This window comes from Peromyscus maniculatus, chromosome 15 (assembly GCF_049852395.1).
Source record: "Peromyscus maniculatus bairdii isolate BWxNUB_F1_BW_parent chromosome 15, HU_Pman_BW_mat_3.1, whole genome shotgun sequence".
NCBI lineage: Eukaryota > Metazoa > Chordata > Mammalia > Rodentia > Cricetidae > Peromyscus > Peromyscus maniculatus.
In genome coordinates this window covers 36,452,823-36,597,001 of record NC_134866.1, presented here as the reverse complement: position 1 = coordinate 36,597,001, position 144,179 = coordinate 36,452,823, and the positions used below count along the sequence as shown (strand labels likewise).

The window sequence follows — 144,179 nt, the reverse complement described above, 5'->3', positions numbered from 1 at the left end:
TATGAAGACAGATAATTTCACAATGGTCCTAAGGATTCTTTATGTTACTTATACTATTTCAGAGTCATATGAGTTTCCATTTCATTTTGCTGTTTGTGGTCTCCCTGGACATGAATGCACTGTTCTTAGAGACCAATGACAACACTAAGGAAAACATCTATGTGGTATTCCTTTCATTTTGTGCTGTAGTGCCAAAAGGAATCTTGGAAAAGTGAATGTCAACTTATACAAATTGCTTCTTGTTTTCCTAAGTCCAAAATTATTGAAAAGACATCCAGGTTCATTATCTCCTATTCATAAATATTTATAGTCTGCATACAGATTTGAGTTTCAGTCAGTAGAGATAGTTAATTAGTTTGCAATAGTTGCTCCATGAAATGGGAAAGGGCTGGAGTCTCCATAAAGCAGAATATTAACAAAGAGATTAGCATTAATTATTATAGCCTAAATGCCAGCTTGTTATGATTTTACTCTATTTTCTGCTCTGGGAAGTTTCTTCATGTCATTAAATTGAAATGGTTACCTCCCCCTCAAGTTCTGTGGGATCCCACTCCTTACCTTGTTCAAAATCAAAGAAACTTTGTAGAAGATAAAGGTAGCTAATTTCCTCAGGTGGTGGGGAGACTTGTAATTTGCATGAGAATGGTAGGACTGTGAATCCTACCTGACCTGGGTCTTCCCAGCATGGCTTCCTCCCTCCATCCTTAATGCAATTTAAGGCCTGTGATAGTTTGAATGTAATTGGCCCCCATAATCTCATTAAAAAAAAAATGGCACTGTTGGGAGGTGTGGCTTTGTTGGAGTAGCATGGTTCTGTTGGAGGAAGTGTGTCACTGTGGGGGTGTGCTTTGAAGTCTCATACATGCTCAAACCATACCCAGTATCTGAGACCACTTCCTGTTGCCTGCAGGTCAAGATGTAGGACTCTCAGCTCCCTCTCCAGGACCCTGTCTGCCTGCACGCTACCAGGTTACACCATGGTGATGATGATGATGATGATGATGATGAGCTAAACCTCTGAACTGTAAGCCACCTAATTAAATGTTTTCCTTTATAAGAGTTGCTGTGGTCGTGGGGTCTATTCACAGGAATAGAAACCCTAACAAAGCCTCTTTGATGTAGATCTTAAACTACCTTCATCTTCATCAAGATGTAACAAGGACAGTAGAATGGAGCATACACCTTTCCTTTTAATTCATTAAATGGTATAGTCTACTGTTTGTCCATTATTGAACTAAACATTTAACAATATTATTTCATTTAATGCAACAACACTATATCTCAGCTATGACTAATTGGTTAACTGATTTGTATAAGTCATATTACCAGAGACCTGCAAAGCCAAGATTCAAGCCTTAGCAGCAGTGTAACTCCCAAGTTCACATTTAGAATCATGACCATGTTCTTCATAAAGTAACTTAGATATGATAGTGTAAGAATAAAGTCCTTTCTCTGAAAGATGGAACATTGCAATTTCGATTCCCAAACTCACAGACGATCTATCTGGTTTGACATACTGATATATTCAAAACCTTCCCTGAGTAATCTGTTGTTAACAGTGCTTTCAATAAATACAAGTAAGAGTCAAATACTTGAGAAAGTAGGATTTTGCTACTACTTGGAGATTCAAGATACAGACACAGATTAGTTGGTAAAGTGTTGCTGTGAAAGTGTGTAGACCTGAGTTTTACCATCAGGATCTACACAACAAGTCAAGTGTAGTGGCTCACACCAGCGAGCCCTGCACTGCAGAAGCAGCCACAAATGTATCCTTAGTGTTCAGGGGCCAGAGGCCAGACAGCCTAACCAAATTAGGCAGCCCTGGGTCCCAGTGACATTGTCCCAAACAACAAAACGGATGCCTCTTTGGGAATAATATCCAAGGTTAACGTCTGGCATACACACACACACACACACACACACACACACACACACACACACAAATGCATACGCACATAATCACACAGACATACAGACACACAGGCACACACAGATTTTTGTAAAACACCAATTAAAAAGGAACTAGCAAGAGTAACAACTCCTTTCTCTTTTAGTGCAAAATTACCACATCAGCAAAATTCAACTCAAAGGAAAAAAAAAAAAAAAAAGACTAAGTTCAGAGGGGAAGAAAATGAGTAAAATATTAATGCTTAATACTGTGGATTTATGTTACACCACAACTATTTGCCCGTGATAATTTGACTTGCATTGCTAATTTTAAAAAGAGAGAGTGTTCCAGAAAGTGTTCTACTCCAGAGAAAGGCGCACTCATAAGCCTTGTAATCTGTGGTTATGTCCCATAGCGTGCCAGTTACCCCAACTTGTCCAAACAAAATTAGGTTAGTTTCGTACAGTATATACATTTGATTGTATGCAATTAAGAATGTATAAGTTCAATCTTCCTATTACGCCTAATACTTTTTAGCAATTTTTGGAATGCTTTGTGTTATGAGGAATTTGTTTCGTGCAGTGCATTAGGGGGTTGAAATTGGAAAGGATCGTGTGTTTTGTGAGAGGAAAATGTTAAGGAAAAACTGTTTATAAAATACATAAACTAACAATGATGAGTTGAAGAATTTCATCCGACCAACTTTCATTCTATAATTCCTCTCATCCTTGGATCTGAGATCTCAGACAAAACTCTGCACTCTTTATTCCAAAAGGGAAATTTTGGTCACCGATTATTGAGTAGTTTAACTCATGTGCAGAGCCAGTCAGCAAGAGAAAAAAATGATCCTTTCTCCACTTAGGAAATCAATTTAAAAAAAAAAAATGTTTCCTGCCTGATCAGAACAACAATACTACACAGCAAAGAGCTGAAAAATAACACTGAAGCTTGTCCTGAAACCTAGAAAATCTAGTTATAGAGTTTGAAAAAATGAGACAAGCAATAATAATAAACAACAACATAAAAACAAAATGACAAAAATTATCAAAGCTATATCAAGTTGTTAAGGAATATCCCACACACAAAATAAAAATTGTCACATCAAAAATATAAATTGTGTGGGGAGAATAGAATGCGATGTTTTTCTATGTATCAGAAGTTGTCATGAGCTCAAAATTGTTAAAACTGTGAAAATTCTTTCTATAAATATCATGAAAATCTCAGAGCAAAAAAACAGCAAAAACACAAATAATAAAACTAGCATAACCAAAGGTTATCACTATAGAAAATGATGAAATAAAAACATATAATGAGCACAAAGAATCTTTGTTCTGTAAAACAATCAAAAATAGATAACAAAAGAGCAGTAGTAATTCCTTATCTATCAATAAAACCTTGACTATGGGTGTAATAAATTCTCCAATCAAAAGATTGGCTTAATTAAAAAGACAAGATCCAAATATAAGATGTCTATTACATTTAAGAAAATATATAAGCTAAAAGTAAAGTAGGAGAAGATACTTGCCAATCGGTCAGCCCTGAAAACATCATACAAGTAGCATGGACTAAACAGGTTATATTTAGGAATATGAATATATATATGTATATATATATACACACATACATATGTTTTAACAATGAAAAAAGAGATCAAAAATTTGAAGGAGAGCAGTAAGGATCTGTGAAGGGGTTTGGAGGGAAGAAAAGGAAGGGAGAAATTTTGTAATTATATCATAATATTTAAAAACAATACCATAAAAAAATATTCGAAAAGTAATGTCACTAAATAATGACAATATTTAGTAAATAAAATAGATGCCAAGTCAAAGCTGTCTGGCTGTCAATCATCTACCTTAGAGGAATTAATCAATCAAGAGAGCATAACTGTTATATACATATCCAAAATTGGGCAAGCTAAGAACATACAGAAAATATTAATGTGTATGAAGGGAGAAATATCAACACAATAGGTAGGGGACTTCAATACCTGGCTCTGAAAAACAGATACATCAACCTGGCTTAAAATTAATAAGAAAACACACTAAACTTGAATTTCACATTGAGTAAATATACCTCACAGATATACAAAGGATTTTCCATCCATGGTGGCAAAACCCACATTATTTCTTGTGGGTAGAAGAAGTAGTTTTCTCCAGTATAAAGCATACATTAAACCATACAACCATCTTATCTAATTTAGGATGATTCCTGGGCTACCAAGTGAGTTCCAGGAAAGGCTCAAAGCTACACAGAGAAACCCTGTCTCAAAAAACCAAAAAAAAAAAAAAAATCATACTACTATTTTCAATGGTATGAAACAAAAGAATTCCATCACAGAATTGTAGACGAATTTCTAAATGGTCTTATTAAATAAAAAACACGGAGCCAAACATAGGGGTGAAAGCCTTAGATCAGGGAAATAGGGAAGCCGCTATCCAACCTTACCTCACCAGTTCTGCAGCTTCCAAAAGCAAATTACTTCCTGTAGCAGGAATCTTAACAGTTCTTATTAATAAAATCAAACCTGAGGCCAGTTATTGGGGTGAAATGCTGGAAGATCAGAGAACCAGAACAAGCCACAGCTAACCTCACCTGGCCAACTTCTCAGCTGGTCTTGTTTCCTCAGACTGGAAGCTTCTGTGTCCTCATCCCAATGGTTCTCAGCTGAACTGCTGCTCGAAAGCCTGAAGCTTAACCAGCTAAAAGCTTAAACAGCCGAATGCTTCTAGTTTCTGGTCCTCATGCCTTATATATCTTTCTGCTTTCTGCCATCACTCCCTGGGATTAAAGGCTCGCTTTCTGGGATTAAAGGTGTGAGTCACCATGCTTGGCTGTTTCCAATGTGGCCTTGAACTCACAGAGATCTAGAGGGATTTCTACCTCTGAAATGCTAGGATTAAAGGTGTGAGTGCCACTGTTTTCTAGCCTTTGTATCTAGTGGCTGTTCTGTCTTTGACCCCAGATAAGCTGATTAGGGTGCACAATATTTTGGGGAACACAATACCACCACAACTTCCTGTCTACCCATGCCTTTATTGCCTTGCTGTTCTGCCTTCTCATTGGCTGTCTTAGCCCAGCTACCTCACTTCCTCTTCCTACACAGTTCTGTCACTTTCTGTCTGTCTGTACAAACCTCCAGGTCTCTATGGTTGGTACTGGGATTAAAAGCGTGTGTCACCACGCTTGGCTCTGTTCCCTAGTTGGCCTTGAACACCCAGAGACCTTGCCTGCTAAGTGATAGATAGGATCAAGGGCGTGTGCTGCCTGACTTCTTGTTTACTTAAAATGGCTGGCCTTTTCCCCCTGATCTCCAGGCAAGCTTTATTTATTAACATACAAATAAAATATCACCACATTTCAGCACAAATAAATTATTACCACATAGAATCTTGAAAATTTCACAGGGACATAGAAATTAAACGATATGCTCCTGAACAGAAAATGAGTCAAACAATAAATCAAAAGCAAAACATGTAGATATCATTAAACAAACTACAAAGGAAACATGATTCACTGAAACCTTTGGATACTGAAAAAGCAACTCCAACAGGGAAGTGTATAGAAATCCATGTCTACATTTAAAAGGAAGAAGATCCTAAATAAGTATCCTAACATCGTGATAAAGGAATGGGAGCAAGATGCAGATCCAAATGTGAGGCAAGCTTAACAACAGGCAGGTAGTAATAAAAATCAAAACAGAAATATTTCCAAGAGAGACAAGGAAAGTCATAGAAATATCAATGTAACTAATCACTGGATTTTAGTAAAGTACATTAAACTGATAATCATCTAAATAGATTAAGCAAAAAAAAAAAATAATAAGACTCAGATAATCCAAATTTTAAATGAAGGCAAAGACCTTAAAGCAGATACCTCAGAAATGAAGACCACTAAGTGAAAAGTATGAGAATTTATATGCCAACAAACTTGATAGCCTAAAGGAAAAGGATAAATTCTCAGAAAAATAAAACTACCAAGATTTAAGAAGAAAAGTGTCAAGTCTGAATAAGCCAATAACAATAGGAAGACTGGGGAGGGGGAGGTCCTCAGGGCCTGGAGAGATGGCTCACTGGTTAAGACCATGTACTGTTCTTGCAGAGGACCCAAGTTCATTCCCAGCACCTATGTTAGGTGGCTACCAACCTCCAGTAATTTCAGCTCTCAGGCATTTGATAATTGATGCCTTCTTCTGGCTTTCTCTGGCTCCTGAACTCATGTGCACAAACCCACACACATAAACATATGTTTAGAAATGAAAATTGTTTTAATTTTTATTGAAAAGAGGTTCTTTTCTCAAACGATATATCCTGATTATCCTCCCTCTAGTTCTCCCAGTTCCTCTCCATCTCCCTTCCCCTCCAGATCCACTCCCTTTCTGTCTCTCATCAGAAAAGAACAGGCTTCTCAGAGATAACAACCAAATATGACAAAAAAAAATAATAAAATGAAGTAAAAAAAAAATTTCATGTTGAAGTTGGACACAGCAACCCAGCAGGAGGAAAAGTCTCCAAGAGCAGGGAATAGAGGCAGAGACTCATTCCCATAGTCAGGAGTCCTATAAAATAGTAAGCTAATAGCTACAATACATACACAGAAGACCTGATGCAGACCCGTGTAGGCTCTTTGTTTGCTGCTTCAGTCTCTGTGAGCTCAAATGCACCTAGCAGAGTTGAGGCCCATGTTCTCCTGGTGTTCTCCATCCCCTCTGACTCTTAGAATCTTTCCACCTCCTCTTCTTCTGTGCTCTGAAGGGAGAAATTTGATGGAGACATTCAATGTAGGCTCTCTCTCTCTCCACATAATGTCTGGCTGCGGGTCTCTGCATCTATCCCCATACACTGCTAGAAGAAGCCTCTCTGATGATGACTGGATAAGGCATTGATCTATGACTATAGCAGAATATCATTAGGAATCATCTTATTGATGTTGTTAAGACCGGTCATGTTTGGTTTTACCCTAGCTCTCTGAACTATCTAATCTCAGGTTCTTGGTTATACAAATGTGTCAGGTAAGGGTTCCTTCTCGTGGAGTAGGCCTTAAATCAGATTGGATATTGGTTGGCTACTACTACAAGTTCTGTGCCACCAATGTCCTAGCATATTTTGTAGGCAGGACAGATTGTAGGTCAAAGGTTTTGTGGCTGAGTTGGTGTCCACTTTTCTCTTTTGGTAGCCTGAGGATGCTTTCCCTGTCCCAAAGAGACCAGAATATAGGGACATAGGCACCACCTCAACTTTTCTAATTTATGAAATATATTTATTCTTGCTGGATGTCAGAACATAGCTGTAGGACCCAATCTGGTCAGTGTACCCTGAATCTGGATATGGCCTTCTGCCTGGCTTTCACGTTTCCCAGATAAAATCTATAGTATGTGCCAAGCAACTGTGTTTAAATTAGTCTGTCCTGAGAAAGTTCTGTGAAAATGCTGCTCTGTTAATATTTAGTGTGTGCTTATTGACATTTATTTACATTTTTTTTATTTTGTGAGTGGAATTTTTTTTTATTTTACAATACTATTCAGGTCTACATAATAGCCACAGATTCCCTTGTTCTCTCCCTTCCTGCCCCCCTCCCCTTCCCCCCAGCACACTCCCCATTCCCACCTCCTCCAGATCAACCTGATAGACTCAGTCCATTTTTTCTGATCATGTTTTTCTGAACTCAAACAACCTTCCTTAGATCATTGCTTTCTTTGTTTCATTCATGTATAAAAGTACACCAAAACTGGTCTCAACAATTCTTGCTCATACAAACCCTCCTCTTTCTCTCCAATTGGACTCCTGGAGCTCCACCTGGGGCCTGGCCATGGATCTCTGCATCCGGTTCCCTCAGTCGCTGGATGGGGTTTCTAGCAGGACAATTAGGGTGTTTGGCCATCCTATCGTCAGAGTAGGTCAGTTCGGGCTGTCTCTCGACCATTGCCAGTAGGGAGGGGGGAGAACAAGGGAATCTGTGGCTGATATGTAAAATTAAATTAAATTATAAAATAAAAAAAATAATTCTCAAAAAAATTAAATAATACCTCAGTTACTATATAATAAACACAATTTCTTTATTAAAAAAAAAGTATACCAAAACTGAAGTAAGGATGTCTATAGCATTAGGCCATAGTTTGTCCCACTCTTTCAGATCCTCAAACCCCAGATCTAGCAGACAAGATCTGCTTAGGTCGGCTGAGAAGTCAGCACAGTGTATTTCTAGACTGTAACTTCTGTTCTGTGGAGGCTGGTGAAATGTCACAGGAGGCATTAAGTCACATCTAAGAACAATCCAGGGAACAAAATGCACCTAAGGTTAAAGGCCCTCTGCCATTTTTTTCCCCTGGAGCATCTCTCTCAGTTCCCCCAAGACATTGTTCACCATGCATCATTCTTTTGACTGTATTCCAACAACACTGGACCACAAAAGACCCCAAATAGCCAAAGCAATTCTGAAGAAGGAAAACCAAGATGGAGACATCACAAGTCCTAATTTAAAATTACACTGCAAAGCTAGAGTAATCAACAATTTTACACCAGCTTAAAACTCAGATATAGACACAGATATAGGACAGAGAGCTGAGAAAGAAATCGAAACGTATATAGTCAATGTAAACAGACCTGTAACAAGCAAGGAGACTGAAACAGTAGTTAAAAAGCCTGATGACCTGGGTTCAATTCCCCAGAAAACCAACTTCTCAAAATGGTCTCCAGACCTCCATGTAGGTACAGTGATGCAGACAGACAGACAGACACGTGCAAATTAAATAATAATACATATTTTAATGTAATCAAAACATGGAGAATATGTTCTGTTTCTTTTAAAAAAAATCCACCTGAAAACTAACTAAGAATACTCTACAGGAAAAATAAAAGAATGCTATTAGTGCATTTTAAATGATGAAATACAAATTTCTAAAAACTATGTAGAGCCATTTTTAAAAGCACACAGATCTTGTATCCAACTCCACTTCCACACAAACAAGCTAGCTGTCTCCCTGGTGTCTCGCCTTTCCCTATCAATATGTGATATAGACGTGCTTATTTAGCAACACTTTGTAAAGATTAAATGAAAACTGCACACACTCCCACTCACTGAAACACATAATTAGCCAATAAATACATTGCAACAATTAAATAAATGAAAGTTATGAAATGTTCTATCCAATTAGGAGGGAATGCTCTACAACTGCTTTGTACAAAACCAGGAAGGAAAAAAAATCAGCAAACCATTCTGAAAACTAAACATTTTATGGATCACTTATGGACACTAAATACATGTCGCCTTGAAGTGGTGGGAAGAGTTATCTAACTCTACAAACAAATAAGGGCCCTGAGTGAAGAGCGCAATCAGTGGGAATTTCCGTTTGCTATATCCTACTCCCAATTCATGGCATTGGTCCATTTGCCAAGTCGCTTCCTTCTCCGTCCCATGTGCAGTTCCCATCCTTATGCCAGCCCGTGTGCTCATCTGTTTCCTCATCTCTAAAGTGCATTTACCTTTTTCTTTCTGGTGTGTAAATACCTGATTGCCCATTTCCTTGTTGTTATTGCTGTTGTAGAGATTAGAGCATCATTTCTCCCTTCCCTTTCCTCCCTCCAAATCTTCCCACATACATGCCACCCCATTCTCTTTCAAATTCATGGCGTTTCTTTCTTTAATTATTGTTACAAACATATATATATATATATATATATATATATATATATATACACACAAATGTTTTTATATATAAATGTTAGCTATAAATATGTAGCATATGTGTGTGTGTTTCCTAAATATATAAATAGAACCTGTTCAGCCAATATAAATGTCACTTGTATGTATTCATGTATTCATGGCTGTACTTATACTTCCATGTCACAATCCATCATTGCTATTGAATAACCAATTGGTATTTGGTATTGAATAACCAATTGTGCTCTTCCCCGGGGGTGGGGGAGAAAACCATCTCTCATTCTCAGCTTTCCTTGGTTGCCTGTAGTTTTTTGTCTAGTATTGAAGCATCCTGAGCTTTCCCCCTTCCAGGTTAGCATATCTATTGGTGCGGTCTTTATTTGGGTCTTATTTGGGCAGCCATGTTGGTGAAACTTCGTGGGTGTGGCTTCTGACATTACTAGGAGACACAACCTCATAGCAAACTCCTTGTTCCTCTGGCCCTTACAATCTTTCTGACTCCTATTCCACAATAATACTAAGGTGCAGGAGTTATTCTGTAGGTGTATCAGTGAGTACTGGGCTCCACAACTGATTCTGATCAGTTGTAATTTTCTGTAATGGTCTCGGTTGCAAAGAGAAGTTTCCTTCATGAAGGGTGTGCTGCCTAATCTTACGTCAAGTTGACGCCAGCATTTTGGAAGGGGGAAATTCAATTGAGAAAATGTTCCCACTAGCTTGGCCTGTGGACAAGCCTGTGGTACATTATGGTGATATTTTATTTGTATTAAAATGTTATTTGTTTGAAAAACCAATATATATATATATATATTTTGTATATATATATATATACCAGGCAGTGGTGGCGCACGCCTTTAATCCCAGCACTCGGGAGGCAGAGCCAGGGGGATCTCTGTGAGTTTGAGGCCAGCCTGGGCTACCAAGTGAGTTCCAGGAAAGGCGCAAAGCTACACAGAGAAACCCTGTCTTGAAAAACCAAAAAAAAAAAAAAAAAATGTTATTTGTATGTTAATAAATAAAGTTGCCCAGGGGTCAGAGCTATTAGCAAGCCATAGGAAAACTGGGTGGTGGTGGCATACGCTTGTAATCCCAGCACTTGGTAGACAGAGCTAGGTAAGTCTCTGTGTGTTCAGGGATACAGCCAGCATTGGATACACACGCCTTTAATCTCAATACCAACCACAGAAGACCTGGAGGTCTATACAGACAGGCCGTGACAAGGCAGTCATGTGGTTGGGCTTACAACCAATGAGAAGGCAGAACAGAAAGTCTTTATAAAGATTTTAACACAGGAAATAGCTCTCTTTTGGAGAGGTAGGACCACCGCAGGAGGAAGGGTAAGGTTTTAGCTCTTAGCTCTGACCTCTTGGCTTTCTCTTTTACATTGGTTCTGTGTTTCTTATTTAATAAGACGGTTGGTTACATCTACAGTACATCTTCTTGATTAATGATTGATATGAGAGGGTCCATTTTTCTGTGGGTGGTACCACGTCTGGGCTGGTGGTCCTGGGTGCTATAAAAAAATCAGGCTGAGCAAATCATGAAGGGAAAGCTAGCAAGCAGCACTCCTCCATGGCCTCTGCATTAGCTCCTGCCTCCGGGTTCTTGTCCTGCTTGAGTTCCTGTCCTGATTTCCTTCAGTGATGGACTGTGACATAGAAGCATAAGTGAAATAAACCCATTCTTCCCCAAGTTTGTTTATGGCCATGGTGTTTTATCACAGTAATAGAAACTCTAACTTAGACAAGGAATGAGAACTAATCTTATCTATGGGTATGAGGGCAAATGTTTAAGATATAATCATGGATTATGCTGATTTATTAAAGTGGCAGTTGTAGGTTTATGACATCACTAGCCCTGGGTAGTTGGCTGGGATCCAATACCAGGCATGATTTCCCTCTGTTTAAGCAGGTATTAAGTCCAACTGGAGAGTTGTTGGTTACCTCCAAGGTATTCATGCCACTACTGCATCATCGGGGTGATTGTGCCATGCCAATTGCTGCATGCAGTTCGTTGGCGTCATAGCTGGGCGAGACTCTTATTTACGTCCCTCCTTCAGAAGTTTGCATAGTTCCACAAAAGCTAGTTCACAGGGAGGGGGCTTTCAGGTCAGACCCATCTCAGGGCCTGTGGGCCCTGTGTCCGAAGTTCATGGTGTCTTCAACAATAGGGACTTACTTTTCACCTATGAGGAGGAGCCAAAGGCAATATCAGTAGCCTTTTTGGAGTCTATTGGACAACCCTGACCAACTATTCAAAAGAGGGCTTCTCATGCCAAGTGTTGGGGCTTTTGTTAAATAGTCTATGGATATTTGAGGAGGAACTAGATGGAAATTTTCATTTAAACAATGTATACATGCTAATATACTGATTTACATCTATTATAGGTGTTTTAGGTAGATAGTTAATAAGATGACTCTTTATGACTTGTTCAGACATCCTTACTGTTATTTTAACCTCTTCTTTTTTCTGTATTTATCTCCCTTAACTCTCCCTAATGAATCCGTAAATACAATTTCCCTTTTCCCTTTTCAGATCACTTGTGCTCATAAATTCCATGTTTACAATAACAGTAAGAAAATTTCTGTATTTTTCCGCTGTGAAATACCAAATTTAAATATTCCAATTCAAATTATTTTTTCCGTAACTGAGAACAAAACTTCAAACTTTTTTTGCTATTTCAGTGCCATTCATAAAACTTTAACACTGCTCATGATGATCAGAGAACTTGCTGTAAAAAAGATTCACATTTTAAATTTTCTTTTAGCTGATACATAAAGCACCAAGGGACATATATTAATATGGTACCTACCACATGATGTCTCAGTGTTCAAGTCAGGTTAACATATATATCTCTGCAAACTCTTATTTGTGGGGGACAAAACATACATAATTCAGAATCCTTTCCTATAGTTTGTTTTTAAATATGGTACCTAATTGCTGTGTATAACGCCCTACGATGATATTGCACACCAGAACGTCTTCCTTCTAACAGTAACTTCCCACCCTCTAATCAACCTCTCCTACTACCCCTGCCACTCCCCTACTACCCCCATCTTCTACAAATCACTATTCTCACAACATCTGTGACATCAGCTTTTTCAGTACTTCTGGTTCTATGCCTGGCTTATTTTATTTAACATAATGATTTCTAATTCCATCCACATAGTCACAAATAAGAGAATCTCAGCCTTTTCATGATGGACTAGTACCCTATTATGTATATTTATATACATTTCCTTTATCCATTTACCAGCCGACAGACACTTGAATTGTTTTCTTTTCTTTGCTGTTTTTAATTGTCCTGAAATAAACATAGAAATGCAGATGTTTTTGGTGACATGTTGGTTTCATTTCCTTGGAATATGAATAACCTGGGGTGGTGTTTCTGGATCATATAGTAGTTCTATTTTTAAATTTTTGAGAAACTGCTTTTGCACGACGGCTGTACTGATTTGCATTCACACCAACAGTGTGCAAGGGTTCCACTTTCGTGCGTTAAAATGTTCCTTTTTAATATGCTGTCTCAGTCATTGTTCTATTGTTGTGCAGAGACACCATAACCAAGGTGACTCTTACAAAAGAAAGCATTTAATTGAGGGCTTGCTTACAGTGTCAGAAGTTTGGTAACTTTCCATCATGTGGGGAGAACGGTGGCCTAAATGCAGATGCTGGAGCAGTAGCTGAGAGTCTGCATCCTAAGCCACAGGCATGGGCTTCTAAAACCTGAAAGTCCACCCCTAGTGGCACATCTCCTCCAACAAGGCCACACCTCCTAATCCTCTATTCCTATCAAGGAGTTCCACTCCCAGGTGACTAACCATCCAAATATATGAGCCCGTGGGGGGGGGCATTCTTTTTAAAAAACCACCACATATGTGATAATTCTGATAGCTTAACTTTTATCTATTGCACTGTAAACTTATCACTTATGGAACAAGCTAATAGTATCGATAGACTTTCACTGATGTTCTCAAGACAGAATGTATGAGCCAAGATTAACAATACAAATAATAGCCAATGATGCATAAAATTCTTACATGTACAAAGAACACTGAATAAACCATATTAATCAATATAGGCCAAATAGCAGCCTTATAATGAAAATATTGTCACTTGCCCCATTGTATAACATGGAAGCTAAGACTGAAAAGTTCAAGGCTCCCTGGTGCTTGAATCACACAGCTGTGATTACAAGGATTAGAATAAGAACTCTACATGTCATAGAAACTTTACTCTTTCTCTCTTAATTTTGTGGCTCTGATAGACAAGGAATTTGCCACTGAGCTATATCCCCATCCCAGAATCTTTTCTCTTAACTATGATTCTCTATCACTAGTCATATTTAGGGATCTGTGTCATAATTACTATATAAGCTTTTCGTATTACTTATAAAATAAAAATACAAACCCATGTCTGTAAAAATCATATCTCAACATCTGTAAGCCCATAGTACTTTCAGTTAGAGCCTGGCATACCCAGTGTTTGATGAATAAACAATTTAATTGATATATTTCTCATCTTGTACACATATAAACACAAAAAAAAAATACTCAAAATGAGCCAATGATCATTTAAGATCTGTAAGAAAATTTTAAGGGAAAATATAGAAGGAATACTTTAAAGTATAGCATAGGAAATGATTTTCTGAATAAAGCTTTTATAGCACAATAAATGATTGCAAGAATTGACAATTGGGATTATATAAAGTTAAGAAGCATTTCCTCAATAAAGGAAACAATCATCAGAGTTGTGGTGGTTCAAATAAGAATGGTCTGCATAGGCTCATATGTAACTGGAGTTTTTCTGGTCCCACCTGGCTCACAGCCGCTCAGACCCAAATAAACACACAGACGCTTATATTAATTAAAACTGTTTGGCCTAATGGCTCAGGCTTCTTGCTAGCTAGATCTTTCACTTAAATTAACCCATAATTCTTATTTATGTTTAGCCACGTGGCTTGGTACCTTTTCCCAGTTCTGTCTTCATATCTTGTTTCTCATGGCTGCAGCTGGCAGCATCTCCTGACTCAGTCTTCCACTTCCCAGAATTTTCCTCTCTGCTTATCCCGCCTATACTATACTTCCTGCCTGGCTACTTGCCAATCAGCATTTTGTTTATCAATCGATCAGAGCAACACATTCACAGCATACAGAAAGACATCCCCAGCACTCATATATTTGAATGCATCTGGAATGGCACTATTTGAAAGGATTAGGAGGTGTGCCATGTTGAGTTAGATGTAGCCTTGCTAAAGGAAGTGTGTCCTGGGGGTAGGCTTTGAGGTTTAAAAGGCCCAAGCCAGGCCCAGTAGCTCTCTCTTCCTGCTGCCTGTAAATTCAGATGCAGAACTCTCAGCTACCATGCTCCCCATCATGAGGATAATGGGACTAAACCTCTAAAACTCTAAGCAAGCCCCAATTAAATGCTTTTCTTATAAGAGTTGCCGTGGTCATGGTGCCTCTTCACAGTAATAGATCATTGACAAAGACAAGAGTAGGAAGACAATCTACAGACTGAAGGAAAATGTTTTGTCAACTGTACACAGACAGGTGATTAATATCTAGGATATTAAAAGAAAACTTCAATAATCAAGCACTAAAAATTCCAAATCATTCAATCAACAAATGGGTAAATGAGCAAAACAGATAGTTCTCAAAAGGAAATAAATGAAGTCCAGAGAAATGGCTCAGCTGTTTAATAGCTCTCATTGCTCTTTCAGAGGGCCTGGGTTCTGATCCCAGAACCCACATTATAGGTCACAACCATCTGTAACTGCAGTTCTAGAGATTCCAAAGCCTACTTCTGGCTTCTGCAGGCACCAGACACACGTATGGTATATATACAGGCAAACATTGACACACATGAAATAAAAATAAATATCATTATAAAATAAGAAGAACTTGAGAATGTTTTCAATGTCTTTAGCCATCAGGAAAATGCAAATTCCTTTGAGAGTCCATTCCACCCCAGTTAAAGTAGTTATCATGAAGAAAATAAATAATAGCAAATGCAGGCAAGGATGTGGGGAATGAGGACCCCTCAGTAACTATGATGGAATACAGACTTGTATATCTGCTATGGAAATCACTACAGAGGTTCATCAAAATACTGAAAATAGAACTACCATATGTTCCAGCTACACAATTCTTAGGTATATACACAAAGGACTCTAGATAACACACTACAGAGATACTTGAATGTCCATGTTTATAGTAGTAGTACTAGTCACAAGATCCGGGATCTCCATCAACAGATGAATGAATAAGAAAATACAAAACTGACCCTGTCAATAGTTAGTCATAGATCTGTGAGGGGCCTAAGGAGTGCAATCCTTACTACTTAAGTGACATACTCTGGGAGAGGGTGAGACATTATCTTCAATGATATACCCACAAGTGAGTCCACCAAGTTCAATGGGCAGTTCTAAATCCATGGGCATACAGCTAGCCATAGTTAAACTGAGTGGGTCAAAGCAAAAGACATGAATGTAGAAAAGAGCTTTGTAGGGCAGGAGAGTTAACAGGAGTGGGGGGAGAAGGTGAAGATGGTGAAGACAACAATCAAAATACCTTATACACACATACAAACATTTCAAGAATAAAGTCTATGTCTTGAAAAATAAAATATATGGCATATATGCACAATGGAATTTTATGCAACTGCAATAAAAATTAAATCCTAACATCTGTAGGAAAATGGATGCAACTGGAAATCATTATGTTAAGTGAAATAAGCCAGACTCAGAAAAAATAAATATCTCATGTTTTCTCCCATTGTGAAAACTTAATTCAAAATTACATCTCAGTGCATGTGTGTATGTGTATCTGTGTGTTTGAGTGTGTGTGTGTGTGTGTGTGTGTGTGTGTGTGTGGTGTTTGGAACTTACAAAACTAGAAAAGGAATTGTGAGAAGAGAGGGAAAGATCCTAAAGGAAATGGGAAATAAAGAGGGCAATGGGGCAGGTGTTATGCAATAATAGCAGAAGGTAGGACTAACCAGAGAAAGAAAGAGAATGGAGTGGAAGTGGAGAGGGCACAAGAAGAGCAGTAGGTAATGGGAAAAGACGGAAGTACACGGACACATACACATGAAGGTGCCACTTGTTCCTCTTCTCGTGGATTCCTGGTGAAACCCTAATTCTACTGAAATGCAACTTTCCACATATTCTGTGCATAGCCTGGAGAAAAGTAAGGCACCATGCCACAAATCTCACTCCACACTAATTTTTAGTACTCTATAAAAAAAGCTCTTATTTTCATATAGTCAGTCTTATTTTAGCTTCTCCATTCTCTAAACAATGCTCTCAGAACAACTCTCACTTCAAAACACCTCCTCTCACTGAGAACAGGATCTATCACAACAGGAATGTCTACATGTTCCCCACACCCCTTCCTCCACTCTGTAGTCTGCTTTTCCACCGACTACAAAGGGTGGCTTAACCATGGTCCTATGCAGGTCAACTCTTCCACATCAGAAGGTTGCCATCCACTGTCATGTGATCAAGACCATCACCTCTACCGTTGTTCCTACTTTTTTCTGTACTACCAACTTCCCTCTCTTCTGAGTCAACAATTGTTTTTCATTTGAGGTTTTTTTCTTCCTTTTTTTGAAAGGTGCTCTTCTTCCTTGCTTCTCTTTCTATGCCAGGAGATGATCTTATTCCATCTCCTCGCTGTTTTTTCTTTATCCTCCACAACTTTAAGTGTAAGAGCATAAGGCCTCTTCTGGTCTCTATTCTCTCCCTAAATAAGCTCAAGTCTCTTGGGTTCCATTGATGGTTTCGTGATCTCCAGTCCCAATTTCTCTTCTGGATTATGTCTGTTACACAGAACACTGGAATTCAAAGGTTTCATGGGAGAGGACGAGTCAAAGGAGCATTCATAGAAAAAAAAAGATGACCCAAGATAAGAATCATAGCCTAAGTACAGAAAAGGAGAGGTCCATTATGGGAGGGAATTCAGTATGAGGTGTAAGAATCCAGACATGCCAAGAAGGATATCTATTCAATGATGAATGGTTTGTATAAGGTAAGTAAAGTAAGTGTGTGTGTGTGTGTGTGTGTGTGTGTGTGTGTGTGTGAGAGAGAGAGAGAGAGAGAGAGAGAGAGAGAGAGAGAGAGAGAGAGAGAGAGAGAGAGAAATGGGTCATGAAACACACGAAGTCAAACAAGTAAAAGATGCCTCAAAAGAGTTTGGCCAAGCACACAGATCACAGCCTAGCACAACTGAAGTGAAAAGATTTCTGTATTTCCATTACTATCTAGATGTACAGTCTATCCATTCAGGCAAGCAACCAAGAGCAGAGATGGGAGCACAAACTAATATACAAAGGATCCCAAGACACCTTTTTATCCAGTGAATCTGTGCTGTGCAATCCGTGCAGTACAAAATGCCATGATAATGTGTTGGGACGGCATGTGAGTGTGACCACGTCTAGATTATAAAAGATGGGATACTGTTGCTCAGACAATAAGGATTCATTAACTCACTTCCCACATACAGAAAAGGGGAACAAAGGTAACCTAGGCAGAAGCAACAGCATGTGCAAAGGAAGGGAATCCATTAAAGAAATGCAGTTTAGGGACTGAAAGAAATTAAATGCGTCTAATAGGATCCTTTAAAGAGAAGAACATCAGAAGACACAGATTCAAGACAAAAGCTTGTAGTAGTGGTGAACATGACTTAGAGGTATGACATCCAATTCTGTGGTTAAGTTTTCATCATTATGTCTGATTCAGAAATCACTCTTCACGTGATTTCTGAGCAAATACTTAACATTGTAAGCCTCCATTATATCGCCTTTAAAATAGGAAGTAATTTGATCTATTTCAAAAGTCATTATGAGAATTAAATTAGATCATATTGTTTAATCAGTGGTTCATAATCAAAGGGAGATTTAATAATGTTTGGAAATACTTCTCATTGTCTTGACTATAGAGATAGGAAGACTACTATGGATTTGGCAGGTAGAGATTAGGGGTGGTCTTCATATGCTATTATGTGCAGGACAGCTTTGTGAAGCAAAACTCATTTGTATCAAAATATGGAGAGTCTTGAGGTTAGGAAGCCCTAACTTAAACGATCTCTGTCCTGGAGCATGAGGTTGAAAAATGCAATCCAGGAAGAGAAGAGGGGAGGGGGAGGAAAGAAGGAAAAAGTAAGAGAAGTAGAAAAAGAAGAAGGATGCTATACATCCAGAAGCCAGGAGCTTCCTGTAGCTGCTTTCTACTCCTGTGAAGGCCAAGATACCGCCACTGGACGGCGCCCTCATTTGCGACTCTTTCCTGTCCTTCTGCATACACATTAGTTGCAAAGTGACTAGAAAATCATTACAAACTAGGAGGGCTCCAGAAGGGAGGCTGAACACCTGACCAGAGGGAAGTTTTATAAACTGTCTTGGTAACTGCAGCACATGCCCACTCCATCCTGTTCCACAACTGTCTTAGATGTGAGACTGATAAATTGGGGATAGCATAATATGCTTGAAGTCTGGTAGTTCATCTATCTCGGGTCTAATGAACCAGGTATGTGTTAAAAACGGGTCATCAATATGCCTATAATCTCAGCGATCAGGAAGCTGGGATATCACAAGTTAAAAAGCAGTCTGGGCTACATAGGGAGACTTTGTCTCAAGAGGAAAAAAGGAAAGAGAGAAAGAGGGAGGGAAGGAGGGAGGGAATGGGGGGAGGAAAATAAGAAAAGGAAAGGAAGGGAGGGGGGAGGGAGGAAGGGAGGGAGGGAGGAAGGGAGGGAGGAGGAAGGGAGGGAGGGAAGGAAGGGAGGGAGGGGGGAGGGAGGGAGGGAGGGAGGGAGGGAGGGAGGGAGGGAGGGAGGGAGGAAAAGTAGGAAGAAAGGAAGGGAGGAAGGAGGAAGGGAGAGAGAGGGAAGGAGGAAGGAAAGGAGAAGTGAAGGGGAAGTAAGGGATGAAAGAATTGAAGAGAGGGAAAAACGAAGGAAGCAGGGAATGAAGGAGAAAGAGAGGGAGGGGAGGAAGAAGGGAAGAAGGAAAGGGGAAGAGGAAAGACCACAATACACTAAAAGTTCTCATGTGGAGAATTCAGTAGTGGTGGGGGAGACACCTCTGAAGGGCCTGTGATCCAGAAGACGGTCTGATAACGCCAAGAACTGCGGGGGACAAGAACCAAGGGCACCCCGGCATGGTCACATAACCTTCTTCAAGCGACGCTTCAGTTGACCACACTCTGGCAGAACAAAACACAGAAGCAAGGCTCTGCCAGCACAAGCTTGCGCCACAAACCAGAGAGCAATCGGCATGTATACACGATGTGGCAAGAGCCATTTGTCAGACATTGGTTTTTCCCAGCCACAGGCTCCTATGTGGTGGTATCATCTTCAAATTATGAAGGACAGTTTGATTCTATAGCTACCCAGGCATGCAGAGCACCAGAGAAGGATAATAACCTTTGTTGACCAGTTAGTGTCTCAATAAGGCAAGCCAATTAGGAAATGTGTCATTTAGGATGCTGCCTGTATTTCCAGAATCAACTCAGTTTTCTTGCTTGAACTGGCATCTCAGGGAAATGGATAAATGCTAGTGTGAGACAGAATTGGGTTTCAACACTAGTTTCACCAAGCACAAGGCTCTTCCTTCTAGGAAAAGCTTTTGAACTTCTCTAAACCTCTGTTCCCTTAACTCTACAATGGGGGGTGATAAATGTCACTTGGTAAAGTTGTTGTAAGGATTAAAGGAGGTGGTTCAGGCGGAATTCCCACCGCCACATCTTGCACCAAAGCATCTTGGGTAAACACCAGCAGAGTGATTGTCATTGGTGCTCAAAAAAGGAATAATTTATTTTACTTTCACATATCATCCTCTCTGTTTGGAAGCAACAGAGCATAGGTCCTCTCAGTCATATCCCATGATAACACATGATGGAGTGCACGGGCTTACTCTGAACAAAAACTGTAGTGCATGAATTACTCACGATTCTTAGATATGTCCATAAGAATTCTTTAGTTTGATATATCTATTAAAATTCTCCCTTTTTTTCCCTCATATACGTCTTACCACTACTGTGAGAAGATTTTTCTGGCAGGAAGGATCTCACTCTGTAACCCAGGCTAGCACCCAACCAGCAGCAATCCTCCTGCCTCAGCCTCCTAGATATTTTCTTTTGAATGTTTTGCCCCTGTACACTTCTCTTTTCTGCTCTGATACTGGCCAGCCATTGACAGCAATCTGTCAGCAAGAGCAGCCCCCTGGCAGAGCCTTCGTGTCAATCAGCAGTGGTTCCGTTTCAGTAACTACAACATCAAAATAAACCCATTCCTTTCAGCTTAGAAGTTAAGCCATCCCTAAATCTACGATTTGACCATAACTGCCTTAATGAAAACAGAGCTTAGTAAAAAAGCAAGTGAATTTTACGTAAGTAGGGAGAGTAGTCATGGTTTAAAACACTAAAGAGAGAGGAAGTAAGGAAATATGAAGTTAAGTGGCAGTTTGCTACCATTGATTTATGACTTGGGATGTGCCGATATCCCATAGGAAGTGAAACAATAAAATACACCATTGCCATTAATATTTTTGGATACTTACAGTGTGCCAGGCATTGTTTTAAGTCTTCCCCATACATTAAATTGTAGTGACTGTATAAAGTAGAAACCAACGACACCTTCATTTTGCAGATAAGAAAAAGAAAACATTCCTAGGCCAAGTACCAACCCTGCAGTTAGTTGACACAGAGATTCAGATACAGGTCTGGGGTTTAAACCCAAGCAGTGTGGGTTCAGAAACTACATCTACAATCTAGCGCCGCTGGATACAAGTAAGAAAATGTTGCATGTCAGACAGTATTAAGAAGTCTGGACAACAACCCATTTCACAAAATATCTTAGGTCTCACTCTCTGCTAGTAACAATTTAAATGTGTTTGCTTCCACTGAATAATTATGCTGTATTGTAAGGAGAGAAAAAGAGTAAAGAAATCTTTTCATTCACTGTGCTGAGGCAGCCCACATCCAGAATTTGATGATTGCCATTGTATTAATGAGTATTTTTTTTCTTCCAAGAGTTTGACATTTGTACCAGGAAAGACAATGAGGTTCTGTCCAAGTAGTTGAACTTAACTATAAAGGGGGCTCTCAAATTGTTCTAATTTCCATTGCCTTGTTTTATTTAATTCACAAATTTCTCATTTCCTCTTGAGTGAACAATATTTAATTTTTCTTCTCTTAGCCCACAAGCACCATCTAGTGGCAAAATGGGATAACTGCAGGTCAGTTCCAGGCGAAGGTCCCTGATTTGCAGTATTAACCAGGCCTGTTCCTGGCATGCCAGTCTGAGGCCAAAAGTACTATATGGTTTGGATTTACATTGTTCTAAGGTTGTGGAAGCTGGTATCAGCCTGAAAATGCCAGTTTACTATGAAAATCATCACCACTGGCCTTTCTATTCTCAATGACTCTAGATGCTCAGTTCCAGCACAGTGCCAGCATCTCAGGATGGTTTCTGATGGATCCTTTTGGCTCTGTGTCACCCCACATTCTGCTTTTCCCCTCTCTACTTCATTTGTCATGCTATGAGATTTTTATTATCTGTTTAAGAACTTCACACAGTATGTTTTGATCATATCCACTCCCCTTTTCCCCCTCCTCTTAGGTCCTATATACTCAGTTGATCATTTACCGAGGATGAGATCTCCCTCTAAGCCCTTGTCTCAGTAGACTGAGACTTGGGAGAAATGGATTATGTTAAGTGTTACGGTAGCCTTTAAGGTGAATTAGTCATTTGCGGTCGGGAGGCACAGATGGAATTGGATGCTATTTTGTAGTTTCGATGAAAGGTGATGCAGACATCTCATCCTAGAGTGGACGTTGTCTTAGCTAACTCTCCCCTAAGCCACCTTGCCACATTCACTGACGATATCCACTGCATCTGTAAGATCCATTGATTTGTGCCAACTGCATCCTGAGTGCTCAGGGCGGGTGGGCTAATCTAAACACCCTTGAGTCACCGTCCCTACTGGCAGACATATACGTCTAGCAAGCCATAGCTGAGGGGCTGGGACTACAGGTAGGTTTTAGTGGTAGAGCATTTCCTAGCATGTTCAAGGCTCTGTGTTCAACCAGCAGCACTGCAAAGATCAAAATAAGAGAGAGGAGGATTTTCTTTCTAAATATAATCATTCCATATCCACATTTGCATAATATCAATTGCACAATTGAAATAACTAAGACATCAAATACGTATGAGAATTGATGTTAAGTCGAGCAGAAATTAAACAACTGTAAAAGATGAAAGAAAAAATAAAAAATAATTCCTTCGCCTAAACTAAGTTAAGGAATTGTTTAGGTTTTGCTATAATTTATAAAATTATAAAACTTTAACTGAAAACTTTAGCTGATACTTACAAATACATTTTATACAAAAGAGACTACAGCATTTCTAAGACCTCAAACTTTAAAGCAACATGATATTTTAAAAGTGACATGGAGCTATATAAATGGTATTTTTTTAAAAGCAAAAACATAAAAAGAGCTCAACATTATGGAAAAATAAAAACAATAAACTTGGATCTTTAATCTGCATTTAGAGTATGGGAGACATGCATCTTCGGAGACAACGCCATAACAAAAGAAGAAAGGAGAAATGTGTTCCCAGATCCTAGATTTCTTTGTTTATTTAAAATACCATTTTAAAAACTACTCTAAAATAGAAGAATTTGGATATGAAAAAACAATAAAGGATTTTTGTAAAAGACCTGCTTACCTCCAAAATGTGCTCAGGACATTCTGAGTCTGTAATCAGCTGCCGCTGAGGCATCAGGAATAACCAGAGGACTGCCACAATAATGGAGGTGAGAAAACATATTTCTCATCAAAAATATCAAAGAAGAGATCTCACAAATAATGCTGATCAAGCTCAACTCCATTTCTGAGCAGATTATTAAAAGTTCAGGCTATGAAATACGAAAGGGGGATCCCTGTTTAGTGTGGATCAGATTTAGTTCCTAAGCAACAAATGCTACCAGAGCTAAGTCATTTAGCTTTGGTATGTGTGTTGGGTAAGTTAGTTTTCTATATCAGTATACTTTTAGAAGACATCGAACAGAGTTCTAAAGATATCTCCTTGGGAGACTAGTTGGGAAGAGGAGGATCAGTGGAAGGAGGAGACAAGAAGAGAAAAGGTTATGAATAGGACTAAGATGCACATATATGTGTGTGTGAAAGGTCATAATGAAATCCATTGTTTTTTACAGCTAATATATACTAATTTTTGAAAGTATCATCTTTTTTTTAAAAGGTATCCATCTGAAAAAAGTGAGGGAATGAGAGTTTGATATACTGCATTTATTACTGTCTCTACCTAATTGTCTCCACAGATCAAAGTCGTCTTAGAAAACAGCCACAGCACACGGTCTTCACTTTTCCTCTGATCTCTACACAATGAGGTTGTCTTTTTGGCCTCAGTGAATGCAGCGAGATGGTTGACGTGACACCAGCAATGGACACGAAACCAAAAGGAACGGTCAACTCAGTGGATGTCAAACTCGGGGGCCTGATCTCAAAAAAAGAGAAAACTGGCCCAAGCAGTCAAGATTTTGAAAATTACAGAACTATAAAGGGAAGCAAAACAGATTGTCAGCAACATCTGTGGGAAATGCTTTAGGGTTTCAGTTAAGTTCAACACAAGGAGAAAAAGGTTCAGAAGAGTTAACGTGCCTACAGACTGTATCGATAAAGAAGTCACTCCTAATTAGGAGATGTTCTCCAGAGTGTTTGGTTCCTGGTAATTCTTACAGGAATGTCCAAGAAAAAAAAAAAGCATTCTTACATTTGTATTTAGTAAAAAGAGGGCCATGGTGGACTTTCAAGAGTGATTTCCCTCAAATAACAAAGGTGAAAGCCAGCAGCGAACGTGTTCAAGGACTTAAGAGAACACGAGCAAAAAGGAAATCACCCCTCTGTCGTTTTGATTCATAAACAAAATAAAATAGGAAGCTGGAAAGATGACTCAGCAGTTGTGAGCACTCGTTGGCCTTCATTCTGCTCCCATCATTCAAGCTGGCTAACTCATAGCCACCTGTATGTCCAGTTCCAAGTGATCTGATGTCCTCTTCTGGCTTCCTACACATACACACACACACAGACACACACACACACACACACACACACACACACACACACACACACACACATACACATGTACATGCACATAAGTCAAAATCAATCTTTTTTAAAAATTACAAAAATTTTGAGTGCAGAATGTAAGCTAGAATTAGATTAATGTCATATTCTCATGATTTAAGCACTGATAATACCAGTGATAGGGGAAAAAACTATAATTAAACTCAAGCACTATATCTTACTACCCCTAGATTACCATCCAGCTTCCTCTATGCTGTGCTTCTAACAGTCAATAACTTTTTAAATATATTTTTGTTTTACATTTATTTTATGTAAAAGCCTATGAGACAGACAATGCTTTTGTTAAAAAAAAAAAAAAACAACTATCATTTCTGCTTTAAAGAAACATCCTTGGGCTGGAGAGATGGCTCAGTGGTTAAGAGCACTGGCTGCTCTTCCAGAGGACCCAGGTTCAATCCCAGCACCCACATGGCAGCTCACAACTGTCTGTAACTCCAGTTCCAGGGTACCTGATACCTTCATACCAATGCACATAAAATAAAGTTAAATAAATTATTAAAAAATATATAAAAAGGATTTCTGTTATAATAAAAAACAAAGAAACATCCTATGTAGGGAGCAGGGAACAAGACGAGACAGAGGAGAAGATTAAAGAATAATGGAGACCCTAGGGACTAAAAAGGAAGGACTGGGCAGAGAAGAAAGACGGAGATCTTATCCAACCCAGGCGATAGTGTAGGCTTTTGAATTTTCTAGTAAGCTCAGCAGTTAGTGCAAGAACAACATGATTTTGTAGTTGAAGTGTTTGTAACTCGTTGAAGTGCTTGTGTACACTTAATTATATAATAAGGTGAAGCGTGGCCAGGAAAGAAAAGGGGAAGGAAGGTAAAAGTGGAAAGAGAGGGACTCAAAAACCCAAGAGCCACCTGCACTTCAAATGCATAGCTCTGATCCTAGAAATGACATGTGACCTTTCTGACAGCAAACGGAAAGACTCTGTATTTCCCCAAGTTCTAGAGAATCTTTGGGAGGAAACAGAGTCAGCCAAGTGCATGCATAAAGTTAAGCAAATGAACTGTCCTTTGCTTCTTTGTTTAGTATCCTGGAGACTTCACAAATTACAAGTAGTTCCCATCTTAGCAAGCGACTGTTCCCATAGACAATCAGTTCAGACACCGCCATGCTATGGTTTCAAATGCCGCCAGATGGCCTGGGTTCAGATCCTGATTCTATCATCTGCTTAATTAATTGAACTCATATCTGAAAATGGGACACCTACAGAAGGTTTGTTCTGCTGTGGTTAACGAGCTGTAACCTGGAAACTCTTCCAAACCCCGCTTAGTGAATGCTTCATAAATGTTAGCTGCTGTGATCACCTGCACCCGGAACTGAAAGACAGAGCTCATAGGTCTGTGTGACCGGAAGGAACAGAAACACCACATCACTGGGGATCAGAACACTTACCCACCTCTCTGTGTGAATAAGAGGAAACTTCTCTAAGTCACCTCAAAACCATATGAATGCCAAAAAAAAGGAAGAAGAAAGAAATTACTTTATTAAGTTTTAAAGTTCCATGATCAGATAACAATAAGAAATCCAGTTCAACATATCTTTTCTTCTTGGTGATTCACAGTCCAATTATCAATAAAGTGACTGTAAAAAGAAAAGCATACCACTTTAATCCAACATTTTCAAAATGTATGTTACCTGTAGAAGCCATTTTTCCCTTACCTGCAATTAATATCCCTCTGTTGGGGCAGGGTGTAGGGGTATAGGGGGCTCCTCTAGGTTAGTAACTTCCCAGATATTCTGAACTATAGAACAGAAGCCATCCCTAGGCAAATAAAAGCAGAGGGTTTTCATCATACTGCTCAGGGAATTATAGAAATGCTATTCATAATTTGAATATTGGTTAAACCATGATTGTCATCCTTACTCAACCCATTCAAAGACAGAATAGCAATGTTAAAATAAAATCTAAAGCTCCACCGCTTCCTTTTTTTCAGCTTATATTAGCAAAACCCACTATAAATAATTTTGCATCTAAGCGAATTACTACTGACTTTAATGAAGATTAACTTGAGAACTGCAGAGTATATTAAAGCACTTTAGCTCTTCCTTAACAAAGCCAAAATTATTTAATTGTAAAAGAAAGGGAAGCTTTTAACTGTTCTTGCGTGGAAAAAATGGGAGTAATATTTATGGTAGCCCAGTGATGTTTGTACAATGCATGCCAGTACAATGCATGCTAACTCTTGTTAGTTCTGCTTCTGGGAAGAACTGTTCATGGGCTAGGATCTAAACAGATGAGACATTGTAGGAGGGCCCTTATTATTCCAATAAGTCTTTATTTGGGGACTTTTAGCAGTAATTTCCCTCCTTAAAACATCATGGAGTTTTGAAACAGCAAGCTTTCTTACCCACAATGAAACAGCAAGTTTCAGTGTAAGGTTTCCTGAAGTACATGTGTGTGTGCATGTATGAAATTGGGAAAGAGCAAAATTTACTAATAGAAAACGATTTCTAGGGCTGGAGAGATGGCTCAGAGGTTAAGAGCACTGACTGCTCTTCCAGAGGTCCTGAGTTCAATTCCCAGCACCCACATGGTGGCTCACAACCATCTGTAATGAGATCTGGTGCCCTCTTCTGGCCAAGAGCAGTAAGGCCTGGTCATACATGCTGTATACATAATAAATAAATTTAAAAAAAAAAGATTTCTAAAATAGGAAGGCAAAGGGGGGATTTAATTGTTCATAATTTTATTTCAAGCCTTCACTTACTCCTTTAACTAATTCTGAATGAGTCCATGGTCAATGTACCCAACCAAAAGGAGTAGCACTTCATTTCCCATGGTTTCAGTTACACACACGTAGGCACAGTCCAAAGTTACTAGTATATTCCCTAATTCTTCCACTTCTTTTGTTGTTATTACTTGGGGGGTTGTTTTGTTTCATGTGTGGCAGTGTCCTATAACTGAAATTTGTCCCAAACTTGCTAAGAAGCCCACAGTAACCTTTCACTTCTCATCTTCTTGCCTCTGCTACTCAAGGGCTGTAGGAACAGGTACGCACTACCAAATTAGGCTTGTCTTGACTCTTTCAAGAGAGTGAGCATGAGCCCCTAACTTTTAATATAGAATATTATTTTAATTATTGTATTTTATTATTAGTTTTTGTTAATATCTTACTTTCCTAATTTATAAATTTAATTTTATCACATATATATATGGCATAGGGTAGGAAATATGTGTATGTTTGTGTCTGTGTATCTGTGTGTGTGATTTGGTACTATCCATGGCTTCAGACATCCACTGGGGTCTTAGAATGCATTCTCTACAGATAGGTGTGGCTCAAATAGCACAGTGAATAAAGCGTGCAGGAGCTCTGTCCCCTTGGAGCTTTTAACGGTTCGTAAATAAACGCATATAAAGATAGCTGATCAAGAGCAGTAAGGGTTCTGAAGGTGAGGTATTCTGTATTCTGAGCATCTATGATGGAAAAATTGGCTCAGACAACATGAAGGTCAGGGACCATATCTCTAAGGAAATGTTAATGGAGTCAACAGGTCAAAAAAGCCAAGCACGACGATGCATGCATAAAGTCCTACCTACTTGGGAAGCTGAAGAAGGATTGGTTGAGTACTGGAGTTCAGCATCAGCCTAAGCAAGCAATATATCAACTGTGCCCTCCCTCTGTTTCTCTGTTTCTGTCTCTCCATCTCTGTCTGTCTCTCTCTTTTCCTCTCTTTCTCTCTATGTGTGTGTATGTGTGTGTGTGTCTGTCTGTCTGTCTGTCTGTCTCCCTTACATACTGTTATTAAAATTATACCATGAAGTATTACTCAGCTGTTAAAAAATAATGTCATGAAATTTGAAGGTAAATAAATGGAACTAAAAAGAGAAAAAAATCATAAGTGAGGTAACCCAGACCCAGAAAGACAAATATGGTATATACTCACTTATAAGTGGGTATTAGCTGTAAAGTAAAAAAAAAAAAAAAAAAAAAAAAAAAAAAACAGGCTACAATCCACAGCCCAGAGAAGCTAAGTGAGAAGAGGGCTCCAGGGGAGACAATATGAATCTCCCTGGGAAGGGAAAATAGAATAGGCATCGAAGGTGGAGGGGACTGAGGGGGATGGGAACAAAAGGGATCAGGTGTGGGAAGGATGGAGGAAGAGAGTACTGGGAGAGACAACTGGAATTGGGGGGAATCTCAGGAATGAGATAGAAACGTAGCACCATAGAAATTCCCAGGAATCTACAAGGGTAAACCTTGCTAAGACTCCTAGCAATGGGCGATACAGAGCCTGAATTGGCCATCTGAATTGTAACCAGGCAAGACTTCCAGTGGAGAGACTGACACACAAACCCATCCACATAATTAGACTTATAATTTGTCCTACCCACAAGATGTGCTGCGGTAAAGGTGGCACAGAAATTATGGGAGTGGCCGACCAGTGACGGTTCCAGCTTGAGAGCCACACCATGAGAGGGAGCCCACCCCTGACACTGCCTGGAAAGCCAGGACCCAAGGGCTGGGTAGCCCAGAGACCTAGGATAGAATCAAACATGACTAGCCAAAAAAAAAAAAAAAAGAGTCAATTAAATGATTCCTAATGATATTCTGTTATACTCGTAGATTGGTACCTAGCCCAGTTGTCATCAGAGAGGCTTCATCCAGCAGCTGATGGAAACAGATGCAGACAAACATTAGGTAGACCTCAGGGAATCCTGTGGAAGAGGGGGAGGAAGGATTGTAGGAGTGAGAAGAGTCAGGAACACCACAAGAAAACCCACATAATCAACTAAGCATGAGGGGTCTCTGAGACTGAACTGACAACCAGGGAGCCTGCATTGGAAGGACCTAGGCACTCCACATAAGTGTAGCTTGGTCTTCTGTGGGGGACTCACCCCCCTTCTTCCCCCAGGGTACTCTTGAGTAGGGAGAAGTGAGAAATATTTAAATAAAAATATAGAGGAAAAAGGCAGATAGAAACACAGGATAGCCTCAGCCTCGGGAGGGCCTGGGTCAAAACCCACCAGCCCCTTCTGTCTCTTCTAAAGGGCTATTTGTAGAAATGCCAAGGTGTGGAGCAAAAGACCTCCCCCCTAGCACAGCCAAGTGCAGACCCTTCCAAACACCTGGTAACCACGCATGTGGTCAATCCATCCCCTATGCAGCCTTGCTGTGTAAAGCAAGCTCAGATCTCACTAGGAAACCTCTGTAAACACCAACAGTCTTCTTGTAGGACTCCTAACAGTGGGAGCAGGGGCCATCTCTGATTCTGTTGCCTGTTTTGGGGACCCTCTTCTCCTACCGAGTTGCCTTATCCAGACTTAATAGGAGAGGAGATGCCTATTTTTACTACAACTTGATATACCATGGCTGGCAGATATCCATAGGAGACCTGCCCTTTTCTGAAGAGAAAGGAGGAGGACTTGATGGAGGTGGGGCAGAAGAGAGGTAGGGGTGAGGGCCTGGGAGGAGAGGATGGAGGGGAAACTGCTGTTGGGATGTAAAAAAATAATAATAATTAAATTTAAAAATTAGTATTTAAAAACAATTAAAGAAAAACTAAAAAATAACTGTATTAAATAAAAATAAAATAAAATAAAATAAAAAAACAGAAGAACCTGGAAGAAGTCAATATACAAACAATGCTTCATGTCAATGGAGTCCTGGGTAGGTGGCTGCTCTGTCTCCTGGGAAAATTAAGTGGCCAATTGTGGCCCAATAATGCCCAGCAAAGAATTGTGTTCCGTGTCCAAGGGTATTTGCATGTTCCATCTTTAAGCTAGAAATTCTTAGGCAGAGCAGAAGTTGTATTTGCACAATGTTGACATTTTCAAGTGGTAGCACAAGCAATAAAAAATATTCTGTGATAAGTAGGGCTTGCTGGTGTCTGCCAACCCACCCTGCCCAAGAATGGATCAGCCATTCTTCCATGAGAAGATGGAAATAGAGACAATGGGAAGAAATTAAAAGGAATTAAGGAGCAAGATAGAAGAATTGTCACAAATAAGGTAGAGGACAATTTTGCGGGAGTTGTTTTGTTTTAAAGAACTAAGTTTATTGTTAGGATTCTGCCATAGCTTGTCTTCTACTGTATGACAAATTATTCAGAACATTGTTTATTGTTTTCAGGAATTCTGGACAGGTTCTTCTGGTAATTCTGCTCCATGTACAGTGGGCTCACGAAGCTGTTCTCGGCAGATATGCCTGACACAAAGACTTTCCAAGGTTCTATATTGCCTCTGGTGACTCAATCAAGCATAACATAATAACATAGCATAACACAAAATAACATAGCATAGCAAAATTTGCTCCTGTCTAAGTGTGAAAAGACACCATGACCACAGCTACTCTTATAAAGGAAAAGTTTAATTGAGATGGCTCGCTTACAGTTTCAGAGGTTCAGTCCATTATCATTGTTGGCAGCAGTTAAGTTTGCTGCCTTAATTTTAAATGCCCTTTTTTGTCCTGTCCCAGTTAAGTTGTTTGTGTGAAATGTGCAGTTGGGTTCCGGAGGGTGCTGGGGATCAGTTCCCCTGTGGTTTTTCCTGTTTGGAAAACAGCGTTTGGCTTGCCTACGGATACAGAGTAACCGTTCCTTGACTCCTGCTGTTGGAGGGGTATATAAGCCAAAGTGGGTATGAATAAAGAGAGCTGCTTCCCTGACAACTGAAACTGGGTGTCTAGAATGCTGTTTAAACTCGCCAGATTTCGTGCTCCAGCTGCGCAGGCTGAGGCAATCATCATGGCGGGGAGCACGGTGATGTGCAGGCAGAAGTGGTGCTGGAGCTGAGAATCTTTCCATCTTGACTCAGAGGCAACAGGAAATCGACTGTCACATTGAGGGAAGTTTGAGCAAAAGACACCTCCAAGCCCACCCCCATAGTGACACATTTCCTCCAACAAAGCCACACCTCCTAATAGTACCACTCCCTTTGGGGGCCATTTTCTTTCAAACCACCACAGCTCCCAAGACAGGACTTTCCTTAAGACCTAGTCTCAATGCACAAATACTAGCCAAGTTTCTTTTTGTATGTGTGCCACTTGTCAACACCTTGTAGGCTAACATAAGCCATATAGTCAAGCCCAGAATCAAAACCAAGGAATCAGCATTTGTGAAAACAAGTGTTCTTAAGATATATGCATACACTGTCACCAAAATGCCATTAAAAACATCCAGTCTCCTTTCCTCATTTCAATAAATGTGTGTTCCTGTGCTCTGCCAGAGAGCGGGAGTAGATGCTGTAAGTGTTGAAGTGCCCTTGGTGTTGAATTATTCTTTTGAAAAAGATCCAATTACTTTGTTAGAAGTGGTTGAAATTAGTAAGTGTGACATTTTGATTATCTGTAATTTCAGCGACTTATGTCATCTCAATGGTTTATCATATGAATAACTATAAATTAGCTGAATTCTCACTCTTAATCTGTTGTAAGGGAACAGTATCAAAATAAGGCTCAATCCAAGAACTGAAATTAATGGGAATGAAGATATTTGTGGTGATATATTGTGTCCCCCAATATACTGTGCACCCTAATAAAACTTATCTGAGGATCAGAGGAAAAAGCCAGCCACTATATTAAACATAGAAGTCAGGCAATGGTAGCACATATCTTTTATCCTAGCATCGGGAGACAGAGATCTATCCCGATCTCTGTGAGTTCAAGGCCACAACTGGGGAACAGAGCCAGGCATGGTGACACAAGCCTTTAATCCCAGCACTAACCATAGATGTCTACAGGTCTGTACAGACAGACAAGAAGTGATGTCACTGGGAGGAGAGAGGAAGTGAGATGCAGAACAGAAAGGCATATAGGCATGAGTATACAGGAAGTAGGTCTCTTTGGCTGAGGGTTTCCAAGTGGTAAGAACGTGGCTGGCTTCTTTTTGCTTTTCTGATCTCTCAGTTTTTACCCCAATATCTGGCTCCGGCTTTTTTTTTTTTTAATTAATAAGACTGTTTAGCAATTCATCCTACAGATATTTACTAAGAATGAGACTAAACACAATTGTGAGTATTGGTGTAAGTATCTATGAAAAGGTCTCAGCTCTTTCTAGTGGTGGCTCTGAAGGGACTGCCGTGGGGCAAGACGATCAGCGGGACATTAGTCAAGAGAAGCGAGACCCTTGTCTGCCTCTGTACCTTCCTGGTACCCACACAGGGAACCCGCACAGGCTGCCGCCCTTCCATGGGCAGCTGTCAGTCGCCTTTGCCATAGGAAAAGCAGCTAAGCAGAGATATGTAGCAGGGGCTTTGGGAAACCGTGTCCCAGGTGCTACACCAGCCTTGAGATGAGTCACACTGCACACAGAGCTCTAGGCATGCCCAGGACTTGGAATAAAAAACCTTCGTGACAAATGGTAACTGCTTCCCCTCCTGTCCCAGATCTCATACAGTTCCTGTGGGAGCCCAGCTGAAATTGAATGAGGAAGGAAATTCTGACTAAACTGACCCCAAACTACATACCTAGACCCACTGGCGATCAGAAATGAGGCTGCTTATTGCCTAATAGGCTGATGTTTTGAGGTCAAAACTAGCAGGCAAACAAGACCCCAGAAGATACACAAGCCAGTACAAGTGAATTGCTGGTGCCTGGTTTCAATTGACTCAATTTTTTTTTTTTTTGGTAAATTGAGCAGTCTGTAAGGCAAAGAACATGGTGTTCTCCCTTCACGCATGCTAAGTGAAGAACAGATTTCAAGAAATACCGGGATTTTTTTTTCATTTGTAATTTTGCCTGAAAACAGAGTTTTCAAATGGAGGGTTAAAATGTCTATGTCAAAGTCAACCAATGAGGGTATACACGACATCTCAGCGGGGAGAGGCGCTTGCCGACAAGCCTGACCACCTGAGATCTATCCCTGGAACCTCTGTGGTGAGAGGGAAGAACCAACTCCCATGGGTTGCCGTCTGTCCTCCACACACGCACTGTAGCGTACACAAGTACGCACACACAGTCAAGCAGGCATGCAGACACAGTAAAAAAAAAAAAAAAAAGTAAATAAAAGAATTTCATAAGCCTTAAGGACATCTGCTAGTTTATAAACTGATTTTGAAATATAAAATATCGGGGCTGGGAAGAAAGCTCAGCAGTTCTAAGTGAACACAGTTCTTGTTCTTGCAAAAGACCCGAATTTGGTTCCCAGCGCCGATTCTCAAGTGGCTCACAACCACCTGTAACTCCAACTCCTGGGGTTCCCATGCTCTATTTTGGACTCCAAGAGCACCTACACTCACACATAAACCTATACAGAGAGTTAGATCATGGTAAGCTGCATAGGTGGGCAATATTACTCCCAGAAGACATGTTATTTAATGAAAATCTAATTGCCAGACATGGAATACCTCTCTTTAAGTTATTGTTCAAGGAGGTCCCAAAACAGCACAGCTATTGCCATTGCTCTTGGCTGGTCGCCATAACTAAAATGATCGGACCCTGTTGCTGAACAAACCATACACTTGGTTTGCAGGACACCAAAAATAAATCACAAACTGATGGAGAATCTCTTGCTCTACCAGCTAACTTGCTTAGTCCCAGGAGATGCTGTGCAGGCTGCTGGGGAGTTAAGACATCCGTGGTCTTGCTCAGCCCTGCACTCATCCATGCTAGATAAGCATTCTACCAACCAACCTGTCTCCCTAGCCCCAGCTTCTAGTTTGAATCGCAGCTCACTGCACCTCTTCCAAAAATGACACATCCTTTGAGATTCTCCATCCCCATCTTCAATCCAGAAGAACTATGATGGTCTGTGTCCTCCTCCATCTCACCAACGTCTCCTTAGTTGCTCCTCTGATCCTCCTCCCTAACTCAATGGCATGTGAAAAGGTCCCTGATGCTTATCAATGGCCACTTCACTCTCCCAAGCCAGGTTCAAATACAAGGCCCCCTCATCCTACTGGGTCAGGTCCGTGCAGAATACCTGTCATGCTGCTTCATTGTGTCCGCCTTGCAGCCTATTCTAATGCCATACTCACATGGTATGAAAAGATTGAATCGTGGCAACTGTAAACATGTGTGTTTGTCTTTGTCTCATTTTCTTAACTCCCTTCATTTCTGGAAGGGATGTTCTTCCAGGGGATCAAAAGGCTTCTGCATAATATTGGAGTCATGACATTTACAGAAATGACCAAGCATTTACAATTTGAGGGAAAGATATGACTTTTGCTTTTCTATCTGCCACAGAGTAATTACAGGATGTTTGTGGTATGTTTTGCTCCAATTTCTCTAGTGAAAATTGCAGCTAGTAACATACAGAGGAATTGCTTTTTAAAAACTATTTCATGAGTAATACATCAGTAGAGAAAAGTTGGATGGCCTAGAAATGCTAACTTGTGTTCTTAAAACAAGAATAATTATCAGTAGAGTTGTGTTTTGACCTTTCTGTCTTTGTTTCGTGTGTGCTCCAACAACAAATTAATGATTCTTCTCAAATTTTGGCTGTAGATGTAATACCAAAGCATTGCTGATAAATGACTTGAAATTAGATGATAAGGCACTTTTTAATCCTCACAGGACAAAGGAAAAATCCTTCCCAAACCAGTTCAATGTCTCACTAAATTTCCTAAAATACAAACTTCTAAAGCAATTCCGTTCATCTCAGCAGATGAATTAAATAAGTCTTTATTAAAATCTCTTTACTTAAAACAATTGGATGAATTTTGGGCCAAATTATTTAAATAGAGTGCCTAGTATTTCCCTCGTGGGAATAGCACTAGTAATAGTCTCATATGAAGGCCATTAAATTTTTTGCCCTAAATATAAATTGGAGAAATTTTTCAGAATATTTTGAGCGTATCATGCCCTCTGCCTTATGTAGTTCCTCTACCCCAATCCAGATTTATTTCGGTATCATATAACCCCTTTATTTAAACCAAAGAATGGAGGAAAGAGGTCATAACATGAGAAATGGCAAAATACATCTCAAACTGGACAGACGAAGATCCAGGACCTCTCACTCCACGCAAACAGTGACAATATGTCATTGGCTTTTCCATCCCACTTTGCCTCCAATGTGTCCCCAGAAGACAGACGTGGACAAGGAAAGACCCTAGCTTAAAGTCCAATTTCTGTCTCCAGGGAAAACTCATGACTCAAAAGAGGAATTAAGTTCAGTTGTAGGAGAATAAAGCCATATTTTGGCACATCTGAGTTTGTGGACTGTGAGAGTCAAAGATCTTCAGTAAAAAGTTGAGCTGAAATAGATGATCCAGAAAACTTTACGGGTCAAGCCCAGCCGGGAGGTGTCATGGGGAGGATCATGTGACATGAAACCCAGAGAGATGGAGGGTCTGCTCTTGAAGATGAAGTGTTCTCAGGGTTCAGGCTTTTGTGCATGAGGCAAAAGGGTAGCAGTGGGGGGAGGTAGAGAGAAGCACCTCCTGGAAGTTGTCCTATGACCTACACACAGACACACACACACACACACACACACACAATTATGTTTAAAAATAAAAAGGTTTTGGGTTTTTTTTTGGGGGGGGGGCAATTTTTCAAGACAAGGTCTCACTATATAGCTGTCCTGGAACTCATTCTGTAGACCAGGCTGGCCTGGAACTCACAGAGACCTGCCTGCCTCTGCCTCACAAATGCTGGGATTAAAAGCATGCACCATTATGCCTTTAAAGGGTTTTTAAATTTTTTTTTAGATAATAGTAGTATACTCTCGACAAAAGAATGGATGAGAGCACAAATAATGACGATTGCCAATAACCTTCCTCAAGTTAGAGAAAAACGGTAGGCACTCTGGGAATTAACGCTTTCTCACCACTTTGAGGGTGGATGACATCTTTTGCTTTTGCCGAAAATATGACTTGGGTTTAAAATATATTTTTTAAGTAGCTTTGTGTGGCATGATTCTTCCCTTTCATGAATGCCACCCTTTTTTTATTCTTGTTTAGCAGAAGTCAACAGAGTGGTCACATGGATTTTACTACCAGCCAGATCTGGATTGAAGTCCTGTGGCCATTTTTGGTGATAGGATGAACTGAAACCCGAGGAGGAAGAGAAGATGTTGGCCAGCATGGAGTAAGCATTCATTAACCATTCATTAATATTCATTAATATTCCTGCTATACATTTGATGAGATGAGCAGAGTCTTTCTATCCAGAGTCAGAAAATAATAATAATAATAACAGCCTTCAGATCATGGGTTCTGAACAGAAGAAGCGAATGGGAAACAGAAGTAACTATCTATCCATCTGTTTCTGTCTCCTTCCTGATGCTGAGAATAAGAGACTGACCAAAAGCAACTTAGGGGAGGAAAGGATTTACTTGGCTTTTACTTCTAGATCACTGTCCATTATTGAGAGAAGTTGGGCAAGAACGTAAGGCAGGAATCTGGAGACAGTAACCATGAAGGAGCTGGCTGGCTGGCCCTCTAGCTTGCTCACAGGTTCACATTTAGCTAGTGTTCTTATACAGCCCTGTACCACCTGCCTATGGATGGTGCCGCCTAGAGTGGGCTGGCCCTCCTTCCTAATGAGTAATTAGGAAGTCCCCCACAGCCATGCTCACAGGCCAATCAGATCTAGGCAACTCCTCAAGTGAGGCTTTCCTCTCAGATGACATTAGGCTGTGTCAAGTAACAATTAAAGCTAACTGGGGTAACCTTTTTCTTCCTTACATGGTTTTAGATATACACTTGTTAATATTTATATAAACTTAGATATAAATGCCCTCATGCTTACTTTATCAAGAGGTGGCACTCTAGAAATGAAAACATGGCCCAGAGTGGTTCATTATGCAGAAAACATGCTACTCTGCCGCGGCCACACTTGGCTTCAGAACCCAGCTTCTTCAGCCTTTCATTGGGGCTGAAGACTGTGGTTTTCTTCAGGACATCCTCTAGGCTTTCAGCACTGAGTTGGAACCACTGAGTCACCCAGACTTATGAACTGAGCAGCTACTGAGTCCTCTCCAACATGCAGACACCCATTTTGCACTCCCCAGCCTGAGTGACACAAGCCAAATCCCTTTCAAGTATACATTCATTCTACCAGTTCTGTTCTTCTGAATAACCCTATTACACCATGCTGATTTCTCTACCTCTATCATGCTCATTTTATTCAATACCTATCGTGTCTATTTTCTTCATCCACCTTAAATGTAAAAGCTTTAAATATTAGCTACTCCAATGACTGTCTCATACATCATCACTATGTTGCCAATGTAAATAGCGAAACTGGTCTAACTAGTGAGGAAAAACAGGACTTTAGCTCAAGACGGGATCTCCTAAAGTTTAATAACGAGAATTTTGAATGCTTTGAAATTCCCTTGAGACCATTTTTGCTGCTTTGTTGATGCAGTAGTTTTAAAAGCTTTGCTTAGCAGTTTGTTTTCTCCTCGTCAATTAGCTGATGCTTCTTTTGAGAATCGAATGAGCAGCTGGGTTGTGCAAGCTGCTACCACTGGAGTGAAGGACTTTGGTCTGGGATGATTGTGTGTTAAGGGGGTACATGTGTCTCTTACCATTTCTTACATTCTGACCCAATATTTGCTGGCAAAGCACTCAAAAATTGGCCAGAGCTCCAAATTAGGTACTTGAACTACTCTTCCTCGCTATACTAAGAAACTACCCAGCTTTCCAACGCCAAAATGCTTTACTCCATGCAGCTTATGCCTCGAGGGACTACAAAATTTGCCTCTAAGTTAGATGAATATATGAGTTATGAGTTATTAATTACAGAATAAAGCTCTGGGACCAGAGAAACTGAACAAACCCCAAAGCCAACTGATACATAATATATTCCACATTTGTGTTGGATGAGAGACTACACTGAACTACAGAACGTAGGGTCATGACTTGGGTGGAATCAGAAGAGTGAAGGCTCATTTTCTAGTCACTATCAAATGCTTACTGATATTCCCTGGCTCTGTGAAGCTTTGACACCTGCTGCGTAGAGGAATTAGTGCTACCTGTCCTCTCTATTCTAATACCCAGAAGAGAAAAGTCTATGGAATGATAAAGCATATCTGTATGTAGAAACTGTCTAAGATATGCAAAGACATAAATACATATGTGTGTAGAGGCTTATGCAATTTTTACTTAGATGAGTAATTTAAAAACAAATTTTCAAATGAAAACAGATGATCAATAAGACAAACAAATCAATGGTAGCATTTTAGTTATTTGGAGAGTAGAACGGATTGTAGGATACAATGGATGATACATTATTACACACACACACACACACACACACACACACAATTTGTTAGTGTAGCGTGGATGTGATTTATCTTCCAAAGGTTCAGCCTCAGGGTCTACTAAGCCCTTTTAGGATGGATAACTAGTGAAGGTAATCAAGTCCACTCTAAGGAAGGGATTGCTGCTGTTCTAAGGAGTGCATCAAGTCTCTCAAGGTTAGATTCATTTACTCAGGAACGGGGTCTTATAAAAGCATGAGCCTTATATTTCCCCCATTCGCTAGCTTCCTGCCTCCCACTTGGGCTCCTTCTTAAGACTGGTCACTGTGCTTCTCTGCCGTTAGATGCCAAGTCAAGTCGTTTCAAGTTTCTGGCCACCAGTATCCTGAGCCAAATAACCTTTGTTCTTTATGAAGTATTCATTCCTAAGTATTTTGCTAAAGCACACAAAAAGATCTAAAAGAGTTGAATAAAAAAATGTAAAATAATAATATGCAATGAGTCATATCTATCAGATGTATGACTTATCAGCAATGGAGAAATGAAACAGGATTTTATAAGTCATTTTTGTGGTTTTTAGATTTCGCCACAAATAATAACCCAAGACCATCAACCTTTTGAAGGCATTTTTGTTATTTGGGTGGTTTCTTTGGTTTGGTTTGTTTTTTTTTTTTTTTTTTTTTTTTTGGTTTTTCGAGACAGGGTTTCTCTGTGTAGCTTTGCGCCTTTTCCTGGAACTCACTTGGTAGCCCAGGCTGGCCTCGAACTCACAGAGATCCGCCTGCCTCTGCCTCCCGAGTGCTGGGATTAAAGGCGTGCGCCACCACCGCCCGGCTTGGTTTGGTTTTTTGAGATATAGTCTTATGTAGTCTGGGCTCATTCCAAACTTGCTAGATGGCTGAGCCTGGCCTTGAACCCCTGATCTTCTTGCGTCTACCTCCCCAGTGCTAAAGTTGCAGGCATGAGCCACTACTCCTTTTGGAGAGTTAACTTAAGGAGTTAAATACTTGAAAATCTTTTAAATGAGTCTCTTAAAGATCTTGCACAATAAAGTTAAGTAAAACCAACTGGATCACGAACTAGATGGCTAAGGATGGCAAGCGCTTTGCCCAAAGGAAGCCAGGCCTGGTGTCCTCTTCATCCCAGTGACCTACCCCTCCCTTCCGGAAGTCACCAGCCATTAATGATACAGAGACTGCTCCAGGTGTGTGGACCCTGAATCAGTCTCACTTTCCTGATTCATGGGTCTCCGAAGGCGTCCCAGTTATACACAGTAGCAAAGCCCTTCCCTGTGCCTCGAACAGCCCCTCAGGGAAAACAGAGGTCCACTAACCAGTGACAGATTCGGGTAAAAACCAAGTGATCGCTGCTGAATTACAGCTCCTCATTTGCCCCAGCTTCGGAAAAACAAAAGCCTCGGCCTTCAATTAGGCAAATAGCTTTTTTTCTTCACATAAATACGATGTGCCATAAACTAAAATTGCCATGCTTTAGATAGTGTAAGTAGTACCTAAACCACCAAGAAAGACATCAGAGCAGACCGAGGTTTCTCAGTCTTGGCACTATTGACATTTGGGAAGCAGATCATACAGTGCACTACACAGTTCAGGGAGTGGTCCGCACATGCAGGATGATCATTCAGCAGCATCCCTGACCTTTTACCCTTTGGATGCCAGTGGGACCTGCCAGTTCTGATAACCAAAAAATATCTCTAGATACATACCATCAAAAGGCACCTGGAGAAAGAAGCAAAATCGCCCCTCCGTTATTTTTAGATTGAAATTGGATTTGGGAACTATTTTTCGAAAATTAACTTGCTATTTTCTAGAAACACCTACAGCTACTTTAAAAGAAGGAAAGGGGCATGAATAAAGATATTGTTTAACTTCTTCTGATAGAACTTTTATGATAAACCTCAACCTTGAAGTTACTAGTGATCTCAGATCTATTAGTAAATTGTATTTATTTATAAATTTATTTCTTTGACATTTAAAAGGAAACTTTGCTGCTCTAACATCTCCCCCTCCCTCCCTCCTCCCCTTCACTCGCTCACTCATCCTTTATCTCAGACACAGCAGAACAACTTGCTCATCAAATCAACACATCTTGTGCTTGATAAACTTGGTAAAGATGAGAAAATTTTGCACCGGTAATCTTCAGCTTTAGAGATAGTTTTGTATGAGTCAATGATTTTTGTTTTGTTTTGTTTTTCCAATACTAGGGATTGAACCGAGGACCTCGGGCACACAAGGCAAGCACTCTACCAATTAAGTCATATCCCCAGGCCTTGTATGGGCTAATAATTGCTTTGAGAGACTTAGTACCAAATGGAGAACATAGAGAGACAGAATTCTAATAATGTACTACATTTGTCTCCACTTAGCAGCTTTTGAAATAAAGGTAAAGTCACAAAGAAAATCTAGACTTCTATAAAAGACATGATTTTTACTGGTTCTTAGAGATAGGGCTAAAAATACTGTTACTTGCCACTTTTGAGTATCATCAAATTATATATGACCTCAAAAATCACTATGGTTTTGAAAAACAATTCAGTCTTCTAAACAATGAAGAGAGATTAATTCTACTTATTACAAAGTAGGTCTTCCTCCAATGTTAATAATGAGTAGAACCATTCAATTTCAGCTCTTTGTCATCAGAGATAAGCCTGTATCACTTTGAAAACATGATGAACTCATTTATTAGTCAAATGACTGCATTCCATTCGAGAGCAGTTAGCACAGTATCACACATCATAAATTGAAATTGGAGCCATCTCCAATTGGCAATGGGGTTTTTAAAAATACAGCTAATTATTTTTAAGTTACCTTTCACTGAACATACCAAGCAAATTGTTTCCAGCATCTCTGAAAGGCTATATAGTTCTTTTACATATTAAAATAGAAGTGAGAAAATAGATCTTTGGAATCTAGAATCTGAAGTACTGCCTGATAACCTGAAACAGATTTGGTGTGATTGTTCAGACTATGGATAAAATGCAAGAGGACAGGCCAGGAGTTGATAAAAGTTTCAAATTAGTCACATTTGGTGAAGTTAAAAAAAAAAAAAAAAAAAAAAACTAAATGCAGGTGTCTGCAATGTTCACACTGTCTTAATATTTTTCAGACCAAAATACATTCTGAATCCTAAACATTCAACTTCTGAACTCATTTTTCTGGATATTGAAAAGGAATTTTAAAACCCAAGAGGGCTGCATCTAAAATGAGGCTGTTCTTTCACTGTTTACAAAATACTTTTAACTATAAATAGGTAGGTGTTGAAAACTGTCAATGCTTTTTGAGGATCAGGGGTTGCTGATCTTCCAAATCTGTTGGTTTGCGGGACTTCTTTGGGGCCTGGAGAGCTTGGCTCATCCACTCATGCTTTATTTATCTGTTCCTGCAACTGAAGACACCAGCTTGCCCTTTACTATTCACTTCTGATAGGAGTCTCGAACTTTGGCCTGCAGAGCATCACATGTCTTCTTGGCATCACCCAGCAGCATGGCTGTGTTGGGTTTGTAGAAGATAGGATTGTCCACTGCAGCATAGCCAACACCAAGGGACCTCTTCATGACAATGACCTAAAAACCAAAGAGAGAAGAGATTCTATTCAATAGGACCTGTTAGGTGCAGAGTATGGCCTTTTCCTGCTTTTGTTGTTCTTTTAATTGTACATTACTTTCTTTTTTACTTTTATTTATTTATGTGGCATATGAAAATATAAATGCACAGTTATAAGGTACAGGTGGTATCTCAATACATGTGGGTATTATTCATTATTTAAATCAGGTAAAACATGTCCATCTCCTCTGACATTGGTCATGTTTTTATGGGGGGAACAGTCAAACTCCTTTAGTCCAGCTTGGTGAAATATCCAAGACATCACTCAGAACCTAGTTGTGCAAGAGCGCACAGGACTTCTTCCCTGAGCGTGAAAAAGACCTGTCCCACTACTAATTATTCAATACAGATTATTTTTAAATGTATGTTTACATTACATTAATGCTCATTTTTAATCATGCTCTTGTGCCCATTAGAGGAGAGTTCTTGTTAAAAGTTTATCTTTACGTGATAAGATTACAGTGATTTTTCATCCTTGCACTTCTCTCTCCAGAGTCTGTGAATAACATATTCTAATCAGAAAAATAATACTGTGAGGTCATCCATTTTTCTATGAATAAGCTAAAGAAAACAAATGTAGTGCATAAGCTTCCACATGCAAACTCTCACATACATATAATTAATTGAGTGGGGGAAGTGGTATGATTCTTGTCTATCACTTCAGTATAAACTAAATTAGAAAGTTCTAGGACAAAGACATGTCAAAAACAAAGTTGTTTCTCTCAAGGATGGAGCTAATAAAAGACGTCAACCAAACACGATGGGGGTCGGCTGATCGGGAAACACTGACATAACATAGACAGACATACTGACATTTACTACAGATTCTGCTATCCTGCAAATGTCAGGTTGGTTCTTAAGAAATTAAAAGCCTCTGTCTGGTCTTCTGGAACATATGATCTATTCAAAAAACGGAAGCAGTAAGAATGTCCTCATGCATCATATAACATTAGCACAATAATGCAACTCGGAAGTCTTTCAAATATTGACTACCAGTATGATAATAGCCATATATGCATGAGCAAGGACATTTTGGGTCTACTCACTCATCTCAAACAGTACATTTTAAACTCATGTATTTGCAACAAAAGGAACAAAACTAAAGAGGAAATGTACATTATGTTACTATAATTCCTCTTTAACTTATACTTTATTTAATTATGTGGATGCGGTAGAAGGTGTTGGACCCCTAGTCACAGGCGGTGGTGAGCCTCCAGTGTGGGTGCAGGGAGCTGAACTCTGGTCCTCTGTAAGAACGGTATGCACTCTTAACTGCTAAGCGTCCCTCCCACCCCAACATTGCTATAATTCTTGCAATATAAGCATGGTTCAGGAACAGTAAAGAAATGTCCCTCTTCTGGATCGGAAGAGCATTTCGAAGCCTTTGAATTCTCTGAAATCTAGCAGTTGGCTTTGTGCAGGAGCCATAGGCATGAGCAAAGTGTCCTTTCTTGTGCCGGGATATTGCTTGGATTTTTAAATCACCTCTCTGTTAGACAGACCATAACAACATACAAATACCCCATAAAAAATAAATTGGAAAAAATGTGCTCGTCTTGGTATAGGAAGGCGATGAGACTGACTCACTGTCCCAGAGGGAAGCCATCTGCTTCGCTGGACTCCATCTGGAATTTGGCCAGACACATTCCGATTGCTTCCAGCCCCTTTTTCAGCTGGGGTAACAGATTTTGTTAATCCAGCCACATAATCTCATCTGGTTCTACTCACAACGTAGCGTTCACTCGGGTTCTATGGTGGCCAGAGAACAGAAGGAAGCTGGACATGGGGACCTGGCCCTCGGCTGTGCTTACACCCCAGAGCCTTTAAAAGGCATCACCAGTTCTCCTTGAGGGGGCAAAGAAAGTTTTGCGCATATGGATTTCGAGTGACGTCCGATCATGAGAATGAAGGGTAAGTCTAAGAGTGTACCTGTTTGGACTTCCAGACCTCGAGGACTGGCATGCCCGCGATAATAGAGTTGGGATCTTCTTGAGCTGCCGAATTCACAGTGTCGTTAGCTCCAATGACGAGAACCAAATCGGTGTCTATATTGAAAACAGAGAGGAGAGACAGAGAAATAAACACAATGGGCACGTACACTTCTTTTTTAGGCAAATTGTAGTGCTTTATTAACAAAAACAGATCCTTATAGGAGGCTCACTTGTGCCAGGTGCAACACACAGCTTTACCGGAAAATGTCCCAGAGCAGGAAACCCGTAGACGGCCCGCCCAGAGCAAGCTTTTCACATCCTGACTAAAGCCTGCTTTATGATGCTTACCCTCCCGTCGGATCCACCTAATCTGACTTTATAATTCTTTCATTGTCCCCAAATTATCTTGCTATTCACATGATTTTATAAGATCTGAATCCATTTTCAACTCTTAAAATGACCAATTAAGATGCAATCTAATGTCAAAAAAAAAAAAAAAAAACAATGTCTAAAAGTCTGTACTGTATTAAAGCTGTGTCCATAATTCCTGGAACTAGCTGGTTTTACACATAATTTAACAACAGTTAAATTTAAAAAGGAGCGTAAAATTAAAATGGCCTAAATTCTCTCTTTAAGGACTATAATTTAAATTATCTAAGGATGTTGCCAGAAATGCCATGTGCATCTAGACATACACACAATTTTGTTGGGTTGGTTTTTTTTTTCCTCTAATATACAGTTTTGGTTTCTTTTTTTTTTTTTTTTTTTTTTTTTTTTCAGTTTACAGTGGATACTTGCCAGAGGGAACTGGTCTAATTTTAACAAACATGGTCTTAGGCCAAACGTCATTACCATTCCACATCTACACAATGACAGCTATAAAGTACAGTGACTTATCTTATGAAGTCCCAGTACTTATAAATGAAGTGGGGAGGGAGAGAGGGGCAAGGGAGGGAGGGAGGGAGGGGGAGAAAAAAAAAGCACACACGCTACCTCACTGATCAAGACTTGGGACAATGGAAAAGCAGTAACATTTCAGATACTGTGAGGAGTCTACGGTGAGTGTGTAGTTCAAGGCTACACGCAACCGAGAGCAGAGACCTGGATTCAAAAGCCAGATCTGTCCAGGTTTCAGGTTCACTTGCACACTATGCCGCAGGATTTTCAGTATCCTTCAGTTCTCCCAAAAGAATAAAATTTAACGATGCTTTTGATAATTCTGTTGCAACTGAACAATATCCTTCACTTACTTAATTGTGCCCTTGTATCTATTATAATCACATCACTCTTTAACTTGTCAGTCTTTGCTAATTCCACAATCATATGCTAAATGTAGTATCGCTTCATGCACATTATTTAAAGGGTGCTTGAAATGTGCTGTCGTGGTCTCCACCACTTACCTGGGAAATCACTGTTGATCTCATCCATTTCTAGCACAATATCATAGGGCACCCCCGCCTCAGCCAGAAGCACGTTAAGCTGACCGGGCATTCGGCCCGCAACTGGGTGAATTCCAAACCTGGACATGAAACAAATGAACAGCTGGCCTTACTTGATAGGCCAAGTGTACAGAGGTTCCAGTATCCCCTCCAAATCTGCACGCCTTGTTCTTGGCACCTCTGCTTTCTCCTAGCTCTATCTGATTTCTGCGAGCAGAAGGGGAATTTGGTGAGAAATACGGTCATTCTACAAATGCTGAAGTTGGAAATTCAGTGTCTTAGGACTTATAAACTATAACTTCATAAAAGTAACACAGTGACTTTGAAACCTTATTCTTCCATATATGTCTTAGATGCCATGAACTTTCAACAGTATTGATAATTAATATCCCTTCATGTTTAAAGGCATTATAGTCTCTTATGGTACTCTCTGATAGATCCTAATCTCTTAAAACAGTAAATCGGTCTGGAATTGTTTCCAGTTTAAAAGTCAACATTATTCCAGCAAATGTTGCCCGCATGTTCAATTGTAGCTCCTATGATAAAGGGCAGAGAAAAAAAAAACTATACACATAGTGTTGAAGGTCCACAGTTTTTCAGAGACTGACATTAAACATCACAAAAGAAATGTGATAGTGACACACTGGAGTATTTAAAAGACTCCTTCTATAATACATGGAGTTCCGTAGTTAAAGCAAAGAGACTGAACCATCAAGCAGTTTCTCCCAACCAGACACGCTGTCTTTTGTATAGTAACCCTATTCCTTGGCCACCACATTTATCTTTCAACAAAAAGTTGCAAGTGAATGAATGAATGCAGAGAAGAAATGCCATTTGTAGACTCTCAGCCTTAACACATTGAGAGACAACAGAGAGACTGGAAAGAGGACATGAGAAGGAAAAACAACCCCCATTCTAAACTTTGGCTGGAGCCTCTCACCAGCTCAGAGTCAGGAATTCCAACACAACTAACATCTGCTGTGAAGGTCACCTATATAGAGACAATATTGCTTTTGTGTACAGCTATTTCTAACAAGAATGTTAAAATAGCAATGAACTGTCCTTGGAACCTAAGCATATAGGTCAACCTTCACCAGAGAAGCTGCTTCTTGCAGCAGTAATTAATACAGAGTCCCACAACTCAACAACCCGTAGGAAATGAGAGCCTGTGGAGTATTCAGCCCTAAATGGAATATCTATATCACACCCTTCTCCTCAAGGCTCAGGGATATATGTGGGAGAGGCGGGGAGGAAGACTGTAAGAGCCAGAGGTGGTGGATGACTTCGAGGAAACAGCATTTTCCAGACACAACTGAACAGGTGCACGCACGAACTCAAAGAGATTATTACAGCACACCCAAGAACTGTTTATGTTCAAACCAGAAAAAAATCTCAGCACAGAAGAGGGGAAGTAGGCACAGAATCCCAACCTCAGTCAAGAAACTATTTGCAATTGATAGCTGCTTGGTGAGGGGACACAAGTTTTCTCTAATGGAACAACATTGAGTACATCAACCACATTCCAGGGCAGGCCTCATGCTCGGGAGTAGTTGACCAGCACAAACTAAACTCCACGGGGTTCTTTGGTAGCTTTTGTGGTTGTTGTTTTCTCTTTTCTTTTTTAAGAGAAAGAAAGAACATGAGGTTGGGTAGGTAGGAAGGTGGGGGAGGATGTTGGCGAAGGGGAGGAATACAATCTATATATTATTGTATGAAATCCTCAACGAATAAATTACAACATTTGGGGGGAGAGACTTACACATATACGGCCTTACTCTTTTCCTAGACACAAACCTACCATTTTTTAGAAATCTTGCGGGAACCCTTACTCATAGTAAAGGATATTTAATAGCACCCCTTCATGCGACCCCTGTCACCTACATGTATATTTTACCAGATTAAAATCCTATCCAATGATTACTAGAACCACCCATACTCTCAATCAAAACAAGAGAAAGAGGTCTAGAGAGATGGCTTGCAGTCGAGAGCACTTGCTTCTTTTCCCAAGGACTGGAGGAGGCACAGCTCCCAGGACCCAAGGTTGTGCACAACTCCAGCTCCAGGGGATCTGGTGCCCTCTTCTGGCCTCTGTACATACTACACTCATGTGCACATATTCCCCCAGAACCTTAATGCTTACCTTGAACCAACACAAATAACCTAGGATAATTACAAGGCATCAAAGAGTTTTAGGATTAGGACATAGATGTGTGAAGGGAATGTATTATTTAGTCAAGCACAAGTAATATTAAAAGTCCATGAACTAGGGTTTTTATTTTAGCTGACAGCCCAATATACACTCCGTGTTTTCCTTTTAGAATTCAATGCTGGGAGCCTCTTTGGTTCCAATTTTTATTTAATTTTAATTTAGCTTTTGTTTTTAATACTGTCTTTGTTATCTTTAAATTTCCCTGACTACCATTTTTATGCTTTAATAGCGATGTCTTGGACCAAGTTTTAAAAAAAAAAAAAAAAATGGAGACTCTTGAAATATATTAGCTCTTATTCTAACATCTTGATTAGCTACAGACTGTATAAAAACAATATTTCTGTTTGGCTAGCTGTGAAGGGTAAATAATCACAAAACTAACCATCATGTTACAGTGACTATCCCAAAGGGGGAATCACTTTATATATCTGTTTGCATAATAATTTATTACACTAAGCTTTAGGGTTCTATGTTTGGAGAAAACTACATGTAAGATCATTAAAAGAGAATGCCAATGTTTTGAGAGAAGTAACAGAACACATTCAAATTTGTATAAATATATATGCATGCTGATGAGTCAACATGAGTTTATAACAATTCTGGCCCGTGTAGCTGGCTAATCTCCAAAGTACGTATTAAAATTAATTGTATTAGACGCAGGTTGGCCATAACCAGCAATTTCCATGAACTGACCAGCCAAAGCTCATCATCAATGCTCCATCATCACATAAAGAATATCCAGATCCAGAATTCTAACATAGAAAGACTACCAGCCTTTTAGTCCTTCTCTCTGGGCCATGAAAATGATCCTTTATTACGCACATACTTTAAGCACTGAATCAGCTATCCCTGACAACAGGGTTCTACAAAAGGAAAACAACTGCGAATATGGAATCACAGTGATCATCTACGCACCCAGAACTTTCTTCATCTCCTCCCCTTCCCCTCCTGCACCATTATTACAAGTGGGTATCACTGCACTCTTCCACCAGGGGCTCCTTGAGCACAAGAGCCACATCTTACTAATCAGTCCACAGACCCTGGCATGCTATTGCAGGCCCTCAATGCAAAGAAGAGGGTTTTAGACAGAACATCCCAAGAAGATACACTGGTGGATAAAATTGTCTCTTTCTAATGAAAGAATTTAGGGTTCAGGTAGCAGTTCGAAGTTCTCATTTGCACAAGCATTTGGACAACTGACTTCCACACCCTTGGGTTTCCTCGTGAGGAGGATAGAACTGAATGGAAAGCCTCTATCTACGAAGGGTTGTGCGATTCAAATAAGACAGTTAACAAAGAACCTTACCTACAAAGTGCTTTTTAATAGCACCAGACAAATGAAGGCCTTCATAACTGTGGTGGTTTGAATAAGAATGGCCCCCAAACTGGGCAGTGGTGGCACACACCTTTAATCCCAGCACTCAGGAGGTGGAGTCAGGCGGAGCTCTGAGTTTGAGGCCAGCCTGGTCTACAGAAAGTTCCAGGCCAGCCAGGGCTACACAGAGAAACCCTGTCTTGAAAAAAAAATGGCCCCTATATATTTGAGTACTTGAAAGGGATTAGTAGGTGTGGCCTTATTGGACTGGGGGTGGACTTCAAGATTTCAAAAGCCCAAGCACTAGGCCCAGTCAGTCTCTCTCTCTCTCTCTCTCTCTCTCTCTCTCTCTCTCTCTCTCTCTCTCTCTCTCTCTCCCCCCCCTCCCCCTCCCCCTTCCCCTCTCCCTCTCCTCTCTCTCTCTCTTCCTGCTGCCTGTGGATTCAGATATAAAACTCTCAACTACATCTCCAGCACCATGTCTGCCTGCATGCCACCATGCTCCCCACCATGATGATAATGGACTAAACATCTGAAACTGCAAGAAAGCCCTAAATAAATGCTTTCTTTTGTAAGAGTTGCTATGGTCATGATGTCTCTTCACAGTAATAGAACACTGACCATGACAGTAAACCAGCACAGTAATTACAATATTCTGTTCAAATACGCCTTGATAATATAAAGTTCATCGCACTCAACAATTAAGTGTATATTTTCTATGTTTACATATTCCAACACACATTTTTACCTTACAACAAATGTTGGGGTTAGTTTTTTGTTTTTTGTTTTTTGTTTTTTGTTTTTTTTAGCAACACACTAGGTTGCTTTTCTAATTTTTACCTTGAAATGCTAATGTAGTATATAGTAAATATGGATATGGTCTCCCAAAAACCAGAAGTCTTTGTACTTGCAACAACAACAACAAAACTTAGAGAAATTATACAATCAATATAAATTAAATCCAATAATTATGAACATTAGGCTCAATGGGAACTTTGTACTAATATTCAAAGACATGTTTATGCTGGTGGAGTCAAATTTCAGAAGTCCGCAGTCAACCATTCAATAGAAACAGTAGGCAGAAAAGTATTGCTTTCTTTGACAGACATGGCAAAGAGCATCACCAGAGTCAGAGTAACCTCTGCAAGTATCTTCCACACTTTTTGTTATTTTTGTCTTTCAACTATGAACATTATAGCCTTTGGTGGAACCTTACATAACAAAGAAGCTTAGCACTCAGTTACCAATTAAAAATAGGCTCAAGCCCTTTGAGGGGAAAATGGAGCAATCTACTCTAATGAAACAACCCAATCTGCTGGGCCTTTTTAATTAGCCAAGAAAGAATAAAAACAAGTATGAATGTACACAGAACTATTCATGAATATCAAGTAACTGGATAAAATCTGGGAAGAGAGCAATTCAACAGTATTTTTTAAGCTTCTTTTATAACTGATGAAGACACAGACCTGTCCTTGCAGCTTTGTGCAACCTTACATTAGATTTCAAATACTTCGTGTTTTAAAAGAGACACAACAACATGAATTCCCATGATCACAGGCTCTGAAGACAGTATGTCCTAACCAGGGTTCACTGTAGCAGCTGTTCTTGGACATGTGGAGTTTTTAAAGATTATAAAACATTCCCCCACATGGGTCCTACCACAACTGTCCAAATAAACCCCATTTTCCTTTTGACATTATGGAAATGTCTGTCTAGGTCAGCTATGAAACATGAAGAATGGCTTATTGAATTGAGCATTCTAATTCAACAATTAGACAAAGAGACTAAGCCCAGTGGGGCCCCTTCCTAAAGCTTCCAGAATTTTCTCCAGCTTGTGGACTCTGAAACTTCAAATACTGAAGGGCTCCCTGAGCATTTGTTTGTTTGTTTTGTTCTTTGTTTTTGCTTTTTAAGACACACTTTATAACTTTCAACCACTTGGTTTTAACTCTTCATAGTCACTGTGCAAAATTATTTCCATATTTAGTATCTTTGAAAGGTTAACTTCCCTTACTTTATGGTGATTTTCATTTTAAAAGCAAATTGTGAAATGGGGGCAATGCATACTGACAATATTTTAGAATTCTACCTTCCCAGATCCATTGCTTCACAATTTTCTGAAGTGTTTTGGGGACTAGTAAATTAGTAAAAAGATAGAGAGAAAAGTAAAAAGAGGATTCATTTGCTGGAAACCTACTTCTATTTTAAAACCATAAATATTTCTAAATCATTAAGACTGTTGTTACGACTCCTAACAATGGGAGCAGGGGTTGTCTCTGACTCTTTTGCCTGCTTTGGGGACCCTTTTCCTCCTACCTGGTTGCTTCGTCCAGCATTGATAATGAGAGTATGCGTCTAGTCTTTTTCTTTCTTTCTTTCTTTCTTTCTTTCTTTCTTTCTTTCTTTCTTTCTTTCTTTCTTTCTTTCTTTCTCTTTCTCTCTCTCTCTCTCTCTCTCTCTCTCTCTCTCTCTCTCTCTCTCTCTTTCTTTCCTTTTCTTTTTTGGTTTTTCGAGACAGGGTTTCTCTGTGTAGTTTTGGTGCCTGTCTTGGATCTCGCTCTGTAGACCAGGTTGGCCTCGAACTCACAGAGATCCACCTGCCTCTGCCTCCCGAGTGCTAGGATTAAAGGCATGTGCACCCGCCTGGCATGTCTAGTCTTATTGTAACTTGTTATGCTAAGTTACAATTTGGTTGACATCCCTGGGAGGCCTGCTCTTTTCTGAAGGGAAACAGAGGGGGAGTGGATGGGAGAGAAGGGAAAGGGGACCAGAAGGAGTGAAAACTGCAATCAGGATGTAATATATGAGAGAAGAATGAATGAATGAATGAATGAATGAATGAATGAATGAATGGGTGGAAAAAACTATTGTCATAAAAAGTTTTCTGTTAAAAGAAAAAGAAAAAAAGAGTTTTCTGTTGCCTCCATATCCATCTAGAAGACAGGGCTAACTGTCACATTCAAGAAACACAGTGTGGTAGTTTGAATGTAATTGGCCCCCATAAGCTCATAGGGAGTGGTACTGTTAGGAGATGTGGCATTGTTGGAGGAAGTGTGTCACTGTGCGGGTGGGCTTTGAAATCTCCTATGCTCAAGCAAAGCTCAGTGTTACAGTTCACTTCCTGTTGCCTGTAGGTCAAGATGTAGAACTCTCAGCTCCTTCTCCAGCATCATGTCTGCCTGCACACACCATGACGTTCATGGACTAAACCTCTGAAACTGTAAGCCAGCCTCCATTAAATGTGTTCCTGTATGAGTTGCTGCGGTCATGGTGTCTCTTCACAGCAATAGATCACCTAACTAAGATGCACAGTTTAGTCATCTTGGACATTTTCCAGCTTTCTGTTTACTCCTCCCTGAGGCTGATCCCGATTTGTCCCTGTACAACGGGTACCACGCTGCAGTCTTACTATAGCCCATAGATTCCTGTCCACTTTCTCTAAATTCATGAAACAGAACTCCTCCCAGAGAAATTGTTTGGGTACTGCCTTGGACCCAGCAAAGACCTGGCCTTATAAGATGGTCTCTGTCTCTCTCTGTCTCTCTGTCTCTGTCTGTCTCTGTCTCTCTCTCCCCTCGCCCCCTCCCCTCGGCTGCTGACTGAACATGATCATTTCCCTCTAATCTTCCCAGGTGGCCATAGTCTCTGCCCTCTTCTCACTGGGATTTGTAAGTAATAAACTGTTCCTGTGATGTCTGTCACACAATTTGTTAGGCTTCCTCCTCTGCGTAACCCAGCCAACACATCCTCTTCATTGTGGGCCTCTCCTAGGGGCTGGTCCTTCTAGGACCTTAAAGTCATGAGTAAATGTCCCTGTAAGGTTGTCACTGGCCTAGTTATTGTTGTATGGGTGGCCCTGTATTTTTCTGATGTGGTATTATTGAAGATTTCTAAATACTTTGTTTTTTTTTAACTTTTTAACAGAATATTGTTTTTGAAAAGAGTAATATATTAGTAACTATAAGCTTTTAAGTGATATAGTAGATTACAACCATTAAAATAGAATAGTTATTTGGAGTTACATCAATTATATAAACATGGTGTTCTGTCAGAGAATGCATTAGAAATCCCACTGTAAATGCAATAAATGGTCCTTCAAGACCCTCTGTATTCTGTATTTGCATGTGACAATAATCTATTCTAAGGAGGGTCCCTGGAAGTAAAAGAATTCATTACTAGAGTCTATAGTTTTAAATTTTAGTTATACATTTCTCCTATGGAAAATATGGCGGACTAACTAAAAAGAAAAGATCTTTTTGTCTATCAAATACTTGTCAGAATTTTTGACTGACAGTCATAAGTCCCTTAAAAACACAAGGGATGGGAGTTTTTTAGTATTTAATTGTAGTAAATTAATTTGAAATTAAAACCTTCTAAAATATGAGGTCAGCATAATAAATGCTACCCAAGTCATCTTCGGTCACACCAGGACCAGCTGGGTGGGGCTAGTCTTTTCATCTGAAAGAATCATGGTAATGACATAAAAAAAAAAATCTTCACGACAAGACAGCTGCTGTCCATAAAAATCAATCACTGTGAAAGATCCCATAGTCGCTCTCTGGTGAGGCTTCTCAAGCTAAACACAGATACTGCACTTTCTAAAATGCTGAGCGTTACTAGAAGTTCAGACCAAGTCACTCATACAATTCCAAATGAAAAGAAATACTTCAGTTCATTTCCTAGGGCTTGCCAGCATGGGGATAATGCTTTGTACCTTCCTTTCTTCATTTGAAGGGAATTAAGAGCTAAACTTCAACGCTGGTTCTGAAATCTGGTATTCATACATATTCTTTCCTTCCTTGGGGAGGAAAAAATGTTATGCAAGTCTAAGATCTTAAGAAAGTATCCCAGGGGCACAATTTTTCTAACATAGAATAATGGACCCTGTTCTGTGAATATGAGTGAAGAAATGCTTGACAGTCTACAGACATCTTTCCATCTGCCCATGTAGCATACAGCATTGGGCTACTCAAAGAGATAACAAGTCCTCCAAGTTGATCAGGTGCAACAATCCCATCTGAATGTCAAGACAGTCTTCTGTCTTTCTCACACCAAGGACACTGTGATACAGCCTGGCCTTGTATAACTGAGCTGAATCCAGCTATTTAGCCCAGAGGGGCAACTGACTGCTGACACCCTTTATGTTTCTAAAATAATTAACAAGACCATGAACAGCGATGCCAGAGTGAAAATTAAACTTCCACTTCTGACTAATGTTCTAGAATATTATACTCTGGCATACTGGAGTGGTTTAGTTTAAATTATGCATAATTTCATCCATTTGCCTGGATAATAATCCTGTTGAATGCTCTTGGAATGCAATAGCTAATGAGCACCGTAAAATGACAATTAGAAGCAAGATACAGAAGAATCTGAAGATGAAATAGGAAGGGGACTTTTCTTTACACCGCTCTGTCCACATGATCTCACTGAAGAATTAGAATGAGCTGGGTTTGTTGTAACTAATCTTGAACTAGAAGTCGAAAACCACCCCATGGTCAGAAACACTGACTTCATCTGATAGGAAAGAGTTCTTCCTCAACTTGCTGGCATGCCCGAGGATGGAGTGGGGTGGAGTGGCAGTCTGAAGGAATGAGTCCTAGAGAAGACATTACAAAGTGCCTGAAATTCTAGCTGTCACCACAGACGGTCTTTGCTACATCAATCCAGAGAGAGTAGAGGACGGTAAACCTCCAAATGATCTGGAGGGACCAGACGACTGCGACTTCCAAAACTCTTCCCTGACACCCTTGATCTGGGGGAATTGCTGACGACCCTATACAGAGGGTCAGATCTACATGACTCGCTTTGCTTCTCCTTCCTCCCTGACACCAGAGGGTTACTGATTTGCACAACTGCGCACAGAACCTACCTCCCACCCTCCTACTGTGTTGTTCAAGCAGGCAAGCCGAGTGCAAAGTAGCAGAAGCACTAGCTCAGTCATCACCACCAGCTGTAACTAGAACTGGCCCAGTAATCTAAGACATCACTCTTGTTACAGATGTTTCCCAGTTCGGAATTGAATTCTGGAATCTACAACCTAACACAATGGTGGTCAGAATGACAATGGCCCCCATAAGGCTCACATGTTTGAATGCTTAAAGGTCCCCAGTTAGTGAACTGTTTGGGAAGGATTAGGAGGTGTGGCCTTCTTGGAGGAGGTGTGTCACTGTTTTGATACTTTCAAAAGCCCATGCCGGGCCAAATCTCTCTCTCTCTCCTCTCTCTCTCTTCCCTCTCTCTCTCTCTCCTCTCCCCTCCCCTTCCCTCCCCTCCCCTCCCCTCCCCTCCTCTCTCTCTCTCCTCTCCCCTCTCTCTCTGACTGCTGCCTGTAGATCAGAATGTAAGGCTCTTAGTTACAGTTCCAGCACAGTACCATGCCTATCTGCTTCCTGCCATTATGATCACGGACTAACCCTCTGAAACTGAAAGCTATCCCCCAATTAAATGCTGACTTTTATAAGCGTTGTCTTGGCTGTGGTGTTTCTTCACAGCAATAGAACAGTAACTAAGATAAGAACTTATGAAATTAGATGCTTTATTCACTGATCTAGGACCCAGAATAGTACCTGGAGCAAAGTACTATATGATTTGTTTGTTCGGTGATTGGTCATAAACATGAATAGTCATGTCTTTAAGAAAAGAGAGTGCTGGGAGGTGGTGATGTACACCCAGCACTCGGGAGGCAGAGGCAGGCAGATCTTTGTGAGTTCGAGGCCAGCCTGGTTTACGGAGTAAGATCCAGGAAAGGCGCAAAGCTACAGAGAAACCCTGTCTCAAAAAACCAAAAAAAAGAGAGAGAGAGAGAGCTACTATCATGAGATAGTGTCAGATAATGCTGATCTTTATTCAAATACTATACTAGTTCATGCACCTGGCCCACTTCCATTCCCTTCAGAAGCATGAGCCTTTACAACTCCACAAATCTGCATGTGGTAGCTCTTTCTATACCCTAAACATAACATAACATATCATAGAAAGACGAACTCTGCCTATTTGAGTCTAGTTAAGAGACACAAAATATTTCATCTTTAAGTGTGTTGAGGAACTGATTTCTTTTTTTTCTTTTTTGGCCTCGCCTTTAATCCCAGCACTCAGGAGGCAGAGCCAGGCGGATCTCTGTGAGTTCGAGGCCAGCCTGGGCTACCAAGTGAGTTCCAGGAAAGGCGCAAAGCTACACAGAGAAACCCTGTCTCGAAAAACCAAAAAAAAAATAAAAAAAATAAAATGTTATTCCTGTTTTATATTGAAAAGGCTATCATATAATCAATCCAAAGTCTGGGAAGTAAAGAGAAAAGAAATACCTGCACTCTTATACGGTAAGGTTTTTGTCTTAAAAAAAAAATCAGCATGAGTTTTCTAAGCTGAACAACTGAGAATCGAATGATATCTTAGGCACTAAGTTGTTGTGACACTGGTGACCAAACTGAGTTCTTGTCATGAGACGCCGTGTGCTCCGTTATAACCTCGGGCCTTTGTGAACATGTTATGACTGTGGCCGAAATGAAGGAAAACAGTGGTGTCTCTGAATCAATCCTGGGCCGTGAGGGCCAGACAGACTGTATGACAGAGGCAATTTCTCTTGGCACCGCTTGGGCGGAACTAATTGATGACAATCGTATGTCCCATATTGGCACGTCTCCACAGAGGATATGTGTGAATATGTCACCACATCTGGATGCTAGGCATGTTGGGGTCTTGAGGCACAGAGACCTCCTAAAACCAGAGGCCCACAGCTGCACTCAATGAACACGGTGGGAGCTGTACAGGGCGATGAAAGGCCTGAATTACCACAAACTGTAAATACAGATTTATTTCATTAAAATACGAGGTAACTGCTGCAGCCACCTCTCATTCAGACAGACATGTGCCTCTTTAAAAAAAAAAAAAAGCTACAGCATATATGTGTGTGTTTGTATATGCTTTGTCAATAAAATTTTCATTTCTCCTATAAAAAGATTGTAGCACACACATAAAGCAAAATCGTAGTTTACCTGATTACCTTTAACGAAAGAAAAGCCACACAAAAATTAAACTGAAAAAAGTCTGACAGACCACTGTCAGTCACCATGTTTGTGAGAATAGTTCCCTTTCATTTCTTTCAAAATACAAATTCAAAACGTCATGTCCAAAGTCTATGCTGAAAATTCAACAAATAATAGTAAAAAGTACAATATATCATACGTAAGTCCATTTTAATATGAAAGGCAGATGAACATAAATCAGTATCACTTTATAACTCATAACTAGAGAAATCAGACTGAGCAATAATTTAATTCTGATCCTACATTATGAGTTATCAACAAATTTGATTATTTTTAATAAGTGTTTTCAACAATTATGCAAGACTCTGGGATTTTTTTTAAAGGTTTCTGTTAAAGTCACAAGATCATTTCAGTAAAAGAAAATTTATAGCTGAGCATCCCCTTTATGGATATATAATTAAATCTCTCTAAATAATGACTCTTCATATGCGGAGTGACAGAGACCATTCTATACAGCCGTAGTTTATATATGTCATCATGGATAAAATTCTCATTTTAACCTGATCAGAAACTAAAAGTTCACTTGCCTGGTATCTTTTCAGACTTCATCTCTCTTATCCATTTCCCTTACTTCTTTCAACAGCCATGAGGATTTTCTCGGGGGGGGGGGGGGGGGGGGGGGGGGGGGATAGGCATGTGTGCACACAGGTCAAAAAGTCAAACTCAAGCATCAGAAACTTACCTCCCAGGAATGGGGCTTGCTGATTAGGCTAAGCCGGCTGGCCAGTGAGCACTAGGGATCCATCAGTCTCCACCTCCTCAGTGCTAGGCTTACAAGCACAAGCCACCACCACGCCCCGCCCACCCCACCCCCCTTTCTACACAGGCGCTGAAGACCAAACTCAGGTCCTCAGCTGAGTGCAGCACATACTTGGCCTGCTGAGCTCCCTCCTCAGCTCTTCAGGTTCTAATGTCCGACTCCGCATCCCCTCTTCTAACATGATAAGCTGTCTTGTTCACCTGGGCTGATGGATGAGTAACAGGAGAGGTGTGCCAAATTAAGGACTCCCTTCGCTGAGGATAACCGAAACATGAAGGCCACCTTTCATGCTCTGTTTTACTATGTATGACTGCCACTCACCCTCTATGTGTTCACAGGGTGATGAGAGGTATTACGAATAGATCAGACTTTTTCACATGTGGATTGAATAAAGAAAGTAATTTCCTCTTTAGGACAATCATACAAGGCTCTTTAGCACATCCTTTTTACTTGTAGGCTTTGCAAGTGCTTTTAAAGGGGCAAGGCTATGGCTCAAAAAGAAAGGACAGCTTAATGAGTGTTGTGGAAATAAGAAACAATAACCAAAACTGAGTTCTTTTTTATATACTTTGATGAAAAACTAAAATCAATGGCTTTTCCCATCTTCAATGTATTTAAGATCATCATCAAATATGAAAATCTTCCACATCACAACAATGCTGGTCCCTCCCATCATAAAATAGCATCTTGACTCTTTATGTATTTAAAAACACAACTATAGATTTTAGGAAGGGATAGGGAAGAAGTGATAGAGAAAAGGGTGGGAAGAAAAAGGAAAGGAAGAAGTCAAATTCAGCTGACACTAAGACCATCTAAGTCACCTCTGACCTTATGGTCTATGCCTCTTTTAGAATTATAAATGGATAGAGCATTCAAAGAGCAAGACTGAGTCAGCATCCAGTTTGGCACAGATACTCTGACAAGTTCTAGGTCCCCTGTTGGCTTTATTTTCTTATCATCTGCCCCAAGACAAAAGTGTAAGGTCGACATCTAAAAGGAATTACCATGAACAGATATTAACATCCTAATGAACTAACTCCATGCAATGAATTATCTTGTGTCTCTGATTTATGGTACCAAGTCAACGCAACTGCTAGTGAACCCACACAATGAACAGCAGTGCTCCTACAAGGGAAGATCCCCAAGAGCTCACATTCTCTTCACGAGATGCTAAGAAACAATGTCCCTTAAAGGGGTCTCAGAGAGGAATAGAACATAAGCACAGCACTGCATCGGCCATCAAGTTCTTCATACAAAAGCCCTGTTTCTGTGCGCTGTGAGACCCAATGGGAATGATCTGGGCATGCGCAGTCTTCTACTCCTCAGCTTAATAACTGCCCAGGAGCACCCACCGCTCCCAAAGCAAGTGGTGGGAACAGCAGCAGTGTGAGCACAGACGTCTAAAAGTTCACGGCTCTAGAAGAGCATTCCAGCAGTCCTTCCCACCCAAGAGCTCAAAGCCAGGTCAGCAATGAGCAGCCTCCGGGCTTCTTTCGGGGCTCACTCTTCAAACAAGCAAACAAACGAAAAGCACTTCTTTGGAGGCCCGAAACAAAAAGCACACAAGCTAATGCAACTCACACGCTTAGCACGACTTGGCCCCCAATCAAAGCACAAAGAAACACAATTGCTGGCTATTCTCATTCATAAATACCTGGAATTTGGAATAATGAAGTTTCTCTTTCTAAAACGAGTCTACTAGACAGAAGCAGCAAACACTAAACACGGAGACATTTTCACAACTCCATCTCTTCACCTAGGGTTGTCTCAAACGTCACTTTGAGAAGCAGTCATCTTTTCAAGACTTGTCAGTTCCCTTCTCTGCACACCCAAGTATTTACACACAATGCTCTCACCTGACTTTTTTGCCTTGCTCGGTAAGCATCTTCACCAAATCGGCAATGGGGTACTGAGCTTTGGCTGCGCAGAGGCCATAACCTGCGAGGGGACATTAAGAACACAAAAGAATGAGACTTTATTCTTGAAATCTCATGGAGTAAAACCCTTCTCTTGATCAAAACATATGTCTATGCCAACATAGGCAGTTAACTGGACTAAATGAAAGCAGATTTATTATAAATAAATAAATCTTTAAAAAATAAAAACTTAAAATGTTTTCATTATTTTATATTTACATTTTATATTTTATTATTATCCCTTATATGCCTTTTCTGTCTAATGAGAGACAGAAAGGGTGTGGATCCAGCTGGGAGGGGAGGAGCAGAGCAATGGGATGAGTAGGGAGAGGGGAATGTGTAATCAGAATATAGTGTATGAAAAATACTTTTATTAAAAGAAATCAAATGTAGGACAGAAAACAAAGATCATGGTCTTAAAATATACAGTAAATCTGTTCAAGAAAATACAGGGTTCATTGAATCTTCCATAGATTTTCAACATGTATTTAAAATTATTTTTAAAGTTTAAATAAAGTTTATTTATTCAAAAATAAAGAAAAAAAGTATCCTGAATTTGAAACTCAAATCTAATGACCCGCTCCTGAATCTCCCAATAAGTCTCATGCTACAGAATATCCTTGCTGCATTCCATGCACACACTAGTCTATTTCCCAGCTGCACTCCATGTACACACTTGTCTATGTTCCTGCTGCATTTCATGCACACACTTGTCTATGCCCCTGCTGCACTCCATGCACACAGTCTATGTCCCTGCTGCACTCCATGCATGCACACACTAGTCTATGCCCCTGCTGCACTCCATGCATGCACACACTAGTCTATGCCCCTGCTGCACTCCATGCATGCACACACTGTCTATGCCCCTGCTGCACTCCATGCACACACTGTCTATGTCCCTGCTGCACTCCATGCATGCACACACTAGTCTATGCCCCTGCTGCACTCCATGCATGCACACACTGTCTATGCCCTGCTGCACTCCATGCATGCACACACTAGTCTATGTCCCTGCTGCACTCCATGCATGCACACACTAGTCTATGCCCCTGCTGCACTCCATGTATGCACACACTGTCTATGCCCCTGCTGCACTCCATGCACACACTGTCTATGTCCCTGCTGCACTCCATGCATGCACACACTAGTCTATGCCCCTGCTGCACTCCATGCATGCACACACTAGTCTATGCCCCTGCTGCACTCCATGCATGCATACACTGTCTATGCCCCTGCTGCACTCCATGCATGCACACACTAGTCTATGCCCCTGCTGCACTCCATGCATGCACACACTAGTCTATGCCCCTGCTGCACTCCATGCATGCATACACTGTCTATGCCCCTGCTGCACTCCATGCATGCACACACTGTCTATGCCCCTGCTGCACTCCATGCACACACTGTCTATGTCCCTGCTGCACTCCATGCATGCACACACTAGTCTATGTCCCTGCTGCACTCCATGCATGCACACACTAGTCTATGTCCCTGATGCACTCTATGCATGCACACACTAGTCTATGTCCCTGATGCACTCCATGCACACACTAGTCTATGCCCCTGCTGCATTCCATGCACACACTGTCTATGCCCACTCTCACATGTTTCTAAACTCTGAATGTATCTTTGATGACATTATAGTCCTGTGGATCCTTCCTGGCTTTGTTACTATTCTTCCTCTAATGCCTTGAATAGTTTTTCTCCTGTTCTCCTCCTTAGATGGCCAAGTGTTCCTCTGAGGCTTTCAATTCGTCCCTTACCTCTCCTTACATCATAGCCCACCCGAGGACTTCAGCCATTGTGCTGAGTCCTGCTGGCTCGACCTGCCATTCGACCTCCAGCATGGTCACTGTCCAAACTTAATGTCCTCAAAAAGCAGAAGAAGGAAGAGGAGGAGGAGGAGGAGAAATGAAAACTCTTCCCCTTCAACTCCACTCCCATATTCAAATAAATAAAGAGTCCTTCCTACTTGAGATTTGCTTAAGTATAACCAAGATGTCAGTCATCAGCTTCTCCTTGAACTCTGTTATGTCCATATCACCTGCCCAGTGACTCACATCTGTTCACACTTCTCTAGCCCTTTTTCAAAGGCCAGCTCTTTGCCCTAGCTATCACTTCTGCCTTCTCCTACCCATGACACCATCCATCCCCTAAGGCTCAGAACAAATCCTAACTTCCCTTCAACCCTTCTCAGGTTCCTCGTGGAAAAAAAAAAAAAATTCTATGTGGTTCAGTTTAGCCACTGCCAGAACACACTTGGCGTTATTTATCTCCCTGCCTGACTTCTAAACTGGGAAAGATACTGCCTGGAGGGCAGAGACTACGCCCTCTCTAGCTTCGTACCTTTACACACAAGCACAGCTTCTTAACAGGCCACACACTTGCCTTCTGGCTAGGACAATTCACTCGGCAGGGGTGTCCCAAACATTACAGTGTGTTTCCACACACTAACTCAGCCCTGTAACAACCAAAATCCACCATTCAGAAGACTTAAGAAGTAATAGTGTCCTATGTTGAAATATCAAATTTGCCTTACATTTGTTATTTTTATCGTAGTACATTCTCCAACCAGTAAATTGCCCACAGTCAGCAGTCTTTCTTCATGGAAAGCTCCTATCATGGCATGACAGAGTTAAAATCTTAACCTGACATTCTGTGACAAACACGAGAAACTGAGCTAAGTCTTACACATTAATAACTGAGACCAAGAGATATTACATGACTTGGTCTGCATCGTGCATGATAAATGACTTGATCTGTATCATGTATCATGTTAGAGGCAAAATTAAGTACAAAGGTGACATATTGAGACCCCCATGACAAGTTCCTTCCAGTCTGTCACTTCAGCCACTCAGCCAGGACAATAGCTACCAGATGAGCTCTTTCTGCTAAGTTGACTCTTTCTAAGTCACACTGGCTAATCCGATCAGAAACCACTTATTAAACCAGCATCATCCCTAACGACAATCTAAACGTCTGTCCTCATGCCCACAGATAACTGTGGTCCTCACCTCTCATCACGGAAACTTCACTTTGCAATAGAAGGAGACCATTACGGAAAACCACCAAGATTCTTGACCGACTTTTAAACAAATGACTTTTGAAAAAAAAGAGGCTAACATTTCCTGAGTCTAATGAACCAGTCTGACACTTCCACGTGCTATACCTAATTCAGTCTGATATACCCTAAAATTGACCATAAGCAAGACTCAACAATAACTTAACATCTGTACAGAGCTCAAAAAGATGGCTAGAACACGCTACATCAATTGATAGGATATTTACGTTACTCCAAAATATTAACCTAAACTGAGAGTTCTCGATATTCTCTCACTCAGTAACCATTCAGTTGCTACTGTTTCCACTATGTTTTCAAAAATAAGGAGGTTCCTATGGCTAGACAGGTCATAGGCCCTAGGGGGAAATCTCCTATTATTATATTGCTAAATAGACATAGTATTAAACTGACTCCTAAAGACTTATTTTTATTCCCATAGATCAATGCAGCCCTCAGCCCTCATCTGGGAAGCTTCTTCTTGCACCGTGACTAACACAGTGACCCACGACTGGTCCAGGTGCTGTGGGATGGTCTGTATATCAAATCTGTTGCTCTGATTGGTCAATAAATAAAACACTGAATGGCCAGTGGCCAGGCAGGAAGTAGGTGGGACAAGGAGAGAGGAGAATTCTGGGAAGCAGAAGGCTGAGGCGGAGAGACACTGCAGCCGCCGCCATGACCAGCAGCATGTGAAGACGCCGGTAAGCCACCAGCCACATGGCAAGGTATAGATTTATGGAAATGGTTAATTTAAGATAAAAGAACAGTTAGCAAGAAGCCTGCCACGGCCATACAGTTTGTAAGCAATATAAGTCTCTGTGTTTACTTAGTTGGGTCTGAGCGGCTGTGGGACTGGCGGGTGACAAAGATTTGTCCTGACTGTGGGCAAGGTGGAAAACTCTAGCAACAAATGGCGCCCAACGTGTTGGCAAAAGTTTCCACCTAAAACCTGAGAAAAGATTCTAAAACGGAACTAAAAACAGCTTCCTAATTGTCTCTCTCAAATGAGCAGCAGCTGCCGGTTTGAGCTACTGGCGGGTTCCTGGCGTGTGCGCTCGATCTGCAGTATGGCGGGAATGAGGTCTCTGCAAGTGGCACATTAAGCTACATGGTGGATTTAGCCTTTGCTAGTACAAAAAAAGAGGTTTCTGGGCTACACGCTGCTTGGATAAAAGCATAGACCCACGATGGCTCCCAGAGCTGGCGGAAAACGTACCACTGCCATGTTGGGAAGCTGAAGTGGGCGGAGCCAGCAGCCACAGCGCCGTTTCAGGCTTAGAAGGCTGCAGTTTAAAGCAATAGGCTCAAGGTAATATAAAACATAAGCCACATAAAGATGGCTACCACACAGAGAATCTGGATTATGCTCTCTTTGATATTCGTAACTGAAGAGAAACATTTGATTGCAAAAGCTGTTGAGTTATGCCAAAATGTGTATTTTAAAGGTACCTTAACTTCAAAATTTGGATGTAAGGATATGTTGCTTTGGAAAGGAGGCTCTGCTTTTGTTTCCACAGAAAGCCAGAGGCTATGGATTTGTTCCAGATTAAGATACATCAGGTTTGACCAGCCAAGACCACCTGAAAGGTCTCCGATGACACCATGGCCCAGATGATCCAACATCCAGAATCGTTTCAAGTCACGGACTACTCCATGATCCTAAAATTTTCTTTGTGTCCCCATAAGATACAGCGCCCCCCTCCAGCAGGAAGTAGTAAGAGAAGCTACGCCCAAATTCCCAAATATACCAAGCTGACTTTGGAGAGGTGTAAAAGTTAAAACCTTCCTTTTAAAAAAAAGAAAGGGGAAGTGCTGTGGGATGGTCTGTATGTCAAATTGCTCTGATTGGTCAATAAATAAAACACTGATTGGCTAGTGGCCAGGCAGGAAGTAGGTGGGACAAGGAGAGAGGAGAATTGTGGGAAGCAGAAGGCTGAGAGGGAGAGACACTGCAGCCGCCGCCATGACGAGCAGCATGTGAAGATGCCGGTAAGCCACCAGCCACGTGGCAAGGTATAGATTTATGGAAATGGTTAATTTAAGATAAAAGAACAGTTAGCAAGAAGCCTGCCACGGCCATACAGTTTGTAAGCAATATAAGTCTCTGTGTTTACTTAGTTGGGTCTGAGCAGCTGTGGGACTGGCGGGTGACAAAGATTTGTCCTGACTGTGGGCAAGGTGGAAAACTCTAGCAACATCCAGGTGCAGAGAGTAAGTGACTACAGAATCCTCAGCTAAATGGGACTTAGTTACTGCAACCACTCTCTCCAAGGCTCCGGGGCATCACTGCAGGAGGGACAGAAAGCATCGAGTCCCAAGTGGCCGGTGACTATAAGGTAACATTACCTTCTGGGCACAGCAGGGCGGCTGCCGGCACCCATTCCCAGTGGTTGTCCTAGCGTGCACATAGACTATGCAAATCCAACATGGAGATGGGAGTGGGGGGTGATGGAGCTATGGGCAACTGTGAGCTGCTCTAGAGACAGGGTTCCTGGTGAATCAACCATGTTCCAGCGGAAGAAGCCCACACATCCACTACTACTTGGGTAACACAAACTGGTCTTGAAGAGTTAAGAAACAAAAAAGAAAGAAACCACAAAGTTGGGTAAGTAGAGGAGGAAGATGGATCTGGGAAGGGTTGGGGATGAATGTGCTCAAAACCTGTGTGAAAGTCTCAAAGAACTAATATAGTTTTTAATGAGGAGGTTTCAATTTACCCTTTTCCTATTAATCAATTACACCAGCCATGACAGGTTGTTTTGTTGGTAAGATTTTACTTTTGACTGACTGATTGATTGATTGATTGATTGATTTTTTTACCTGGAGTAATAACAATGCTATTGGCTTCCCGGATCATCTCAACAGCATTGTCAAGGTTGATTTCTGTGTGTGTGCCGGTAATTTCCATGGGTTTTCCACCAGCGGTTGAAGTTGTACCATAGCCTCCAAGAATCACATTTGCCAGGGAGCGATTCATTGCCTAGAGAGCAAAACCATCACCCATGAGAGTTCAATACGTGGAGTTCTTTGAGAACAGCATGAAGTTTATGTACATGAAATTCAACATAATTTGCAAGGAATTTACTTAACTATTTAAAGAATTTTAGCCACACTGGCTTCTAAAATTATCAATTTTCTAACCAGATCAATTCCACCCTAATATGTTTTCAGAAAAAAAAATTTAAACAAATATTTTAATGCAAATTATATGTAAAATACAAAAATTAATGAAAATTTTGGATGTCCTATTATCATCTAGATACTGAATAAGCAACTTCTCTCTCCACATTTAAAGGTACTTCACCAGAATGAAAGAGAGCCGGAGAGATTTATTTGCAAGAAGAAAAATTTTCATAAAATGACCTTCTATCTCTCTCCAGTGGAGTCTGCTCCTGCATACAAGCTATCAAAAGACAACCAGAAGGAATTCAAATGATAATTACACATTTCATTTAGAAGTCCACAGCCCTTTGCATTCAAGAAAAAAAATGTGGGTGTGGACACTCTCATTTTCCAAATCGATTAGTGCTCCATGAAATCTTATCCCTGATGATTACAGAAGCAGATAGCTTCATCATTCTAAAAGCTTCTAATTCTAAAGGTTCCTTCTGCAAGGAGGTGGGTGAACAGGTGATTTCCTCCTTCAGTTGGGGCCACCCTTTTCACTAGCAAGATAATCTCAGGAGAAAATTCAGAGGAAGGCATCTCTCATTCCTGATGTACTCATTTATAAACATCAAGAATGACCTTACAAATGCCCCCAATTCGACCCTAAGACAGCACACGTTCTAGTTTTGTGAAGACTAGCTGGAGGGGAGGCGGCAAAAGGAGAGAAACTAGATGTTTTGAGGAACAAAACACATTTAAGAATTCAGATGACTTTCTCCTTTAGTTAGTTATTGCAGTCATAAACACCATGACCAAAAGCAGCTTGGGGAGGAGAGGGTTTATTCTGCTTACCCTTCCACATCACAGTCCATCACTGAGAGACTTGAGGATAGGAACTCAGGGCAGGAGCTGATGCAGAGGCCATGGAGGGGAGCTGCTCACTGCCTTGCTCCTCATGGCTTGCTCAGTCTGCTTTCTCAATGGCACCCAGGACCACCAGCCCAGGGGTAGCACCACCTATAGTGAGCTGGGCCCTCCCCCAGCAATCATCAAGCAAGAAAAATGTACCACAGGCTTGCCCACAGACCAGGCTGGTGGGGGCATTTTCTCAGTTGAGATTCCTTCTTTTAAAATGACTCTTGCTTATATCAAGTTAGCATAAAACTATAGCCAGCACACAATACCATTCATGAACCACAGCATTTTACATGATGAGGACTTCATGGGGAGAAGAAACTCAAAAACAAACAAACAAACAAACAAACAAAAAACGTTTAAAACCCATTTTAATGGTTGTAGTCCACTATATCACTTAAAAGCTTATAGTTATTAATATATTACTTTTTTCAAAGACAATACTCTATGTAAAAAGTTAAAAAAAGAAAACCAAAGTGTTTAGAAATCTTCAATAACACCACATCAAAAAAATACAGGGCCATCCATGCAACAATAGCTAGGCCAGTGACAACCTTACAGGGACATTTACACAGCAGGGGAGGTCCAGCAGCAAGAGAGTGGAGGAGGAATGTGGAAAATAGCCACACTTTAATAAATAACATAAATTTCAAAGATGATGGATAAGGGGATAAGAGAAAGTTTGATGTTTTGAATTAACATCCTAATCCCACCCTGGCAAGAAATTTATAAACTCCTGAATAAAGACTGAAACAGTCATAACTGGGACTCCCCAGACATTCGATTTTTGACATCTATAAATCTTTTCCAGTTTTGATTATAAGATGCGGAGATTCAATTATCAAAAACTGTGTCCTACTAAACTCTTGCCATTAAAAATTAATTTTTAAAATCTATTTTGAGGGGCGGAGAGATGGCTCTGGGGGTAAGAGTGGTTGCTGAGCAAGCATGAGTTATCCGGGCCCCCTCCCCCAAAGGCTAGGCATGGTCCCACACACAACGGCAACCTTCACACTGAGAAGCAACCTGGGGTAGGTTGTTAGCCTAGGCAAAAGCATGAGCTCCGGACTCAGCATGAGACCCTGCCTCAGAGGATGAAAGGAGAAGGTGAGAAGGGAAGACACTCAATGCCCTCTCGCCCTCCATACGCATAGGCCCATATGCCCCCAACACACACATGGGCATATACCATACATGCATGCACCTCGTACATACACACACAAAACTATTTAGACGTTGAAGTTTCTGTCAGAGAGAATTTTTCTCCAATGGTCAAAGAGTCCTCATCACTTTTTAACAGAACCAACAGATCACAGGAGCACATGACATAGAGATGGATTTGTGAGGACAGGAGCCTATCGTTCTATCTTGGCTTAAGAAGAAACATTATTTCTCCTATGAAATTGAACGGGAGAGGAGAAAAGAATCTCTGAGGATATTTAATTAAAGTGCACTCACTTGGGATGGAACTTATTGAGAAAAAATAGTGGCTTAACAATCAAGGTCTACTCATTAAACACATAAGCAAAATTATATCACCATTATGCAAATTCCATGTGGTCTCTTAAAAATTACATTACTTTTCATCTCTTAATTTACCATTGCAACATTGTGTTCACAACAAATGTTTAGGGTTTACAGCTTTGTGCCCTTTTTTTTCATTATTTTATTTGCTTCCTTAAGTGATTCATGAAAGTATCCTGTGGCCACTTATCCACAGATTTAGGGGTTCCCAGATTCCAAGACCAAAAAAAAAAAAAAATTGCCACACTGTCCGAGCCGGTTCCTTTTGAGCTAATAAGTCCTATAATGAAAGTTGTGTTCTACATTAAAGAGATCATTAACTCACATAATTCCAACTACACTAAAGGAAATTAGTCTGAAGACAAAAGAAGGGTCATAAAATAGCCAAAACTGAAGCAATAGCATATATATGCCATTTAGTACTGCCTCTTGTCCCAATGCTCTGTAGATACTGATTAACCAATCACAAAGAAAAAATTAAAATACAATTCTATTTGGCTTAGCTTTTGTCTTACTGCATTCTGTTCTAAGTCCATTTGAAAAGAAAGAAGGGTTTGTTTGTTTGTTTGTCTGAAATAAAAATGCTTTTCCAGTTCAGTAAGAGCTCCATCTCCCAGGTGATATTGTAAGCAGAGGGACTACAGAATCATAAAGAGGTCAAATACTATAGCATGGCATAAAGGAAGCCATGGATATGTCTGTGTTGCTTGGACAATGTCAATATTTTTTTCAGTTTTTATTATATGGTTTATTGTGTAACCCCAGCACTGGGCTCAGAGGATACCCAAAGGAATTCATTGTCAGAAGAAAAATTTCATTTTCGAGATTGTTGGTTAGTCACTTGGGGAGCATTCCATTTCTCCCCACATAATAAAACCACCCTGCTTTGGTTTGGACTGCCATGCTTGCTTCAATAAACACTACAGAAGGCCCACGGACTGGTACCATATGGACTGTAGTAGCAGCTGCTGCAATAATCTACCCATAGACGACTCCAAAATAATAAATAAACTCACAGAATAGCCCTTTAGTGACCATTCAAGGTCCATTTGCCAAGCAGTGTGTCCATTTGGCCATGCCAAATGCTAATCAGGCTTCACACATACACATGTGAGTACATTAAATACTTCCTCTACAAAATGAGACTATTTCCTACCTCCAAAACGACTGTGGGGATTAAATAAGCTAATGTTTGTAAATTACCCAGCCTAAGACTTGCAGTGTTAAAATAACTTTGAGCAGCCAGCATGTCATCATTTTTTATTCTAAACTACCTTGAGCTATATATTAAGCACAAATCTCAAATTTAAGAAAAAGGTTTCTTTTTTTTTTTTTTGGTTTTTGGAGACAGGGTTTCTCTGTGTAGCCCTGGCTTCCTGGAACTTACTCTGTAGACCAGGCTGGCCTCGAACTCACAGAGATCCACCTGCCTATGCCTCCCAAGTGCTGGGATTAAAGATGTGCGCCACCACCACCTGGCAAAAAAAAAAAAAAAAAAAAAAAAAAAAAAAAAAAAAAGGTTTCTTATACAAACCCAGTACATGCTACACAGTACATGCTACAAATCAGTGACAGTGGAAGGAAAATATCAACTATAAGAGAAATTTAGGATGAATAAAAAGCATCTACTTTGAATGCCTTAAAATATGGCAGGCTTGTTTTCATTTTTATTTTTACTTGCTTCTCGCTGTTTTGTAATTGTGTGTGGGAGTGCGGAGAGCAATGGAAGACGCACCATGCCCGTTGCCAATAAGAGCTTGGATTGTCAAGGCTCTCCGAGATCCTTGCATCAGCATCCAAATCCAACAAAAAGGCCCCAGGCCCTCAGACCACTGCCTTGTACTGGGAACAACTTCCAGAAGGAAATCAAGAATGTCTGGAGGAAGGCTGCAGCCAGAATAAAGTTCATATCATTTCATACGAGTTTGGATATATAATAATAGAGCTATATCTAAATATAGTTAGCTAGAAAATTAAATTATTAGAACAACATCAGACATTAAAAAGAGGGTGACCGTGAACACAATGATCCGGAATTAGAATACCAAATGTTAACAGTTAAATGATGAACAGGAATTATGTCATTTTATATTCCCTTAACCTTTTCTGTTCAGCCAGATCCCCTCTGTCTTGTACTTTTGTAACTTTCTTTCTGAAATAGGATCTTCATGGGGACAAGCTGGCTTTGAAGTCCCTGTGTAATCCCAGCTGCCTTCAAAAAGCCGTGGTCTTCCTACTTCGGCTTCCCAAACGCTGAGATTACAAGTGTATGCCGCTATGCTTGGCTCGTGGTAGGTGTTTCATTTTTTTTGTTTGTTTGTTTTTAAACCGTGTAGCCGTGGCTGGCTTAGCACTCACCATATAGACCACATTAGCCAAAATGCACAGAGATCTGCCTGCCTCTGCCTCCCACGTGCTGTGATCAAAGGCGTGTGCTACCACATCTGGCCTTGGAGCCTTTTTAATTAAGGATTTAGCTGGCCTTGAATCCAAATGAACAGAAACATACAATTACCGAATAGTAATCTGACCTCATACATTAATGATCTCAGAGAACTATAAGGACATATTAGTATAAGAACTCAAAACATCAAACTTTCTCTTATCCCCTTATCCATCATCTTTGAAATTTATGTTATTTATTAAAGTGTGGCTATTTTCCACATTCCTCCTCCACTCTCTTGCTGCTGGACCTCCCCTGCTGTGTAAATGTCCCTGTAAGGTTGTCACTGGCCTAGCTATTGTTGCATGGATGGCCCTGTACTTTTTTGATGTGGTGTTATTGAAGATTTTCTAAATACTTTGGAGTTTTTTTTTTTTTTGGACTTTTTAAATAGAGTATTGTCTTTGAAAAAAGTAATATATTAATAACTATAAGCTTTTAAGTGATATAGTGGACTACAACCTATTGGTGAAATTATTTTGGCCACTCCACATAGTTAAAAGGATATTTATTTAATGGCGTAACTCACAAATTAAGTAATGGGTAGGTCGCAGGGTCTGGGGAAGGTGTATTTCAATCCAGCAGTGTTCTCCTGAGCTCTGCACAATCCACCTTTCACCGTTCAGCGTCCCGGCACCGAGAGAGCGCACTGAGAGAGCGCTGGCCCATCCAGCTCTCGGGTCCCCAGGTGCCTCCCCTCGCCCCACCTCGTAGGCGTGACATTTGCCAGAGTCTCAATGGGGATTGGAACTTCCAGATCCAAGCTGGAATGGCTACCCACTACAACAACCATTAAAATAGGTTTTAAACGTTTTGTTTTGTTTTGTTTTGTTTTGTTTGAGTTTCTTCTCCCCATGAAGTCCTCATCATGTAAAATGCTTTGGTTCATGAATGGTATTGTGTGCTGGCTATAGTTTTATGTTAACTTGGTATAAGCAAGAGTCATTTTATTTTATTTTATTTTATTTTATTTTATTTTATTTTATTCTATTCTATTCTATTTTATTTTTTGATTTTTCAAGACAGGGTTTCTCTGTGTAGCTTTGCGCCTTTTCCTGGGACTCACTTGGTAGCCCAGGCTGGCCTCGAACTCACAGAGATCGGCCTGGCTCTGCCTCCCGAGTGCTGGGATTAAAGGCATGCGCCACCACCGCCCGGCCGCAAGAGTCATTTTAAAAGAAGGAATCTCAACTGAGAAAATGCCCCCACCAGCCTGGTCTGTGGGCAAGCCTGTGGTACATTTTTCTTGCTTGATGATTGCTGGGGGAGGGCCCAGCTCACTATAGGTGGTGCTACCCCTGGGCTGGTGGTCCTGGGTGCCACTGAGAAAGCAGACTGAGCAAGCCATGAGGAGCAAGGCAGTGAGCAGCTCCCCTCCATGGCCTCTGCATCAGCTCCTGCCCTGAGTTCCTATCCTCAAGTCCCTCAGTGGACTGTGATGTGGAAGGGTAAGCAGAATAAACCCTCTCCTCCCCAAACTGATTTTGGTCACGGTATTTATGACTGCAATAGAAACCCTAACTAAAGGAGGACGTCATCTGAATTCTTAAATGTGTTTTGTTCCTCAAAACATCTAGTTTCTCTCCTTTTGCCGACTCCCCTCCAGCTAGTCTTCACAGAACTAGAATGTGTGCTGTCTTAGGGTCGAATTGGGGCAGTGGAAACAGAAAAGGAACAAAGAGGAGAAAAACATCTCAAATGTGAAAGGACAGAACAAAGGGAGAGAGAGGAGGTCATTTTACAGGAACACACAGAGGAGAGTGTGTGTGAGCGGCACCTTCTCCTGGGTAATTCATTCTAGTTCCTATTATGATAGAATTACTGCAGAAGGTACTACTGTGCTGCTGTGACCATCATAACAAACAGACTAAAGAGGGAAGAAAAAACAAAAAGTAAGAGACACAGAGTAGAAACTTGAAATATAAGCGGCTTTAAAAAAAAAAAGGAATAACAATAAAGAATCTAAAGAAAACCATTAAAGAAACAAGGTTAAAATGAGAAAGGTACTTAGGATGCCCTCTCAAGGACTACATACAAATCCTTCCCCCACCCTCCTGTATTGATAAGCCACTAACTAGCACTGATAGACTTCAAATCTTTTGCCAGGTGTGGTGGTACATGCCTATAATTCCAGCATTCAGGAGGCTGGTACAGGTGGGTCCTTAATTTGAGGCCAGCCTTGGTTACATGGTGATATTCTGTCTAAAACAAAAAAGCAAAAAAAAAATGTATACACACACACACAAGATAAAATAACTCAAATCTTACAATTTGATTTTAAAACTCATTTTTCTGGCAAATCATCTTTAAGTAATTGTGAAAATCTGCTGCCCCCTGCTGGTCATTCGCATTTTCCAAATGAAACAGTAAAATGGTTCACTCTTGAAGGAAACTCTGTTTCTAAAGAACTAAATACAGCTTTCCTTTAGAGATATTTGTCATTTAAACTCCACAGAGCCTGGAAGTTTTCAACGGGATAGAAAATTTCCAAATTCCAAATCTTCCGAACGACTTGGAAGCCAGTACTGGCATAATAATCAGGCTGTTAGAAACTTGGGCTGTCGAGCCCTGTGTTTTACAAGATGAGCCAAAAACACAAAAACACTTTTATTACAAAAAGATAAGCTCAGTATTTGAATTAACAAGATAGCTCTTGGGGCAAGTAAAATGCTGAGATGTAATAAAAATGAAGGTTTTGTGCAACCTGAGATAAACAAAGAAGCAGGGTAGGTGTAGAACTTGGCCCTTTTTTTTGTGCAACAGATGGAGACTATCACGGAGACCCACAGTAAGTGGAATAAGGGACCGTGGGGTGCTGACCCCCAAATGATGCATTTGCAATGCAAACTGTGTATGCAATGCAATACACCTAAGACTCAGGGAAGACAGAGGAAGCGGAGGCAGAAACATTGCAAGAGCCAGAGGAAGTGCCTGCTGCTAGACGGTCCCCTGGACGTGACAAGCAGACTGCACCCAGGAAATCTCAGCAAGGCCACTGCCTGAACAAGACCAGCATAAGGACAATGCCAGGTGAGTGCCAATGTGGATCGGGGAAGTCCCACAAGGTCCCGGCCCTGGATGAAGAGCTACAAGTGGTCCAGGGCTACTGAGAATAGGCGGAATCCATTTCCTCCAAGGAATCCTAAGTGGTCAGCCCTAAACATATGGACCTAAGCAACACTAAGTGGATTCAGTACGGTGTGTGTACATGCGTATACACATATTACGAAGAAAAGATCTTGAATTGGGGTGGCATGGGAGAGGTTGGGGGGGCAGGGGTGAGAGGGATATAGATAATAGTGTTCATGTATACAGTTCTCAAGATTATTACATTTTTTAAAAACTAGGTGGCTGGGCCGGGCGGTGGTGGCGCACGCCTTTAATCCCAGCACTCAGGAGGCAGAGGCAGGCGGATCTTTGTGAGTTCAAGGCCAGTCTGGTCTATGGGGCAAGATCCAAAGCTACACAGAGAAACCCTGTCTCAAAAAAAACAAAAACAAAAAAAAAAAAAATTAAGTGGAAGAAGCAATGGCTCAGCAGTTAAGAGCGCTGGCTGCTCCTCCAGAGGGACCCGGATGTGAGTCCAAGGACTCTCCTGGTGGCTTACAACCATGCCACTCCACCCCAGCCCTCTTCTGGCCTCTGCAGGTCCCAGGTATGAAAGTGGTACACAGACATACAAGCAGACAAAACACCTATAAACACATAAATACCTTTTTAATTAAAATCTAATTAAGAACAGAGTTGTATAATTGTCCTAAATATATTATTAAGGTGTAACACATTAAGGTTATCTCTAGACCTGAGATGTCTTTGTAAGCCTTGGAGTAATTTTTTAAGTGACTTTTTTTTAATGCTTTATTTATTTTTATTTTATGTGCACTGGTATTTTGCGTCATGTATGTCTGTGTATCAAGTGTCAGATCCCCTGGATACGGAGTAACAGCCAATTGTAAACTGCCATGTGGGTGCTGGGAATTGAACCCTTGGAGTGACCTTTTTTCAGTTCAAATGTTTAGAGTTAGACCTTACATAGTCTCTTGGTAAAGATATAGACACTGGAAAAATATGTTTGTTTGTTTTTTTAAAGCTTGTTTGTTATAAAACAATGCAAGTGGGCTTCCACAGCAATCCAAAACTATTCTGTAGAGAATAATAACTATAATTTAAACAAGTTTTTTCTTGTCAAATTTATAGTCATTTGCAAGGTACATTCTGCCATCAAGAAGAGAATTAATTAGGAACAAAAAGGGAAGTGGGAAGTATTTATGTTGCTACATTTCTGTTCTGATTTCTTCTTTAAAAAAAAAATCACATTGAGCATAAACCTTCACAATAGGCATTCTCATAGATAACCAGGAGGAGCATGGTCAGAACAAGCTGTCTAGAAACACATGATAGTAAATAAAAAGTCTCTAACAGTGAATGCATTCTTTCTAGAACTGTACCTTAAAAGGCAGGATGGACGGATGGGAGAGGACTCATGAAGTCCCACCCCTAGCTGAGAAACTACTGCTGCTAACTGACGACCTCTCAGGGCCTCAGGGAGGGAGCTGTGGTGGCAGCGAGTCTACCATGCTCTGGCAGACTGTCCTAACCATGTACATTAAGTGGGCTTAGTGACAAAGAAAAAGAATACATGAGGTTGGGAAGGAACAGTGATTGGAGGGGAGGGGAGGGAGGTTAATGGAAGGGAGAAGGAAAAGGAGGAGGATTATTTTTTCTTTTTGAGACAAGGTCTCGCTGTGAAACCCTGGCCAGGCTGGTCTCCAACTGAGATCCACCCACCCCTGTCTTTGCCTCTGCCTCCTCCCAAGTAGTTGGATTTTTTAAAAAGCATGTGCTACCATACCTAACAAGGGGGCTAGATTTGATCAAAACACAGGTAAGCCGGGCGGTGGTGGCGCACGCCTTTAATCCCAGCACTTGGAAGGCACAGCCAGGTGGATCTCTGTGAGTTCGAGGCCAGTCTGGGCTACAGAGTGAGTTCCAGGACAGGCACCAAAACTACACAGAAAAACCCTGCCTCGAGGAAAAAACAAACAGATAGATAGATAGATAGATAGATAGATAGATAGATAGATAGATAGATAGATAGATAGATAGATAGATAGATGGATGAACGGGTGGACAGACGGATGGAGGGACAGACAGACAGATAGATGGAATTTTGAAACAATAAAACAAAACACACAAAAATGTCAAAGATGTACTACACACAAAGATGAATAAAAATCAAATAACATAAGTTGTAAAGCACTGGGGAAAACTAAATGAACTTTGTATAACCACACGATAGATTACTGTAAAGCCCCTTAAATACCATCTTAAAGGCAGAGTCTTTTGTGACTAAAAAGGCAAGACTACATAGTATGTAATGTTTTAAAACTTAAGTGAAAGCTAGGCACAGCGTATTATCATGCATTCTTGTAATCCTAGCACTTGGGAAACTGAGGCAGGAGAATCACGGGTTCCATTCTCAAGTTCAAGGCCAGCCAGGGCTATGTAGGAGGAACCTGTCTCACACTACAGGGGGAAGAAAAAGAATTGAATTGAAAAATACAACAAGGTCAGACAAGTAAATACTCAGTACTATAGACAAACAAAAAGAATGGTAAAGATAACCTAAACTAAATATTATGTGTCACCCTCCAGATGGAGAAAGGCTTTGGAAGAGTTTCTCTTTTAAGTTTTCCTAACTTTTTGTAGTTGAATATCTTTAAAACGATCTCAGAAATTTGCTCCAAAAATCCTCACATTCCTGCTGAAAACAATCAAAACCAATAGATTCCTTTTTACTGCAAATAGAAGAGAGAACAAGTACTTCCTTGTCTCCAGGAGATCATTTCCGTTCCCTTCCGCATGTGTTTCCTTACCACACACATGATGTATGACAAGATGGCACCAGAGGAGCCGATGAGCGCGCCCACGATGGTCAGCAGGTTGTTGTTGAGCAGGAAGCCCTCGGCACACAGGGCCCAGCCCGAGTAGCTGTTCAGCACCGTGATGACAACAGGCATGTCAGCGCCCCCAATGGCAGCCGTCAACGTCACCCCCTAGCGAGAAAACCGAAGCAGATCCCCAAATGAACGCAGGCAATAAAACCTCTGACAGTTGGCGTCTCGGTTCTTACTCATCCATCCCAATTTTCTAACCGATATATTTCCACCGAAGTTCTACTTCTGGTGACTGACCAGCTCCCCCATGTGACCAACTCTCTCTTCGACATAGCAACTATGGTGATATTTTATTTGTACTGAAATGTGATTTTAATTTTATGTTAATAAATAAAGTTGCCCTGGGGTCAGAGCTATTAGAGCCATAGCAAGAGCGTGGTGGTTAGAAGAGCTAGGTAGATTTCTGTGTGTTCAGGGATACAGCCAGTATTGGAGACATACGCCTTTAAGACCTGGAGGGCGGTACTTACAGGCAGTGATGAGGCAGTCATGTGGTTGGGTTTACAACCAATGAGAAGGCAGAACAGAAAGACTATTTAAACACAGACAAACAGGAAGTAGCTCTCTCTCGGGGAAGCTAGGAGCACTGCAGGAGGTAAGATTTTATCTCTGAGCTCTGACCTCTTGGCTTTCTCTTTTACATTGGCTCTGTGTTTCTTATTTTAATAAGACGATTGGTTACATCTACAAGCAACTATGAACATTTAGTCACCGCCACCCCCAAAATCCCCTAAATAAAAGTGGGGATGAAAATGGGCAGAAACTGGAAAGGCATCTCCGCTAGGAAAAAAAAAAATGAAATGATACCCAGTCAATGTCCCAACCCTTGAAGGATTTAGATTGAAGTCAGGCCCTTGCTGGTATCAAGTGGAGGACATAAAACTAAGGCCATCAGTCCACAGTCTTACTTGTTTGACCATCCAGAGGGCATGGTTTGGAAGACAAAGACAACTGAAAAGTAACAAAGAAAATCCTACAGAGCAGCAGGCTAGAATGATCTGACGGAGCCCCAAACGCTGGGTCCAAACACTACCCAACTCTCTAGCCGGTACTTAAAACTCTGGCTCAGACTCCAGGCAATTCTGCTACGGATAAAATAACAACAGGTTTCAGTGGCTGCACCATAAGAGCCAGAATTTGAAACTTCAGTCTAACCAAGTTAGCTGCCCCAAAACAAAAATAATACAAAAAAATGTAAATTAAATTGTGAATGGTTATCAATACTCTACATGAATCCAACAGAACCCAATGTGTAAAAAACATCATTAACAATGTCCATGATGCAATTCAAAGTTATTAAATACAAGAAAGTAAAAGAGATGGGGGGGGCAGATCTTTACTATTTATTTCATATACCCCTCCATTCTCGTGTTTTATTTCTATTTCTATATATTTGGCTTATATACTTCTATATAAGCCAAAGGCTATTAAAATATCCTTTGTGTTATGGGGACATCTTCATACTCACAATAAGTTCCTTTTAAATATATTCACCCTTTCTCAAAAGTAATAATTTTTTTAAAATTTAAATTTCTATATTATAGGTTTGATTACAGGGACTTTTGAAAACTTCTGCTCGATTAGATTAAAAATACAAAAAAAATTATTTATTTAAAATAAAAAAATACAAAAAAACATCACCAGATAAGACAGAAGAAAACTGGACTGTAAAGCACACAAAGACAGAATTTCAAGTCCCTTTTCTGTGGTCGAACGTGTCTGTACTGACCCATGACCTAACTGTATGATCACTCATGAATAAGTGCCATTTGTATACTACAGATTGTGTGTTTCTGAATCAAAGAGTCGGTTTTTAATAAGAAATCACTAGATAGCTAACTCTGTACTAGGTGCTATAAATATTTTCTCAACTTAAAATGTCAAGGCCATCTACAAACTATAAACCCACCTAGAGGAATGTGAAGATGCAATTGTGAATAACAGAATTCCATGCAATAGTGTCCTGCACTAATAAAATGCCAAACTAACACAGAGACAGGATCTCTATTTTTTCAATATACTATATGCAAAAATCAGATAGGAGCGGGAAGAAAAAACCCATGAGAGGATGGATTCTCTCAGCGAGTACACTGGGTTTATTAACTGTAATTCATTTTACGAAATTACTGGATTCCGTATCAACTCTTCCAGGGAACGTGAGAGCAAATTACAAGCTGTGACCGCCTTACACATATTATACAAGCTCCAAAGTATTATTTGTAGGACTTGTTTTTTAGTAGGTGTTAAAAGAGTTTAAACCCAGCCGGGCGTTGGTGGCGCACGCCTTTAATCCCAGCACTCGGGAGGCAGAGGCAGGCGGATCTCTGTGAGTTCAAGGCCAGCCTGGGCTACCAAGTGAGTTCCAGGAAAGGCGCAAAGCTACACAGAGAAACCCTGTCTCGAAAAAACCAAAAAAAAAAAAAAAAAAAGAGTTTAAACCCTTGGCTTTTAAAATTCCTGTCCACCAGCGTATGAGCAGTGAAAAATCCAGAGCACAAAAAGGTGTCAGATGTGACAACTTACAGTCAATTAAGAGGACATGATTTTCTTCTCGTCCTTTTTGAAACTTTCTACATTCTAAAATGGTGAGCATGTAGCTGTTAGACATTTTTATTCCCTCGAGGAACTTGAAGAGATGAAAACATGACCAGATTGTAGTCTAACAATATACTCCCAGCTCCTCTCTAGGTATGTGCTTCTCCGACTCTGGGAACTTACCATGACAGTAGAGAGCGCGGACACGGAGCCCAGACAGGTGATACCAGTGGTAAAGCTGGGGTCGGCCATGAATGGGATTATTCCCCCCACACTAGCAGCCAGTAAGCCTGCATTGAGCGCATGCCTTCCAGGTAGCAGCAGAGGGGCTGATTTCAGAATTCCTGGGACAAAGCAGATGCTACTCAGAACCCAGAGTGTGTCATGGGAAACCCCATAGGTCACTCAATCCTAAGTTGCCAAAATTTAACATCAGAATAATAATGTGGTACTTCAGACAGTACTTTCAGCAGCAGATAGGAAACATAAAGGCATGTTAAAAGTTCTACACCTAACTAAAACACATTAGCAGAGACAAGAAAATATGGTTCAATTTAACTGTTCTTTCCCCTACTTTGACCACATAATTTCTTTACTCTGTCATGGAATCTTAAAAATTGATTTTTTTTTCCTGTATGGCCAACACAGAAGTTGTCAAGTGTGGTTTTGTTTATTTACAACTTCAATACAGAGTTCTGGAACATTAGCATTTCCAGTGCTATCAACTGAGCCCAAGGGAGAAGAACCCTCTTTAACTAGTTCTATAGAAAAAGCCTGAGACAAGAATGAGACTTGAAGTTCACTTGTGATTTTTTTTTATGTTTCATGGAAGTTTCCCCATTTAATAACTTAATTATTCAGAGGCAAAACCATATTTTTACATCATAAACGACTTTCTCTAGGGACTCGTTTGGGACCACACTGCACAGAGGCTCTCTGGATTTTTCCTTCTGCTTCCATTTTCATGATTCCACATCGCAATAGTAAAATTTGCCGTGGCAGAGTGCTAAAACATGTGCTGTTCTTCAGAATGAGTTCTGTTAACCAAACTTATTGGATAATAAGCATCTCTCTATTCTAGGAAACACAAGTTCATTTCTGCAGACAATATATAGACACCTCCAAGCAAAGGCCATGGAGGTGCTATTTTGGTCATATGTATGATCACCTATCCCTTAGTGTCTACAGATTTCTGAGTATTAGCTGTCTGCAGAGGAAATTGTCACAAAGCTTAGAACCTCTAAGAATTAAAGTGGATTATCTTTTTAAGGGGAAATCTTTTACATGTTGTCTGAGCGCTATACAGATCCCTTCTCCTGACAGTTTCTACTGGGAAAGGGTTTTCTAAAACTGAAACCAACCCACGGATACCCTGAGTAGTGGATATTTACCTCTATGTTATATCAAAACCACTTACCCTGCAATTTTCCATAGGCAACAAGAGACCCACTAAAGGTGACTCCACCGATGTAAGTGCCAAGGTAGGCCACAATCTTGGTGAAATTGGACGTTGCATCCATTGCAAAATGTGGATATTCTACAATGTACTCAGCCATGCAAGTAAGTACTGCCGCCAAACCCACCAAACTGTGGAAAGCAGCGACCAGCTGAGGCAAGTCAGAGATCTGGATGCGCTTCGCAATCGCCAAGCCTATTGGAAAACCAAGGTCAGAGAGACATTAAATTTGACAGACCTTCGGAAAACGGGGGTTTGCATCACTGTCGTGAATGAGCATTGCCTGCTTCCCAGAATGGACTAAATGTTCCCACACGAACAGGGTAGAGGAACAACACTGGCTATAGACACATCATGTCAAAATACCTCGTTATCTCGCCTCATCTAACCAACATCAAATGTTGTGTGTGTATGTGTGTGTGTGTGTGTGTGTGTGTGTGTGTGTGTGTGTGTGTGTGTGTGTGTGTGTGTGTGTGTTCTGTGTAGGTACTTATGGAGGCCAGAAGAGAGCATCAGATCCCCTAGACCTGGAGTTACAGTTAGTTGTGAGGTCCCTAACATGGGTGCTGGGAAGCGAGCTTGGGTCCTCTGGAAGAGCAGCGAGAACTCCTAACCACTGCAGCAGCTCTCCAGCCCCTTTTTAATTTTTAATAATGGCTTTATTTTAAAACCAGCTCACAACATTCCTGAAAATTTGACAAGAGCTCCAGCATACTACTAGAGAAAACTCAGTGATTTTTCTACCCCATTGCAGTGTAATGAATGTTTAACATTTAAGAACAGAGTCTAATGCTGTTTATAACCAGCAGAACAAGAGATGAGCCTACATATGTAAGTGTCCCAATTCCCCGCCCTATAGTCAATAAAGGAAAATAAGGACTTCGTCCACATGGGATGATTTTTAATCCCACTCTTTAACTCAGTTAATGTTTCCCATGTTCTAAAATGTCAGTGTTTGAATAAGAATTAGAATAAAAACAAGCTATGTGGTGTTTACCTGAGGAGCAATCTTCCTAACAATGCATTGCTCAAAATATATCCCCAATGTTAAAGTGTTTTTTTTTTTTAATCTGAAATCTCTGAGCCTCGCTCTCTTCAGCTAGACGAAGGTCATGAGTGCATCCGAAGGCAGAAGCCCACCCTTGCTCACCGATGGTACCGCCCATTGCCATCGCTCCAGACATCTGGGCTAACAGTTGTGGGTCTGGTTTCAGGCCTCCAAGGGTGGCTGCCAGGCCTCCTGCCACCCCAATCATGCCCAAGGCATTGCCGAGCCGCGCTGTTCCCTGAGTGGAAAGGCCGCCCAGGGCACCGACACAGCACAAGCCTGAGCCCAGGTACATGATCTTTACAAAGGAAAAAAGAGAAAGGAGATTACGAAAAGCTTCAGTCTGCTGGCTCAGCGAAGACCTCTCTTGTGGAACACGATTCTCTAAGGACAACTTAAATTCAGACCGTCGACAGATAGACCTGAACTCTTCCGTTAACGCTGCAAAATATTTTCCTGTCCATTAGGAAGATATTATATACTTTATATTGTACTTATAATTGTGCCATTTATACAAATTGGTTTCTTCTGGATTTGATAGTGTGCACAGATATATAAAAGTATCTAAATTACATGGGGTTATTGTTAGATTTTATTTTTTTTAAAGATTTATTTATTTATTATGTATACAGCATGTATGACCAGAAGAGGGCACCAGACCTTATTACAGATGGTTGTGAGCCACCATGTGGTTGCTGGGAATTGAACTCAGGACCTCTGGAAGAGCAGTCAGTACTCTTAACCTTATTACAGTTGTGAGCCACCATGTGGTTGCTGGGAATTGAACTCAGGACCACTGGAAGAGCAGTCAGTACTCTTAACCTCTAAGCCATTTCTCCAGCCCTACTGTTAGATTTTAAAACACGAAATGTCCAAACGCTATAGAGTCGTCTGTCCGTGTCACTGGCACCACGGTCTGTGCCTTAGCTCTCCTGTAACAGTCTCATGAAAGCCACATGAGGAAAGAACCATTCTCCTCACTTTATAAAGGGGAGACGTGAAGCTTTGGGGGGTTAGATAATTCCTCCAAGGTCAGATCACTAAGCAGCAAACCTGGAGTTCAGACTTGAGTCTCTCAACTACAGCTTCAACTCTGCTCAAAAAAAGATCTTGTTACTCTGGTAACACTGATATTGGGAGCACAGAAAACACCAAGGGAGACCTGATTTTCCTGCTGTCAGAAAAGTTGCGATCCAGTGGCACTCATGGGAAAGAGATGTAAAACACATAACTCACAGAAAAGCCTCGTTTGTTTTATAGTTTACCTGGGAAGTTTCTAAGTTCACACCTGATCATTCTTTTCTTATTATACAGCACACAACTGTGTGTGTGCACGTACATGTTTGTTTGTGTATGTAGGTCAGAGGATGACCTCACCTATCCTTTCTCAGGGGCCACTCCACCTTGTTCTTTGGGGTTTCTCACATTCCGGGAGCTCACTGGGCAAGCTATTTACCTCCAAGGATCTGCCCGTCTCCACCTCCCCAGGGCCAGGGTTACAAGCATACACAGTACCACACTCAGTTTTTTTTTTTCCCCACACAGCTTTTAGGGGTCCAATTCATGTCTTCATGCTTGTACAACAAGCACTTTACCAACCATGCCACCGTCCTGGCCCCCTACAACAGTGGTTCTCAACCTGTGGGTTACAACCCCTGGGGTTGAATGACCCTTTCACAGGGGTCATCTAGCACCATTGAAACACACAGATATGTACATTACAATTCATAACAATAGCAGAAATACAGTTATGAAGTAGCAACAAAAAATAATTTTACAGTTGGGGGTCACCACATGAGGAACTGCAAATGTATTAAAGGGTCACAGCATTAGGAAGGTTGAACACCACTGCCCTACAACATAAAAATTTTAAATGCTTGGGGGCTGGAGAGATGGCTCAAGGGTTAAGAGCACTGGCTGCTCTTCCAGAGGACCTGGGTTCAATTCCCAGCACCCACAGAGTGGCTAGAAACAGCCTGTGACTCTAATAACGGGGGAATCTAACTGCTTCTTCTGACCTCTTGGGGTACCAGGAATGCGTGTGCACAGACATGTATGCAAGTAAAAAAACCCATACACATAAAATAATAATAAAAAGGGTAAAATGCGTCAAAGAAGTTTTTTTTAATTCTATATTTTCATAAGTGTATTGCATAATGTCTTTTGTTATAAGTATATTTTGTTATAAAAAATTGTAATAAAATTGTGAAGGAGGTAAGTATAAACATTTTCAAACTGATAACTGGTTACTTCACTACATCCTTACCACCATCCAGACAGACACACAAGGAAAGCACAATTTCTACACATGAAAAACTTAAAACGAACAAGTAAGCAGACATCAGCTCCTGGTCCTTAGGACATCGGAATGTTCTGTTTGGACAGGACGTTTCCAGGTAACTGCTGTATTTGCTGGCAGAGCTTGCATACTCTTGATAGTCTGAATTCTGCTAGTGACGTTAATTCTCAAAGGGAGAAAGACATGGTAGTAGAAACAAAAACTCTCAACGGTCTCTTACCTCTTCAATGTTATAGCCACTGTAGAGGGCAGCAAAATATCCACCCACAAAAGTGCCACCAGGAAGCAGGTACAGGTAATTGTATTCTGGAGGATCTGTGGGTCGCTTGAACATGTCCAGCATCCTCTGGGTGACCAGAAAGCCACCTTATTGGAGCAAGAGAAACACAAAACAGCAAACGGTATCACACAGGACAGCATGACTCTTTCTCATATGCTACGACATCCTTATCAAGTATATCTTTATCACCAACTATCACAAAGTGACCACTATTATTTCAATGACAAAACAAAAGTCATTCTATGATAAAAAGCCAGTTGCCTTAGGAAGGAAGAAGTATGGCGAACCCTCGATACAATGAAGAAGAAAGCTTGCTATCAGAATGCAGGGCCTGCTGTTTCTGCATACCTCAAAGTAAACAGCCATTTAAAGGCTTGAAAATACAAAGGATCAAAAGTCAGTATTTTTCTCTGCTAGGTTACTCTGTTTGTCAAACCCTGTAACAAATGATAAAGGAAAAAAATTCTGCATCAATAGACACCGGGTTTCTTGGACAGATTAAGGAATTTTTAGATATAAAACAGCATCAAATGAGTGTCATACATGAGTGATGTGCTAGCCTTTCAGTTTTCAGGAACAAACAACATTGTGATAAGGCAAACGACTAAAATTTTATCTGCAGTTGTACTTATGCAGAGATGTCACGGTGATAGCAGAAGTCAACATAACTCCATGCTGTGCATTCCACGGTTTTCCAGTTAGCGTCTAGCAAGACATCATTGCGTGGTTGAAGGTATGGAGGGACTGGTTCTTTATCAATACAGCTTCTAACCATTACAGAGAGGCAAAACATTTGACTTTTCCTTCAAAAGGAACATTTGTGGTCTGAGAGAAGTCATTTTTAAAGGTACAGTTTCACGCTTAAACTCAGAAAGTCTACTTTCCACGACTTGGTATTTGCTTCCGATGGCACCAAAAACAGCGGTCTGGGCTTTCTTCTTCCTCCTACCTGCAATGTTGACTGACGAGATGAATGTAGCAAGAGCGGCAAGACTCTGGGAAGTTGTGGAAGGATAAAGATGCCCTCCCATCAATGCCAATCCACCGACCGCGGTCAACCCTAGAGAGAAAACATCAACATGGCGAATAAGTACTGTCTCCAAAATCCAGTGCAATAACCGAAATGCTTGTCACATCAGGATCCACTATCAAAAGACAAGACAGCCTCCTTACATCTTCGTTAAAATGGTCAATCTTCCTGATCAAAAATGTTGACAACACGTCTGTGCATCTTTCTTACGTGAAGTATTATTGTGGGCAAAGGTTAACACACCTTGCATCCTTTGGCATAAGGATCTGACCTTCCACTTTCTTCTAACAGTGTTCTCATCAAGGCAAGTCATCAATGTCTCTAGAGCACTGCTTATAGAGAAATGTGACTCTGAATAGAGACCTTGTAATCAAACCACAAAGAACTAATCATGATCTATAGATATTGATCAGGGTGCCACCAATCTGAGCTTTCCTGTTCGCAGCACTTGTTGAAATTGGGTGTGCTCCCTGCAGAAATCCTAGGGCCTAAGGCTAGGACATTCCAAGAGATAATCTCGAGCTCAGTCATGTTGGCTACTCAGATGGGTCTCATTCCCTCCCATCTAAGCCATTTCTGGAGGTCAAAGAGAACAGCTCCTTGTGGCCACATGCACTGCTATAAAAACTCTCACCAAAGAAAAGATGCCTGGTACCATTCCCTAGCATCCTGGTTCCTTGTCCCTAACCAACATGGTCAACCAAAGCCATACACAGCCTACTACAGCCTTGCTAGACTGAATGTTTAGCTGATTCTAAGAAGAGACCCTAGAGGGTGTTGCAACTGATTCTGTGAAACACCCTCTGGTTTTTAAATTTCATCAGTGGAATCCTTTCCTTAAAGCACATGATAATTGGAAGTAATATTAATGGATCCACAGTGTTAGAAATGGGAACACAGGATGGGCTGACACAGTCTATAGCCTCCTACTTGACAAGTCCACCCACCCTTGGGAATCCCAAGTCACTACTATAACTGCCGTAGACACCAGGAGTCATGAGTTGAAAATGGGCTTTATAAAGTTCCCTGAAACTACTCCTAGAGCAGAGAAGCCTATGACAGACCAAGAGGAAAGAACAAAAGAAGCAAAGAACAAACCTGAGATCGCATTAGTTACAGACATCAGGGGTGAGTGGAGAGCAGGGGTCACTCCCCAGACAGTATGGTAACCAATAATACCGGCCAGGCCAAAAGTGGTCACCATCTGAGAAAAGGCTAGATTGGGGGCCACAATGCCCAAACCCAGCATCCCGGTGAGACCTAGAGGAAGAGAGAGAAAGTGAGATGGCCTGAATGGCCTCAGTAAAATTAAAAGTACATACACATACACATACACACACACACACACACACACACACACACACACACACACACACACACACACACACTACAGAATAGTCAATGTCTTAAATTCTGTTCCCCGGCCAACAGCCAGCAGATCTTTAAGACATTTGACCATTAAGATGTAAGGGAGATTATGGACAAAATCTACCTTAACTGACCACCCCGCCCCCAAATGAAATGCAAAGATCCAGTAATATTTATGAGTCACCTTCATAACAATTTGCACATTTCCCTGTGCCTAACTTCGTCCTCTTCTCTGTTTTAACATCTACTGACAACGTCACATGTATTCATACAAGCATTTTTATTCCAAAAGTACCAGCCTACAGAAGAGCTACAAAACACTTTCTACTCAGGCAGGACATAACCTTTGTAAGACAGGACCTTTCTGAGGCCAATTTTATGTCACTCTCAGTTGTGGCTCAGCAAGAGAGGTTTTCAAAGACCAGGAAGGATCTCATTCACTCCTGCACCTCCCCGAAACATATGGTTTCCACCCACCCAGGACAGAAATTTTGCAATTGCGCCTGAATCTGGACTGGACTGCTGCTGGCCAGGGCAGTCAGCTCCAGCCTCAACACCAAGTCAGCAAACAGAGTTTTACAAAGAAAGGGGGGGCGGGAGGACTACAAATTAAATTAAGAATGTGCAGAATACAAACAGTCAGCTCTGAGCATACATCTTTAATTATCGCCTTCCTTAATAACAAACACGTGGACGGCTGTTCTCCAACAGAAGAAAGGGTTACCTAGTGGTCAGTAAAAACAGAGACACCGGGCTACGGGGGAGCTGGAAGCACCCTTCCCTGAATGAGGGGCCTCGGGTTCTCAGCAGGAACTATTGTTTTATCAGTAGCACAGCTAAAGGAACAGCTATAAGTGGACATTAATTTTACTTGAAGTTGACTATTCTCAATGTAGATTTTCCTACTCATATTCAGTGTTTCAAAAGTCCCAACACACGGCTTGTTAAGTGTCTGGAGAGAGAGTCAGATAAATGTGGCTTTCCAGTTCCCGAGAAGATACTCAATATAGGGTTATGATTAGGCATACTTTCTCGAGTCAGATGGCCTCATTCAAATCCTCATTCTGCTGCTTGCTAGTGATTGATCTTAGACATGGTATGGACCTCTGTGTGTTTCAATGTCCTCATGCATAATATTATTAACCCTCAGTGTCTTTATCTTAAAAAAAAGAATATGACAATATCCCCACATTACTGAGTTTTTATAAGGCATAAATGAGCTAAGGTATATGAGGCATTCAGTGCAATGCCTGATGTTCATTAAATGCTTCTATTGGGGTCATATTAGTCAGAAAGTAATAACTCAGCAAAATCCACAGTGCTTCATCATGGACAAAGGCAAAAAAAAAAGTGATATCACACATAAGAAGGCTTTCTTATCAACCCTTTAATCCACTAGCAGAAATGCCTTGCACCTGGATAATTACGACAGAAACCTCAGAAAATAAATCACCACATATGCCCTGCTCCCTTTTCTTCTGCACCTCAAAGAGAAATGGAAGTTCACAGTCCTGCTTAGAAAACACCCCATGAACAATGCAATCATCTTATTTCCTTTTTTTTTTTTAACAAGTGAGTGCAAATAGGGACACTACCCCATCTCCTCACAGCGTGCACCAGCAAAAGCTCTTCAGTTGTCTTGCTGAGCCTTGCTCTTTATTCAAGGAGAGTTACACATTTAGCTTTGAAACATCTGGGCTCACATGGGAACTCGGGGAATGCTGAGCCTACAAGAATCCTGTGTGCCTGCTGCTGCTCCCTTAATTCGTTATAGTTTGCTTTTGTTTTGTTTCGGCTTTGACACAAAGCAGATCTAGACATGTTTCATTCCTTCTATGAGGAAGAGAGCAATTCCCAATCAAATACCCACATGGCAGCCCCTCACGATACCTAGCTAGAAAGAATATGTCTCACTATTTTAAAGTAATTCTGTAGCAATTTCAGAAAGATGAATCTTAAAAAGCCAAAAGAACTTGTGATCAGTTGTAAAGAGAGAAATCACAATTAAAATATTAAGGTTTCTTAGTATGTAACTTAGAATATTAGTCTAATATCCAAGCCTAGCCCTTATATTTCAAACAAGCGTTTGGTTCCCCAGTCTTACCCAATTATACAGATAGCCACAACTAGTGTTTTACAAAGCACAAAGAGATCTTAAAGAGATAAACACACATTTAACATCAGCACACTCTGACACCGCTACTCAGTAGCTTTGTTATAGGTAGTATCGATGACTAGATTGAAGTTGTTTTCTGTAAAATGTATTAATGCCTTAGATGTTCTTTCACATGCCTTCACTCCAGTACTTAACAAAATGCCTGTGTTATTTTGGGTAATCAAAGTCCACAGAGGAGGAATAGGTAACATATGATTGAGTCAGACCTATCAGGCCAGTAAAACAGAATCTAAAGAATAACAACAGTATTCCGTTTATTAATCATGACAATTCGAGTACTGCATACAAAACTCAGTCGGTGCTAAGTCTTACTAAATGTCATCCTCACCTGCCGTGTACACGGACGCCGTGGTCAGGGTCTTCGTGTACATTGACACAGTGCCTGCTTTCTCTGCTTCCAGTTCAGCCACAGTCTTCTTCTTTACGGGGGCTTCTTGGGGGATATTTTTTGGTGTGGGAGCTGGGAAAATCACATTGCCATCCTAACAAATATTAGAAAATAATATTTTCAAAGTCAAGTTGGCAGTTCAAAAGGACTTACAGAAGACAGCTCACATTGAAAAAAACTTTTGTGTAAATATAATTTTAATGTATGTGTATAATAATTTGTATTTAATTTTAATGTAAATTCATATAATTTACAAAAATGGGTATGTAAGTGTATAGTGTTAGTGATATATATATATATATTATATATATATATAATTTTATATGTCTGGAGCATATATAGAAGAGTGCTCATCAAACCCTGAAAATTAAATACATTAGAGACTAATTCATTTCTACTGTATTAAATTTCTGTTTCTGGTTTTCAAAAATGATGTATATCTTCAGTGATTACACATACTTGAGTCTTTGAAATACTTGCCTTAAATTATTCTCTATTTTTAAACAATTTCCACTGGCATGCCAATGCTTTATTACAATACATCTCTGCTCCGAAATGGGGTCCTTCCGTGAACAGGGACCCCAAATCCAAGTGGCATGAAGACCACGGGAGAGGAGGGACGTCCTACCTTCATCACCACGGTTCCTCGAACGACATGACTCATCGTCCCAAAGTCAAAGTCATCCTTCACTTCAAAATAAAAGTGGTCCTTGTCGGGGCTGATGGCCTTCAGGAGTTTGGTGATGTTGTTGGAATACAGTGTGCTGGCTTGCGTGGCCATCCGGCTGGGAAGGTCCGTGTAGCCAATATGAGTAATTCCCTAAATGGAAAAGCATATCGTCACAAAAGTCAGCCCCCTACCCTTACATTCTCTCTCAACGCTCAATGCCAATTCTCATGCACAGCTAAAGCTCGGTTTAGAAAGCATATATCTCTATATATACACACACACATACACATATACTTACAAACATAAGTGCACATTTCAAAGTGAGCTTTAATTATGTCCATTTTTAAATCTTTTTAAATCATGGATTTTTTTTTTTTTTAACTTTCTGACTTCAGTTTCTCCAAATACTTAAAAGGAAAAAACAGCCCTTACAGAGGACTTGGGGTACAACTCTGTGGAAGAGTACTTGCCTAGCATGCGTGAGGCCCTCCCTGGGTTTGATCCCCACCCAGCACTCTAAAAGAAATTTAAAAAGGAAGAAGAAGTAAAATCCTCAACTGGGGGCTGGGAATAGGACCCAGGAAGCCTTGGGGGAAGGAGTGTGTAGTCAGTACAATCCAAATACATTGTATTTGTGTATTAAATTCTCAAAGAGTTAGTAAAAATATTTTTTGAACCTCACAAATCACTAGACATCAGAATACAGAGGCAGAGAGGTTTTCTTGGTATACCTTATGAACATAAAGTTCTCCCGGCTTAGTGGTCTCAAAGTTTCCGCCAGCCTCAGCAGCTAAATCCACAACAACTGAACCTTCCTTCATTGATTCAATCATTTCCTTACTAAATAAAACGGGAGCTTTTTTACCTGATAAAAGTCAAAGAACACAGTACAAATTAGTATATTCTTCTAAGTGCTACAGTGGTCTCTGTGCAGTCAAGGCTTGATTACATGAAAAGCCAATTCTTTACAAGATATTCCTAAGACTAGAGCACACAGGAGACCAGCCCTCCACTTGGGGCAAAGATGTCCATGTGGGCGGCAAAGTGGGCACCATCCAGCTGGCGAGCAAGCCTTACCACATGCTTGGCCTGAGCGATCTCAGCCATGCTCTTCCCAGCTGGTTTATATCTAAGACCATTTACTGAGAGATCTGACTTGTTTAAAAAGAATACGTAAAAATAAGCCATTATGGAAACTATGTTCACCCAGACTGAACAATTCACAAAGGTCACACATGTCAAGAGTACATTCAGTACTAATTTATGAATTACAAAATAGGATGTTTCCATTCCTTTTAGCAAATGTCACCAGATTTTCCAATTCATTACCCACCTTAATTTAACCCAGGATAGCAACTAGAAGAGACCAGCAAGTGCCATGAAGTAAACACCGGGGCACTGCGTGGCTCCAAAGGGTGGGGAAGCCCTCCTGCACTTGGATTCCCAGCTCACGAACTCAAACCCACCTACACCTGGTGCTGGGAGTGCAGACGTCGATAAACAGCAGCGGGCCCTGTTCTCACAGGGTTCATTGTGCCTGTGCGATATCTCACAGTTTCAATTCACAATGTGTTTTGGGAGGCCCACCAGTTCCGATATAGGATAAAGCCCAACAAATACCTGAACCGAAGGAGGAAGGAAACGCACTTGGAAGATTGGTAGAACGAAAGCCAAACACCAGCAGCCTTATTTCTATCCCTCTTTTTTTTTTATTTTCAATTTTATATTTACAGGCTTTTAGTAAAAATACTGTCTTTTATATACTGATATTAGTTAAACATTACATTTGTATTTTAAAAAAAATCATCTCGTTATCAAAACGCTTGACTGAGATACATACAATTCCAGAAGGAAAAATAATATTAGTTGTAATACACATGAAAACAATTATAAAGATATGTGTGGGTGTTTGGGGTTACCTCAATCTTTCTGGCACCAACTTCATACAAGATAAAGTCCAAATCCTTACTCCTGAAGGCTTTTCCCCCTGGGTGAACAGTTCTTTCTAATGTCCCCACTCCTTGCTTCCCTTCTGGGCCATCCACTTCAGCAACACTGGACTAGCTACCAGAGGATCCCTTTAATGATATGGTTCTCTCTCCTGAGTCTCCACTAATGAACAAGAATCAAGAGGCATTTTCTCCCAGTCAACAGCCTGAAGTTCTGGTAGCTACCGTGGTTTTCCAAACTCCTTGGCAGTATTCCTTTCCCCAATCTGTCCCCCAAGTAGTAAACCGAGGCACCTTGAATATTTTCCTGAACCTTGAGACTCTGAGACGGCAAACCACATACATCCAGGACTTTTCCCGTATGAAAGCCCATACTTCTCAGCTCCCCGGAGATTGGTAACTGAACCGCGGTAGCTGCGTCCACACAGAGGCAGCTCTCTCCAGTGCTCGCCTATACCTTCCAGATGTGCACTGTCAACACCATCCCACCCTGTGATGCCGAGCTGCTGCTTAAATCGGCCACCTTCTTGTTATAGCTTTTACTCCCACCTTATTTATACCTTCCAGACTTGGGCCCACAGGCCTAAAACAACCGTTTAAGAGGCGGGATGAACCTCTCGGGCTTCTGACAAACACAAGCAGTGGCTACTGATGCCACAAATCTTATTCGGCATCTAACTAATTTGTTCTGCTATGGTAATGCTAGATTCTTTTTCTGATCTTCATCTTTATCTGACGGGGGGGAAAAAAGCGTTTAAGTGTGTATGTGTATAGGGGTGGGGAGTATTTGATTGCCAAGGTGTACAAGAGGAGGTCTTGGTTCCCTCTTTCTACTGTGTGAGTCCCAGGGATCAAACTCGGGTCATCAGATGTGGTGGCAAGTGATCTGACCCCCTGAGACATCTCACCAACTGTGCTATGTGTTGTTGACTTGCAAGTATTTCTTTTCTTCTTGTTGTTTGCCTGTCTGTTTGGTGCTAGAGGTTGACTCCATGGCCTCAGGCATATCAAACAATTGCTTGACCTCTGTATCTGTATTGCTAACCCAAATTTCATGTTTTTAAAATATACCTCTGTGGCTCATCTATAACTTAAGTTATATTTTTGGGGGGAGGAGGATGTCCCCAGAGGATCTTAAACACACTATGTAGCTAGAGCTGGCCTGGAACCTCTGATCCTGACACCTCTACTGTACCAGTATTTGGATTATAGGCATGTGTCCCATACCCGGCTAGATTTTCAAATGGTTCCAGTGATACCCTATGGTCCTTCCATTAAGTAAGTATTCAGTGTGAAATGATATACAACTGTCTCAAAAGTGATTGAATTGCAGAACAATAATAAAAACCAAATGACCTAAGTTATGTCAAGACACCAGTGTGCAAAGGTGTTTTCTAAGGCTGTGTCAGCTGTTGCCAAGTTTAATATGTAAAGGTTGACTAAATAAAATTAGAGAAGATGGATTGTACCATTCATGTTTTCTAAGGAGCCCAAAAATTTAGGCCACTTGATGTATTGCTCAGTGGTAGTTTTCAAGTTCAGTCACTGATCATATTTTTAAAGCACATAACAGAATGTATATGTTTAAAATACATATGCCTATGTTATATGTGCATATGAAAGTGATATGAAGACTACATAACTTGTAATAAATTCCATCACATAGCATTCACCAATAACAGAGTATATTTAAGTGGTAAGACTAATTTATTTTCTTCTCTGTACTTTTGCTTATCTCCCAAATGTCCTAATTTTAAAATTAAGAAATCTCCGTCAGGGCTCCGGGGTGGGGGAGGGGTACAATGAAGGACAGAACAGTGCAGTTGCCTGTAAGCCCTCACATGTGGATCAGCTTTTTTTTATTCTGGAAACGGCAAAAATGAAAATTGAAAACAGAAGGGGGAAAAATACAGCCAAAAGAGAAGCAGGATAGTGAACAGTGTTCCGAATGCGCTGACCCTCAAAAGAATAGGTCAAGATGGAGAAGGACTGGGAAGGCGATTTCAACATAGTATCTTAGCATAACAGTCTAATATGATAAAAATGGAACTGCGTGATAAACACAGAATCAAAAAATAAAGAAGGGCAATAAACGGTTTAGTTAGGTTTAGGGGAGACATTTTCTATTCAAACCGGACATTGTATTTTTAACTAAGATCTAGGTAGATTATAATTAATTGTAAGAGAACTGACTCAGAAAGAGAAAGAAGAAAGCAAAACACTTTAGAATCTTTCTTTAGTCTGTGGTCTTAAAAAAGGATTTCCTAGATTTAAAACAATAAGGAAAATTACAAAAAAAAAAAAAAAAAAAAAAAAAAACACCAGCTACCAACTTGAGTAATTCCAACTCCAGGGAATCCAACTCCCTCTTCTGGACACGTTGAGTATCTGGATGCCTGTACATACACATACACACACACACACACACACACACACACACACACACACCACAAAAACAATTTTTTAAAGGCCAGACTGGTCCTCATAAAGAATTACAGGTCAACAAAACATACACAGTGAGATCCTGTCTCAGATAAATAAATCTTTGGGGGAAACAAAAAGAAAGTAAAAAAAAAAAAATCTTTTAATTCACAGAAATTAAAATTTAAAAAAAACATATATTAAGATCTTAATAGAGTGCAGGACATTTAAGAGCACATGTTATTCTTGCAAAGGACCTGAGATTGATTTCCAGCACCCACATCAGGCAGGTCACAACTGCCTATAACTCTAGTTCTAAAGGATCCAATGAGCTCCTCCTCCTCCTCCTCCTACACACATACACACACACAAATAAGAACTGAAAAAAAAAAAATTTAAAGAAAATGGTTTTGAATCATTAAAAAAAAAAGTTCCTAATAATCAATATGGCGCTTTCTTAGAAAATTGGGAATCAATCTCCCCCAAGACCCAGCTATACCACTCTTGGGCATATTCCCAAGGAATGCTCAATCATACCACAAGGGCACATGCTCAGCTATGTTCATAGCAGCATTATTTGTAATAGCCAGAACCTGGAAACAACCTAGATGCCCTTCAACTGAAGAATGGATAAATAAAATGTGGTACATATACACAATGGAGTACTACTCAGCAGAGAAAAACAATGACATCATGAGGTTTGCAGGCAAATGGATGGATCTAGAAAAAATCATCCTGAGTGAGGTAACCCAGACTCAGAAAGACAAACATGGTATGTACTCACTCATAGGTGGATACTAGATGTAAAACAAAAGATGACTAGACTGCTACTCACAACTCGAGGGAGGCTACCTAGAAAAGAGGACCCTAAGAAAGACACAAGGATTGGCCAACGACGGAGAAATGGATGAGATCTACATGAGCAAACTGGACGTGAGAGGAGGTAATGAAGGACAAGGATCGAGGGAAAGAGAGCTTAGGGGAGCAGGAGATGCCAGCTAGATCAAGAACAGAGAGGGAGAACAAGAAAAAAGAGACCATGGTAAATGAAGACCCCATGGGAATAGAAAGAAGCAAAGTGCTAGAGAGATCCACAGAAATCCATAAAGATATCACAAAGATACAACAGACTACTGGCAATGGTCAAGAGAAAGCCCGAACTGACCTACTCTGGTGATCGGATGGCCAAACACCCTAATTGTCGTGCTAGAACTCTCATCTAATGACTAATGGAAGCGGATGCAGAGATCCATGGCCAGGCCCTAGGTGGAGCTCAGGGAGTCCAATCGGCGAGAAAGAGGGGGGACTGTATGAGTGAGAATTGTTGAGACCAAAACTGGAAAAAGCACAGGGACAAATAGCCAAACTAGTGGAAACACATGAACTATGAACCAATAGCTGAGGAGCCCCCAACTGGATCAGGCCCTCTGGATAAGTGAGACACTTGATCAGCTTGAACTGTTTGGGAGGCCCCCAGGCAGTGGGACTGGGACCTGTCCTTAAGTGCATGAGCTGGCTGTTTGGAGCCTGGGGCCTGTGAAGGGACACTTGGCTCAGCCTGGGTGAAGGGAGGAGGGGACTGGACCTGCCTCAACTGAATCTACCAGGCTGAGCAAAATCCCCAGGAGAGTCCTTGCCCTGGAGGAGATGGGAATGGGGGGTAGGCTGGAGGAAAAGTGGGGGGGGGGGGGGGTGCAGCGGGAGGAGGAGGGACAAAGGAATCCGTGGCTGATATGTAAAATTAAATTAAATTATAAAATAAAATGATTTTTTAAAAAAGAAAATGGTTTTGAATCATTAAAAAAAAAGATCCTAATAGTTGACTGATAATATAAACAAATGATCAATTCAAAAACCAGTAACAAATTTTTTTAAAAAGTTTACTCCCTGGAGGACTATAAAATATTAAGTATGAAAACTGAGAAATTTTTTTGGGCTTCTCAAACTAAGAGTCAAAAACAATACAAGAACAGAGATGGGAAAGAAAGCAATGGTAGAAGACTAAGCATGGGTAATAAAAAGGTGATCTGATCGAAATACATTATATATACATATGAAAATGTACACTGTATATAGGCTAATAAATAAAAGTTATTATACTTTATATTTAAATTCAACAATTCACTAGACAACCTCTTGATGAGATTATGAACAACAAAATCAAGAAAATCATAAAAATCAAAAAGAAGTCCTGGAATTCACCCCTCCGTTAGTGTTACCTTTTATTTTGGAGAAGTAAAATGAAAATGCAGACAGGAATTATGCAGAAAATGTTATCAGAGTATTATTTTTAACTAACGAGGAGCAGAAATGACTAAAGTTTCAATTCTGGGTAAATGGCACTATCATATGAATTTGAAAAAGAAAATTCTACAAAACCATGAAGACATGTTGACAGGGTTCTTAATGACCATCAGGTCGAGTCAAATACCTACATAATACTGAATGGTGGAAAAAATGTGCAACATCTTGATCCCAACACTGTTATGATGCATTGAACAAAGGTAGAAAGAAAGGAATAAAAATGTTAACGGCATTTCTAGCTAAACCAAGAGGCCACCTGTTGTTTTTATTTTCTACTATGTGCTTTATTTCATCTCTAGCAAAAGTCATATAGCCTTTCTCGCTTTGTGTGTGTGATCTAGGCATGTGTATGTGCTCGTGTATACACATGGGGGTGGGGTGCTGCACATGCTTGCATGGAGATGGCAGAGGTCAACATTTGATGTCTTCCTCTGTTGATCTCCACCTGTTTTTTCTTTTTTTAATAGAGTCACTCAATGAACCTGGAGCTTGTTGACTGCATAGGCTGACTAGCCAGCCAGCCTGGGGAGTCTCTGTCCCCTCCCCACCCGCACGGGGATGATAGATGCACATGGTACCTGGCTGTCTCTTTACATGAGTGCTGAGGATCTGAACCCTTAGTCTTCATACTTATTTGTAGCATTTCTCCAGCACCTCATAGTATTTTTTGTTTAAAAGAACAAAAGTGAAGTATTCCTGGACAATCACAGCCAACTCTTCCTTTAAGTTAAGAACACGGCTTGATATTTATTACCAGAGATATTAGAATAACTTAGGATAACTTACTTACCTTACCAACCCTAAAAGTGTGAACTGACCTACAGAGCTGTGCTGAGGACGACCTGACAGAAGAGGATGGAGAATGGGAAAATGTATACAGACTTTTCACTCTGTGTAACAGTAATGTCCAACATTCACTGCAAAATCTCTCAAATATAAAGATAAGACAAAATAAGGATAAAAGGCAAAAGGAGAAGTGCATATTTTCTAAGATGTCAATGCAGCAGGAAGCAAGGGACAAACAGAAATCTGGGTAAAAGGTCTGGGGGAGGGCTTGGGCGTTTCTTGCTTTGCAAGGTACACTTGGGCTTTTCCATTCTGAAGCCCAATGTTAATAATTCAATCATTTAGCTGGGGGAAAAAAGTAGGATTTACAAACAGGCCAGGATTGTTACATTTCCAAACACCACCCATCTAAAAATAAATAAATAAATTTTAAAAAATTAACGAGGAGAGAAAATCATTTACATATTTCCTGGCAAGATAGGAACTGAGTGAAGGATTTGACACAATCTTTATGAAATATTTTCTTTTGTTTTGGCTCTTCCTGGTTCATGGACATTGAGTTCCTCTAGTGAAGTTACTCAGTTCCTCCCCATTGGGGAGTTATTTCCATTCCTCTGCCAAGACAATGGTAAGACATCAGCACTCATAGTCATCACTCAGATGTCCATTCATTCGCTGACTCCGCGGTAACTACTGGGTGCCTGACCCACTATAGGCCAAATCAGAAAGGAAATACTCCTTTATAACTCTTTTGAATTTTAAACTACTTTAAATAAATGAAGGCTTTAAAATAGATAAAAAAAAATTAAAAAATAGTAGTTTGTCATGGATTCAGAGCTAAGTGAGATGAGCACCTGGAGATTAGGGAATCCTTTCCCTGCTAGAAAAGCATCACTCATGTGGCCAGGGCTGTAGCTCATCGGTAGAGCGCCTGCCCTGCTATGCATGAGGTCCTGGGTTCGATCCTCACTCCAGATGAATAAGTAAATCAACTGAAAATTTCAATTACGTCATTGTCTGTTCAATTGACTGTTGTGTGAGATGAACAAGAGTGTTTCAGGTCAGTGCAAGGCTTCCCTGAATCTCTGTGTTGCACCATAAATGGAACTGTACATTCTACAAATGGTCTGGTTTGTTTTTTTTTTTTTTTTTTTACCATAAGCACGTATGGCTGTAACTCACATAAACTGGGTTTGAGTCAGAGTCTCATGGTGCTTGGGCCGGACTCAAACTTGCTTTGCAGCCAAAGATGACTCTGAACTGGTAATCCTCCGGCCTCTGTTGTGTGAGTGCTGCGGTCGCAGACGTGAGAGTATGCTGAGACTATGCTCACCTTAAATTTATTCTGAAATGTTAATGAATTTATAGAATTGTTTCACAGTCATGACTTCCTCAATAAATTTCTACTGAGATGGAGTTTGAAAGCATTGAAATTAGAAGCTACCAGAAAAGCTGCTCTTTTCTGAAAACAGCTTCAACAGTATTACTGACATATAGCAAAAGAATACATCCTTGGCTCCTCTACAACACTAAATTCAAAAAGAGTGACTTCAGGTAAACTAAATTTAAAAAAAAAAAAAAAGACTATTTACCGGAAAATCTTGTCATGTACCTCTCTGAATAAAGCAAAGCAAACACAGTCATCTGAAATCAATAAATTCCCAAAGTCTATCATATTGGGGGGGGGGATCAAATCCTCACAGGCAACTTTGATCAAGGAGGGATCAGGAGGGAAGGAAGGTGGGATGGGGCAGGGGGAGGGGAGGGGAAGGGAGGAGAAGAGAAGGAGAGGAGAGGAGAGGAGAGGAGAGGAGAGGAGAGGAGAGGAGAGGAGAGGAGAGGAGAGGAGAGGAGAGGAGAGGAATCAAGAAGAAGCCACTAAAACTATTAAGAACAAAAAGACACCAAGATGAAATGGATTAACCACAAGTTTTTATAATGATTCCAAAAAGCACAGAGAATTATTTACTGGAATTACTCAATGACATGTAATCATGGGGAAATTCCTAACTTCCTGGCCTGTTAAGCATCAAATTAGAGGCTCAAGAAAAACTGTCTGCCTTAACACAGCACGATAAATTTAACCCCATCCTCACAGACACGTAATATAAACCATAGAACCTGTTTACCCCAAACCAAAACAGATTCCTCACCAACAAGGACCACAGAGGACAGTCTTAAAGGCAAGGCGATACCATGTGTTAACTAATGTTAACTGAAAAACAGTAAAGAAAGCAGTTCCAACATCAATCAGTGTTTCACATATATTAAGAAATGTCATTATAAACTGGGTGTGGTGGCATGCATATGCCTGTAATCTTAGCACTTGGAAGAGGAAGGCAGGAAGAGCAGAAATTCAACCTAGTCATCAGCTCCAGAGCAAGGTCAAGGCCGGCCTGCAGTATATGAGACCCCATCAGAAGAAGAGAAACAGGAGGAGGAGGAAGAAAGATCCAGTCTAACAAAAAGTTTGCACTGTTATGGTTTGAATATGACCTATCCCCCACAGCCTTGCATATTTGGGGTTTGATTTAAATTGGGATTTGGGGAAATGACTAGATCCTGAGTACACTGACCTAATAAACAGACCAATCCCTTGATAGATTTATAATAGGATGACATTTCTGAAATTTGGGAGAGAACAGGAGATGGGTGGGCTTCTTGGAGAAAACAGATCACAGAGGACAAAGCTGAAGAGATAGCATTCTCGGCCTCGCCTCCCTCACTTCCGGCCCTCCTCACCTCCTTCCAGTCTACCATGATCTAAGGTACTCTGCCACAGTGGTTGAAGGATGCATTAATATTCTCTTTTTTTAATTCATAGATTGATTCCTAAGCCCCAGCAATACCTATGAAACTGACTGAATTTTGGAGATAGGGCTGTTAAAGATGTGACTGAATTAACCCTGGGCCTGAGCCTAACTTATAGGCATCCTTAGAGAAGAAGAAATTAAATATCAAAAGTGACACCAGGGATGCATACACACAGAGAACAGAGGCCTGAGACAGGTGGCCTTCTTCAACCTAGGACAAGCAGTCTTGGAGAGACCAATCCTGCCAACAACTTGATCATAAATTTCTAGAACCTCCAATGGGTGAGAAGGTAAGTTTCTGTTGCTTAAGCTACCCGGTCAGTTGTACTTTGCTGTGGAAGCCTTAACAAACTAATATAATGTTATTTTATTCCTGGGCACACGGCTAGACAAGAACTCCAGGCTTCCTTCACAGATAGCTTGGACCATGTGACTGGTCTTAGCCAAAAAAGTATAAATAAGAGTGATGTATGACACCCCCCATGCACACTCCTCAAAAGAGAGACAATGCCCTTCACAGTGGCCTTCAGAGCCTCATCATGGTGTTCACAACACTTAGTCTGAAACCCCATGAGTTGGGAATAAGAGCTACCACCTGGTAACGCTAAGTGGGCAAAAAATAGATTTCTACGCCGGGCGGTGGTGGCGCACGCCTTTAATCCCAGCACTCGGGAGGCAGAGGCAGGCGGATCTCTGTGAGTTCGAGGCCAGCCTGGGCTACCAAGTGAGATCCAGGAAAGGCCCAAAGCTACACAAGAGAAACCCTGTCTCGGAAAACCAAAAAAAAAAAAAAAAAATAGATTTCTACGATAATCAAGCAGTTTTACACTGTTGGGTTCATGTGTTCAAGATTGCGGATTGAGAGCCAGACCCCTAACAAGGAAGGATAGGGCAGATGGAAGGGACTGGGAATTCAGCACTGCTGTGTCATAAGGATCAGGTATTGATGGTAGCTCTTCACTAGAAATAGTCTCACCTCCAGAGCCTTTCAACTCAGGGACTGGCAGGGAGAAGAGCGCAATACTTCTCCATCTTGCACCATACTTTTGGAGAAATAACAGACCAAGCCAGAATATAACTCTGTGGCATAAACTTTCCTAACAGAACATTTGTTACATGAGGCTCAGCAATTCACGAAGTGTGTCAGACACACCCTAAGAAATCAAGACTGACAAATGGCAAATAGAAAACTCCAGAATTCTGGCACCCTCTATCTGATGACAAGTGGCCCTATCTGTGTTGAAAGCTACCAAGAGACAGCCTGTGGTTACCAATGCCTGATGTTGTAACAAAGAAATATTTATCTCTGTCTTTCAAGATTCTCAGAACAAGTGGTAGTGTGGAAGCAATATTTTAAAATTCCATAGAGTCATAAACTACATAGAAGGGAGGGGAACATGAAATATGAATCAGACAGTCAGAAAAAAAGTAATATACTCTCTAAAATGTTAGGAGTTGCTGACCTACATGGTGTAGTTTTGACTCCTAAAATCAAAATGTGCAGAGAAGAAATAACACTCTCAATGATAAAGTCTTCTAACTTTAGAAAAACGTTGTACAGTTGTTGAAACAAAAGTGATCTCAACGGAATTCCATGGGCAAGTGTTGGTTATTATTGTATTATTCTCCTGCCTAAAAACACAGGTCTGAAAGCCATCTTTTCCAACTGTAATCCTATTCTATGAATAATGCATTCAAAAAATATATGGACAGCATCAGATGCAGAATTGATGTGGATTTTCCAAGAGGCAGCAACATCTCAGGTTGAGTCCCATCAGAGGAAATACGTCCTTCCCAACCCTTCCCTAGTCACAGAGGATTTAAATAGCCTGTGTCAAGGACATTTTATAGACCCTAACTGGTATAAACACAAAAAATACTGCTACCTAACTGGGATTAAGTCTAAAAACAAATCTAAGTACACATAGCCTAAGATATAACAATTTATAATCAATGAATATCTTCCTTCCTGACAAGACACTTCACAGTTCCTGAACACACCCTCCACTATTTCCTGATTCCAGTGCCTGAAAAGTCTAGCTAGCCACCTCAAATTGCAGACTGGGTGTATGTCCTAGCTTTGAATAATTTAAGAAAGCTAACTTTCCAGTCTTAAATTACCTTCCACAATGTTCCTACAAGAAAAAAAAAAGTGAGCCAATGGAGTGTAATCTTGAGCTTTCTTCAGATAGCCTCGAAAAAATAAAAGTGACCATGACAACCAAAACCTAATGAAGACCCCCAGGATTATGAGTTAAGCAATGTCTGTGGAACCACTATTGTGTACAAAGCACTAGGCCAAGCACTGGCCATGACAAAGATGATGGAACACTTGTCCTGTGCTCACAGGAAGACAGGACAGTGAAGGGCAGATGGGGCTGAGTCCTGCCTGAAGTTACAGGCAAGAGGCTATGAGTGCAGAAAAATCGATATTGACTACTCAGGAAGCTGTGGTAGCCACTGTGGAAGAGGTGCCAACAGCTTGGGGCTTCCAAAGGCAGGAAAGAGCAGGGATGGTGTGGCAAAGTGAAAAGGCAATGTGTGCGAAGTTATCCAAGTATCTGGGGTTGTGAGAGGTGATAACTGGCCAGCGTGGCTGACAGCAGATACCAGTTAGACCTAAGTTTAACATGAAACCCAAAAGCTAAATTTGGATCAAAAAAAATAAAAATGAAAGGCAATATGCACATCACCAAGGATATAAACTTTATAACATGGGTGACTGGGAGTAGGGGGCTATGATCTAACCTTGATCAATCTAGATGCCTTCATCTAATGACACTGGGAACCTGAGTGAACCAAGACACAGTCACCATTATTAAATGAAATCTCAGGCCTTTCTGGAGCTATGGGCCATTACATTGAATAGAGCAAGACCTAATACAGGGAATGGAGAGCAGGAAAGCTATATAATCACAGTCATCATGAGTTATTATTTTGTGTGTGTACAATGTACATATGTGTTATATACATGCATGTATATATGTGAGTGTGTGCCTGTGGGTGCATGCACCCAGGCATGGGAGGAGGCCATGTATGGAGGCCAGGGGTCAACATCAGGTGTCTTTCTCTACTGCCCCCCACCTTCCTTCTTTCTTTGAGACAAGGTCACTCACTGAACCTGGAGCTGCCATTTGGCTAGACTGATTTGCTAGCAACCCTCCAAGATACACCTGTCTCTGACCTTCCCCTCCAGTGCTGGAGATACATACACATGTCACCACGCCTGGCTTGTATGGCAGTGCCTGCAATCCAATCTCTGGTCCTCGCACTTGCATGGCAGACATTTCACACACCAGGCAATCTCCACAGCCCAGATCATGGATTTTTAATTGGGATATTATCAGGAATGGTTTTCAACGTAAAAGAGGTAGTTTCTGCCGCAGTAAACCTAGCAGAGGCTAGACAGGAAGCTGAATTGCTTTCTCCTCTGCATTCAGCACCACTGAGACTATCAGTAGCCTATCCTGAAGCTACTAGCATTAAATAAAATTCTCATCTTTAACCCATCACCTGACCCAGCAGAGGCAGCACAACAATTACCCCATTCCACAACTATTTCAGTCCACATACAATCTATACTAATTAAGCTAGTGTTCTCTGTGTGTCTCTCTGTCTGTCTCTGTCTCTGTGTCTCTGTCTCTGTGCCTCTGTGTCTCTCTCTGTCTGTCTCTCTCTGTGTGTGTGTGTGTGTGTGTGTGTGTGTGTGTCTGTCTGTCTGTCTGTCTGTCTCTCAATATGCAGGATTTCAGCCAGTCAGCTCTTTGAAGGCAGGCTCTGGGACAGTGCACTGATCACAAACCTCCTGCAAGTTTAATGTGAAGGTCACGGCTTCAGAAAATAGGAAATGCAGTGAAGCCGATGAGCAGCGCCTCTTTAGCTAGTCTTCAAGATGATCCCACCGTTGACACCCTGCTAAATAAAATACCCTGAGGAGAAACCACTTGTAAATAAATAAAACCAACGGCCATCTGTAATCTTGTAATCCCAGCACTTAGGAGGCTGAAGCAGGAGGATCACAAATTCAAGGCCCATCTACGCTATACAGCCAGACCCTGTCTCAAAAGAAGCTATGCAGGTGGGCCCAAAGACCGGTATGTTTACCTAGAAGGTCTTGAGTTGTATCACTCATAGATTTATAATCAATTACAAAGCTATATACTTTGTCAAAATTACTGCCACTTCTTTATTAGGAGTTTGAGTTGATTAATGCTAGCTTCCGGTCTTAATCATTCACTCAATGAGTAAATGTTTTAGCGCCCTCTACTGGCCACTTGTTACATACTCGTCAGCTCCTAACACGGCCTTCTCCATGGTGCAGATGCTCCTAAGACAGATGATGGCCACAGCACGGGTCTCCTAATTCCTTCTTAGGAGCTATCACAAAGTGGGGAATCCTGGGGTGCTCTCCTGACACCGCTTGTGGATAATTTCCATCCCAGCCGACAGATTCCACACGCACTCACCTGGACAAAACACTCAAACATAAGCATCATTTCTACACTCAGAGACGCGCCCATCCTGCCTGCCTGCTTCATCTAACAGCACTCTGGTGGGACGGTGGCACCTGGAGAGACCAGCTCATCTATCATTTGTATAAACAGAAGTCACTAAAAAAAAAATAATAATAATAAAGGAATTTTGGCTTGGAACAAAAACGGAATTTTCATCAATTTCTGAATGACTCTAAACAAACCTTTGCCATTTTCTACTATGTACATGTGAGATGTAGTCATCTCAGAATTGATGGCTATAAAATGGAAATATCAATAGTCTCTGAAAAACAATTGAAAATGCTCTAGGTTCTGTAGTATGGAATATTCAGCCCAAATATCATTCTTTGTGTAAAACAAACAAGCATCTCTGTGTCATCGATATGTAAACTTGTTTTCATCTTAATAAATGCTAAAATTACATATATATAAAAAATTGCTTTAAAATAAATTTCTTTCTGATCTACATTACCAGTAAATGTTTGACTCGGACACCTATATACCAGGTTCATGTAAAAAATTTTCAGGCTCGAAAAACCAAAAAAAAAAAAAAAAAAAATTCAGGCAAAGGAGTCATGAGGAGAAAAAAAGTTCTGATATAAGGAAGAAGGTCCCTGAGTAAAATCAAACACTAGCAACTGTGGACTCTTTATAACAGTCTCATTGTTTGGATCATTTTCTCTCAGGAAGCAGAAAAAACTAAAGGCAACATGGTTTTCATCATCCAACAGCAGAAACAAAGGATGGGGAGAGAGGCAAGAAAACACAAGGTGGAAAACATCTTCTTTCTATACTCTACCCATACCAAACTACTATTTACTGATCAATAAATGTTTACTGGTTTGACATTATGAATTCAGCACAAACATACAGAACACATTAAGATCTAAAAATCATCCCTGCCGTCACAGATGTCACAATCTGGTTGAACAAAACAAACACATCAGGGCTGGAGAGATGGCTCAGTGGTTAAGAGCACTGACTGCTCTTGGAAGAGGACCAGCATCCACAGCACATGTCTCACAACTGTCCCTAACTCAGCTCCAGGGACTCTGATGCCCTCTTCTGGTTTGCATGCACTGCATGTAAATAAACATGATAAATCATTCCCAAAAAAATACATGTTAAAGGAAATAATAAGAACAAAGTGTCATATCCTTAAAGAAAAGCATTCCCTGGAAATCCCATAAATATATACATATACACAGAAACACCTTTTCTTATGGAAACATTATCATCAAAATATTAGTCATGATGATCTCTGATGGGATTTCTGATTTTTTTTTTTTTTTTTTTTTTTTTGGTTTTTGGTTTTTCAAGACAGGGTTTCTCTGTGTAGCTTTGTGCTTTTCCTGGAACTCACTCTGTAGCCCAGACTGGCCTCGAACTCACAGAGATCCACCTGCCTCTGCCTCCCAAGTGCTGGGATTAAAGGCATATGCCACCACCGCCCAGCTTCTGACCTGTTTTTAATTCTTTAGATTTTTCAGTGCTTTTTGACAATGAAAACACAGTGTCTTAAAGAGAACAGAAAAAAATTAGCACTTGATCAAAAACTTAGTAAAGACACCACCTAAAAAAATAGAGTACAGAAAATAGAAAATAACCTATGATATAAACACAGTTACATGAAAATACACTGAGAGAAATCATGTGATGTTATTAATGACTTCTGTGCCCAGGGGCTACAGTGATTTTTGCCCTGTGTTTTTTCATTTTTCTAGTACTTTTATTACACACACACACACACACACACACACACACACACACACGACCTTCACTTAAAGAAATTCGAACACGTGCAATGGTGTGTGAATGTCTTCAGCCTGAAATCACTGTGAAGAGTGAAATCGAGCTTTTTAACCCTGAGTCACAGCTTCTGTGACTGCTTTTTTGTGACTGCAGCAGCCCAAGCACTCAGGCAGAGTGGTTGTGTGTTCCAGAGGCCAATACAGTCACCACCTTGGTGGAGAACAATTAGACTCAGCTGGTGGTGAACGCCTACAACATAGACCCCATTGAGCTGGCGGTCTTCCTGCTTGTCCTGGGTTGCAAGTCGGTCCCCTACTGCACCATCAAAGGAAAGGCCAGGCTGGGGCGGCTGGTCCGCAAGAAGACACAGACGTGCACCACGGTTGCCTTCACACAGGTTAACTTGGAAGACAAGGGTGCTCTGGCTAAGCTGGGGGAAGCTATTAGGACCAATTACAACAGATAGGATGATATCCGCCGCCACTGGGGAGGCTGCGTCCTGGGTCCTAGTTGGGGGATAATGTTTCTGCGCACTGTGAAGATGTTTGTGATTGGTTTAATAAAAAGCTGAATGGCCAATAGCTAGGCAGGAGAGAATAGGCGGGACTTCTGGGTAGAGAGGACTCTGGGAAGAAGAAAGGGGAGATGCTAGTGAGACTGGGACAGATGGGACAGAGCAGAGGTGACTGAGACACATGGCAGATTGCAGATTAATAGAGACAGATTAAGTTGTAAGAGCTAGTTGGGAAAAAGCCTAAGCTATGGCCAAGCTTTCATAATTAATAAGAAGTCTCTGTGTCATTATTTGCAGGCTGGTGGCCCCTATGAGAAAGTACTACTACAGGTACTAAATCTGTGACTTGCATTGCCAAGCTGGAAAAGGCAAAGGCCAAAGAACTTGTCCCTAAACTGGGCTTAATGTCTACTGTATGTTTTCAGTACATGAATATAATTACAAAATTATCTTCCATCTAAAAAAAATTTTAAAAGAAAAAAGAAATCTAAACACTAAACATTTATTCATCCTTGAGCTGGTTGGTTTTGTTTGTGTGCATGTGTGTATGGGTGTGTTGTGTTTTTATCAACTTGATACAAGCAAGAGTTATCCAAGAAGAGGGAACCACAACTGAGAAAATGCCTCCAGAAGTATGTGCTGTAGCTGGGTGGTGGTGGCGCACGCCTTTAATCCCAGCACTCAGGAGGCAGAGGCAGGTGGATCTCTGTGAGTTTGAGGCCAGCCTGGTCTACAGAGTGAGTTCCAGGACAGCTATGGCTGTTACACAGAGAAACCCCGTCTCAAATAATAATAATAACAATAATAATAATAATAATAATAATAATAATAATAATAAAGATTGTGCTGTAGGCAAGACTGGAGAGCTTTCTTAACTAGTGATTGACGTGGGAGGGCCCAGCTGATTGTGGGTGGTACCACCCCTGGGAAGGTGGTCCTGGGTTTCATACAAAGGCAGACTGAGCAATCTTGAGGAACAAGCCAATAAGGAGAACCCCTCAGTGGCCTCTGCTTCAGTTCCTGACTCTGGGTTCCTGCTGTGACTTCAATCAGCATATGTCACCTCAGAGCTGTAAGCTGAAGTAAACCCTTTTCTCCCCAAGCTGCTTTTGGTATCGGTGCTTTATTACAGAAACCCTAACAATCTTCATTTTAAATTTCAAAAGATCGTTTGTCAAAGTACCTTAAAGCTAACCATTTCCCCAGTAGCATACCTGGAATGAGCGCTGTACTGATAAGGATGTCCACTTCCTTGCACTGCTGAGCAAAGAGCTTCATTTCTGCTTCAATGAACTCTTTGGACATCTCTTTTGCATAGCCTCCTTGGCCCTCACCAGATTCCTTCAAGTCCACCTCCAAGGGTTCAGCACCAAGAGACTTGAACTGTTCCAAAGCTGCAGCTCTGGAGTGTGGAAGGGGAAACAGTAATTAATTAGTCCCCTGTTATATACATCAAAATCCTCTTTACACATACACTTTAAGTCAGTGGTTCTCAACCTTCCTAATGCTGCAACCCTCTAATACAGTTCCTCATGTGGTGACCTACAACCATAAAATTATTTCGTTGCTACTTCATAACTTTAATTTTTCTATTGTTATGAATTGCAATATAAATATTTTTGGAAATAGAGGTTTGCCAAAGGGGCCATGACTTTAAGTAAACCCTACATAGTGAAAGTCAAAAGTTTATTTTGCTATCTCTGGCTTGATTGTTTCAGTGACTTTTTAAACAAAGGCAGTTCTCACATACTTTTTCTTAAGAGAAAAAAGAAGAATCCCAATTCCTATTTAAACTAAAAGAAGAAGATCACTATGGCCAATATCAGTTATAAGTCCTTTTGGTCCCAATATTGATAATGGTATGACATTTGATATATTGAGGTTTGGTATAATTCATATCATACAAGTTGAGGTTTTTCATTATAAATTGCTGAGTTCTTATTGTGAGATTTTCCCACATAAATGGCTTTTGTTAGAAATACTTTATAATTAAACAAAGTGATTTGGGGGGCCTCAGTTCTCATAAATTCATAAACTGATTTTAAAAAGCAAACAGATGTGGTGGTGCATGCCTGTAATCCCAGAATTGGAAGGAGGAGGTAGGAGGATGACCAGGACCTCAAAGAAAGTCTAAACCATATGAGATGGTGTCTCAAAAGAAAACTGTAGATGAATAAATGATAAAATGTGAAGAGCCAATATATTTAAATTATGCGAAACACATCCAATTTAAAATAAATAAATGCCACACAATCACCATATTCTGGTTGGAAAATGGAAGCCAGTAACAATTTCAGTGGTGGAAATCACTAATATCCCTGCCACTACAATAAATCTCACACTTCCTTAATAACAGCAATCACTAGAGGTGCTTACGACAATTACAAATATAGTCATTAAAATATTTTATATAAAGAAAGATAGTAACTAGGTGTGGTGGTTTGAAGGAGAATGTCCCCCACAATGCTCAGCTTCCTGCTCCAGTCACCATGCTACCATGCAGTCTTAAAGGACTCTCATCCCTATGGAACCATCAGCCCAAATAAACTCTTTCTTTTATAAGTTGCTTTGGTCATGGTGTTTTATCACAGCAACAGAAAAATACCTACTACATTAGAACTAGCGGTACACACATGTAACAGGGCTGATGCACAATCAACTCACAGAGACTGTGGCCGCATGCCCAGGGCCTGCAGTAGTTCCAACCCAGACAGCATCCCAGCACTGAGATGGAGAAGTAGACAAGAGCTCCCACCCCAACCAAGAAATGATCTCTAATAAACTCTCCCAGTGAAGCCTCAGTGGGTATACAAACCACACTTAAGGGCAGGCCCCATGCCCAGCAGCAGACAAAATGAACTCAAAGGTATTTTTGAGATGTTTGGGCTCATATTGTTTCGTATGGACATTTTCTACCTTACTAGTCTTTTGTTTGTGGATTATGGTTTCTGATTTTGTGTTTTTATGGGTGTGTGTGTGTGTGTGTGTGTGTGTGTGTGTGTGTGGGAGGAGTTGTTCATTTTGTTATATTCTTGTTGGTTTGTCATTTTGATTTGCCTATTTGTTTTCTAGAGAGAGAGAGAGAGAGAGAGAGAGAGAGAGAGAGAGAGAGAGAGAGAGAAGGAGAGAGAGGGCATGAAGTTGGAAGGATGGAGAGGTGGGGAGGATCTGAAAAGAGATGGAGGGAAACCACAATCTGAATATATTGTATGAAAAAAAATCATTCTCAATTTAAAAAATGAAGTCATAAGATCTGCAGGAAAAAATGGATGGACTTCGGATATACAATATTAAGGAAGGACACCCAATCTCAGAAAAAAAAAAAATAATAATAACCTTGTGTTCTCCCTCACATTCAGACCCTAGCCTATAAGGTGTACATGAATATGAATATAAGCAGACAAATGTACATGTGTGTATAGAATAACATTTAGAAAGGACAACAAGAATGGTCAATGTTAGTAATGAAGAAAGATGGGATATAGGCAAAGGACACGAGAGTCATAAAAAAGAACATAAAGCGAATTGTTTTCTAGGCTTAACTCAGTCATGGCTTTTTTTATGATGCACAAAATAAATGTAATTGATAATAAAACTATAAATCAGAATGGTCATTCTAACTCTATAGAAATTCAATGAGATGGATGGAGTTTGGGACTATCGAGTGTTTGCTTGGGTACCTACAAAAATCTAGCTGCATGATGCTTTTATTACGTTACAATGTGATTTGTTACATTATGGTGCTTTTTATATTAAGTAAATACATGACAAATAAAAGTAGAATCTTAGTTACTTTTCCATTGCTGTGGTGAGACACAATGACCAAGGCAACTTATAAAAGAAAGCATTTAAACTGGAGCTCACAGTTACAGCGGGTTCGAGTCCATGACCACCATGGTGGGGAGCATGGCAGCCGGCAGGCATGATGCTGGAGCAGTAGCTGAGAGTTCACATCTCAATCCACAAGCATGGGGCAGAGAGTTAACTGGGAACAGTGTGGGCTTTGAAAACCTTAAAACATGCCCGAAGAACACACCTCCTCCGACAAGGCCACACCTCCTAACCCTTCCCAAACATTTCCACCAACTGGGGACCAAGCATTTAAATGTATGAGCCCAGGGGCGACATCTTCATTCAAACCACCACAAACAGACTTAAACAACAGCAGTACTCTAGCTGTCTATTCAGTTCACAATTTGAACATTGTCATCAGTACATTAAATGCTCAGTAGCTAACTCAGCAAGTTTCAAATCATTTCCACGTCCAAATATACCTATCGCTACTTGAATATCATTATCCATTATATCAAAAAACATGAACAATCCACTTTCCAAAGACTTCGAAGTCTTTGGGGAAATCCACTCATCAGCAAACCTTAAAAATGAAAGGATAAAAGCAACGTCACTTTGGGCCCCAACTCTCCTTAGCTGATGTCATGGCTACTCTGGAAATGCCTCATTTTCTCACTGAGATGAACTGGATTTTATAAGCATCTCATTTCTCTAAGTTCAGGAAAGAGCTGCTGATCATATCCTATAAACGTTTAAAAGTTATAGTCTTTCCAACTTTGATTTTGTTTTCTATATTCATGATTGGCAGTGGAAGGACATTGTTCAGTGAGCAGAGCATGTGCTGGGTATATACAAGGCTCTAGAATGGATCTCAGGCACTGAAAAGTAAGTAAGATTGGCAGTAGTGTTATTACTCCAGTACCCTCATTGATGATAAATACATATGTATTTTGAAATGTTCCCCCCAAAAAATGGAAGGACAAAATGATCATTAGACTGAGTAAGCATTTAATCAATGCTGGTATCTGGCATCTTCAGCAATGAAGAAGAATTTTAATGAAACTTCTCTTGGCAAACCACCTAGGAAAATGTTTTATGACTGTCTTAGAGAAACACACTGTACATAGAAAAGTAGTTTCTCCTACATGTTCTACGATCTTGAGAGAAAAAGAGTCAGCTCTCTCTGTACATCCAAAGCAGATGCCTTGGCATAAACACTACAACTACAGTTCATTGTTATTCTAGGTAAAAAGTGATTGGAAGGCCCGGTCTTTAGCTCAGTGACAGAGCACTTACCCAGCATGTATGAGGACTGGGGACAATAATACCCAGTCTCACCAAATATAAAAGCATTTGGAGATTGTCACCAGTCAGTTCTACTTCCATCCAGTCAATGCTAGGCATAATCTCCTCCCAATGAACCCATTAGCTGTGTTCAGGCCCTGCCTAGTGCCCAACAGCATTCTAAAGATAAAAAGGACACAGGAAAGCAACATGCTACAAGCTCACCAGAGACCACTCTGGCCCCATTGCCAATGTACACAAAGAACTGTGGCCTATTAATTTCCCATTACTTTAGTATTTCTGCTATACTGAAGCTAAGTACGTCCAATTTTTCCCAGTAAATAATTTTTCATTGACTCAACTCTTAAAAAGCCAAAAGACAAAAAGAAAACAAAAATGGTAATTGGAAAGACCGAACAGAAAAGCTTCAGTGAGCTATTATTATCTCTAATGGAATAGGCCTCGTTTGAAACAAGTGTTTTCAGTTAAACATTAATTAGTAGCTAAGTGTTTACCTTGTATCAAATCCGCGGACGACTGCGCCCATGGACTTGGCTGCACCTGCAGAAGCCAGTCCAGCAACGCCACCACCAACTATCAGGATCTGAGGAAAAGAACAAGGAATGTTGTTTGGGTTGGTTTGGTTTGGGTTGGGTTGGGTTTTTTGTCATTGTTGTTAGCTTGTTTTGTCTTGTTTTGTTTTGTTTTGTTCCAAGACCGGGTTTCTCTGTGTAGTCCTAGCTGTCCTGGAACTTGCTTTGTAGACCAGACTGGCCTCGAACTCACAGAGATCCATCTGCCTCTGCCTCCTCAGTGCTGGGACTAAAGGTGTGCATCGCCAATGCCTGGCATGGAATGTTTTAAAGCTTGTTACCAGACGATGGCAAAAGATCACCGGCTGGCAACTCCTGGTGCCTGGTACATAGTTATCACTCAATCAATGGTGTGATTGGTGGTGCGGATCGCCATGTGGATGGAGCAAAGGGTCCAGCCTTCAGCTGAATCACCACTCTTTTTAAAATTGATCAAAGCAGCAACCTCTGCCAGCGGCCAACACCTTTCCCTGGCAGTCAGCATCCCAGAGCAGAGGCCATGGAGGCACAGTTGATGCCACACATGTTAAAGACTAACGAGTTCATTCTCACTGGACAGAAACGACCACCCAAACGCCAGGATGGTACTCCAACTGCCTCTCCCTCTCCAAAGCCAAGGCTTTCCTGGGTTCATAAAACACTGAAAAAAAAATGTTGAAGAGATGGGTACAACTTTGACAAAACATCCGTGCCAACTGCTATTTTGAGCTCAAATGCTGCTGAAAAAGAGCTGGTAAACAAATAGAATGGGGGAGGGGGGGCATCTTGAATGATCCATATCTGAAATCTGAGGCAGTACACGTGACTCTCCCTAACCACAGAAGGATCAGAGCTGAGAGAGCCCAAGAATCCCACAGGAACTGCAGCCCCCACCCCTCAGAAACACAATGAAAGCCGTGTTGCTTCTAGTCTTGAATGGGCTTTCCTGAGAAAACGAGTCTTATTCTGCATCCCATAAATGGCTACATGCAGGCACCTCCTTGTTCCTGTAAGAACAAACAAATGTCACCTACAGAAACAGGGAAGTGTGTAAATTCTCACCCACCCATCAGGCCACGGCTCCTTCTGCTTTTTCTGAGAAGTCTATGCTGTCAAAACTGTGTGCTCCAGTGACCCCCTAGGCAGTACCTCAGAAACCATGCCAACGGATGCTGATGGCGGTGGTTTGTTCAGAAGAGGAGAAAGTCCGCAGAAATTGGGTCAGAAAGGGACCTCGGCAAACAAACATCAGAGTCTAAACTCCAAAGCACCAACCCTGTTCTACACAGAAGTTCCAATAACGCTAAAAAGAAAATAATAGTAACAAGCAAGTCTAAAAAACATACAGAACAAGGCCAATTCTCCTGTCGGGAAATAGCACCGATGCATGAAATCACTCTAATCATATTCTAAAGCAAGGAGGATAAGGAGTTGAAGGCCAACCTGAACTACAGAGCAAGACAGTCTCTCAAAAACAAAAAGAAAAGAATGGAAAAAGGCATGATTATAGTTAGGAGGGGGGAAAAAAGAGATCTATTGTACAGCAAGATAACTAATAGTCAGGCTAGGAAGATCGCTCAGTGCGTAAAGTGCTTACTTTACAAACACAAGGACGCGAGTTCAGATCCCCAGCTCCCACGTAAAAAGCCAGGCACAGGGAGAAACGTCTGTCTGACTTGTAATAACATAACCTGTAGGGGTGGCCCTGCATCACTCAGAGACCTTTGTTTTCCACATCATCTTGAATCGCCCTCCATCTTGTTCACCATCGCTCTCTAAAAACAGCCTTCTTTTCCTAGAGCACACAACACCCTCTTCCTTTTCAGTGTCCTATATACCATGTTCCCTTGGGCCATCATCTTAAATCCCTAGTTTCAGGTGGCAGGAGCGGCCTTCCTATCCCCCAGCTTAGGGAGTCAGCGCGTTCTCACTACACATCATCCTGTCATCTGGTTCTCATTTTTTACAACTACATTTATATCGTATATTTATCTGGGTTTTCCCATCCTCTTCATGATCCACACTGGAATGTAACTTTTGTGCAGAAGGGTTGGTATTTATCTTGTTCAGGCTTGTCCCTCATGCCTAAACTGAGTACACAACACAGCATATGTATTAAAGTGATGCTAGTTCATTCTAGACAAGTTAAAACAACTCTATCTTTAAAAATAACTTAAAAATATTCTACATGATAAGCCTCACAGGATCTAATTCTCCAATTTTAGAAAATCACTTCTTACATCAAACCTAAGTTACTTAAGCTGAATTTATTTCTTAATGCAAGGGGTAGGGGTGGGGGTGGGGGAGAAAACATGCCACAGTGCACATGTGGAGGTCAGAGAGAATATTTCATTGTTGGTTTTGGTTTTTTTTTTTCTTTCTACCAGGGGGTTCCAGGAATAGAACTCAGGTTATCAGGCTTGCAGGCAGACGCCTTTACCCCTAGGCTACTGAATTTAAAAACTAGCAGACATAGTCACCCTTCCACCTTTTAACAACTCACTGAGTATCCCGTTAAGCCTCTTGGTTTTTGTTTCATTTTTTAATCCCATATTACAAGTTTCCTCTAAACTTCCACACTTTTCTACAGAGATCCTAACCAGAACTAAGGTGTTGGCTTACACATCAATGTATTTAGCCAGCTTAAGAACAGCGTTGAGTTCCCAGCCAGTTTGAATACCAGACATTTCCTTATGATCTTATGCAATAAGATGAAGTTTCATATTTCAGATATAGAGAGTTTAGTGTCTCGTGTACCATACATCTATGGCGGTCACAGACACATTCTTGCTAAACATCCTGGCCTTTCTTTAAAGGACTTGCTTTTCTTTCCATGTTCTGTTTTCTCAAGGCTACTTGTTTTTGTTTTTCCTTCATAGATTTATTGGTAAAACAATTCTGAGTTTGTAAAACAAGTTTGAAGGACAGAAAGCAGCCAGATGGATGACAGCATTTCTAAGTCCTCTTTCTTAGGCCTCGACTCAGGGTTTATATTTAGTGGCCTCTATTAAAGGGTCACAATGTAATCTCCTGAGCTTGTGCCCTCCCATCCTCATTGCTTGCCATTAACCACTCTCTTTCTCTCTCTGCTCTCAATCTGGATTCAGGAAGCAGCATCCTTCCGCTGTGCTCTGATTATACCACCTCCCATTAGGTCCCGTCCTCTTGACACCGCAAACCAACAAGCATGAGGAAACCAAAGTGTTTTCTACAAACTATGATGCTGCAGTAACCAAGAATCACAGATTCACCGAATGATATCCTGAAGCTTTTTAAAAAGCAATAGTAATTTGGCCCACAGATCAACCTAGCCAAAAATCCATTTAAGAATTGAAACAAGTCAAAAACTGAAAAAGAGAAAAGACTAGACCTTCTAAAAAAACAAACAAACAAACAAACAAACAGAAAAGCCAAAAGTTCCTTTTTCAAGCACTAAGGCTTTACTTTAGATTTAGATTTCTAAGTACTATAAAAGCATCAGCGACACGTTTAGAAACAGCTGTATTTTAGGGTGCCTTCAATTGGTCTTGTGAAAAAACACCGGAAGTTGTACGTACCTTAGCTGGGGGGACTTTTCCAGCGGCTGTGATCTGACCCGTAAAAAACCTTCCAAAATGATTCGCTGCTAAAACCACAGCCTTGTAACTGAAAAAATAAACAGACAGCTCCATAAAATAAAAGGCAAAGGACCCATACATGATTATAACCTGTCAGCTACATGGCTGCAGAAACGACATCTGTGTGGTACTCTACAGCAAGATTATTTCTAAGGCTTGTTTATAGTCTTACCCCTCCAACCTGCTGTGGAATATTAGTTTAAGATGTGTTCCATGTGTTTATGCTATGGAATATGTGTTTAATGATGCAAAGATGTGTTGGATTCTTTTATGTTGCATTTATTTAACTCTGTAAAAACCTGTGCTACTTTGCCTGTTTAAAACATCTGATTGAGCCCAGGCGGTGGTGGTGCACACCTTTAATCCCAGCACTCGGGAGGCAGAGCCAGGTGGATCTCTGTGAGTTTGAGATCAGCCTGGTCTACAGCACGAGATCTAGAACAGGCACCAAAGCTACCTTGAGAAACCCTGTCTCAAAATAAATAGATAAATAAATAAATAAAAATAAAACACCTGATTGGTCTAATGAGAGGATAGGCGAGGCTGGCAGGCAGAGAGAGTAACTAGAAGGGTGACGAAAGGAGCCAGAAAAGGAGGAGGGCTGGATGCTAGGGGCCAGCCACTCAGCTACACAACCAGCCACGGAGGAAGAAGGAAACAAGGGAATAGAGAAAGGTAAAAGCCCAGAGGCAAAAGGTAGACGGGATAATTTTTTAAGAAGCCAAGCTAAGGCCATGCATTTAAGAATGAGTCTCCGTGTATCTATTTGGGAGCTGGGTGGCAGGTCCCCAAAAGAACAAAGAGTAAAAAACCAAAAAACTGGCCAGGCGGTGGTGTCGCACGCCTTTAATCCCAGCACTCGGGAGGCAGAGGCAGGCGGGTCTCTGTGAGTTCGAGGTCAGCCTGGACTACCAAGTGAGTTCCAGGAAAAGGTGCAAAGCTACACAGCGAAACCCTGTCTCGAAAAACCAAAAAAAAAAAAAAAAAACTAGCTACACCTCCAACCTCCACATCAGCCTCTGAAACGTCCAGTTACTACGTTTACTTCATAAACATGGACACAAAGGTGAAAACACCTGCCTGTGGGTACCCAGCCAGTCAGGAGCAGGACAAGAGAAGTCTGAGCTGAACACTCCTGAGGAGGCAAATTCTCATCCAAGGACCTGCCCAGCCCCTTCTTAATAAATACGCAGACTCGATAAGATAGAAACAAGCAAAGACACAAAATGTGCCAAGAGCACTTTTCTTTGGGCGTAGAGGCTCCACATGTTCAAACTCCCCCTTTTTACTTTACTATGTCATTCAAATTTTCTTTAATGACTATGTGGTACCTACATGACACTAAGGACAGGTTTAGATTAGCTGTGACGTGTGTATACAATAAGATTTCAATCTCAGAGGGGAAAAAGCACTACCCTTGATCTCTGGTGGGTGAAAGCTTGGGCTCCTGAGATTGACCAACTGATCAGACTTGTGACCTTGCACAAAGTCAATCCTTGCTTTCCTATATCTACAATAAGACTGCATATATAGGAAATATATACAATATATATGTTGTATATATAATATAAATATATGATATAAATATTTGTATTATAAATAAATACCATATAATATACTTTATTATAAATATATTTACACTATATATATTTCCTATATAAACAATACATCTATACCATAGAGTCAGGAAGGGCATCTATCTCTTGAGAGTCATTGTGAGGACTAAATACATTAATGCAGGTGAAATACTCAGCGTGACAATGCTCAGTAAATATGATTTAGCTACAGAAACAAATTATCCAATAAAAATTAACAGTGATTCCCCCACCTTTTCTTAATAGGATGTTTGGGGCACACTACACTCATCTCATTTCCATGTATCTTTACACAACTATTTAATACTAGGACTCACCTGTTAACTTGCAGCAAAACCTCTCCCTCGTAGTTTACTATTACTTAATAAAACAACGTGTTATCATCACTGCTATTACTGTAACTTAAGCATACTAGAACAGAAAAAAATATTTTCAAAATAGAAAGTAGGTGTTTCTAAACGCTGTGCCCCTCTACATCAAGCCGCAGGCCTCGGCACTCATTGGACCTATTTACGTTGTCTCATAACATCTCATTTGCTCAAAAGATTCCGCAGCTAAAAACACTGTTCCAGAGCTGGCTTTGATATTCTCCCACCCACCTGCACCTTACATGACAGAATCAACAGCACCCTTAAAACTCTGCAGGGTAAAATGTAAACCCCACTTTGCATAACAATCCCTCTTCCAACCACTAACTATGGCAACAATTCCTTTTGGCCCCTGGCATAGTGGTTATTCCACAAACAATGTTTTCAATAAATCATTTGCTACCTTAGATTAAGGACAACAAAAATGTATTTCTATTTATCTATTATTTGTGCAGGTGCTGGTGTATGTGTTCATGTTGGGGGTACACGTGTCTGGGAACAAAACTTGCGGAGATCAGAAGCCAACCTCATGTGTTGCTCCTCAGGAGCCTTGAACATTTTTTTTTTTAAAGACAGTCTCACTGTGGTGGTGCATGCCTTTAATCCCAGCACTGGCCACACAGAGAAACCAAAAAATAAATAAAAATAAAAAAATAAAAAGACAGGGTCTCTCACTGGGACCTTGATCTTGATAATTAGACTAGGCTGGCTAGTGAGTCCCGGGGATCCATCTGGCCAGCACTGGGAGTACAAGCCTGTGCCACCTCACCTGGCCTCTTACTCGGGTATTAGGGATTGAACTCAGGTCCTTCAAGCTTGTGCACCAAGCACTTTATTGATTGAGCTACCGCCGCAGCCCCCAAAAAGTGTTAACTTGTTTTAACTTTAACATATGGTGGCCCGTATGAATGGGATGAACAGCTGAAACACTAAGTAGATTCTGCAGAGTATTTGACAAGCGCTCCATCTAAAACATCCAACTTGTGAAATTACTCAGAAGGTAAGAAGCGCTTGCCACGCGAGCCTAACAGACTGAGCTTGATCCCAGGAACCCACCTTTTAAAAGCTGAGGGGTGGCACAAATCTGTAATCCTAGCACGGCTCCAGTATGATGGGAGCTGAAGACAGGAGAATCACCTGGAAGATGATGCAAGCCAGCAAGCCTGGAGTACGTAGCTCAATACAAACAAGATCCTTCCTCAACAAGGCAGAAAAACCTACTCCTGGAAGCTGTAATCTGACCACCATATACTCATGCCCATACTTACTCATACACACAGAGAGAATGATAGACTTAAAAAATGAAAACCTGAGGTTGGAGATTTAGCTCAGTGGCAGAGCCCTGGGTTCGATCCTCAGCTCAAAAAAAAATGAAAACCTAAGAACCTTCCAGTTCATGTGAGATTCTATGACTTTACTCATATTTGGTTTATTTTACATGCACTGTTTTCCCTTTTAATACTTTCATTAGCACCTCGCATCAGCTTAAATTTTAATTCAATTTTAATTTAAAGAAATTAATTTCTTTGAGAAGCTATTTTTGTAAGCATTACTCTATCTGCAGATTGTTCCCACCCTTGCAGGAAGTCGGTGGTCATTCCTGTCCTCCCTCATGACATGACAGGCATGATTACGGGCATACCCCTGCAAGCAGAGCAGGTCTTAGAATGCTTTTCTACATAACATTCCACAGGAGACACTTGGAATCTTTCCCATTCTGCGGGCTGCCTCTTCCTTTGATTGACAGTTTCCATTGCCATACCGAAGCCTTTTCATCTCATGAAAGTCCCACTTGTGGATTGTGGGTCCTATTTCCTGAGTGACTTCCTATTCGGAAAGTCCTAACTGAGCCTAGAGCCTGAGTGGACTCCCTCTTGGAAGTCTTAGAGATTCAGATCTAATAGTGAGGTCTTTCGTCCACTTGGAAGTGATTTGAGTTCAGGGTGAGAGGTAAGGATCAAGTTTCTTCTACAGTAGATATCCAGGGTTGGTTTTTGTTTGTTTGTTTGTTTGTTTGTTTTGGGTTTTTTTTTTGGTTTTTTGTTTTTGTTTTGTAAAAGATGCTATATCATTTCTCATCTTTGTGAAAAACCAGTTGACTGTAGGTATATGGAATCTGGGCTCTTGATTCTACTCTATTGATGGATATGCCTATTTTTGTACCAGTACCATGTTGTTTTACTGTGGATCTGTAGTGTAATTTGAAACCAAGAATGGTGATGCCTCCAACAATGTTTTAATTGCTAAGGATATTTGGGAAAGCCCATATGGAAACCTATTACTTTTAGAAGCATAGATAGATAGATAGATAGATAGATAGATAGATAGATAGATAGATATAGATATTGATATTGATATAGATATATGATATCATATATATATATATATCATGGCCCAGGGGTGAACCTACTGCTATTATTGTGCTAAATGGACAGAATATCAAACTGCCTTCTATTTATATAGCCATAGATTAGTGTAGCTCTCAGGCCATATCAGAAAAGTTTCTTGATATAGCAGACAGCAGTTAATGTAAAAATTCAGTCACAAACAGGACACCTCTATACACCTCCTTGTTGTTTATTTTTGCTCTTTGGGGGAACCCATCACCCAGCTCCCAAATAAATTACACACAGAGGCTTACTCTTAATTATAAATGCCTGGCCTTAGCTGGTCCCAAATTTTCAGGGGTTCTCAACCTGTATTACATTAAAACACATAAAATTTCCAGCATCCAAGTACTCGTGATCTATAAAAACAACTATTTCAATCTAATGCATGCATACACAACATAAAAATACGGCTTTCTCATGCAAACACTCCGGCAGCTACTTCCTTTGGTAGGTGTAAATATTTGCTTCTAACTACAAAGATAAAACATGTAACATAAATCACTGTGGTTATTGTGAAAAAAAAACAAAACAAATCATAATAGCTAATTTAAGTGTAAAAAGCTCAGTCACCAACAATTGTGACAAGGTAAAATTCTAGAAGACCTGCAATATGAATGCCCCTGCGCCTCCCCCCCTCCCCCGCCATGTTTCTGTTCAGCTGAAAGGAGAAAGAATATACCTACCCAGCAATGTTGGCCATGGAGCTGAGAGCATCATACCCCTGAGCAATTGTGACTCTTGGAACCTGGTCCATTGCCAGAACTGTAGTTTTTCTTTCAGAAAGCTTTTTTAGCAGGTCTGGGTTTTGGGCGGGGTAAATGAAGCTAATGAGAGTTCCCGATGGCTTTAAAAAGTCAGCCTCATGAGCGCCTAACGCTGGATTAACCATGGGCGCTCTCACCTGAAAGGAAAGTCAAACCACAGATTAAATCTATCAGTGCCTTCATCTGTCTTTTAAGTAAACAGGACAACTTATGTAAGACACTATGGTTTAAATAATACTTCTGAGGTAAATCTTCCATCAAAAAATGTCTGCCTGGACTTAACCACATGCAGATATCTACTACCTATCCTGGGACTAAAGGTCTGTGTGAACTGTTCTGCGTAAAAAGCTCACACTCTGGGAGCACACAGCACCGGATCAGGCAAGACGACTGCAGAACACTGAAATATTATAAAAATTTTACCGTGAACCTGGGCTCCCCAAACTCACTAATCTGTTAAAAATTAAGAGATATTAGGGGGAAAGAAAAAAAAAAAACATTTGTTTTATGTTGGAAGACTCAATCCCAGAACTATGAGTGGTAGGCGGCATATTTAATCCCAGCACTGCAGAGGCCAGCAGATCTCTGTGAGTCGGGGAGCCATCTAGCCTATTCCACAAATCCAGTTAGAAGCCAGCAAGGGCGACATAGTGAAACATTGTCTCAAAAAAAAAGGAAGGAAAGACTCAATCCTTACTGATTTTGGCAAACATAAATATATGGGGTATTGAGACACTAAGAATGCTGTCAACTAAAGACTCCATGGTAAAGATTTACGTGACTTTAAATTTCATTCCTATGTATGAACACAATTCAAACCAGTGTCTCTACTGAATTAAGCTTACTTAGCTTCAATATATTATTATATTGACAATAATACATTGATGGTCAATATATATATATTGATATAGTATATTATATATAATACATATATATGATATTATATATATGTTTCACTATATTTGTTTTGTGTGAAATAAACATACAACACATAGCCTATACGACGTACCTTTTAAATACAAACAAAAACACTGGTTCCGTCACTTCCTATCATGGCGTTTCATCTTAATTTACCTAAGACACCTTTGCCTACTATTCCTGCCAAGTGTTGCGCTGGTGATCCATGTGGATCTAGGCTGAGAACTTTGAAGACTCTTTGGGCTAGAGATGTGATTCGGGAGAGTACTACCCGGCATGTGTGAAACCAGGAACACTCACACTCACATGCACGTGTGCGCATGTGTACGCACACAAAACCACCTTTTTTACAAGGCTTCGGGTTTTTTTTTCTCTCTCTCCATAAAAATCCATTTCAGAGAGTAAGAAAAATTAGAGGACTGCTCTGAGGTGACTCTACTGGCCCTTCTTATCGTTCATCCACGACTGCTGTCACCTGAGCGTGTCACCAACCCAAGTGTCTGCTTCCCTCAGTGTGTTCCTCAGGCCGAGAACAGGCTTGACTCAACAGAGAGGCCCTGGGTCAAATCTAAGTTTTTATATTACAAGCTTCTCAACACACCCTTGGCTTGTTCATACACTTGTTTAAAAACTTGTTCCATTTTAATCGAATTGCTAAGAGGGCACAAAATAATTCATGTAATGACTTAATATCTCTCCCCCTCCCTTTTAAGATATCTCAAAAAGGATTGGGCACTAAAACATAGTCTGACATGGGCTGTACTTATTTTTTTTATTTTCTAGAAGTTGTTGTCCTACATATCAAATTTTATCATCAAATATATATAAACCTAAAACTTTTTTTAAAGTTTTAGCTTAATTGCAACTTATCTTTACACCGTAAGTTTTATAAATAAACTTCTATAGCAAAAACTGATTTTGTATCTTCTCCAAAATCACCATCTACGATGCTGCCAGGCCTGGGGATGTCACTAAGAGGCAGAGTTCATGCTTACCACGCTTGAGGACATGGTTCAATCCCAGCCTCACGAAAAATAATACATTATGTTATTCATTAGAGCTGTGGGGAGTGAAGGAAATATGACCATCTGAATGATTCTTCTTAGGAATGAATAAAGAGAAAAAGCTCATTTTTCTATAAAGAAAGTGAGTTTGCTTTAGTCTAGTAATCACACTTTTTTCATCCCCACTTCTCTCCTTGCCTAAGTTACAGGATATTTAACGGTTTAAATTGAAGGCGCTACTCTAGTTATCTTTTATACTAAACTCCTAGTACAGCCTTTTATATGATTTTTTTTTTACTTCATAATTATGAAGTTCCTCAGCATATAAATTTCTGCTGTCTGGTATCTCAAGATCTTTCTTTTTATGTGCATTGGTGTTTTGCCTGTGTGTGTGTGTGTGTGTGCGCGCCTGTGTAAGAGTCTCAGGAACTGGAGTTACAGAAAGTTGTGGGCTGCCATGTGGATGCTGGGAATTGAACCTGTGTCCTCTGGAAGAGCAATCAGTGCTCTTAACCTTTGAGCTATCTCTCCAGCCTATCTCAAGACCTTTAAAAGTCAGTTAGCCTACTGGTCACTCAGCCTAATGCTACCTTCTCCAGAACGGTCCTGCTGTGTCTAGAGCAGCACTATGTCAGTGTAAATCACTGCCTTCAGTCATCAGACTGCACATGGCAACCCAGGCTGCATTCCATAGCTTCTTTTCATCCTGGCAGTGTATAACCTTCAGCAGGAAGTCTGCATATAAATGGGCCATGTAGAGAAAATTTTTCCTAGTCAATTACAAGAAACTTCCACCCAGAGAATATAAAAATGAAGATCTCCATTTCCCTTCCATGGTTAAAAACAGGCCACATTTTCTGGGACATAAAGAATATTCACAACACACAAGCATTTCATTGAGAAAAAGAGCAGGGCTTTAAAATAGGAAAAGTTGAAGTGGGTAATGTTTAACATAATGGATGTGCAAACTGCTCTGATTTGGTCATTTTACATTGCATATACACGTCAAAATATCACAGTGCATGAACATGGACAATTATTATGTGCCAATTAAAAACAAAAAGAAGAGCACTCAGAAAACTGGGAAAGCCAGGTGTGGAGGTTTTAATCCCAGGCAGATCTCTGTAGGTTCCAGGCCAGCCAGGGCTACATAAGGAGAACCCGTATCAAAAAGGAAAAGAAGCTGTGAACGGAAGAGAGAAAGGAGTAATTACTTTGACCACCAGATCTGAAGCCAGAACCTCCTTCGTCCCTTGGATTTGAGCTCCCGCTGCTCTGTAGAGATCATCTGGGAACCTGGAAGCTTCACCTGCTCCTGACTCCACCACCACGTTAAAGCCCTGCTTGACCAGGGCCTGAACACCAGCAGGAGACAATGCCACTCGCTTCTCATTTTGGAAAACCTCCTTGGGGACCCCAACTGTCAACTGCTTATATGGAATTCCTAAAAACAAACAAAACCAAAGTTTAGAACAAGCTAAGGAGCATGTTTCGGAGCAGACATCGGGAAAAGGAAACGGGAAGTCTGTTCTTCAAAACATACTATGAACAAGTTGCTACTGAAAATAGCAATTCATAATCATGATCCACTTACCTTTTTGAAAGTGATACAAACTATCCTGAACGTACTAGATGTTTCATTTAATTGACTGCCTCTCTTCAAGGCACATGATAAGCCTACTCTATTCATAAGAGAAAAATACCTGAGTTGAGCAATTACACCCTTAGGAAGGCTTACAGTCCTCCTATGCTGGCCTTCAGTAAAGACAGAAATAAATTACTGCAGAATAGCTCTACAACAGATACTTTAATGATTGCCAGAACTCAAGTCCCTTTCCTGGCAATTTGGCCAGAGGAAACTTGCCATGGATTTCCAAACGTTGAATCTTGAGACTCTACCAGCAACAGGCAAGAGGCCAGCAACCTGGTCAAGATAAACATCTACAAGACAGACATGAGAGAAGCCAGCAGCCACTGTCTACGTATGACATGACTTAGAGGAATTGTGGGTTCAGGACAGTCCAGGTTGGCCAGTTTTATGTCAACTTGACACAAGATAAAATATTTGGGAAGAGAAAATGAGAGAAATTGAGAAAATGCTTCCACAAGATCTGCCTGTAGACAAGGCTGTAGTGCATTTTCTTGATTAATGATTGACGGGGGTGGGTGGGACCAGTTCACTCATCCTACACAGTGTGAAAAAGCAGGCTGAGCAAGCCACGAGGAGCAGCCAGCAAGCAGTGGTCCTCCATGACCTCTGTTTCAGCTCCTGCCTCCAGGTTCTTACCTTGAATTCCTACCCTGACTTCTCTCAGTGATGGAATGTGACCTGAAAGTTGTAAACTGACATAAACCCTTTCCTCCCCAAGTTGCTTTTGGCTGTAGTGTTTTATCACAGAAACAGAAAAGGAACCTACCCAATCATGTTCACCTCTGGGAGGTTTAAATGAAGAAGCCACAGAAAGAGACTAGGAGAGTGGATGTATGGGAGCTATTTGTAAACTCAGCCATGAGACAATCATCAGAAAGAAGTCAGAGTAACACCAGCAGACATAGCATTTGTGGCTATTTAAAGAAAGACAAGCCATAACTAGGAAACCCAGAATGCATCCCACTTCTCAAAGATGGGGAGGGGTGTGGTGGTATTGTGTTCCCAAAAATATTGTGTACTCTAATAAATTTATCTGGGGTCAGAGGACAGCCACTAGATACCAAGGCTAGAAAATGGTGGCACTCACACCTTTAATCCTAGCATTCCAGAGATAGAAATCCCTCTGGATCTCTGTGAGTTCAAGGCCACATTGGAAATAGCCAAGCATGGTGACACACTCCTTTAATCCCAGAAAGCCAGCCTTTAATCCCAGGGAGTGGTGGTAGAAAGCAGAAAGATATATAAGGCGTGAGGACCAGAAACTAGAAGCATTTGGCTGGTTAAGCATTTGGCTGGTTAAGCTTTCAGGCTTTGGAGCAACACAGTTCAGCTGAGATTCATTCTGGATGAGGACTGAGAGGCTTCCAGTCTGAGAAAACAGGACCAGCTGAGGAACTGGCAAGGTGAGATAGCTGTGGCTTGTTCTGTCTCTCTGATCTACCAGCATGGACCCCAATAAATCGCCTCGGGTTTGATTTTATTAATAAGAACTTTGAAGATTCATGCAACATCTGGCGCCCAACGTGGGGCGCCAGATATTGATGTAACCAACCGTCTTATTAAATAAGAAACACAGAAACAATGTAAAAGAGAAAGCCGAGAGGTCAGAGCTCAGAGCTAAAATCTCACCCTTCCGCCTGCGGTGTCCCAGCTTCCCGAAAGAGGGCTATATCCTGTCTGTACGTCTTTTTTATAGTATTATTGTTCTGCCTTCTCATTGGTTGTAAATCCAAACACGTGACTGCCTCGTCACTGTCTGAATGTACAGCCCCCTAGGTCTTAAAGGCATATGTCTCCAATGTTGGCTGTATCCCTGAACACACAGAGATCTATGGGATTAAAGGCGTGTGCCACCACCGCCACACTCTGTCTATGGCTCTAATAGCTCTGACCCCCGGGCAACTTTATTAACATACAATCAAAATCACATTTCAGTACAATTAGAATACCACCACAGAGGGGTATCCTACACTCCCTTTCCTCGAGAATCCATATAGTAAGCCCTCAGCACAAAATATAGGCTGATTGTGATTCTGTTCCTTACAGCCCAAAGGAAAGCATATACAAACATCTTTATGCAGAGTTCAGGATAGCTATGCCCATAGGCCATTAGTTTCCTCTCATGCTTTAATCAATATGAAGCCATTAAAAAATGGGGGGGGGGTAAGACAAGGTTTCTTTGTGTAACCCTGGCAGTCCTGTAACTCATTCTGTAAACCATGCTGCCCTCGAACTCACAGAGATCCGCCTGCCTCTGCCTCTGCCTCTTGAGTGCTGGGATTAAAGGTGTACACCACCATGCCCAGCCAGTAACACATTTTTAAACAGTATGTTTCTACATAGTCTTTACTGTAGTTTTAAAAATTCCATTCTTGCCACTGAATATATAGTTAAAAATTCAATCAGATTTAAATATGGAGTAACTTATTGAGACTTTAGACAGATTAAGGCAATCTGAAAATACCTGCATTTGAACATAGTCTTATATTCCCATACTACTTATACACTAATAATTTACAGTATACCCGAGGCAGATAAATGCTTATTTTCCACCTGAATAGGGATAAAAATAGGAGGTTGGCAAATGTTTAGATCCAGGTGTAAAATTAAGTCATATATGCACTTCTCTGGAGTTTACATCTCATCTGTTAACCTCAAATAATAAGCCCCACATTTGGAAAGCCAAGACAGCTACTAAAGATGACAGAGCAGAGTCCAAAGTATTTAGGAGAGCCAGAAGTGATGGTGCTCACCTTTAATGCCAGCATTTAGGAGACAGAGGTAAGTGGGTCTCTATGAGTTCAAGGCCAGCCAGGGCAACAAAGTGAGACCTTGTCTCAAAAAAAAAAAAAAAAAAAAAATGCACATAAGAGCCAACCTGAAATGGCTTCCATTAGCCAAATATGGAAATTTGAATACCAAAAAGAATAAATATGCTGGAAAGATGCACAGGCTGCTCTCCCAGAAGACCAGGGTTCAATTCCCAACATCTACATGGTGGATCACAACTGTCTAGAACTCCAGTTCCAGAAGGTTCTCTTCCAGCCTCCATGAGCACAAGAATACATGTGTGCACAGACACACATGTAGGCAAAAACAACCATAAAATAAAATGAAAGTTTTAAAAAGAATAATGGAGTAGTACATTTCCAAAGAGATAATCCATGAGCTCATGTTGATTATCAGAAAAAGTACTTAGTATTTTAAATGGTATTGCTCAACTTAGAATATGCATTGTGATGGGCAGAATAACAGCTTCACAGGGATATCCATGTCCTAATCCCTACCACCTCTGAATACATTATACGTGGCTCAGGAGAATTATGATGGCACATAAACTTAAGGTTGCTAAGCATTTGGCCTGCAGTAGAGGGAAAATCCTGGGTTATCCGGAGTGCTGCAAAGAGTCCCAGTCAGGGACCATGTGAAGATGCCACACTAAGGCTGTCAAGATAGGACAGGGCCACAGCCTGAAAAACAGAAGAGCTCCCCAGAAGCTAGAAAAGTATAGCAAACACTTCTCCCCAACAGTTCCCAGGACATGGGCAGAACCATCAACATTTGCACAGAGGCCCAGTGACAACTCCTTTGGACTTTGGCTTCCAGAGGTTAAAAAGCCAGCAGGCTTATGATTGTTACAGCGGGAATAGGCAATCAACACATAAAGGAATGGACTGATTGTTAGCAAAACTAATAAGTAGTGGGAAAGAACATTTTTTCATGGAGATGGAGCTTTCAAGTTCCATCTTAAGGTAACTTTAACAACAGAGAAAGTGTGTTTCCTTTATAGAAAAATTCTAGCTGATAAATGAACAATGATGGAATCTCACCATTTTGAAAGCTCTAATAAAATCATGGATTTAGTTAAGGACCATCAATCAAAGCATCTAAAAGTATCTGGATGAAAATAAAAGCTGATGGGAACTTCATATCAGACAAATCACAAGGTCAATACCTATACTGACCAAGCAGTCTTCCTGATGTAATACAATAATACACAACACTACCAGCGAGGTATTCTTATCAGAAATGTATCTTTAAGCTGACAGAGCCTTCAGATCTAGCTAAATGTTACCAAAAAAAAAAAAAAAAAAAAAAAAATAGGAGGAACAGAAACTGATTCAGCAGAACCAATCAAGGGAACTCAGTCAGTCAAATTCAGAACACTGGAAATTCTACCCAGCAACGATTGTATTCCTCAACAAGTAAAAGGAGGAAAATAGAGAAGAGGGGCCGAGGATGCAACCCAGCAGTAACACACCCGGCCAGCATGTTTGAAGGCCTAGGTCTGGTTCCCAGTAATGAAAAGTCTCTTCTATGTCAAAAAAAGACCTAAGAGACATTGCAAGCAAATGTAGCGTGTGAACTCTGGATCATTTTTGAACAAGCCTACTGTAGAAACAGAAGTCGAGTGCAGTGCACACACCTTTAATTCAAGCACTAGGGAGGCAGAGGCAAGACAGCCTGGTCTACATAGAGAGTCCCAGGGCAGAGAGACCCTACATTGAGAGGTCTACATTGAGAGACCCTATCTCAAAAAAAAAGAGGGGGTGGAGGGTGGGGAGTTTAAGAAAAGAAGCAATTGAAAAAATAGGAATACTGACTGGAATTACTTTTCATGCTTTTCAATGTGGTAATTAAATTAATATTTTATTAGAGAAAAAGAATATATTTTAAAAATAGTTGAGAAGTTTTTTTTTAAAAAAAAATATCAAAAGCTAAACATATTTATGCAGAGATCTTGGCGTCTATAGATTTATTCACAAGTTCAGTCCCCATGTCCCCAACACAGCCATTTGCTCCTGTCTTACCGACTTTATCACTAGGTAATCTGGCTTTCCAGAACAGATCAAAAGAAAGTCGTTGAAGATAAACTCGGGAAAAGGTGCGATGCCAACAGTGATTCATCCTCTGGGAACACATGGAAAGAGGCTACAGAATCTATTCAAGGTAACAGAGCTCCTCGGTGGCCAGGAAAAAAAACAGCCCTGCAAGCCTCAAGAGGGAGAGGAAAGCTTCATGCCATTCTTTCCTCTTAGGAACTAAATGCCATTCTTAGCTGGGCTTATTGCCATCTGGAATAAAAACTAAACGTCTAAGTCTTCCTGACAAATGTCCACATGCTCAAGGTCTGGCCGATGTGTGTTGGGATGGTCCTTGGGAAGACTGCTAGAAGAAAAGTGACCCAGCTTAGAAGGTGACCCCCTTGAGCCCCTCCTCCTTCTGCCCTGTACTTAGATCAGACACAAGTACAACTTCTCCTATCAGAGAAGACCTGATAGGCCGCTGGAACCCTTCACTCTTCTTCTGTGAGAGCTGAGACGACAGCAGCGACGTTAAAGGAAGGACTGGCGTGTTCTCACAGTTTTAAAAGGGTATTCACATTGTCATGTGCAGGACAGACAGGAGGAAGGCAGAGGCTGGAAGCACAGAGACTAGGAAACTGATGCATCACTTCAGAAGACGATGGTCGGAACCCAAGAGATAAAAGTGGTAGCGGTGGAGCTGGAGGGATAATGGCTCAGTGGTTAAGGGTGCATTTGGCTCCCAGCATCCACATCAAGACAACCAACAACAGCCTGCAACTCCAGCTCCAGGGTCCCAACACCCTCTTCTGGTCTCAGAGGATACCTGCCCACCTGTGCACATACACAAAGACACACAGGCATACATATAAACAGATACAAAACCAAGCTGAACAGTAGCTATTAGCAGCACGTAAGAGGAAGAACATTTCTGACCTGAACTGCAGTGACGTTGCTTTTTACTATATCAAGGAACATTATTGCACATCAGTTAATACACTTCATTCCTAACTCCTGAGCAGAGGTGAACTATATATGGTACAATTCTCCAATACTTTCTAGGAACAAAGAAAAGGCTTCTGGGAGAAATGGTTACTATAAGCAAAAGGCTCCTGAATACAATACAACTAGTTAATCTTTTTCCTTTTCCCATTATTTTTATCTTCTCTGTTAGCAATGGCAGTCTGGAATTTCTATAAGTGAAAAATATGAGGAAAAAAAATCCATTCATTTCATTTTCTGTTTATAATGATCACTCACAAGTACCAGGTCATAAAACTTGGTTTTCCTTGCATGTTATCATCAAGGACTCGAAGCACACAGGGACGTCAATTTTTACCTGGTTTTACAGGCGATTTACACCACAGTGCCTGATGAGTGTGAAATGTTCGCAGAAAGTCTCTCTTTCCCGGTAGAACCTTACAGGACCCCAAGTTACTAAGGAAAGGACATGAACAGCCAGTCACCACCGTTCTCAAGAGATGCGCCATATTGCTTGGTGCTCCCAACTTTCCAAATCCCCGACTCCTTGATGGTGAATTACTAAAAAGAAAGAAAAGAAAGTGTTTTACATGCCAAGAAAAAAAAAAAAAACCTTGTCATTTGAGCATGAAAAAAAAACATATATTCATCTAAAGGGTCTGCATCTGGAAGACATCTGCATGCTGCCATCTACAATGGTTGTCAAGTCTTTTACTTGTAGACAAAAGTTGTTTCAAATTCAGCATTTAAAATTTGAAATCCATTGTCTACCTAAAATTGAGATTATAAACTCAGTATCCAATTCCAGGCCTGAGTCACACGTGTGTGTGTGTGTGTGTGTGTGTGTGTGTGTGTGTGTGTAGTGTGTGTGTAGCTGGAGAGTTTGTATATACACACCTACAAAGTTAAGCCACATCTTACAGTCAAGTTATCTTCTAAGTCAACATATTTTCCAGAGTTACATATAATCAAAGTTACATTTGAATTTCCCTTAGGTTATCGAGAAAACACTGCTAGGCACTAAGTCATACAAAGCACATCGCCATCCTGTCCATTGTAGTAAAATACTTAGCTCTGCCAGTGGGATCTTCTGATCTATGTCTAAATGAACATGAGATTCATGTTTACCTCTTCTAAAGAAAATAAACATGCATGGGATAAGACTCAAAAAAGAAAAAGAAAGAAAAGCCCCGTAATATCTTTACTACCCCCAGACTTTGCTTGCCCACGTGCACATAACTGTGAGCTCTTTTGAAAGTGGTTCTCAACAGTGGCCAGTATTATTTGCAAGTTTGTTTTTTTTATATAATTATGTTTCTTTAACCAGAATGTGGCCACTTATTACCAATTCTAACAGGGCTAGCTGAAGTAGCACTTTGTTGTTGTATCTTCAGCCACCTCTGCCCTGTTCAGCAGATGCCCCGGGGACTCACAGAAGGCATTCCCACACTCCCCATGTTCCTGTACATTTCTCTTTGCTTCACGAATGAGAAGAAGCAGAGGGTCCAAAGTCTATCAGTCAAACCTGGCTAACATTATCCACTCCACCTATAGGTACTGATCCGTGACGGACTCTCAAAGGGCCAAGCATCCGATCCAAGCTGGCTCAACAACCACTGGTCCAGACATCCAAGGAGTATTTAGCTCATTTTAAATCTCAGAGCTATTACTCCAACTTCCTAAATAGACTTCTTTAAAACACTGAGAGGGAATACTGGTGACATAAATGATCGATCCAAGGGTTGCTTATTAACTAGATGCCCTTTAATTCAACAAATATAGCCCAATGACAGAATCTCAGAGGCCCTTTCTCTTCTTGGGTCATCCCATCTCCCCATAACCACTGTTCTCAGTTGGCAAAGCTTCCCCAGACTTCATCAGCAAATCAATGAAAACGACCTTAATGGAACCCTGCATTGCCCAAATCTGCCACTTCCTGCTTGTTTAACCTGAACTACTTTGAGCCTCAATCCACTAACCAATAAAAGAGGTAGAAAATAGCAGTTTGCTAAGGTCCTTTTAGAGTCTATGATTGTCTTCCCTACAAGGAAAATAGCCACTTGGTGTTGAAAAGATCCTTAATATCAAAAGTCCAATCTTAAAAAAAAAAAAAAAACTTTATTCAGGCCTTAAACATATAAAGCAAAGATCAGGAGGTCGTTTGTTGGCAAGAAAAGTCCACTGCACTTGCCCTAATTTAAATATAAATGGTTCTGAAAGGGATTCAGAAACTATCGGAACCATCTTATCACTGGCTAGTCTATGTTTACTCCAAAAGAACCACATTTTCCCCTCTTCTTCACTTCAAAATTCTCTATTACCTGATCTTCCATGTACTTCTCAAGCCTTTGAATCAATATTGGGATCATTTTGCCACTCAAAGTTTAAAAGAATAAAACACCTGTTTTAGAATGGCATTCACGAAGCTTCATAATGTAAGTTATAAGGATCACTGCCTTCCCAATAAGTGTGTGTGTGTGTGTGTGTCTGTCTGTCTGTCTGTCTGTCTGTCGCCGAGAACCCAGGACCTTACACTCACTAGGAAAGTACATGACCACTGAACTACATCCTCAGCCTTCCCCAAACAAACGTTAAAACCCTCTAGAGTCAGGGCAAGGAGGACCTGACCTAGCAAAAGAAGACATTACAAATCTGAACTCTGGGTTGGAAGCCCCTTCTGCAATTTATTACAGGTGTGACCTGCTTGAATTACTCCATTCTCTGTACCTCATTCCCTCCCTCCTCTTAAAGATCAGAACAATAGTAAAAAACCTACCTCATAGAGCCGTGAGGATTAAAGCAAAGTGCCCTGACCATAGTAGGGTCCTGGGGAGGATTTAAAGAACACAAGATCCTGATTGGTTGTTCCATTCACTATTATTATCCTTGGCCCAGTGCCTTGCACTAAACAGAGTAAGTCAATTAATATTTTTTGACTGAACGCTTAAATAACTAGGGCTGAGTCTCCTGGAGCCATTTTGAAATAGATTTCTGAAACAGAGTTTCAGAACTTTTGCCTCGAAAACAAAATGTTTGTGTGACCTTCTAGAAAACTGATCCTATCAACAAAGATAAACTATTTGCTGATGTTAGAATAATCCTAAACTGTCCTTACAATAAACAAAAAAAAAAAAAGAAAGAAAGAAAGAAAATGGATGGAGCCAGGGTGGTGGCTCATGGTTGTAAATGCCAGCACTTGGTGGGGGGGGGGGGGGGTGAAGGCAGGAGGAGCCAGTTCAAGTTCAAAGCCAGCATGGGCTATACATAGACTTTCCAGCCAGTCAAAGCTGCAGACTGAGACCTTCCTGGTCTCAAAACAAAAAAATAGAGTAAGAATAATGAAATAAGAATGGAAAAATAAGTGACATTTGCCCAAAAGACAGGGTGCAGTGGGCAAGTAAGCTCCATCCGGCTAGACCAAGTCTCCTAAGGACCGCACACCACCACAGGGCCAATAAAGGACACCTGCGAGCATAAACAAGAGTCATGCTTTTTAAAAGCTAGGCATACCAACAAGGACACAATACCCTCCCCTGGCAGGCAGCATGACCTCGCCCAAAGACACTGGTGCCATGGCCCCGTCACAGGCGCTGCCCCTCCCTCAGCAGCTAAACCGCCACCCGCTGGCACGTGCTACTGGACCTCTATTTATAACCTCCTCTGGAAGCCCATTGGCTCTAGCTACATAGTAGTCATTGTGCCTCTCAAGTTTGAAGCAGCTCTGCTCAGGCTACACCCCCACCCCCCAACTCTCCCGCCCGGCCAATCTAAAAGCCCCTCTCTCAGTCTCGTAGAAACTGGCACCCACTACCACCACTCGGTCCTGACCTACACCCACCCTTTTTCCTGGGTACCCAACTGGGCACCCTGCCTGAACACTCTCAAGGTTCAAGTACAACTTAGGGGAGTCCAGCTGCCATTCTTCTAGGTCCACCAACCATCGAAAAGTCCTCTATGACCTCTCTTCCAATCCCTCCTAGTGCCAAAACAACCAGATACAACTTTCGTAGTCCTTGCCTCCACCCTACCCCCCACCCCCACCCCAGGACCCAAGATCTGCACCTGCACAGCTGTCACTTCGTTCCTTGTCCTCTGCCAGGGGGACCCTCTTCCCACACCCACCCTCCCATTCCCTCCCACGTCACCCCGATGGAATACACACAAAAGGGCCCCTGAGGCACGGTATTCCTTCTCCGCCAGTCGCCTGCAGGAGCCTTTTGCACCCCATTTGCTAGACACTGCCGACCCCGCCCCCCTTCTGCTCCCTGACAGGTCCCCTACGCCGCGGGACCTGGGGTCAGCACTTAGGTACCCGCTTCCTCCAGCAGCCCCCAGGCGCCGCCGCAGGGCCGGGTGGCTCACCTAGGCGGGCAGACGGGACAGCTGGCGACCCCGGGGCTGCAAGCAAACGCCACGCCGCCGCGCTGGCAGACCCGGGCTCGGCCCGCGGCGCTGTGCCTCCAACCCGGAAGAACAGCCCCAACCCTGCGGCGGCAGCGACGACCACGTGATACAGCACTGCCCCCACCCGGACCCGTGCCCCCTTTCGACACCACCACCCCGCCCCCTCCACCTCCCCTCTGCCTCCCGCCAAGCCCGCTTCGCCCGATCGCCCGCCCTCTTTGCAAAGGAGAAAGAGACTCCACCGAATGCACCCTTTAGGGCGCAGCAGCCAGTAAGGGTCCTTCCTCTGCGGGTGACCGCTGAAGCCCCTTTGTCTCAACCGGGCCCCCCCCACGGCCCGCAGCCCCGCCCCCTTGCTCTTGCTCCATGGGTCTCTTGTCAATCAAACCTGGGTGCCAAGTACTGCAACTCCAAGTTTTTAGGAACTCATTCCTCTTCTTCCCCCTGGAGACTAAGTTACAACGTGTGATTTCCTCACCCGTGTCCCAGCAGAACAAATGAGCGGATACTATAACTCCACTCTCGGTGCGAGACTTTCGTCTAGCTCTCTAGGAAAAAAAAATCCAAACTTCTGTAACTGGAGAGGGCTTAAGCGGGAGGAAGCCGAGGGCGGGAATGGGGGCGTTGTTTTTCCATTCTGGACGGGAGGTGGGGTTAAATTCCTCACAAACGAAGTCAAGGACTGAAAAGGAACACACATGTGCGTATTTGGCTCAACAGCAAAGCCAGCCAAGAGGAAACCCTGAGTTACTGTTCACATAGGCAGCGTCTGGAATGTACCCATAGCTGACTGTGTCCGCGTTCCGGATTAAGGGAATTCAAAACATAATGACCTAGTCAGTCGATAGTGATTACGTCCTGTTACTTGCTTTGCAGGTACATTCTGATTAAACTTATCCAACGCTGAATCGGCAGAAAATGTCAGTGTAAGAGTGGTGTTCCTTTTCCTTTTCTTTTTTAATTTAACTGAAATACTTAACAGAAAGGGGGGGGGGGAATCAAGTATTCAGTATCTTTTAAAAAAAATAATTGAACCAGGGGCTGGAGAGATGGCTCGGCAGTTAAGAGCACTGACTGTTGTTGTTGTTGTTGTTGTTGTTGTTCCTTCCAAAGGACCTGGGTTCAGTTCCCAGCACCCACATGGCGGCTCAAAACTGTCTATAACTCCAAGATCTGACACCCTCACACGGACTACATGCAGGCGGAACACCAGTGCACATAAAATAAAAATAAATAACTGAACTCCAGAGAAACCCTTACTTTGAGAACGTGTCTTGTATTTATACAGCACAAAAGGGTCATTGGACTAATGGAGTCCCGACTGCAATCCAAAGTCAACTTGTCCAATGATGGAGGGACGGGGAGGCAGGAGAGAACTCAGCCCCGCGATTTAAAATAATAATCATACTGCGGGCACAATGAGGCAAGAGCATAAAAATTTTAAACTCTTCTGTGTTGGGGACTGTAGCTCAGTGCGGTAGTGCGGTAGGGTATTCATATGCAGGGCGCTTCTACAACCAGCAAGTCTAGCCGTGAAAGGCTTCTGCCTTCACACTCCCTTTTGTTTTTTGTTTTTTATTGCTTTCTTTCTTGGTGTTGCTTTTTTTTTTTTCTTTCATACCTCCTCCCTTCATTTTGATTAACATTGCCCTGCCCTGTTCCTTCCTCCATCCCCTTATCTCACTCTCGGAACTGATCCACAAATAATATTTCCCCACCTTCATTTTACAAAATGTTCTATCATCCCTCCTCCCGGATGGGACCTTCCCACCCCACTGGCCCTTTTCTAGTTTCCTGGCTCCCCAAGGTTCTCCAAGTTAAACACTCAGAACTAAAGAATTGTGACTGGGATCTGTGTGGGGGCCCACAGAGACTCCCTAGTAAGACCTTACTCAAGGTCAGAAAAATCTGAGCTTGCTTTGCCCAGCAGGGCTCATAATGTGAAGACTGGCCAAGGGTGTGGTTACCAGGTGTTTTGAAGGGTCTACACTTGTTGGTACTTTATATCTTGACCTTGAAAGGGAGGTCTTTTGTCCCTCCTCTTGCTGACGTATAAAAGCCCATCAAGATTAAACTCTGGGTGACTGAGTATTGACCCAGGGCCCTCTGGAAGCTATCCTGTGTCTCTGTCTTTCTCATTGTCTCAGCCTTTATTTCTATTTAATACTTCCTCATTCCTCTCTCCTCCGTCCAAGAACTCTTCACAGATCTCAGCTGGCCTCCTACAGATCTGCATATGAGAGAAAACATAAAGCATTTGCCTTTCTGGTTGGTCCTGGGTTACCTGGCTCAGTATAATATTTCCAGTTCCACCCATTTAACTGCAAATTTCATTATTTCGTTTTCCTTAATAGCTGAATAAAATTGCATTCTGTACACGTACCACATTTTCATTGTCCATTATCAATTGATAGACATCTAGGCCGACTCCACTTCTCAGCTATTGTGTATAGCGCAGCAATGAACGTGGACCTGCACGGTCCCTGTAGTAGTGTATAGATTTCTTAGACTGTTCTATTGCTCTGAACAGACACCAGGGCCATGGCAACCCTTATAAGAGAAAACATGTAATTGGGGCTGGCTTACAGTTTCAGAAGGTTAGTCCATTGTCATCATAGTAGGGAGCGCCGTGGCAGGCAGGCAGAAGTAGCTGAGAGTTCTACATCCCGATCAGCGGAAGAGCCAGACACTAGGACTGAGTGGTGTGGACTTTTGAAACCCCAAAGCCTTTTCCCAGTGACTCTAACAAGACTACACCTACTCCAATGAGGCCACGCCTCCCCAATGCATTCAAATACATGAGCTTATGAGGGCCATTTCTATTCAAACAACCACTTCTTTCTAGTTTTTTGGAGGAAATTCCAGACTGATTTCCAAAAGGGCTGCACTAGTTTATACTCCCATCAGTAGTGTGTAAGGTTTCCCATTTCCCCACATCCACATCAGCATTTGTTATCATTAGGATACTCATAAAATTTAAATCCTGTGAAATTTGGGAGACTTTTAGGCCAACAAAGGCTTAAAGATAGTATTATCTTCTAGAAAATTCATCAGATTCAAGAACATACCATTATCATCCACTTTAAAGCCTAAAAACCAAAGAGGTACCTAATACTCAAAAAGAAATGTAAATTGAAGCTGAGAAGACATGCTATTAAACATTGGACTCTAAGGCCAGTCTGGGATGCATGAGACCCTGTCTGAAAAAAAATTTTTTTTTAAATGAATGAATACTGAACTCCAATGATGACTTGTTAACAAGACCTGGCATCTAGTGAAAGCCAGGCCAGAAAATAGCTAGTTTCATACATTTTCATCACAGTTATTATACTTTGTCAGCAGTTTACCATTTCAAGTTTCTGTTTTATGAATAGAATGGTTAAACTGGGTAGATATGGTTCACATCTGTAATCCCAGCGGCACTTCGGGGGCTGAGGCAAGAGGATTGCCCTGAGTTAGCTTTGGCTGCATAGTGATTACTGGGCCAGCTAACAAGACCTGTCCAAAAAAAAATAAAAATAAAAATAAACCACGGTGATTATTATTCTTGGCTAATTGAGAGGATCGATGAGATAAGATTCTTAGTTGGTAATGTCTAACAATCACGCACTTAGCAGGTTTTAAAAGAACCTTCGTCAGGGCTGGGAGAGTGGCTCAAAGGTAAAGAAGCCCTTGCCAAAAGAAGCAAGATGTTGAGATGAACTCAATCTTAGGATGACCCATCAAGATGTTTGATCTCAGGAAGTAAACATATTAATGAGCTAAGTGACCTGATGCTAATCAATATTAATTGGGAGAAAACTGACACCAAATGGCTAGCACAATGTCAACTGACAATTAAATGTATTTAAGGAAAAGCACTTGCATTGGGAATTATTGTGAGCATCCATAAATCTAACTTCTGCTGGTTAAGGTGGCATCAGCTCCTGGGGAGTCTGAGATAAGGGAATACAGTGAGCCTAGGAGCTGGAGACCAGCCAGAGCCACATAGCATGGCTGGGCCTCTTAAAATAAAAAATAAAAAAAAACTAACTCAGCATACTGGTGTGGTAAGTGCTAATTATAAAAATCTTTGGGGTTGGGGATTTAGCTCAGTGGTAGACTGCTTGCCTAGCAAACGCAAGGCCCTGGGTTTGGTCCTCAGCTCCAAATTAAAAAAATTTTTAAAAAAATCTTTGTCAGGTGGTGATGGTGCGTGCCTTTAATCCCAGCACTCAGGAGGCAGAGGCAGACGGATCTCTGTGAGTTTGAAGCCTGCCTGATCTACAGCGTGAGTTCCAGGACAGCTAGAGCTACACAGAGAGACCCTGTCTGAAAATAAATAAATAAATAAATAAATAAATAAATAAATAAATAAATAAACAAACAAACAAACTTAATCAATATAAAAATAGTGGTATCAGCAGGCAGTGGTAGTACATGCCTTTAGCCCCATTCAGAGGCAGGCAGAGCTACTTGAGTTGAGACCAGGTTAGTCTACAAAGCAGTTCCAGCCAGAGCTATACATAGAAATCCTGTCTCAAAAAACAAAAACAAACAAACAAAAAAGATACATGGTATCTTTGGAGACCTGGGAAAACAATAAAGGATATAGACTCTATTAGCATCCTCCAGCTGCTGTAACAAATTACTGTGAGGGAGCTCAAGCCAGGCCATCCCAAAATACTTCTTTACTGTATTTAAAGATCACCCTTCAGAGGGACTACAGACAGAAGAGTAACTGAAAGTTTGCTCCTTCCGGGGTAGTTTGAGTCTAGTCAGAGTAAATGGCAGACACACACAGGCTTACCCTGAGCACCACACACCGACCAAAGACATTCCTACAAGTGGAAGAAACAGGGAACTGACACTACCCCAGACAGGGATTGACAAATGCAGCCTTCTGAAGACAGATAACATGTTACCTTGGAGACTTTATCAGCCTGATAACATGACCTTTAGTTGGGTGCATTTTCAGCCTTAGCTCAAAATGCTACTTAAGCTTTGCTTCTCCTACCTTCCTTTGAGTTTCATTCAAACTCATAGACTACGACTTCAAAATCATAACAATGCCTTTAAAAAGCAAAGAGTGCCCAAGCTGGGCATGGGGAGCTCACACCTGAAATCCAAGCACTCAGGAGGCTGTAGCAGAAAGAGTCACATGAGTTCAAAGCCAGGCTGGGGCTATATACTAAGTTCCAGGCCAGCCTGAGTGACAGCATAAAAGCCTGTCCAAAAAAAAAAAAAAAAAAAAAAAAAAATCTAGGGGTTGGGGATTTAGCTCAGTTGGGGATTTAGCGCTTGCCTAGCAAGCACAAGGCCCTGGGTTCGGTCCTCAGCTCTGGAAAAAAAAAATCTAATTTCAAAGGTATGGTTTGAATAGGAATTCACACACACACATACAATATCCTCATGCTTTTGAATGCTTGACCCATAGGGAGTGGCACTATTAGGAGGTGTGGCCTTGTTGAAGGAAGTTTGTCACTGTGGGGGTGAGCCCTGAGGTCTTATATGCTCAAGCTAGGCCTAGTGCGGCAGCCTCCTTCTGCTGCCTCCAGATTAAGATGTAGAGCTCTCAACTCCTTCTCCAGAACCATGCCTGCCCACATGCCACCATGTTTTCCGCCATGATGATAATGGGGAAAAAACTCTGAAACTGTAAACCACCCAGTTACATGTTTTCCTTTGGAAGAGTTGCCGTGGAAATGATGTCACGTCACAGAAACAGAAACCCTAAGACAGAAGTGTAGGTGAGAGACTAAGAATACAGTTCCATAGAGCCTAGCAGTTATTATACTGCTGAGCATTTATTCCAGAGAAGTAAGAATTTTTTTTTTTGTTTGTTTTTTTGTTTTTCGAGACAGGGTTTCTCTGCGTAGCTTTGCGCCTTTCCTGGAGCTCACTTGGTAGCCCAGGCTGGCCTCGAACTCACAGAGATCTGCCTGGCTCTGCCTCCCAAGTGCTGGGATTAAAGGCATGTGCCACCACCACCCGGCGAGAAGTAAGAATTTATTCTCTCACCAAAACCTAAACGTGAAAGTTGGTAGTAATTCGATCTAGCTGTCCCTGGTGAATAGTGAATGGCTAAAGGGACTATTACCTGAGAGACCATTGTACATGACTACCGTGAAATATTACTGAAAAAAGAAAAGGAAGACACAACTTGGATGAATTTCAAATGGGCTAAAAGAAAAAAAAGCCAACCTCAAAGGCTATATAACACGGGATTCCATTTATACAACACTTTTGAAAATATAAAATTATGGAAATTCAGAATAGATTCATGGTTATCAGGGCTTAAAGAAGGGGTGGATGTGGAAGAAGTAGATGTGACTATACACAGGTAACCAAGGGGTCCCTGTGGCGCTGGAGATGTCCCGCAATTTCACTGGATCAGTGACAGACCATACCTGGGCTGTGAAACTGTCCTCTAGCTTTGCAGGATGCTGATATTGAGAGAAGCCAGAAAACAAGTGCCAAGGTTTCTCTTTTAAGCTGTACAACTTCATGGGAATCTACAACTACCTTGACGTAAAATGTTTAATTAAAAAGCTAAGCCTAGAAGGTATCGTTAAATATTAATGGTAGAACCTAGGAGAAAGATGTATGAACCTATGAAATTTTTTTTAATTTGCTGAATTTTTACATAGTCTCTAAGTTAGAGAAAAGAATATATTAATTCTTACAATTATTCTGAGACTGGGTTGTAGTCAGACTTTTCTTTGGGCCCCCAGCTCACAAATAATGACACGGAGACTTTTTATTAACTATGAAAGCTCGGCCTTAGCTTAGGCGTGTCCCTCTAGCTCTTATAACTTAAATTAGCCCACTTATTTTCATCTATGTTCTATTGCATGGCTGTTACTTCACCTCTCCATACTGTCCATGCTGCTTCCTCCACCTCTGGCTGGCGACTCTGCCTTCTTCCCACCATTCTCCCTCTGCCCTGACATCCCAGAAGTCCCACCCATCTCTCCTGCCTAGTTATTGGCCATTTGGCTTCTTATTACACCAATCACAGCAATACATCTTCACAGTGAACAAATACCCCACAACGCTAAGTTCCAAGGATTCTCATAATCCAAGGGACTATGAGAATACACACACACACACACACACACACACACACACACACACACACACACACATACACACACACACACCAAATTATTTCAAGTATTCAGAAGTACCTCTTTACCTGTGGCATAATTTGTTGAATGGTTTCTCATCAATGGGGCTTTTCTGAAGTATTGGTTGCTGGTTCAGGAAGCCATCCTGAACTTACAGAAAAGGATTTTACAACTTTCTGCCCTCCACCCCATTTTCATTCCGTGTTTCCAGAGTATTTGTCCTAGTGATGGTGCTGATCTTTTTCTCCTGAGTGGTCAAAGTTCATTCTCTAAGGACTGCCTGGCTCAAACATGCTACTACTAGATGATACATCAGCTGCTACATCTTCCCGTGATGGCTTTTGAGGAGAGGACAAATTAACGTGACTCGTGGCATCAACTCAGTCGTTTTCAAATAGTTTGGGGGCATAACTACTTTAGGGGCTTAAGCCTCGGAAACCTGAAAATTACCTATAGATCCATGCCGATGGTGAGGAGTGTTATGTTTCCTAATCTCTATAATGGGTGTAAGAATACAGAAGCATATGCCATTGTCGTGATTTGAAGATGAAGCATCACTCCCTAAAAGGCTTCTGTGTGTTGAAGGCCAGGTCCTCAGTCAGGTGCCAGATTGAAAGGTATGGGTTCATAAGGATGCTAACACCATCAATGGGTTAGTCCACTGATGAGCTGCTAAGAGGTGGGGCCTGCTGGGAGGAGGTGGCTCATATGGAGGCATGTCTTTGAAGGCTATGTCTTGTTCCTGAGCCCTTTGTGTCCTTCGCTTTTCAAGGACAACAAGATAAGAAGTTCTGCTCTTACAGATGCCTTCTGCCACATCATGATGTAGGAACAACACAGCCAAGAGCCCACACAGACTGAGACCTCTAGAACTATAATCCAAAACAAATCTTTCCTCCTTTGATTTATTTGTAGCCAGTACTTTCTCCGGTCCTGCCCAGCCCCACAGTCAGGACCAATCTCTTCCACCCGCATCCCGCAGTCACTTGGTCCCAAGTAAACACACAGAGGCTTATATTATTTACAAATTGTATGGCATATGACTCAGGCTTCTTGTTAGGTAGCTCTTATAACTTAACCCATTTCTATTAATCGTTATGTTGCCATGTGGCTGTGGTGTTACCAGTCTGCTGGCATCTTGTTGCTCCTCTGGTGCCAGGCTGGCATCTCTCCTCACTCTCCTTTCTTCTCCCATCTCTTCAGTTCAAATGTCCCACCTAATCTTATTCTGCCTTGCCATTGGCCAAACAGCTTTATTTATCAACCAATCAGAAGAACATATATTCACAGCATACAGAAAGACATCCCACAGCATTCCCCTTTCTGTCTAATCAAAGAGGAAGATTTTAACTTTAACATAGTAAAATTACATATAATAGAACAGTTATGCCGGGCGGTGGTGGCGCATGCCTTTAATCCCAGCACTCGGGAGGCAGAGCCAGGCAGATCTCTGTGAGTTCGAGGCCAGCCTGGGCTACCAAGTGAGTTCCAGGAAAGGTGCAAAGCTACACAGAGAAACCCTGTCTTGAAAAAACCAAAAACCAAAAAAAAAAAAAAACCAGTTATAAAGCAAGAATTACAGTTACAGTATCT

The 144,179-nt window shown here is 41.1% G+C and overlaps 1 protein-coding gene and 1 non-coding gene across 9 annotated transcripts; one reads left to right on the top strand and one right to left on the bottom strand.

Moving 5' to 3' along the window:
• Positions 1–41,477: 41,477 nt before the first annotated feature.
• Nnt (nicotinamide nucleotide transhydrogenase) lies at positions 41,478–136,090 on the bottom strand. Of its 8 annotated transcripts, none has more exons than XM_006989807.4 (22): positions 135,956–136,090; positions 131,432–131,634; positions 124,851–125,080; positions 121,634–121,851; positions 116,538–116,625; positions 112,924–113,012; positions 108,547–108,734; positions 91,032–91,165; positions 90,259–90,450; positions 89,571–89,724; positions 86,797–86,958; positions 85,618–85,728; positions 84,609–84,754; positions 82,192–82,387; positions 81,003–81,236; positions 79,769–79,929; positions 76,970–77,149; positions 65,924–66,083; positions 59,983–60,064; positions 45,759–45,877; positions 44,357–44,472; positions 41,478–42,387 (listed from the first exon to the last, which is right to left on the bottom strand). In XM_006989807.4, exons 2-22 carry the CDS (start codon positions 131,580–131,582, stop codon positions 42,238–42,240), a joined length of 3,261 nt encoding a protein of 1,086 aa, XP_006989869.2. In that variant the 5' UTR covers positions 131,583–131,634; positions 135,956–136,090; the 3' UTR covers positions 41,478–42,237. The 8 variants fall into 8 exon arrangements, with proteins under 8 accessions (XP_006989869.2, XP_015863581.2, XP_006989870.2 ...); XM_016008095.3 differs by having other exon boundaries at positions 135,866–136,002; XM_006989808.4 differs by lacking the exon at positions 135,956–136,090 and adding an exon at positions 135,720–135,831.
• LOC121823013 (small nucleolar RNA SNORD36) lies at positions 106,866–106,941 on the top strand. The gene has a single exon (XR_006064308.1). It is a non-coding gene; the product is annotated as a small nucleolar RNA SNORD36 (small nucleolar RNA).
• Positions 136,091–144,179: the final 8,089 nt, after the last annotated feature.

Bases quoted from the DNA above. Each gene is read 5' to 3' on its own strand.
- Nnt (XM_042261525.2), bottom strand. From the start codon at position 133,944: ATGGAACAACCAATCAGGATCTTGTGTTCTTTAAATCCTCCCCAGGAC. The intron at 121,852-124,850 runs GTAATTACTCCT...CTTTCCTTTCAG, and splicing joins CTTCAGATCTGGTGGTCAAA to GTGAGAGCGCCCATGGTTAA. The intron at 60,065-65,923 runs GTAAAAAAATCA...GTCCCCTCGCAG, and splicing joins TAGCATTGTTATTACTCCAG to GTTATGGCCTCTGCGCAGCC.